The sequence below is a fragment of the Chlorocebus sabaeus genome, chromosome 9 (genome assembly GCF_047675955.1).
Source record: "Chlorocebus sabaeus isolate Y175 chromosome 9, mChlSab1.0.hap1, whole genome shotgun sequence".
Taxonomy (NCBI): domain Eukaryota; kingdom Metazoa; phylum Chordata; class Mammalia; order Primates; family Cercopithecidae; genus Chlorocebus; species Chlorocebus sabaeus.
This window is the reverse complement of record NC_132912.1, coordinates 69,040,121-69,162,016: the sequence shown is the minus strand read 5'-3', so window position 1 is coordinate 69,162,016 and position 121,896 is coordinate 69,040,121. Positions and strand designations below refer to the sequence as shown.

At 49.1% G+C, this 121,896-nt stretch overlaps 1 protein-coding gene and 1 non-coding gene across 4 annotated transcripts; both read left to right on the top strand.

Moving 5' to 3' along the window:
• Nucleotides 1-13,569: 13,569 nt before the first annotated feature.
• SLC29A3 (solute carrier family 29 member 3) lies at nucleotides 13,570-65,051 on the top strand. Of its 3 annotated transcripts, XM_007963138.3 has the most exons (6): nucleotides 13,576-13,689; nucleotides 17,429-17,727; nucleotides 44,952-45,034; nucleotides 52,262-52,488; nucleotides 56,770-56,932; nucleotides 63,632-65,051. In XM_007963138.3, coding segments are annotated over exons 1-6 (1,428 nt in total). In that variant the 5' UTR covers nucleotides 13,576-13,688; the 3' UTR covers nucleotides 64,287-65,051. The 3 variants fall into 3 exon arrangements, with proteins under 3 accessions (XP_072875171.1, XP_007961330.1, XP_007961329.2); XM_007963139.3 differs by lacking the exon at nucleotides 44,952-45,034 and having other exon boundaries at nucleotides 13,572-13,689; XM_073019070.1 differs by lacking the exons at nucleotides 44,952-45,034; nucleotides 56,770-56,932 and having other exon boundaries at nucleotides 13,570-13,689.
• On the top strand, nucleotides 25,921-26,024 carry LOC119628224 (small nucleolar RNA U13). The gene has a single exon (XR_005244527.2). It is a non-coding gene; the product is annotated as a small nucleolar RNA U13 (small nucleolar RNA).
• Nucleotides 65,052-121,896: the final 56,845 nt, after the last annotated feature.

The window sequence follows — 121,896 nt, the reverse complement described above, 5'->3', positions numbered from 1 at the left end:
TAGAGATAGCATTTCACCATGTTGGCCAGGCTGGTCTCGAACTCCTGACCTCGTGATTCGCCCTCCTTGGCCTCTCAAAGTGCTGGGATTACAGGTGTGAGCCGCTGCGGCCGGCCCAAGTCCTGATTTTTCAAAACACAAATAGTGTAGGGGACAACCATGTTCTGGTTCAACAACCCATTCAGCCAATTGCATTGGTCACCTCCAGGGTAAAGGACAAAAGTTGCACAAAATGCCCTTGGGAGCCTACAATCAAAAGAGGAGACATGTCAACAGGGTGAGGGGCTTTGGAAGCTCAGAGGGACTCCTGACCAAGCCTGGGGGTCCAGAAAGGCTTTCTGGAAGAGATGATATTTTCCAACACTGGGGTTGGTTTCTCTGAGACACAGTTTCTCAGGTATGCATTTTGTGGGAGACACTTATAGGCAAAAGTTTACAATAGCTTTCTTCCATGAAACTTCTTGGCTGGGTGTGGTGGCTTACACCTGTAATCCCAGCACTTTGAGAAGTCGAGGCAGGAGGATTGCTTGAGGCCAGTAGTCGGAAACCAGCCTGGACAACACAGTGAGACTCCATCTCTCCATAAAAAGTTTTAAAAAATTGCCAGGTGTCACATACCTGTAATCCCAGCTATTTGGGAAGCTGAGGCAACAAGATCCCTTGAGTCCAGGAGTTGAAGGCTGCAACTTCAACATGCAGTGACTCCTGAATGGGGTCACTGCATTCTAGCCTGGGTGACAGAGTGAGACCCTCTCTCTAAAAAAAACAACAAAAAACCCTTCTTACTAAGAAAAGATGCTGGCCGGGCGCGGTGGCTCAAGCCTGTAATCCCAGCACTTTGGGAGGCCGAGACGGGCAGATCACGAGGTCAGGAGATCGAAACCATCCTGGCTAACACAGTGAAACCCCGTCTCTACTAAAAAATACAAAAAACTAGCCGGGCGAGGTGGTGGGCGCCTGTAGTCCCAGCTACTCGGGAGGCTGAGGCAGGAGAATGGCGTAAACCCGGGAGGCGGAGCTTGCAGTGAGCTGAGATCCGGCCACTACACTCCAGCCTGGGCGACAGAGCGAGACTCCGTCTCAAAAAAAAAAAAAAAAGAAAAGATGCTGATGTCCCTTTAGCAGGCTAGACGTGAAGGCTGCTGTCTGCCGGAGGTGCTCAGATGGTCACAGGCCCTACCCGCGCCTGTTTATATGAATGTTAGTTGATGTCCTCTCAGTGACCCCAACCCAGGAGCTGGGGAATCTGGGGAGGGGCACCAGTGAGTTCCTGCTTTCCTGCAATCAGGAGGGGCTGGGCATCCAGGCCCACTGGGGCTGGCTCGAATCTGCACAGCCTAGTTCCTCAACTTAAAAGGCTTCCTCAACATGAGGGTCCTCAATACCTAGCAATTCAATAAATACTGCTCTAATCCCCAGATGGGCCCAGCACTGGGGGAAGGGGATACATCAGGCCTGGACTCAGCCCCCAAGCAGCTCACAGAATACAAAGTGAATTCACATAGCTGGTACCACACACCCTGAGATGGTACCAATAGAGTGTGTGGGGGCAGGAAGATGGGAAGGGTCCCTCTAGCTGCCCTGCCTCGAGAGATGGTGACGTGTATGCAGGTAGAGATTAGGGCCGGGATGCAGGGAACAGCACTATCCTGGGTGCAGCGTGGAAAAATCCAGCATGGGGAGAGTAGCTGGGGGAATCCGAGAGAGGACAGGAGCATCCTGGGTCTGGGAAGGACAGAGGGGTGTGGCTCCCTATTTGTCACCTGCTCCAGGTTCACATAGATGTGCTTCTGGGCACTGGGGTCAACTCACAGAAGCTGGGCCTCAGGAGTTTGTCCACAGACCAAGGGTCAAAAACACGAATGTGTCCAGGCTGCTCCGTCATGTGAATGAGAGAAGCCGCCAAACCAGCAATTCACTTCACAAAGAAATGTGCCTGCTCAGCTATTTCTTGAAACATCAGGCTGTCTCAGCACATCATTCATTTCTCACTTTTCTTAGCAGCACAGGTCTCTACTTGAGTGAAATAGAGGACGGATAACCTATTCAGTGGCCTCTCACGTTTGGCTGCAGTGCTATAGGGAAGCAATAGGGAGAAGTGGGGACTACGGCCAACTGGTGACCACAGAGCCCACTGGAAGGGGTAGGCTCTCACTACCCATATCTGTGAGTGCCCAGGACTGCTCCATCCTCCTGCTTTTAGAAACCAGAAACCAGGATTCGGAAACATATGTGAAATCATTCTATTTGTAACTGTTGGCTCCAATTATTTGTAAACTGCAGGCCAAACAAGAGCCATCCAGTTTGTGATCCGCTGGGCAATGGGAAGCTATGGGAAGGTTTTGAAGCTGGGGAGGGTCAGGCTTAGGTTCAGGGATTTGCTGGCCGGGACACAGTCCTGAATCCCTGGCCCTCTCTAGAGACTGCCAGGGGCCCCTGCCCAGGTGTTGCCTTCCCGGGGTGGCATCAGGGCACCATGGCGCCCACACCAGCTACCTCCCTCCTGCATTCCTCTGCGGGATGGTGGGTGAGGCTGGTCCTCTCCCCACGAGCCTCTTCTATGCCTGATGAAACTCAGGGCAGGGCTTGGCTACCAGGCCCTCAGGTTGCAACAATTCCCCTGCTACCAGGTTCCCAGGGACAGAGGCCCAGCACCCACCTCAGTAAATACTGCAATTACCCAAAGTGGGTGCACCAGGCAGAGGCTATGGCCAAGGACTTCAGGGGTTCATCAGGATCTATCTCACGGGCTTCTAGGACGGCAGAGATGGGGGTCCTTGGCTGCTATCTAATCCATCCTCATCTGATTCCAGAATTCCCTCCACAGTGGCTCAGACAAGGGCTTCCCCAGTTTCTCCTTGAATACTTCCAGAGATGAGGAACTCTCTACTTCTTAATTGTAATAATAGCTGGCATTTTCACTGTAGGGGCTGATTTGACCCATAGGAATCAATGAGAGTAAGTCTAAGCTTTCCACTCCATACCACCTTTGCAAATACTTGAAAACAGCTTTCTTGGCCCACCCTGCCTCTTCTCCTCCTCCAAAGTGCTCCCAGTCTCTCGCATGGCTGGGCTCAGCATCCATGTGCCCACTGGTGCTCCCTCGGGGTTCTGGTGGTTTGCCTCCATTTCCTCAATTCCCACAGGGTAATTATGAAGCTCACATTATCCATAGTTCCCGCTCGGCTGCAGGTTTAAGGGAACAAGCTTTGGGGTCAGCCTGACCTTGGTTTATGGCCACACTCTACCATCTGCTCTCCATGTGACCTTGAGCCAATTGCCTAAACTCCTGGAACCTCAGATTTTCCAGTAATAAGGATGACAAGCCCTTCCTTATAGGCTTCCTGTAAGGACTAAATGAGGTAATATGTGTAAATATTAAGAGAGTAATCATATGAATCTCTTTCCATTTTGTCATCATCGGGATCAATAGCAGTTGCAGGTGTTTCTCTGGATGATCACTATGACCTCTCGCCCATTAGATGAAGATAAGAAGGAAGAATACGCTCCTTGCATTTGCAGACACCTGAGATTACAAAGCACCATGTGCCCTACATTTTCTCTTTTTATGTAGCTAGGAGAAGGCCAGCAAGCCACATGGCTAGAGCACTGACTTCCAGTCCAGGGCTCCCACTACAGCCCCACGCAGTGGGAAACACAAGCCAGCTGTAGCCCTTCCTCCCTAGTCTGTACTGCCCCTGACATTGATGTACCTTTGTGGCATTCCCCAAACACCTTCGTACCAATGCTCTCCTTGATTACCAGAACTAATCCCACTGCCACGCCACTGGAGACAGTCAGGACAGGGACCCTACTCTTGGCCTCATAGATGGAAAAACACAGGACAATTAGTGCCTTGCCCACCTGGGTTGGAACCAGAACTCCAGAGCATCTGAGCTAGCGTAGATGATTAGCCAGGTTCAATCTCAGCTCAACACAATTCTGCTTCCACTAAACAAACATTTACAGTTCTCATGTTGGTGGAAGGAAGACAGACAATTTAAAAATGTGATATGTAAAGATACACCGAAAATAAAGGCAGGTTATGAGTGAGGATAACTGGGGAAGTCAGGGCAAGACCACTTCAGCACTACCAAAACAGATACGGGGATCTGAGAAACCAGTATCTTAGAGAGAAGGGAAGCTCAAGGAAATTTGATATTCTGTCCTTCTCCCCTCACCCCAGCCCCTCTGCCCAAGTCACTTACTGATTTCTAATCAGTGAGTGCCAAACTGAAAGCAGCGGCTAAGAGGCTGAGAAACCAAGCAGAGCTTTTGACAGACCCACCACTACAGGGGACAACACTGGGAGTGAAGGGGGAGCCCCGGTCAACAACCCAGCCTTTGACCTGGGGTCTCTGAAGGGCCACAGCCTAGGATAAGAGCAAACAGGAAGCAGATCAGGCTTAAAAAGACTGAAACCCAGCCATTCTTAATCCCCACTCCAATCACCTACCAGAACTAAAAGTAATCCTCCTTGTGGGAAGATCAGTATGCCTCTAAGTTTTCATTTACAATGTCTAACATTCAGTAAAAAATTACTGGACATCCCAATAGACAGGACCAAGAAAAATAACAGATAATAGAAACTACACATACATACATCTGAGTGAGCCCTGATTCTGGTCATCTTTTTATCCCCTGAGTCCAGACATCTAGTGTACTCAGGACCAAGTTCTGCCCACCTGCCCAGAGAGAGAGAGAGAGAGAGAGAGAGAGAGAGAGAGAGAGAGATTGCAGATCTTTGACACCAGGGACTATATCCCAAGCCTGACACTGGACAGAAGATCCTTGTTCTGACAGACGCTAAGTCCACTTTTGCATGAAGAATAAATCCTTACCACAAAGAGACTAGAGCCCTAGACTTGAATCTCACCCTCACTGGACATCTGGTTGACCCTGGAAGTCTAGACCCCTGATTGACTCTAAAAACTGGCAGGTCCAGACCCCCATGAGGACAAAGAATGAGTCCTCCTACGCACCTCACTTGAGACATGAAATCCTCACACATACCTGAACCAAGTCCTAGACACACAGAGTCCAGAGTCCCAGACAAGAGCGTTACCTCCACCCAAAATCTGGCTGACCTGAGAAAGCATGTATATACATATGTATATGGGGCTGGAGACAGGGTGGCGAAAGAGTCTAGCGTCCAGACAGCTGGTCAACCTTTGGGTGAAAGAGAGGTCACCCACCAGTCCCCTGGAAGTCTTGCCCTTTGGGCACTGCGGCAGGATTGGATCCCATGTGTGGCCACAGGTCCAGTGGGACAATATGAAAGCAGCCACCACTGCTTTCACATTGATGTGACTGGGACCAGGAAGGATCTGGATTCCCCAGGCTGGTGAGAGCCCCAGATGCTGACCTCCTTCCCAGTGACCCTCAAACTGTGTTTCTCTTTCCAAGGAGGTGGGAGGGTGGCGGGGCCAGCACCGGGGCATCCTCTCCTGGCCCAACTGTACCTTCAAAGGAACAGTAAGATTCATAGCTAGCTTCTTAACAGAAGCCATGGAATGCAAAAGGCAGTGAAATGATCTTTAAAGTGCCAGAAGAAAATAAGCACCAAACTAGAATTCTAGATCTGGTGAAAATAGGGCAAAGGGCATTTCTAAGCCAACAAAAATTGAGAAACTTCATTGCCAAAAGACTGACATTAAAAAGAAATGGAGTCTTTGGGCTCCAGAAATATAAGCCTTTGGGTTTACAGGAATGACTCCAGGAAGAAGCAAATGCAGGAAGGTATGAGGAACAATGAGAATGGGTAAATATGTGAGTAAATAGAAATTAAAGTGAACTGTAAAAAAGGAAAAAGAAGCATCTTGTGAGTTTTAAAATAATGTAAATCATGTTAAAATGGTAACACAAAAGTTGGGTCAGGGTGAGTGTAATTAAGGTATTCTAAGGTACCTGCAACATCTGGGAAAGTGGGAAATGTACTACTAATTGATATTAGAGCCTAGTAAATCATGTATGGATAAATATAAGCTCTAGAGAATATTTAACTTATAGAAGTGAGAAAGAAATAAGTTTTAAAATTGATCAATCCAAAAAGAGACAAGAAAGGAGGGGAAAAAAGAAACATAGACAAGGTGTGCTATTGGGGAAAAAGTAGTAGCATTAACTCAAATATATCTATCGGTAATTATATTAAATATAAATGGACAAAAGACTTCAACCTAAAGGTAAAGATAGTTAGAGTGGATTTTTTTTAAGTATATGCCCCATTTACCAGAAACACGCCTTACATATAAGGATATCTGATAAAATTATAAGAATGAAGAAAGATATATCATAGAAAGACTATTCAAAATGAAGCTAGTGTAATTCCACTAAAATTAGAAAATACACATTAAGGCAAAAACCAAAACAAAACACAAACTACAAGAAAAGAAAGCCATAGACCAAACTCTCTCCAAGATGTAAAAATCCCAAGCAAAATACTAACAAAAAAAATTAAGCAACACATTGTTTTAATTATTTATTTAGCTATTCATTTTGTGGAAACAAAATCTTACCATGCTGCCAGGCTGGTCTTAAACTCCTGGCCTCAAGCAATCCTCTTTCTTCAGCCTCCCAAAGCACTGGGATTATAGGCATACGTCACTGCACCTGGCCAGAGTAATATTTTTAAAAAGTGATACATCATAATCAAGTTGGGTTTATTCCAGAAATGCAAGGCTGATTTACCATTTGAAAATCAATTAATGTAAATTTACCACATTAATAGAATAAAGACAAAGATCATATGACCATCATTGCAGATTATATTTTCCAACTATCACTGCAATAATATGTACCACTTGACATGCTCTTCTTCCAACTTGACCTTGGCACTCTTCCATCAAGAGGTGAAGTCTATGTCCCCTACCTCTGGATCCTGGGTGGACATCGGTGACTCCTTGACCAACACAGAACAGCAGAAGTAGCCGTGCCTAACTCTCAAGGTTGGATCCTAAAAACACCCTGCATATCCTTAAGCCTAAGAAGCCACAGAAAGAGGTCACTTGAAGGAGTTGTGGACAGTAATCCCAGCAGAAGTCTAGCCCACAGCCAGCATCAATTGCCAGACACAAGAGAGGGAGGACACTTTCAGATGATTCCAGTTCCTAGCCTTTGGGTCTTCCAGCCGAGGCCACAGCCATGGTGGTCGAGTGAGGATGCAGCGCAGAGACAAGGCATCCTCATCCCGCCCTGTCCATTTCCCAACCCACAGAATCTGTGTCATAACAAAGTTATTTTGGCACCACTACATTTGGGGGTCATTTGTTTTGTAGACACAGTGACCAGAGGAGAGGGGTTTCTAGGGCTTTAAGAGTGTTCACTTTCTTGTTCCGGGTGCTGGTGAAACAGATGTCACCATTCTGTGATCATTCATGAACTCTACACTTATAATCTGCACACTAATCTCTATGGAGGTGGTACTTCTATAAAAAGAACTCAAACGAGAGTACCAAAGAAAAGGGCGGAGGGGACGCAGAGCAATTTCCCTGTTGTAACCGTGCAGCAGGAGATAGATCGGCGCTGAGAAATGAAAGCATCCCTAACTGGTGGCCTCTGTTTTCTCCGTAAAGACCATCTCCGGGAGGGGTGTGTTCAGGGGCCTGGGCCACGTGGAGGAGGAAGATGGCAACAGTTCTTGCAGCAAGCAGGAGCCAAGACACATGGTAGGCCTGCAGGCAATCCTCAGGCCCATCTGGTGTTGATAACTGTGAGTTCCAAGTGGACGCGCCAGTCTGCTGGGGACTCTCCAGTGAGGATGATTTGTCAGCTGTAGCTGGGCTCCCCCAGGGTGGGCCCACGCTGCCACAAGATGAGGGACATGGGAGTTTAGGGTACTGCGAAGATGTTACTGACATGGTGGACCTTGGGATCTAAGCTGCCTGAGGATGGAAGGAAGGACATGCTTGATGGATGTAGGGGAGACAGGAGTCAGTGCTGGCATCTCCTGGAAATCCAGAACATTCCCAGAGGGAGCCACTGACCAACACACAGTAAGGAGAGGTGGCTAGAGTCAGAATGGGGACTGGAATTCAAATCAGTGATGTGGGCCATCCATGGTGGCTCACACCTATAATCCCAGCATCTTGGGAGGCTGAAGCCGGAGGATCACTTGAAGCCAAGAGTTTGAGACCAGGCTGGGCAACATAGTGAGATCCCCATTTCTAAAAAAAAAAAAAAAATTTTTAATTAGCCAGGAGTGGTGGCTTGCACCTGTAGTTCCAGCTACTCAGGGAGGCTGAGGAGGGAGGATCACTTGAGCCCGGGAGCTGGAGGCTGCTGTAGGCTATGATCATGCCACTGAACTCCAGCCTGGGTGACAGAGCAATACCCTGTCTCTTAAAAAATAAATTAGTGATGTGGAAGCAGAGAATTTATGAGTCCATAGTTATGGCTTTATCACCATAACTACTAACCTTACCTCTCAGAATCCTTGTGCCTCACATGGGTATCCAGTAACCCTGGAAAGAAAGACCCTAGTGAGTGAGTGACCCCAATATGTGAGCATTGCAGTGATAGAGAAGTTGCACGAGATGGCAGCATCTGCCCATGAGCCTTATGCCTGGAGCTCTCCGCGCCCCCAGCCCCACGGCTCCTGGCCCCGCCTCCTCCCCCAAAAGGAGCCTGTGAGAAAGATTCTGACTCTTCCTGATTGTTGTATTGCCTGTAGGTCAACAGACCCTGGGGTAGAGAAGAGGAGAGCTTGTAGGACTCCAGTCTTAGAGGAGAGGGCTTGTGTGACCCCCACTCCCAACCACTTTTCATGGAGTCTCCTGGGTGGGTTCTGGAGGCAGAAAGGCATCCATGTGAATTTTGGCTCTGCAGTTGACCAGCTGTGTGACTCTGAATGAGGTACTAACCTCTCTGTGCCCCACTTTCCACATAAGATAAAAGGGGCTGACAGCTGCACCGACCTCACGGTGTGTGGTGGATTCTATGGGATAGGGGGCGGCGGGTGGCGGGGTTGAGGTTGGAGCCAGAGCAGGAGCTGTGTCCTCTGGCTCACCGTCTTTAATAGCAATCCGTATACCTACTCTGTGCCTCCTAGAAGGCTGTTAGGTTGTTATTATCACCCCCTTTACAGATGAGAAAACTGAGGCTTGACTTCCTAGGGCCACATAAAAAGCATCCTAGCCCAGGTCTGTCTGACTCCAGGGCCCAGTTCTGACCACCAAGCCAAGACACCTCCCTATCAGCTGCTCTGGCCAGCCTTGGCATCTCACCTTCCAGTTCCCTGGGGCTGGAGCTGGTCCTCTTGTGATAGTGGGATGGCTTCTGCCAGCACTCAGAACCTTTCAGGGCATTTCCAAACCAACGAGAAACAGGGTGTTTTTTTCTTTTCTTTTCTTCTTCTTTTTTTTTTTTTTTTTTTTTTTTTTTGAGACAGAGTCTCACTCTTGTTGCCCAGGCTGTAGTGCAGTGGCACAATCTCAGCTCACTGCAACCTCCGCCTTCTGGGATTCAAGCGATTCTCCTGCCTCAGCCTCCCAAGTAGCTGAGATTACAGGCGCCCACCACCATGCCCAGCTAATTTTTTTTTTTTTTTTTTTTGTATTTTTAGTAGAGACAGGGTTTCACCATGTTGGCCATGCTGATTTCAAACTCCTGACCTCGTGATCTGCCAACAGTTTGGCCTCCAAAACTGTTGGGATTACAGGCATGAGCCACTGCACCCAGCCAGCGTGCTTTTTCAAAGGACTAAAGATTGTAAAATGTCGATCCAGTGGAAAGTGCTTTGGCCATTTGGAGTTTTCCTTCCTTCTCTTCTCCTTCTTATCCTCCTCCTTTTTCTCCTCGTGTATAAGAATAAAGATGCCTAATGGGTGTAGTACTTTACCATGTACAAATATTTTCCCTGACCTTCTCCAATAATACTTGAGCATAGATGGTTGCTGTCATCGACTCTGCTTGGTTGCAATGCCTCATATGCCCCAGTCAGATACAGAGTTGGGGGCTCTCAAGGCAGAAAAGCATGACCACTGCATTGCTAGACACAGATGGGGTTCAGGACACACTACCCCAAACTTATGACTGTAGGAGACCAGAATAGGCCACCCAAAATATGCCTCCTTGGCATAAGAATAATTTTGAGCTGGTTACTTTGAGAAACTGCAGACTCAGGAGAAGCTCTAAGAACAAAAGGAAAACTTACCCCTTGGAAAGAGAAACTTACATCTTTAAAAGAAATGATATGTCAGGGTGTCTCCCTGTCTGCACCAGGAAGAGAAAGATGTCTCTAATCACTAGAAACACTTACCAATGGAGAAGGCACAAACTTCAGTCTGTAAGACCAACTTTCCCCTTGTTGACTGAGCTTTTCCTGCCCAGATCCCCACAGCTGGGCCTTCTTTCTTTGTTTCAGTTGAAGATGGCATTTAAACCTGAACTCAAAGTCATGGATTTTGGAGATTTACTCATTTATCTGAGTATTTCCCAAGTGTGCATGACGTATAAACATTACTAAATTTCTATTCGTTTTACTCTTCTCAATCTCAAGATTGTTTCGGGGGTCTACCCTACCTCAGGAAGGCTAGAAAAAATTACCTTTCCACTCCTATAGCCCTTACCAAAAGCAATGTTCAGGATAACTTCAGGCAAGAGACAGGAACCCAGCCAATTTCTGAGGCCTGCCCACCCCAGCCTCCCCAACCCTCTCCTCCCTGGAGTCTGCTGCTGTCAAGTGGGCGTTGTGAAAACACTTTTATTCTGTTTCCTCTCTACTTCCCTTTCTTGACCCTATCTCCCTCTTTTCTGATCATCTGTCAGGGTAAATGTTTTTATTACCTGGTCACCGAAGTGCCTGCTGGCCAGGGACCGGGGCAGACTCAGAGCTCAAGCCTCTGGACCCCCATTCTCCTGTTCCTTCCCTGATCCCCCACAGCCTCAAACATTCCCTGGGAAGCTGAATGCCCAACAGTGCCTGACTCATCTTGCCCCCAAGCTAGACATTACCACCACCATCTGCCTAGATCCTGGAGGAGAAGACAAGCCCACATTGGCCTGGAAGCAGCCCCACGGATGCATTAGCAATCTGTTTCCTCCCACGGCTTTCTGCTTTCATAATGGAGGCCATCCCCAGAGCCCCTTCCTGAACTCAGCCCTAGCAACAGCAGATCCCCAAGTGGCTGGCACCTCCTCCATTTGAATTAAGACCCCAGCCTCAGAGCTCTGGAAGAGGGCTCCTGGCACCTCTGATTCTCTAAGCAGGTGTCCTGAAACTGTCTCACTCACTCACATACATGCACATTCTCCAAAGATAAAGATAACACTAACTACAAACAACTGAGGACTCTGCCTGAAGTAAAAGCAATCAAGTGACAAAGCACTGGAACTTCACAGAGGTAGGGCATGGTCCCTGGGCTGGGCCAGAAATAGCCCTGATCTGCTGCCCTCACTGGATCCTAGGACTTTGTCCCTTGGGCTGTGCCCCCTCCCCTCAGCCTCACCTGCCTGCTTGAAACCGGGCATGACAGAAAGAGCCTTGGCTCTGGGTTCTGCCACTCCATCACTGCCAGCTGTGTTCCCTGGGAAGCCACTTTACCTCTTTGAGCCTGGGTTTCCCCATCTATAAAATGGGGACAACAATCCCATTTCACTGGGTACTGGGGTGGGGGAGGGGAGATCAAATGAGAGACTGTTCATGAAAATGCTTTGTATATTAGAGGATTTTTTTTCCAATGTAAAGAAGGCCAAAAATAAGGCCTGATGACTAAACTAGCATACGAACTATCACATTCTGGGGGTGGGGAGTGTCTTCCTTGGAAGTGATGGAAATTTGCATTGAGTGCCTGGCATGGATCACCTGACTTAATGCTCCCGCTAGTCCTAAGCCGACCCTGGGATTCCGAGAGGTTTAGTAATTTTACCATTATCCCGCAGCTCGTAAGTCTGGAGCTAAGCCCCTTCCTCTCCTTGGCTGGGGGGCTTTCTGACAATTTAGGGTGCTAGTCTCCAAACTCGCCTGCTGGTGGAGCTTGTTAAATGATCCATTCTGGATTCCCAGTCTGCACCCCTTGAATGATGGATTGTATCAATCCAGGTGTTTATTGAACACAAATTATGTGCCCACTATGAGGGAAGAGCAAACAAAGTAGGTATAGCACCACCCTTAGGGAGTGGGGAGTAGCAGCAACCCTCCTGGGGAGAGGTCCCCAGAATCTGGATGTGTACCCAGAGACTTATATGATCAGGCCAGTGTTTGGGGAATGGTGGTTATAAAATGAGAGGCTGGGGCGGGGAGTGGGGATGCTCTGAGAACCTGTCCACACTACTGACAGCCTCGATGGGCTCTGTGGCACTCTTGAGCCCTGGGGTGGCAACTGCAAGGATTTACTATCCATGGTCACAGATCTTCAGGCCCTGTGAAGCATCTAGATCCCCGCTCTGAATTGGCCAACTGGGCCAGGACTGGGAGTCAAGAAGGTTTCCACCATTTTTTTTTTTTTTTTTTTGAGTTGGAGTCTTGCTCTGTCACCCAGGCTCCAGGCTGGAGTGCAGTGGCATCATCTCGGTTCATTGAAACCTCCGCCTCCCGGATTCAAGCAATTCTCCTGCCTCAGCCTCCCATATAGCTGGGATCGCAGGTGTGCGCCACAATACCCAGCTAATTTTTGTAATTTTAGTAGAGATGGAGTTTGGCCATGTTAACCAGGTTGATCTCGAACTCCTGGCTTCAAGCGATCCACCTGCTTCAGCTTCCCAAAGCGTTAGGATTAGAGGCGTGAGGCAGTGCGCCCAGCCTGGTTCCCGCTTTCTTTACTTTTCTTTTTTTTGAGACGGAGTTTCCCTCTTGTTGCCCAGGCTGGAGTGCAATGGCACGATCTCAGCTCACTGCAACCTCCGCCTCCCAGGTTCAAGCGAGTAGCCTGCCTTAGGCTCCCGAGTAGCTGGGATCACAGGCACACACCACCATGCCCGGCTAATTTTGTATTTTTAGTAGAGACGGAGTTTCGCCATGTTGGTCAGGCTGGTCTCGAACTCCCAACCTCAGGTGATCCGCTTGCCTCGGCTTCCCAAAGTGCTGGGATTACAGGCGTGAGCCACCGCGCCCGGCCCCCACTTTCTTAAAGAACACGCAGCAGCTGTGTGTTACACGCTGCGGCTGCGGTCAAGTGTGAGGGCTGGAATTGCTGACTGCCAAGTTCTGGGTCTACTGAAAATAGCTGCCCAGCCTGGGAGGCCCAGTTCAGTCCAGGTGTGGGTCCCGCTTCACCTCCAGAGCAGGGGCAGCCGGGAAGGGTAGAAGCAGCCTTTGGAGAGGGGTCTCGGCAGCGGTGTGGGGGCAAGATGAGGGCTCCTCTTAGTCCTGGGGTGCAGATTATTGTAGCTAAAGGGGAGGTCTCAGACAGTGGGGTCTGACTCCAAAGTAAAAAAGGAGCAGCAACCAGGAGGCCTGATGCGCCGCGCACCCATCGCAAGCATGGGCAGTGCGTTTAACACTGGGCGCCTCACTTTTTCTCCTGTGAAATGGGCGCAGGCTGGCCCCAGCCCAGTGCCAGGAGGGGGAGCCCCGGCGCGCCGGCAGAAGACAAAGGAAAAAGGCTTGTTTGCAAACCGGGAAGCGGCGGCGTGGTGCCGGGAGGGGCGGAGCGGGGCCGGAGGAGGAGCCCGCCTGCCGCCTACCAAGCCCAGTGGTCCTGGCCGTGCGCCGGAGGCAGCGGCGGCGCGGCGCGGCGCAGCGCAGCGGCGACAGTAAGTGCGGGCCGGCTCGGGCTCTTCCGGCTCCGGTCCCGGCCTCCCCCAGACTCGCGCTCAGCGACCTCCCTCCCGGGCCCTGGGGACGGCTGCGGGCTGCCAGGGGAGCCAAAGGACCCCACCCCCTCCGTGGTCCCTTCCCCACCGTCCCTCCTCTCCCTCCTTGCTCTCTGCCACCTCTCTTTCTGGGTCTCTGTCTTCTCTTCCTCAAATCCTCTCTCCCCTCCTCCTCCTCCCTGAGACTGGACCTTACTGCCTGTATGATGGGGGCCTGGTATGGACCTGTCGGCCCGAAGTATCCAGATGGTGGCTGGTTCTCTCGGTCCCAGCTGCCCGGCCTGAGGCTGGTGCTGTTTACACCGCAAAGCCGGTTCTGCAGCGGCCAGTGGGCGGTGCCCTGCGCTTCCCAGTGCCCTCCCACAGGTTAGCCCTACCAGCTCCCCACCCCGGTTCACAGCCCAAGAAATCGAGGCACAGAAGGGAGAGCCACCTAGCCAGAGTCAGGAGCCTCCTTGGAACCAGTACCTAGGCTTCCTGGCCCAGATGAGGTTTTGCCGCGGCCCCAGCAGTGCCTGCCTCCTTGTGCAGGGCTGCCTCTCTATGCATGGCCGGGCTCCTGCAGGTGACCCAGGAGCACGTTCCAGGCCACAGCCAGCCTGTTTTGGGGAAGGTTGGGCACTTCCTTGCCTGCCTTTCTCTTTCTTTTTTAATCCAGAAGTCAGCAGCTAGCTTTTGTAAAGACTAGTAAGACTGCTCACTCCAGTGCCCTGGCCTGTGACCCTGGTTAGAGAAAATTCCTGGCTCCTTGTTCAGAAGCTCAGTCAAGGCTGAATGGTCCTTGACAAATAGACGCCAGGTACTGAGAAGGGGGCCCTAGCCAAGTGTGGTCCTGAGTGACAGGGCTGGTGGTCCTTCTAGCCACAGGTAGCTGGAGCCTCTGGGAAGAACCACTTGTGGTTCTCTCTTGTTCTATGTGGGTGGGTCATGATTATTTTTTACATTTTAAACACTAATTTTTAAAATGTAACAAGTGAGCTTGTTACATTTGTACCATTTTGTGCCAGACAAAATACCATAGACTAGGTGGCTTAAAATTTGTTTCTCATGGATATGGAGGCTGGGAAGGGCAAGATCAAGATGCTGGTTGATTTGGTTTCTGATGAGCGCTCTCTTCCTGACTTGCAGACAGCCTCCTTCTTGCTGTGCCTTCACATGGCCTTTACTCTGTGAGTGGGTGCATGTGGAAAGAGATTTTCCATACAGTGAGCTTCCAGACAGTGAGCTTGTTAATGCTAGCCTCCATCCGAATCCAGGCTGGGGAGGGGCTCTGCTAACCAGAGGAGTTTAAAATAGACTTGTGGGCTGGATGCATTGCACTTGGGCATCCAGTGGCCTCCCGCCTGCCGGCTCCAGGGTACATGCTACCCTAGCCGGGGAGAATGTCCTGGTGGTGCAGAGTCCATTCATTCAGCAAACAAGGGTGCCTTCAGTGTGCCTGGGCTCCTCCCCACTCACTGACTTCAACGCTTGCAGGAAGGATGCTTGTACTTGGAACCAGCAGACACAAGATTCCCATTCCCAGCCACTCCTCCCCGGTGTGCTGAGGAGTCCAGCATGGTCCCCAGTCTGCTTGGCTGTGTAACTTCACTCTTGCCATCTGCTAGTTTTGTGACCCTGGGCAAGTTACTCAACCTTTCTGAGCCTCAGACCCCTCATCTGTGAAATGAGTCTTAGAGTAGTACCTAATATATTAGGCTGTTGTCAGCCTCAAGTGTGACCTCTGTTAGGCACAGACCTTGGCATTTGTGATTACTGGACTTAAGTTTAGCTATTGGGAGTTCTTTCTATTTGAATGTGGGACATAGCAAGTGCCTTCCAGACCTGTCTTTCCATCTGAAAAAAGAGAGCAATGTTTTTTGCCCTAATTCCAAGGGATGCTCTGAGGTTCTCCTGAAATAGTGGATAAGGTTCTGCACCCACATGAGGAGGTATTCCCATCCCACCAGGGAATAAAGGCCCCAGTCTTCTTGGCATGATGCTTTGAGTTAGGTTTAGCCTCCTATAGAAATCAAGATGCATTTATTTATTTATTAGTTTATTGGGTAGGGAAGAGGCTACTGCAGAAGGGACTCTGAAGTGTCCCATCCTCAGCATTACGGAGACATTTCTCATTTAACAAGCTGCTGCCACATCCTAGGTGCTATCTAGAGCAAAGAAGCAGGCATGCTACTTTACAGCCAAATCCAGCAGCCAGCCAGCCATGCGACAGGCCCAGGATGCCAGGGAGATGCTGACATTTGTTCAGCAGCTGCTTACAGGCCAGGCATTGCCAGCCAGTTGCAGTTGCATAACTATCATAAAAATGGCTTCCCTGGGTTTACATTTAGGGAAATTGAGGCACAGAAATATGGTAACTTGCCCAAGGCCATGTAGACAATATTTGCTGGTAGCCCAGGCTCTTCCATTTGTCTTAGGCGCTACCATAGATTGAAAGTAGCTGACTCGGCCGGGCGCAGTGGCTCAAGCCTGTAATCCCAGCACTTTGGGAGGCCGAGATGGGTGGATCACGAGGTCCGGAGATCGAGACCATCCTGGCTAACACGGTGAAACCTCGTCTCTACAAAAAAAAAAAAATTACAAAAAACTAGCCGGGCGAGGTGGTGGGCGCCTGTAGTCCCAGCTACTTGGGAGGCTGAGGCAGGAGAATGGCGTGAACCCGGGAGGCGGAGCTTACAGTGAGCTGAGATCAGGCCACTGCACTCCAGCCTGGGCGACAGAGCGAGACTCCGTCTCAAACAAACAAACAAAAAAGAAAGTAGCTGACTCCTGATAGGGCGTGATGAGCAGAGGTGGGACCCAGGCAGGAGCTGCAAACCCAGGCTTGACCATTTACCTAGTCTATGGCCTTCTGTTCTTTGGACCTCTCTTTCCCCACAAATGAAATGGGAATGGACTATCAGAGGCTACACACCAGCTTATGGAGGCAGCCCTAGACACTACCAGTTTTTAAACAATTATTTAATCTGAAGGTTTTTATTTTTATTTACACTTTTAATTTTATTTTGGAACTGATAATAAACTAGGAACATAGTTAAAAATTCAAGAGGCACAAATAAGAATGCAGGGAAGTCCCCCTCCTTAGAGGCAGCCACTCAGAGCCACTCACTGTTAGAAACTTCTTATGTAGCCTTCCAGAGATATTATATCCAAATACAAATACATATGCGTATGTATATTTTCTCTCCCTTTTTTTTAACACACATAGTAGCATATTCTACATACTATCCTGCCCCTTATTTCTTTCAAATAAAGTCGAAAAGGGTTTAAAGATCATTCTTTGCCCATCAGGGGTCCTAATTCTTTTTTTATGGCTGCACAGAACTGTGAATGCCTTTAGACTAGGTTTGCCTTTCTGGGTACATTGTCACAGTCCCCACTATCATGCAGTGGTTTACACCCAGCCTGTTCCACAATTATGTGCTACCTCTGTTGCACTTGCATGGTTGGGGTGACCTCTGAGGACACTTACAGTTCTGACATCCTGCCCTTCTCCAGGTCTAATTTTTGTCTTTCTCCCTGATCCTTAAAATGAAGTTCTCCAACCAGGCTTTAGTGACTTTACAGAGCCCAGGGTGAGGGGGCATGGTCATTTTGTAGGCTGGGTGGGTCCCCAGCTGTCCCCAGCCTCAGTTTCTACTTACCTACCCTGTCTCTGTTGCCCTTCTTGCTCCAATAGTGGCCATTGCTTCAGAGGAAGACTTTCAGCATAGTTCAAACTCCACCTACAGAACCATAGGCAGCAGTCTCCAAGCTGACCAGGAGGCACTGCTTGAGAAGCTGCTGGACCACCCGCCCCCTGGCCTACAGAGGCCCGAGGACCGCTTCTATGGCACATACATCATCTTCTTCAGCCTGGGCATTGGCAGTCTACTGCCATGGAACTTCCTTGTCACTGCCAAGGAGTACTGGATGTTCAAACTCGGCAACTCCTCCAGCCCAGCCACGGGGGAGGACCCTGAGGGCTCAGACATCCTGGTAAGGGCATGTTTCTCCTGCAAGGCTGGTGGGAGCATACAGAGGCCTCATGCCTCACATGGCAGGGGAAGATGGAGATTTCAGACACATTTCCAGCCTTTAGATTACTTACTGTTTAGCTTGGGAAGAACATGCAAATTATGGTTCCATGTGGTGTGTATGGTAAACCCAAGAATCTAGAGTCCACACCTCTGGGGGTGTGAAGGTATGGACTGAATAGCATTAGTTACAGAAAATTCCAAAAGACTAGTAACTAAAATGAGATGGAAGGTCATTTTTCTCCCATGTTCAATTCTGGTGGGGACAGCCCAAGGCTGGTATGACGTTCTATGGCGTTAGGAACCCAGTTGCTTCAACTCTGTGCAGCTTTCATGGCCAAGGCCACCTCACAGTACGAGATGGCTGTTGTAGGTCCAGCTGTTACATCCGTAGGTAGAAGCAAGAGGAGGAGGAAGAAATGCCTGTTGCCTGTAAGAACACTTCCTGGAAGTGACCTTGCTCTTCTTACATTGCATTCGTCAAAACTTAGGCATGTGACCACATCAGCTTACAGAGCAGGCTGGGAAATGTAGTCTTTCGATGTAGCTTTATCTCAGAGAACCATGTGCCTGATAAAATGGGAGGTTCTGTTATGGAAGATGGGGAAAATTAATCCAAAGGGATAATTAGTCTGATCACCATGGGAGAGATTGCTGTGACTTGGAGTTGGTGGATTTCAAGAAAGAGGAGAAAACGATCCAGGTAGAAGAAAAAGGCTGGGCAATGGCAGAATGGGAGGAAAGTCCAGGTGTGTATGACAAACAGTGAAGCTGTGTTTGGGGCACAAGTAAGAGAGAGAGGTCTTGAGATCATTGCCCGGGGCCTTGAATGTCAAGGTGAGGAGTCAATTTTGTTTAGTTGACAGGGCTGCTCACTTTGCTGGGTGACTTTTCCAGAGAGGTGGGGGTGGTAGGGGAAGAGGATTAAAGAAAAAAATTATGACACTTGTTAAAACAGTAAGGAAAGCTTTATTTAAGACTTGTAGTAGGGGAGATAAATGGAGTCCAACTCTGAAAAGGAGACATGGGGATTTATAGCCAAGGGGCAGCATGAGGGGCCGGAGGATGGCACATTTCTAAGAGGAGAGTCAAGGCGAGGCCTCTGCTTGCTGAAAGCAGGCCCAGGGCTTACACAGTCGACCCTTGAACAACAGGGGTTCACTTGGATGCAGATTTTTGTTTCAACCAAATGTGGATGGAAAATACAGTATTTGTGAGTTGTGAAACCTGCATATACAGAGGGCCAATGTTTCCTATTTGTGGTTCTGCAAGACCGACTGAGTATGCTCGGGTTTTGGTACCTGGGGGGGATCCTGGAACCAATTCCTTGAGTACACTGAATGGTGTGAGGAGCTTGATCGGATTTGAGAGAAGGGAATATTCTGGCTCAACTGGCCTAACAGGATGCTTGCTGAAAGCAGGCCTAGGACTTACACAGTCTACTCTTAAACAATATGGGTTTGAATTGTGTTATATGTGAAGTTTTTCAAACAAATGCTGATGGAAAATGTGCTATTAGTAAGGTTCAAAACCTGATTATAGGAAGAGCTGGGTTCCACAAGGCTGACTGGAGACCTGAGTACGTGTGGATTTGGGTATAGGTGGGAGTCCTGGACCAATGCCCTGAGTATATGGAGAGACAGCTGAACATCAGAGGTGGGGAATGAGGAACTCGATCAGATCTCAAAGGTGGGGGTGTAGCAGGACAAGCTGCAGACAAAACTCCTCAGACACCGGATTAAAGAAGGAAGAGGTTTTTTATTTGGCCAGAAGCGTCGGCAGACTTGCGTCTCAAAAGCCAAACTCTCCGAAGACAGAGTTCCTGGCCCTTTTAAGGGCTTATAACTCTAAGGGGTTCCACTTGAAAGGGTCGTGATAGATTGAGAGCACATGTGGTTAGAGTGGGGGGTTAAAAGTAACCTCAGGCCTCGTCATCAGTGGCACTGGCTGGTCTTGCCACTGACCTCATTCCTGTTGTTTTTTAACTTTTACTTTCTCCTCTTCAGAGACAGGAGACAGTAAGAGAAATGGCTTCTTGCCTCATTCCCCCCTTTGAGAACCTCACTCACTAGTGGGAGTTCTCACTCTCATCTTCACTATCCAGGTCTTCCTGCCAATCCAGTTCCATTAATTCCTAGAGTTACATACTCTGTTTTCTAACGGGGATCAAGTAGTTCTAATGGGTTATAGCACACATCAGGCTGGTCACTTCCTGGGCTGCATACCTTGTACTGGGTGGCATTATACTCACAAGTCCCTTTTAAACAACAAGACTGTTTCAAGTTTTTGCCCTATCTCAGTCTGAGGAAGGTCAGTTGAAGTCCTTACTGTACAAGTCCAAAATTTAAGAAAAATGAATCCCACAATGAGCTTCTTCATGCTTCGGCTGTGCATGGACCAGTCAGCTTCTGGGCATGACTGGAGCAGGGCTTGCCATCTTCAGAGTCACTCTTCAAGGGTTGTCCAGGCTTGGTCTTGCCTCCCAGGTTTCAGGTGCTGCAGGTTTTACACGGCTGTGGTGGATCCAGGCTGGGATTCCCTCTACCTTCACAGTGGTGGGAGTGGTCAGGATGACAGTCTGGGGTCCTTTGCACCATGGCCATAAAGAGGCTACATTCCAGTCCTTGATCCACACTCGATTACCTGGGGAGAAAGGGTCAACTGGGGAGAATAAGCTAACAGGGCATCTCTCATTTACCCAGGCTGAGATTGTGTTATTTTTCCTAAAGCCTGTAGCTGTAACTCAATTTCACCTCACTCTCAGGGAGTGCCTGAAGGTCCCTGCAATGTGGGGGGGGGCCTATGATATATTTCATAAGGGGAATATCCTGTTCTTTTAGAAGGGGTACATCTAATTTTAAATAATACCATAGGGAGAGCCTGTATCCATTTTAATCCTATTTCCTGACATACTTTCCCTAAACTATTTTTGATAGTCCGATTCATCTGCTCCACCTTTCTGGAACTCTGAGGCTGGTAGGCGGCATGCAGTTTCCATGTGATCCCCAATATGTTTGCTGTCTTCTGTACCAAGTCAGTCACAAACACCGCTGGCCTGTTATCTGAGCCTATCCATAAGGGCAGCCCAAATCTAGGAATAAGATCTCAAAGAAGCATATGGGTTACTTCACGAGCTTTCTCAGTTCGTGTTGTATAAACCTTCACCCACCCAGAGTAGGTACACACAAGAACTAGTAAATACTTGTTACTTCCACACTTTGGCATCTCTGTGAAGTCCACCTGGAGATCTTCAAAGGGGACTGTTCCATAAACTTGTATGCTGGGCGAAACGGCTGGATCTTGCCTCGCATTATACTGTTGGCAGGTAACACACAGCTGCGTCACCGTTTTGGCAAGGGCTACAAATGCGAGATGTAGAAATACGTGCCTAACAACTTTTCAAGTGACTCCTGACCTAGATTGGTGGTTTCATGCACAGCCAGTACAACTGCGGCTCCTAGCAGCTATGGCACAGCTACTCTCCCATGTGGTAACCGAATCCATTCTTCCTTCATCACTTGTCCTCCCTCTGCCTGGAGAAAGTCCTCTTCTTCTTTAGAATAAGTAGGTACAAGATCAGGTACTTGAGGGAGCAGGGGGGCTGTGACTGATGCCCAGAAGGGGGCAGATGCTGCTTTTCGAGCCTCTGAGTCAACGCGGGAATTCCCCAAACCCACCAAGGTGGAAGCTCGCTGGTGTCCTCTGCAATGCATAACTGCTACCTTGTGGGCTTTCCATACTGCTTCTAATAATTGCAGAATTTATTGTTGATATTTTATGTCCTTTCCCCCAGAGTTCAATAGGCCCTTTTCTTTATATAATGCTCCATGCACTTGAAGGGTTATAAAGGCATACCGAGAATCAGTGTAAATGTTTAGTCTTACCTTCACTGAGTTCTAAGGCCCGAATTAAAGCAGTGAGTTCAGCTTTCTGGGCTGAAGTGCCCTGGGGCTACAATCTGGCTTCAACAGTGTCCAGGGTTACCACTACATACCCTGCACATCTCTCTCCTTGTGGGTTGATGAAGCTGCTCCCATCCATGTATAGTTCCCAGTCTACTGATGCCCAAGGCTGGTCCCGGATGTCAGGTCTGCTTAACTGAGTCCAACACTTCTACACAGTCATGCTCGACAGGGGTCTGTGATACCGGGAGCAAGGTGGCAGGGTTCAGGGTGTTACAGACTTCAGTGGTTACACAGGGATTTTCACAGAGCAAACTTTGGTACTTGGTGAGTCTAGCATTCATTAGCCAATGATGTCCTTTAGTATTCATTAAGGTCACCACAGCATGGGGGACCTTTATGTTCAGGCTTTGCCCAAGAGTCAGCTTATCTGCTTCTTGTACTAGCAGGGTAGTTGCTGCCAAGGCCCTCAAACATGGGGGCCATCCTTTAGAAATCCCGTCTAGTTGTTTAGAGAGGTAGGCCACCGGCCTCGGCCAGGGCCCCACAGTTTGGGTTAAAACTCCAAGTGCCATCTTTTCTTTCTGACACATACAATGTAAAAGGCTTTGTCAGATCGGGTAGCCCCAGGGCTGGGGCTGACAGAAGTTTTTCCTTTAACTCATGAAAGGCTTGTTGTTGTTGGGATCCCCATTCAAAAGGTTCCTGGTCCCCCGCTTTGTGACCTCATACAAAGGCTTGGCTAATGCTGCAAAGTTTGGGATCCACAGTCTGCAAAACCCCACAGCTCCTAAGAATTCTCTCACCTGCCTTCTGCTCTTAGGCTCCAGTAGATTGCAAATGACCATCCTCAGTCCAATAACCATTCTGCCAGGTTGAGCAGGGCCCCTTCCTCCTTGTCTGGGACCTCCCGCTCTGAATCACCTTGTTTTCCTTTTAGCTGAAGGCATTTGTTCTCCCAATGTCCTTTTTTTTTTTAAGTTCTGGGGTACATGTGCACAATGTGCAGGTTTGTTACATATGTATACATGTGCCATGTTGGTGTACTGCACCCATTAACTTGTCATTTACATTAGGTATATCTCCTAATGCTGTCCCTCCCTGGTTACGCTGCAAACTCTGACAACCAGGCTCAGTTTCCTTTCCAGGGCAGCCCCCCCTTCCCTTGCCTCTTTGGAGGGATCCCTCTGATTGCTGCAGCTAATAGGTCAGCATTTCGCCAGGCCTGACGTTCATTCTCTTTGCGGTTTTCTTACGGCTTACTGCATCCCTGTTTACAAACACCTGGTTAGCTATTTCTAATAACTGTGATGTATTCATCCCTGCAAACTCAGACTGTTTCTGCAGTTTTCTTCTAATGTCTTCTGTGCTTTTACTAACTAAAGCCATGTTAATCATGCACTGATTTTCAGGGCTATCGGGATCAAAGGGCGTGTACATACGATAGGCTTCACACAGTCTCACGTAGAATTGTGCTGGACTGGCCGGGCGCGGTGGCTCACGCCTGTAATCCCAACACTTTGGGAGGCCGAGACGGGTGGATCACGAGGTCAGGAGATCAACACCATCCTGGCTAACATGGTGAAACCCTGTCCCTACTAAAAATACAAAAAAAATTAGCCGAGCTTGGTGGCAGGTGCCTGTAGTCCCAGCTACTCGGGAGGCTGAGGCAGGAGAATGGTGTGAACCCAGGAGGCGGAGCTTGCAGTAAGCTGAGATGCGCCACTGCACTCCAACCTGGGCAACAGAGTGAGACTCTGTCTCAAAAAAAAAAAAAAGAATTGTGCTGGACTTTTTTTCCCTGAATAACCTCAGAGACCTTGTTAACGTTTGTGGCTTTCTGGGCTCCCCTCTTTAATCCTTCCAACACAGCTTCCCTGTATCGATTCGGCCTTTGCATACCCTCTCTTTCATTTGGGTCCCACTGGGGGTCGGTTCCTGGGAACTGGGTCCTTACATACTCTTGGGGGTTTAGTAATCAGCCAGTGCATGTTCCTCTAGCCACTTAGTTGCTGCTTGAAGCACTCTCCACCTTTCATCTGTGTTAAAGAGGAACATGAGCAATTGGTGGCAGTCAGCGCAGGTGGGGTTGTGGGTCTGGATAATAGTTTGGAGCAAATCAGAGCTTGTGACTTTTCAGTATAGGGCGGGGTATTATTTTTCCAGTTGAGAAGGTCGGCAGAGGTGAAGGGCTGGTACACAAAAACATGCCTCTCCACCATGTGCCCATCCTCATCTATCCCAGTATACCGCTGCTCTCTCAGGGGCATTTGTATCCCAGTTTTGGGTCGTAAACGAGCTGCCAAGGGAGGGGTTTCTCCCGAGGCTTCACCTCCTCTCTAGTCTACTCTAGGTGGCCTAGGGATATGTTTGTCTTGCAGAGGCGCAAGCACTGTGGGCTCAAGAGTCGGGAGCCTCTCTCCCTGGTAAGGGGAGGGCACCGCTGGGATCACTGGTGCCATCTCCTGCAATGGATCTTCTGATGTTGGGTCGAACAGAACTTGCAGGCGTTGATTTCCCTTGGTGGGTGGAGTGGGATCCTTCCTTGGCTATCTGTCTCTTTGCTACTAGCACTGCTGCTGCCTGCCCTCTTAGCCACTATGGGGGATCTAGCATCAGCTGTAACCAAGTATCTATGTATGGGAATTGGTCTGAGTATCCTGACTCACCAGATACCTTGTGCCATACCTTAGAAACAAGAGACCTGTCCAGGCTTCCTTCTGATGGCCAACCCACTTCTAATGTTGGCCAATCTATTTCACACAAAGTTCTAAGTTTTCCTGGTGTCATAGTAACCCCATAGTCTCCACTAAATCCTTCCTTGAAATTTTTCAACATAGTTCCTAGCGGACTGGGCATACTTTGTGTCTGATCCATGTTTCCTCGAGACAAAACACCATGCTCACACCACACACACACCACAGAACAAAGAACAGGTAAAAAGGGCACCCACAACTTTTTCAGTTTACACCAAACCAGAATCAAAACCAAAATCAGAGTATCCAGAAATCCAAGCCAGGTCAAAACCAAAATATCAAGCAATTCAAGTCAACTCAAAAACCAAAGTGCCGGTACAGGCACGCCATGGGTGATCAGGCCACGCTTCCGCTCAAATGGAGTGGGCAAGTTCCAAAGACCAGTCTTACCAAGTTTCAGATGTCCAGACTTAAAGTGCCAGTTCCTTCCCCGTGTTCAGCCACTGCGCTGATCCTCTGTGGGGGCCTGCTGTGCACTGCTCTGACAAGGCGTTCCACCCGGGCAATTGCCTACCCAGGAGCTCTCTCAGGATCCGCGTCGCTCAAGCTGGCCAGAGTCCCCCGCAGGGTTGTTCCACAGGGCAGGCCTAAGCAGCAGCTTCGACCGTCTGTTAATCACCTCGCCTCCCAGTCAGGTGAACCAAGAAATGTAGCAGGACAAGCTGCAGACAAAACTCCTCAGACACCGGATTAAAAAAGGAAGAGGTTTATTTTTTCGGCCGGGAGCTCGGCAGCCGAGCTCTCCGAAGACAGCGTTCCTGGCCCTTTTAAGGGCTTACAGGGGGTTCCATGTGAAAGGGTTGTGATAGATTGAGAGCACATGTGGTTAGAGTGGGGGGTTAATCTTTTAACCCCAGGCCTGGTCATTAGCGGCACCGGCTGGTCTTGCCACTGACTTCATTCCTGTTGTTTTTCAACTTTTCGTTTCTCCTCTTCAGAGACAGGAGACAGTAAGAGAAATGGCTTCTCTCCTCAGGGGCATGCTGGCTAATCTGACTTGGCAAGATTCTTGGCTAAGACTGGGTTGGGCAGGCAGAAGTCAGGACTGGGGTTGGGGCCAAGGTCGAGGATGCGGCTCAGAGGAACCTGACGAAAGTTTGGTCAAGGAGAGTCTTGGTCAGGAGCCTCCGTTTCCACAGCTAACCCAGGCTGGTGTCTGCTGTCACGTGAGAGCGTGGGGAGGCAAGGACTTCTCCGACAAATGCCAAGATGGGATGTTGCCAGCTGCCCAGCTGTGCCCTTCTTCTCTAGGGCTGCTTCAGAAACAAGAAGGAGGTATGCTAGCAGACCCCAGCCGCACCTTCCAGTGGCCCAGAAGGTGGCTCATCACTGCTCCCCAGAAGGAAATCCTCGGCCTCGCCCCAAGGAGCTATTCTCGGTTTTATAGGCATGAATCTGCCATAGCGAGGGAGGCATCCCTGTTGTCCATCTCAAGGACTCACTGCGGCTACACATGTGGATCACCCAGGGAGCTTCTTAAAAAAACACCAGTTCATGGTCCTTTTGTAGTTCATGAACGTGATGACTGGGTTTCCATGCACATGTGTGAGCTGGGCCTCCCTCAAACCTTGTTGTGTCATTGGCACATTACCTGTCCAATGAAAAGGAATAAAAATACCAGTGTGGGCCATGCCCCAGGGATTCTGATTAGATTAGCCTGAGCTGGCGTGTAGACAGTGATATGCTTACAACTTCACACTTCCACACTCCCCTCCTCTACCCCTCAACTCCCCCCATGATCTGACACATCTGACACCTGTGAGGGCCTTTTCTGTTAACTGAGCAACTCATAGATGCCTCCCGAGGCCAGAGCAATGGGATATAAACCATTTCTAAGGCTGAGGAAGTGCCACAGGAAGGCAGCAGAGTAGTTTACAGCCTCTCGACTCAAGGTGTGGTCCTCAGACCAGCAGCCTCACCTGGGAGCTTGTTAGTGATGCGGTCTCCCGCCCACCCGAGGCCCATTGAGACAGGGCCTGTGAGCTGCCGAGCCCTTCGGGTGACTGAAGGGCACAGTAGGGTTTGTGGTGCACTGGACAGGGCTTGGCTGTGTGACCTCTCCATGCTGCCTCATGTTTCTGGACTGTATTAGTACTTTTTTTTTTTTTTTTGAGACAGTCTTACACTGTCACCCAGGCTGGAGTGTAGTGGCACAGTCAAGCCTCACTGCAGCCTCGACCTCCCTGGGCTCAAGTGGTGCTCTTGCCTCAGCCTCCTGAGTAACTGAGACTACAGGCGCACGCCACCATGCCTGGCCAATTTTTTTGTATTTGTGGTAGGCACAGAGTCTCACTATGTTGCCCAGGCTGGTCTCAAACTCCTGGGTTCAAGAGATCCACCCGCCTCGGCCTCCCAAAGTGCTGGGATTACAGGCATGAGCCACCACACCCGGCCATCTTTCTGGTATGTTAAAGGAAGATATTTTAATACTACCACCAACTTCTTAGGGCTGTTGTGAGGATTAAGTATATTAATACGTGTTAAAAAGCAGTTAGAACAGGCCTGGCACGCCTATCCGAAGTGCTGTATAAACTATGATTGTGATGATCGTTTGGGGGATGGGGCCCATGCTTCTAAGCTGTCTGCAGCCCTGGTGCATTTCCACAGGCGCAGGCTTAGCCCGGGTGCTTTACAATCCACTTTTATTTACCAGTGACTCCGATGTCCCAGCTTTCTGCCAGCCGCAGTAAATCACCTGGCCTACTGGGCTTCCTCCAGAAGGTCCCTGCCTGTCTCGGCCGGCACAGAGCTAGATTGCGTGTGCACCTGCCCTGCCCCTCCTCTGTCCACCACCAGGCCCCCAGGATCAAGCAGCCTCTGGAGGGAGGGGTGCCCAGGCTTGGCTCTGGGAGCAGCCCTCGCCCTGTGTACTGCTTTCACCGCGAGGCGATCCCTTCCCAGCTGCAGGCACTTGGCATTCTGAGCCCTGCAACGATGCTTTATGGCCTCTCTCCAACTGCTGGCAGGTGCAGATGTAGTACCTGCGGCTGCCCGGAGCTCCTGGCTCTTGGCATCGGAGATGAGAGACCTGTCACCCCTCGATTCATGGGCCGGGTTTGGGAAGCGAGCATGCTGGGGCGTTTCTGCATTTTGCGGGCCATTTTTCTTTGCCTCATTCCTCATCCCAGCCACCCACCTCCCCAGCTCTTTCTTCCTCTCTTCCTGATTTCCCTTCGAGAGGCTGCCTGTCTGCCCTGTCACCTGACGGCCACTTTGGGGGAAGGAGGAGGAGAGTCAAATGGTCCTGTCTCTAGCCACCACCTGCAACTCAGTTAGCTGTGGGTCTAGATGTTTATTCTTTCCTGTACTTTCCTTTGAACATTTTCTGGGGATGAATACCATTTGATGGGGAGCAAGACCCAGGAGGAGGGTTTACCCAGACACCCCCTCCCCCAAATTATGTCACTTTCAAGGTCAGTGGGCTCATTTCCTTCTGCCTGGACAAATGTGGGGATGCCTTAGTATCCTGCTCACTCTGCCCTCCTGTCTCTATTCTCTGGAGTAAGAACCTCCAATAAATCTATCACAGGCCTGCTGGCCCAGGGCCAAACAAAATTAGAGCATAAATGAGGAAGAATTGATAAGAAAAGATGGCACAGGGGCCTGCAACAGCTGGCATTGCCTGAGCCCGACTCTGGGCCCACCATGCTGGCAGGGGTATTGCATGTGCTGTTTCTCATTAGCCCTGCAATGCAAGTCTTTGTAACCCTTTTCTTAAGACAAAAACCAGAGGCTCAGAGAGGCTAGGTAACCTGCCTGAGATCACACAGCTAGAAAGAGCTATAGAGAATTTTATGGGGCATTGAGGTGGATAGATGATTACAGACTCATTCATACTCAGAGAGTGGTATGTAGGGTATATCCTGGAGATGCCCCACCCCCCACCCCCCACACTTTGACTCCACCAAACACCATCTTCCTTCCTTTGGAGAGCCTGCCCTTGGTCTGGCCTCCTTTTCCAGCCTGAAACCACAGGTGCCTGTGTTCTACCCCTGGGTCCTGGACCCAGCATCCCTTCTCCCTTCCCCACCTGACCTGTTTAGCTGGAGGTCCTCCCCAGCTCTGGGGTTGTAAGCCATCCCCTGCCCTGTGGGGCCTCCTCACCCTTCCCCAGGCTCTCCTGCAGGCCTGTATTGGCTGCCCTTGGCCTAGAACAGAACAGTGAGCTGAACAAGCCCCACTTACTGCACCGGAGAGAAGAGTGTCTGCACCTTCTCTTGGCCATTCCTTGTTGCAAGGCCCCCACAGTCACTCTCCACACCTTCCTTCCTGTGTACCTCGGTCTGCCCAGGGACTCCTCTCTGAGGGACTGCAGGACACGGCCAGGTCATGGGTGGGACCTACAGCCCGACTTGGTGTCAGCAGGGCTGGGACCTGGGCCAGGCACTCTACTGATGCCCCTGTCCATCTCCCCATCTGACCAGGAGGCACCCCACCACTCAGTCCCGGGGGTGAGGCAGGAGACAGAATCATCTCGTCTCCGGGCACGTCCCCTGAAGCCACCTCTCTGAGTTAGGGGCTCCACGTCTGGGTCTTCAGAGCAGCATCATACTTCCCCATCACATCCTGCCCTATAGCTCACGGAGACCGAGCGCTGGCTGGGTGGGAGCCGCGGCTCTCAGCACTTTGCCTGCATTATCTCATGCAGCCCCACAGCACCCCTGTAGGTCAGGAACTGTTATCATCCACCATGACAGATGAGGAGGCCTCCCCCGCCAGTGAATAAAACTCTCTTACTTTACATCCTGTGCCCCTGGCACACCTGGCATGGCACCCAACACATAATAGCACATAAATATTTGTCACATTAGTTATCATAAGGCTGAGAAGGAAGGCTCCACAACCCAATCCATGGGAGTGATGCCGTGGCTCTGCAAGGGAGCAGAAGAAGCTCTGGGAGTCACAGTGGCTACCAGTAAAGGAGTTCTGATCTTTCAGGTGTGTTGGCATAGACATGAAGTGGGGTTCCTGCCATAGGGAAGGTAGCCAGGTTGTCCTGGTTCAGCAAGTAGGGGACATAGGGCATCGCCTCCCCTTATTTCCAGTCCCTTAGTTCTGGTCCAGTCTCTCAGCCCTGCAAAGCAGCAAGGCTGATCTGCCCTTGAAGTGCGGACCTCCTAGTCCAAGGAGGAAGTGTTCAAAGGAAGCAGGATGAGCTTATGTGGAGAAGAGGAAGCTGGAGGACAGGTTATCAGAGGTTACCAAGTCCCTGCCGTGCAGCCTGTACCCACCTCCCACTTGACCTGCCATCTTCCTTCCACATGACATCCTGGTGAGTTAGGTACTGTCATCCCAGTTGCCAAATGAAATCAAGGCTCACAGACTTTAGGCCACTGACCCACGGTCACTTGCTAGCAAGTGATAGAACTGCAGAGCCCATGCTTATAACCAGCGTGTTCTCCAAGCTATCTGTCTACCTTGGCGCTCTCAGCCCTTGCTGCACATTGGGATCACCTGGGAAGCTTTTAGAAAATACCCCACCGGCGTGCGCCTGTAATCCCAGCTACCCAGGAGGCTGAGGCAGGAGAATCACTGGAACCTGGAAGGCAGAGGCTGCAGTGAACCGAGATCATGCCAGTGCACTCCAGCCTGGGCAACAGAGCAAGAATCTGTCTCAAAAGAGAAAAGAACAGAAAAGAAAATACCCCACATCCCACGTGTTCCACTCACCCAATTCTAATTCCTTCTGAGGGGCCTGGGCACAAGCGTTTTAAGTTCTCCAGATAAGGCTAATGTGTAGCCAGATAACCATGATCCAGGCCAGGCATGGTGGTGTGTACCTGTAGTCCCAGCTACTCAGGAGGCTGAGATGGGAGAACAGAACAGTGAGCTTGAGCCTAGGAGTTCGTGACCAGACTTGGCAACATAGTGAAACCCCAGTCTCAAAACAAAAAGGACTATGATTCAAGTAAAACGTTACCACATAGGGGGAAGAAGCAGCTGTCCTCTGCCTCCACTAGAGTACCCATTAACCCATTAAACAAGCAAAGGCTACATCATGAGAGACTTAGGTGAGCCTTCTGGGAGAACTTCCTGCCATGCAAGTCAAGTTGTCAAACCTAGCAGTGAAGGGGACAGTTTCCCCCTTGGAGAATTAGGGCCACCATCCTGCGGGAAGTGCAAGGAGGTGGCCTAGTCTACCTTAGAGTATGGGGTTCCTCATGGGACTCCCTACAAATGTAGGTGGTTGGAGGGTTCGGTGCTTGTCTAACGGAAATGCCCTGGGCTTGAGCTGCACCCGCGAGCCCACAGTTCCACGCCAACCAGTGGCGGCCCCTGGAGGAGCCTTTACCCTTTCTCTTGGTAATGCTCCCCTTTGCTGGGCCAGGGGGCCAAGGGCTGTAGTTAGGAGATGGGGGCTCCACAGCCACCCTCCTCTTCCTTCCAATTTCCCAGGCTCCTGGAAAAGGAGTGATAGGGCCAACTGGGCTCAATGTGGGCATCCTACACCTGGGGTGGCACAAAGCAAGAGCAAGTGAAACTGGAGAGCAGAAGAGAGGCAGTCCTGAGGCCCTGACCCAGCTGGGTAACCTCTCTGTGCTGTATCAGGGAGTGGAGGCTCCCTGTTCCCAGAGGTTTAAGAGTCATAAGACAACTGTTTGGTAAAGGCTCCATAGCTGGGTGAAAGGTGGATTAGTCCTGTCTCATAGGACCACAAGGTAGCTGGGAGGAACCCAGATTTGGCAACAGAGGGACTCTAGTCTAGCAGTGCCCTTACCTACTGTGTGGGTTGGGGACAGGCTCTGTGGCCCCTGGGCCTTCTGCCCACAGACCCACCTGGCAGCATTTACGTAACGCTGCAGACACAGGTAGGGTGGAAAGTCCTGACAGTTATGGCATGCCTTATAAGGTGGTGGCCGCTGTGTGAGGACTTTGCTAAATCCCAACATTCACTACCTTTACTAAACTCTTACCATGTGCCAGGCATTGCTAAGGGTACAAATTCATTCATTAACTCAGCAATATTTATTAAGCAATCTACCGTGTGCTAGAAGTTTGTTTGTTTGTTTTCCCATGTTTTTTTTGTTTTTGTTTTGTTGGGTTGTTTTTTTTTTTTTTTAGAGTCCGAAGACATAGGTTTATTATGCCCTTTATACAGAGAAGGAAACCAAGGTTGAAAAAGTTTAAGTCATTTGCCCCCAGGTACAAAGTAAGTGACAACTGGGACTCAGACTGGGGCCCTGTCAACCCATGTATTTATGATCTTAACCCCAGTGCTTTATATCAGCATTTTCAAAATTTTTTTGAGCATGATGGCTATCTCACCTGGCAAGACCTTTGTATCTATAATGCAGAAAACAGTTTCATGAAGCTGCATCTGTACTTAAAAAAAGGAAACTCCACTCTGACTGCAGTTTCAAGGAGGAGCAAGTGATCAACAATGGCAGTGCTAGTTGTAAGCCTTGCAGGATGAGGATGGAGCATTTGACCTTGTGTAGGTTCATGGTGACCTTGGGGAGCAGCATTGTGGAGGATGGGGGGAGAGGCAGAGGAGACAGCAAACTCAAGGAATTTTGCTTTAAATGGGAGCAGGACAATGAGGTACAAGCTGCAGGGAACTGTGATTCAGAAGGGGAAGAATGTTCTGTTCTTTTATTTTTAATACGAGAGACATAGCAGGGAGTTTGTGTGCAGAAGCAAATGATCCAGCAGAGAAGGGAAAACGCGTGATGTAGAAGAGGGAGCTTACCTGAGCGAGGTCCATGAGCAGGCCAGAGGGCTCGGGTGCACAGAGAAGGGTCCCAGAAAAAGATGCAGACAGCTCACTCACCTTTAGTAAGAAAGAGGGCAACAAAGGATTAAATAGAATAAAATAAAATTCTGGTCGTGACCCATCAAATGGATTTCATATTCTATAATGAGCTGTGCAACAACTCATTAAACTTTGAACAACCTGCTCTGCCTGTTTCCCCCTAACTTTGTAGCCATCTATGAGGATGTGGCATGTCCTCATTCTACAGAGGAGGAAAGTAGAGACAGTAACTCGTTAGTGTCACATAGCTAATAAGACCAGAATGGGGGCCGCAGCCCAGGGTACCTGAATCAGTATCAGATTTCCTGGGACATTTGGAAAATACCTGGATTCCTGGACCTTTCTGTGATGACTTTATCTCCCCGGGTGAGGCCTGGGCATTGTTGCCAGGTGGTCCTGATGCCAGCTGGCCAGGGGAACAGGTATTCAGGAGTCTCTCCTTTGTGCCAGGTGGTGTTCCTGCAGACCCATTTTAGTGTTACTCAGATCTCTCTCCAAATGGAAACAATGTTTAGACTCCCTTTGGCAATCCTCTTTTATTCTTTTTTTCTTTTTCTTTTCTTTTTTTTTTTTTTTTTTTTGAGACAGAGTCTCACTGTATCGCCCAGGCTGGAGTGAAGTGGCGCGATCTCGGCTCCTGGGTTCACTCCGCCTCCCAGGTTCAAGCAATTCTCCTGCCTCAGCCTCCTGAGTAGCTGGGATTACAGGAGCCTGCTACCATGCCTGGCTAATTTTTGTATTTTTAGTAGAGATAGGGTTTCACCATGTTGGCCAGGTTGGTCTTGAACTCCTGACCTCAAGTGATCCGCCCACCTTGGCCTCTCAAAGTGCTGGGATTACAGGCGTGAGCCACTGCACCGTACCAGTAATCCACTTTTTAAGAGCAGAATTCCCAAGAGTGGAGAAGGGTACAACACCCCTCCTCCCGCGTATTAAAGTGGGATTTTGCCTGAGCTTTGTCATCCTAGGAAAGGAGATGGGGAGTCTGAGGTCAGGCAGGATGCGGGGGGCTTCAGGCTTTCTGCCTCTGGGTGTGCGTGAGTGGCTGCCAGTTGCTTCGGCTGGCGTGGATGACTGCTCTAAACCATTTTTAAAAATTAGAACCAAAGTGAGTCATTTTTTAAAATCCCCTTGTCCACCCTCTGATTCTAACTGCGGGCCCAGCCAGCGTGCCATTCCGAATAAATAATACACCTGTGATGGCTTTTTCTTGTTTTTAGCTCTTGCTGCGTCCTACAGAGGGGGAAAAAAAAAGCCTAGTTTGAAACACTGTCAGTCTTGCCTTTGGTAGCCTCAGCTTCTCTAGTTCTTTTCTTATTTTCTCCCTAAGTGCTCACGACCCCTTTTTCCCCACCTGCGCTATGCTCCCTTGCCCTCCGGGCTATCGACTGCTCCCTCTCTGCCTTCAATTTTATTTCTTCCTACAGATATCCTTAAAATCCAGAGGCGATTTCCTGGACAAATTAGAAGATGGCCCGGACCTTAAGTGCTCAAGTGTCTCTTTAACATGATTGATCATCACAAGTGTCCAGATAGCGGAACCTAAATTAGAGTCTGCACTGAGGAGCCCAGCGCTTTCGACACAGGCAGGGAGCCTGGGAGGGGTCTGCGGCACTGGGTGCCTGGGGCCTCCTTGCTGGCCTCTTGCAGGTCCTCACTGCCTGTGCTTCTGTGCGCGTCTGTGCCTGTCTGCATGCAGGCACCTGAGGCCTAGAGCAGCCTGTGGTTTCTGCCCACATGCACCTCCAAAGAGAAACGGCCTCCCCAAGGCGGGAGCGGTCTGTTGTTGAGGAAGTGCCTGCCAGGGGTTGGCTAAGGGCTCTCTCTTCCTGATGGTCCCTAATGTTTTCTACTACAGAGAGAGGCTGGAGCACCCCCAGACCACCTCCTCATTACCAGCAGGTCACAGGGCATGGCCCTTGTGCCTGGTCATCAGCCTCGTGACACTGATGCACGGGACCCTCTGGGGGATGCAGAAGCCTCCCCGGTCAGGCGAGGGCTGCGTGGGTAGGTGGAGAGTTTTCTTGAAAGGCCTTCTTCCTCTTTTCCCTATCACATGGCAGAAGTCAGGCTGCAGAAGAGGAAAGACTGGCCGGCCCGAGCATCAGCAGTGGCCGAGCCTCCAATCAGCTCATCCTCAGGGAGCTTGAGGTCACTCGTGCATGGATCCGTGAGGTTCCCTGTTTCTCTGACCCCTCGGTTTCTGAGCCCTTACTCTGCCTATTCAGGTTCCAGCCTGGGAGTACATGGGGGGAATAAAAGGGAAAAGAATCAAAGCAGTCAGCTTGCCCCTTACTAGGGGGCCTCATGAAGGCTTGGCCGAGGCAGGATATAAGGGTAGATAGAAATGAGGTTTCCATCTTTCTTGCTCACTCTGCCTGGCAGAAAGACTCTGGATTCAGGAGAGCTGGCTTCTGTTTCTGACTGTGTTTCAAACTTGCTGGGTGACTTGAGACCATGTCCTCGTTTGAGAAATGAAGATATTAGACTGTAGATTGGGATCCAGAAACTTTTCCTGCAAAGGGCTAGATGGTTCGTATTTTAGGCTTTGTGGGCCCCACAGTCTCTGTTTGCAACCTCAGCTCTGCCCTTGCAGAGTGAAAGCTGCGCTTGACAACACATAAACAAATGGGCTGACTGAAGGCCGATTGCACTCCAGTGTTCACACAAAGGAAGAGGGCAGACTTGGCCCAGGGGTAGCCTGTTGCCAACCTCTGGACTGGGAACACTCCCTTATGGCTCTTTCCCAGTTCTGTGATCTATTACAGAGGTACCTACCCTGCTGAATTTGTCTTCGTATCACTGACCACTGCCTGGCCTATTATCTATTCGTTTATGCATTTGCTGGCCGTCTCTTTGACTAGATGGCAGTTCCATAAAGGCAGGAACTTGAGCTGAATCTCCTATGTCTACAACATTTAGTGAGCTCAGTAAATATTTGCAGAAGGATGAATTCATCTGTGAGTATTTGTGGAGAGGAGAGAGGGAGGAGGAAGAACCGCCATCGCCTGAGTGTGCCCTGTGGTCCTGCAACGCACCTGCACCACAGTCTGGACACCTGGGCCTGCCTGGGCCCCAGCCTCATCCCCCCTTTCCCCATCCCCATCCATACTCCAGCTCACCCCTGTGGAGGCTTGAACACATCAAGCTTATTCCTGACTCAGGGTCAGCCATACCCTGTTCTCTCTGTCCAGGCTCTAGATTAGCCAATTATTTGTGTTTTAGTTTTATTGCATTTATCCTAATTTGCAGTCTTTCTCCCCAACACTTGCTGTTGACTCTTTTTTTTTTCTTTTCTTTTCTTTTTTGTGCCTCCTTTACTAGGACACTGGCATCCCCAGCCCCTAGAACACATTGGGCACATACAAGGTGCTTGGCCATCGTTTGTTGAATGAGTGAATGAGCTCTAGAAGGTCAACCGCCTTTCACCTTTAGTGAGTGAATAGATGAATGGGTAAATTAACCACTGCCACCTGCTTCTTGCCATCTGCTCCCTCCACCCATTTCTGCCAGGTGATTCCCTCTACGCCCAGCACTGCCCCCCATACTGTTTGGCATTGAGAAGCCCCCAGAGCTCCCCAGTACCTTCGAAAACAAAACCTCTCTTTAGGCAGCTGCCTGAGACCACCCCCGAATCGGCCCTCAGCCACCCTCGCCTCCACATACCCCATTATTTCTCCAAGTGGAGCCCCCAAGGTTTCCTGAAAAGGAGCCAAGCGAGGGGACAGTGCAGCAAAGTGCACGAGGGGCCTGGAGGCGAGGCTGCGAGGAGGAGGCGGCGTAGCAGTAGCAGTCACAGGGAGGCTGATTGATAAGGCGTGTAGGCTAAAGGTGGCCAGGCCCAGGGAGGAGCTTGAGCAAAGGCGTGGAGGGGATGCCTGGGGGAGAGGCTAGAACCCAAAGGGAGACTGGGTGGACGTGTGAGCCATAGTCAGGTGATGTGGAGACGGGACCAGTAGATGTGATTGGGGTGAGGGTGAAGGAGAAACCAAGGAAGCTGTGAGGAGGGGCTAAGAAAAGGAGGATGACCATGGGCCCTTTGGAGGGGCTACTTGGGAGTCTTCTCTTGAAGACCTTTGATTTGAGGAGCTTGGGGTTTGGGCTCAGCAGGACCCCTAAGCAGTTGTTCTGGAGGAAGAGACGGATGTGTGGGTAGAGGTCATGAAGCCAGGGGAGGTGAGCTTCTCCTACCACCAGCCTCACCCTTAACAAAAGGAGGTCAGAAAATGAAGGATGGAGCTCAGGGGGCACCTCGGGGTGGTGGAGGGAGCCACAGGTGGACGGAGATGATGAGGAAGTGTGGTGGAGGCGGGAATGGGTGTGGCCTTGTGAATTTGGAGGAGAGGAGTGCTGGAAGGACATTGCATTAGTTTCTTGTGCGTGTCTTCACCAAGTACCACAAACTGGGTAGCTGAAAAGCAAGGCTCTAGGGAATAACGTTTCCTTGCTGCTTCTTTGGCATTTTTTGACTCATGGCAGCATCACTACAGTCTGTGGCTCTGTCTTCACGCAGCCTCTGCCTGTGTGTCTGTGTGTCCTTCCCTCTTTTCCCATCTACTGTGGATTGAGGGGTCATTCCTCCTCCAGTAGGATCTCCTCTTAATTAAGCACATCTGCAAAGACCCTATGTCCAGATAAGTCACATCCTGAGGTTCTGGGTAGACATGAATTTTGGGGCATGAATTCAGCCCCCTCTAGACAAGGTAGCATGTAGTGTCTGGAGTGTGAGGAACAAGACCAGGCCTTGGTTACAGGTGGGCTGCGAGGAGGACACTGAGGACCCTTAGAGGAAATGTTTCCCCAGGGCAGCTGGGAGGGACACGGCTGGCAGTGGCAGCATGGGCGCGGTGGCTCAAGCCTGTAATCCCAGCACTTTGGGAGGCCGAGACGGGCGGATCACGAGGTCAGGAGATCAAGACCATCCTAGCTAACATGGTGAAACCCCGTCTCTACTAAAATACAAAACAAATTAGCCAGGGGAGGTGGCGGGCGTCTGTAGTCCCAGCTACTCGGGAGGCTGAGGCAGGAGAATGGCGTGAACCCGGGAGGCGGAGCTTGCAGTGAGCTGAGATCCGGCCACTGCACTCCAGCCTGGGTGACAGAGCGAGACTCCGTCTCAAAAAAAAAACCTGGCGGCAACAGAGTCAAAGTGTTTTTTGTTTGTTTGTTTTTACCTAAAGGGAGACCTAAGAGAGCCTCTTGGCCAGCAGAGAAAGGAACAAGCAGCCCTGAGGGAAAGAGAGAAAATGCAGGCAAGAAAGGTGGGGTTCATGTGTGAGTCTCCGGGAAGTCAGCTTAGGCTGGAGGAAGAGCCCTTCTTGCAGAGTAGAGAGGAGGTGTGCTCCAGAAAGCCTTGCACACACCGCGGGGAGGAAGGCGGGGAAGCTCATTCCAGAAGACAGGAACTTTGCTCATCTTCCGGCCAGGATTCCCAAGGAGGCGTGAGAAAGGATTGGAGGCTGGGAAGAGCCCCTGGGTGCTGAGAGAGCAGGATTTACAGTGAGCCCAGGCCTGGCGCTATCCTGGGAGACCAAAGGAGGGAGGGCTGTATACAAGGGTCAGATGGGGACCCTCTTCCTTAGGGTGGCCACAGTGGCTTTGTCTGTCTGCCAGCATTTTCCAGAGCTTACCTGTCTGATTCTGACCCCAGATTCGTCCTTCCCTTGGGTCTCTGGCCTCTCCATTCAGCCTGGCTGTGTCTAGCCTCCTGCCTGGCCCCTGGAGCAGGCATTGCCCCCCTTCCCTGCCCAGCCAGCCCTCCCAGCTGGTCCCTGCCCTTGGCCACACACCCATTAACTTTCCTGGGCCAGTGCTCCAAACACAGGGCCTTGGAAGTGGCAGAAAGGACACCAGCCCCACCCCTTATGGGGATGTCTGCCCTCTGCTCACCTCAGTTTGCTCAGGAATGATCTGGGCTGATGCCCAGGGCAAGGGCACCTCCCCTACAACATCCTAGGCTGCAGAATTCAGCTATCCGAAAGCAGCAAGTTTGCAATGGCAAACTATTCTTGGCTCCAACCTGCTCGCTGCTGCTAATTTCATGCCCCTGTGATCCAGGTAACGCTCTGCTGCCTTGAGCTGCCACCCCCAGGCTTGAATCGCTTTTCCTCGCCCGGCAGGAGCCCAGCTGCCTCTGCTGCTGCTTTCTGGAGGTGGGGGCTACACAAAGCTCCTTTGCAGAAGCCGCTCAGCAGCACGGACACCAAGTCTGCCGCAGCTCGTGACTAATTTGCTGCACTTATTTCAAAGTGCCCATAATGGCATTCAGAGGAGAGAAAGCTTAACCAGGGTCTGCCAGAGATAAACGGGCTCATTTCGGGGCCTCCCTGCCCGAAGAAACCTCTTTACCTGGACTCTGAGCCCGGAATTAAATTCTTCCAGAAGAGACGCTTAGCACGGAGCCTCTCAGCGTGCTGGAGGAGAGGAAATGTGCCCTGTCATAAAATGGGCCTCACATCTGGCCAGCTGGCTCTGGTGGGCTTTTAAATTGTGTTTGAAGAGCGTCTCTCCCCTTTCCTGGTGTTCGCAAACTGGGTCAGAGTGTAGCGAATGAAAATGAGTTTCCTTCTCACCAGAGCAAGTGACTCAAGCACCCCCCTGCCCAGGCCGGCAGTGGCTTATCCACATTCACCCGCCATATGGGGGGACCCTGGCACCTGGCACCCCTGGGCCAGGGCCTGTCCACAGTCTGGGTGAGGAGCCCCCATGCCCACCCTGGGCCTGTCTGGTTGAGGCCCCATGCCCACTGGGGCTGTTTTTAGGGGTTGCAGAGTAAGGCGAGAGCTTGGAAGCCTGCCCCGTGCCGCCCACCCACAGGCACTCTTTAACATGGTCTTTGCTTAGCTGCCAACCATGTCCGTCCATTTCGGGTAACTGACAGAGGTGGGGGCTTTTCTCTTAATCGTTTTTTTTTTTCTTTTCTTTTCTTTTTAGCACTACAAAGACCCACAGACCTCTGGAAATGCTGAGGGGAATGAGCAGTGGGGTTTGAGAGAAAAGATTAGCTAATGCATTCCTTTACTCTTGTCTACCACTGCAAAAAGAGGAGAAAGAAATCAAACCCTGGCCGGGCACCATGGCTCAACACCTGTAATCCCAACACTTTGGGAGGCTGAGGCAGGTATATCACCTGAGGTCGGGAGTTCGAGATCATCCTGGCTAACACGGTGAAACCCTGTCTCTACTAAAAATACAAAATTAGCTGGGTGTGGTAGTGCACACCTGTAATCCCAGCTACTCGGGAGGTTGAGGTAGGAGAATCGCTTGAACCCAGGAGGCGGAGGTTGCAGTGAGCCAGGATCATGCCACTGCACTCCAGCCTGAGCGACAGAGCGAGACTCTGTCTCTTTGCTGGCTTGGGCAGGTCACCTGCCTTAGGGCCAGATAGAATAAAGACATTGCCCACCCTGAGAGGAACGTGTCTCACATCCCTGCTTGCTGCGGGGAAGGCACGTGGCTGCCAGGCCCGGCCTCTGAGGCTTCCTGGCGATGCGCCGCGACCCCAGTGGTAGTGTTTGGGCTTGTGCCTCCAGGAGACAGGCAGCCTCAGCTAGAGCAGCTTATGCATTTGTAGGGGGATGATAAATACGCACCCCCCCGGCCCCGGTCCCTGCCCTGCTCTGTAGCAAAAGATGCTGCCACCAGCACTCCCGGGTGTGGGCCTCTGTGTACCTCTGGGAAATTCCTCCGCCTCTGTGAGCCTTAGGCTGCTCATCTGTAAAATGGGAGTGATTCCAGCCCTGCCTCGCCCTCCCGGGCTGTGTAAGAGCACATGGGCTGGGGTCTGTGCAGGCCCTCTGGAAGCTGTGCTGCTTGCATGTCAGAGTTCCCTGGCGTTCTGCAGAGCTCCCACTTCCCCACCTGGGTTACCTGACTTTGGTGCAATTACTAGCAGAGGCTAGATGTTAAGTCCCCCACCCTGCCTGAGCTCCAGGTCATTGCAGGGCACGGATAACGCTAGGGAGATAGTGGCACACAGGAAGATGAGATCTCACATTCAAGGAGCACAGCTATCCCTCTGTTCCTCAGAGCTGGGCCTCCCCGACGTGGGTTTGAGAATTCAGAGGTGACTGATGGGCCTGTCTGCCACGAGCGCTCTGGGGGTGAGTGCTGTGGCTGCCTGAGGTTCTGCCAGCCCTCCTGTGGATGGGATGGACAACACAGTGTGGTTTGCTTCAGCTCAGGAGAGGTTGTCGATGCTGAGGAAGCCTCAGAAGTTGCTTTCAACAGATGAGCTGCACTGGCATCCTCAGTGGTGGGGAAGCATCCGTTCATGCTTTTGTGCCAGCTGTTCCGTCCTGTTGGGAATGTTTCTCTCCTCACTGGCACCTGTACCTCCCATATCTGTCTGACATGCTTCCCCCAATCTTTCCAGCCACCGTCCAAGATGGCACTGGTGGAAGCCCCCCAGAGCCCCTCCTTCCATGCCCCCCAACACCTTGTATCTGTTGTACTCCAGCTCCAGGCTTGTACCCACCTCCCCGAGGGCATGCAGGTGCCACAGCTCCTCCGTTGTATCCACCCAGCTGCCAGCACAGCACTGGTGTATGGGCTTGACACCTCTTCAGCAAACAAAGGGACAGGTGAAAACAGGAAGAGGCGCTGACCTGCACAGACAGTGGGTACCCAGCCAGGGCTGAGCACCGTGGGATTACTCACCAGTCTAAGGGTCTCCTGCCCGGGGCCTTCCTGCTGGGGCAGAGAAGCCTGCTTGGGAGGCCCGTCACCTCCTAAGGTGTTTGCCCTGAATCCACCTGCATTCCAGCCCTGCCTTCTTGCTTAGTCACACCCAGCCTTTCACCTCTGGTTCTATAAGGCCCCCATTGACCCCCAGGCCTCCAGTGTTTTAACTGGCTATGTAAACAGAGCTGCTATGGCATAATTCTGAGTGACACCATTCCTATCACAGCCTACAGGTCTGGTGCCCCTGGAGTTGTGCAAAGCTCAGCCTCCACCATCATACGCACTGGCCCCACTGCCAGCTCCCTGATATTCTCATCCCCCAACTCCTCCACGGCTGGAGCTGGCCTTTGGGTCCCTGTGCTCATCTCTAGAAGTAGAGTTGGTTGCAGGGGTAAAACAAATCAAAACAGACTTTTGAGGGAGCTCTCAGGAATCAGGCCCCAGTGGAAGGTGAACTCTGTGAATGGTCCCCAAACACTACTGTACATAAAATCCCCCACTGGTTAGATGGATGGATTGCTTTGGGGGCAGTCCTGTTACCATCCTAGTCACAGTGTGTTTAGATCTGTATTCAAATGTCTTTACATTTCCTTAAGTAAAATGGGAGAAGATAGCCCCAACACCTCTTGAAAGCAAATGAGATGAACCCAGGAGGGACGTGCCAGCTGCCCGGCTACAAAATAAATAAGAGTGGAACGTGACCTTCGACGGCCGCTGGAGGTTTCTTAGGAAGGCAGTGCTGGTGGGAATGCTCCATCAGGGAGTGCAGTCCAGGGAAGTAAGAGGGAGGGAAAGGAAAGTAGGGCTGGGACAGAGAGAGCAAACACAAGGGACGATGGTATTTTGGAGTGGCCACAGCTTTGCAGCAGCACACACGGAACACCTTGGAGAAGCCTTGTGGAGCCACCACATTCAGAGCAGCCAGTCTGGGGTGAGGAGAGGTGGGCGAACCATCCGTGGGCTCCTTCCAGTTCCTGCCTCTCATTGGTAAAACTGGGTCTCAGGGGACTTGACTCCCCCATCTTCCGGGGAGCATCCCCCGCCCCTCAGCCACTGGTGCAGCCTGGCAGGGTGTGGGGTCTCTCTGTAGGGGTCAGCTCCTCCTTTGGTGGCAGTGGCAGCAACAGTGGCAGTGATTTTATGACCATGGGACCAATGGCTCTGGACAGGGGACCAAGGTGAGTAACCTGAGGGGGCAGGCAGGGTGAGTCCGTCTGGAGCAACATCCACTAAGTCCAGTTTCTTGACATCAGCACATGCCACCTGCAAAAACCCTAATTTCAGCTGAGAGTTTGGTGGGGAAGAGCTGCAGGGACCGGTGTGCTCATCCTCTGTGCCCCTCATGGGTGAGCACACTGCTCTTCCTGTCTCTTCGGGGGGTCAAAGAAAGGAGCATGATCAACTGTCCTGGTTTTCATCAAGGAACTGCATTTAAATTGAAACAGGAAGGCTGAAATATTCAGGAAAACCCTGATTAGCAGGAACCCAGCTATCAGAAACCCTCATGAATTAGGAATCTATTGCTGCCTAGCAAAATACTACAAATGAGTGGCTTAAAACAACCTGCATTTATAATTACAGGGTTTCTGTGGGCCAGGATTCCAGGCACAGCTGAGCTGGGTCTCCTGCCTGAATTTGCACAAGGCTGCAATCAGTCAGCCAGAGCTACAGTCTCCTCTGAGGCTTAGCTGGAGAAGGGTCACTTCCAAGTCCACTCCAGTTGTTGGCAGAATTCAGTTCCTAGTGGTTGCAGGCCTGAGAGCTTCAGTTTCTAGTGGGGAGAGTGCTGGAGACCGCCCTCAGCAACTTGGGGTTCTATGCCAGGTAGTGTTCCCCAACGTGGCCACTTGCCTCCCCAAATCCAGCAAGGGAGGAAAAGAGTCCAACAAGGTGGGCACTATAGTCCTATGTAATGCCATCATGTTTGCTCTAGTGTCTTGGTTGGAAGCAGCCACAGGTCTCATCCACACTCAGGGGAGGGCATTGCACAGGTATGAGCACCAGGAGGGCAGGGATCACGGGCCACGTGCCACCACACCTCATTTTAGAACTTTTCCTATAGGCGAAAGCAGCAAATAATTGAATAAAACCCACCACGTGTTTCATCAGGAATTAAGTGGTTTGTTTTTGTAAATTCCATGGGATGTGCTGAGTCAGCTCCTGTCACCATGTGCATCTCCATCTCCTGATCTGCACTCGTGGAATGATGGCCTGGCCTCAAGTCTGTTCTCTGAGTTCTTTGTAAGGCGGAGAAGTGGGCCCAGACAACAGAAAGAGACTCAGAGTCTTATCCAGTGGTCAATATCCGAAAAGCTTTCCAACAGTAAATGATATATTTTTCTGCTTAAATATCAACAAACAGGCATATTCAGTTACCTGGAAAATTCTCATTCAGGAAACCTGAGCCTGCTCGAAGAAACAAAAGTCATCAGAGATTCTGCATTACACAGATCGAGCAGCCACTGGATGAAGGGGCCTCACCAGGGGCTTAGGCTGGGGGCAGTCACAGCCCCATCTGCAGCCCTCTCCTCCTAAGGGCCTCTCTTCTTTCATTCCTACCCAGTGCTCTCCCAGCCTCAGATGCCCAGCCACTGTGTCAAGATGTAATTGACTGACTGCCCCAGACCAGTCCAGGCTCTACTGAGCCCATCAGGGCAGGAACAATGAGGTGCAGCTCAAAGGCTATTTCTCAGGCTCATGGTTGACGGACCTCACTAGCTGCGATTATCATTTTAATTGCAAGGCCACCACAGCCTTATATTCAGGGCACAGATTTCAAAGACCACAAAGCACTCTGCAGGCTTCAAAGGGAACTATGGAAGGCTTGTGCTTCAGACACAAAGGGGTCCATGACGACATCGTTCTTTCTTTTATCTTTTAGAGATGGGGTCTCACTCTGTTGCCCAGGCTGAAGTGCAGTGGTGTACTCACTGCAGCCTCGAACTCCTGGGCTCCAGCAATCCCCCTGCCTCAGCCTTCTGAGTAGTTGGGACTTACAGGTGCACACCACCATGCCCGACTACTTTTTTTTTTTATTTTTTGTAGAGACAGAGTCTCACTACTTGCCCAGGGTTGTCTCCTGGATTCAAGCTATCCTCCCACCTTGGCCTCCCAAAATGCTGGGATTACAAGTATGAGTCACCATGCCCAGGCTTGTTTTGTTTTTAAAGATAGGTATATTAAGAGATAATGCACACACAGTACAGTCCATCCTAATGAGTGGACATTCTTTGAGTTTTCACAGACACATATAACTGCCACACAGCTGCTTTAGCTGCGAGTTCCAGCACAGCATAATCAGGTGATTCATCTGTCTGTGTTTGCACAATTATCTCTCACACCCCTGAGCTGCTGCTGGAAAATGCCCTTTTTCCTCATTCTGTCCAATCTAGGAGCTACTCCCCCAAACGGCTTTGACCTTCTGTAGCTGCTCTATTAAGAGAGCAAATCCAGAGTGAGAACAGAGTTTCCCTGTAGGCAGCAGGGCCTGGTGTATTTCTAAGAGGTCTCACTTGGTGGCAAGAAAGCAAGAATATGGTTGGGTCACAAGAAAACCCAAGTGAGCAGTGCCTCATGCCTGTAATCCCAGCACTTTGCGGGGCTGAGGCAAGAGGATCACTTGAACTCAGGAGTTTGAGACCAGCCTGGGCAACATAGCAAGAGCTTGTCTCTACTAAAAACTTAAAAACGTGGGTAGTCTTGCATTTTGGTGATGGGCCAAGAAGGCTGATAGGGCAAACTTTTCTTTTCAGATGTACATTGAGTTCTGTCCCTGTGGCCTCAGTCCATGGGCAGAAGTGTAGGCTGTACAGCACCAAGGGCCTCACTGGGGACAGGGCCGACGTCTTATCCTTCCTATGCCTCTAGCACTTAGTACAGCTGACATTGGCAGCTGTTTGTTGAGTGGCTGAGTGAGTGGTCTTAGGCTGGAGATGGGGTGAGGCCTTGTTTGGAGGTGGGTTCACCCACGGCTCCTGGGTGTCTGAAGACAGTGGGGAGAAGCCCCACGGAGAGGGGCCCTGTCTCTGCTTGGGTGGGACTGTTCACCTCCATCCCGAGTGACCACAGCACCTCCTCACTTGTGTGCTTGCAGAACTACTTTGAGAGCTACCTTGCCGTTGCCTCCACCGTGCCCTCCATGCTGTGCCTGGTGGCCAACTTCCTGCTTGTCAACAGGTAGGCAGCTCTCCTCCCTCTCTCAGGCCTCCACCTTGGCCTCCTGCCTCCTCTACTCCCCTCTTGCCTGCAGCTGCTTTTTTTCTGCCTACTTAAGTGGTGGTCACCCAAGTAGGAGGCAGCAGCTCAGATTTGTGCATGAACAGTGAGAAGTCAGATCAGATCCCTGCTGATGCCCCTGGGGAGCTGGGCTTTCACTCTCCAGCCACACGCTGTGACATCGCTGTGACATTGTGGCAGCAGCCAGTAGGAAGTGTGTGAGGATACTGGGATCTTCCTCCCTTTTCTTCTCAGGGATCCTGTCTGTCAGTCTGCAAGTCCCTTGGCCCAGAATGGGTCACCTGACTGTTCAGTGCTAAGCTGGTAACACCAGCTCATGTGTCAACCACTCCCAAGAAGGCTCATGCAGAAGTTCTGACATTGTAATGGTAAGGGCCAAGAGAGGCTCCATCTGGATGTGCCTGGGAAGGAGTTATTCAGGAGCTAGCTAGGCAAATTAGCATGTCCATAGACCCCCCTTGGGTGACTTGCTGGCTCAAATTCTCATTTTGAGTTTACAAGGACAATAGCCCTAGCTACTTTGCCTGTATTTCTTCTAAGCTGCCGCTAAGTGATATCAATGGCTACGTTGTGGTCCAGAAACCTGGACTCCTGTTCACCATGGCCTACTAAAACCTGAGGTCACTGATGGCAAATCTGTTTTGCCCAGTTCTAATCAATTTGTAGTGACTGCCAGATCTCTAGCTGGACAAGATTCTAAGGCAGGTCTGGCTTCAGGGAGGGTGCTGGGATTGATTAGTGATGTCTGCTCTGGGTACAGGAGGAGAGAGGGCACCACGAGTGTCTTTTACATGCTGAGCCTGAGTAGATCAGTCTTTCCAAACATATCATGCCATGGGGATATTGCAGTTATCTGTTACATAATATGATCCCAAAGCATAATGGCTTAAAACAATAGCAGTCGTGAGTACTTCTCACGTTCTGGGGGTTATCAAGGCTCAGCTGTCGTAGTCTCTCCTGCATCTGCAGTCAGATGGCAGCTGGAGCTGGAGCCATTCATATCCCCTCTCTTTCTGTCTCTTCTGTCTATGTAGTCGCACACGTTGGCCTCAGGGTAACAGGACGACTTACCCAGTGGCTGAGAGCAAGGGAGAGGCTCTGTGGTTTTTACAGCCTGGTCTCGGAAGTCATGTGCTGTCACTTTTGCCACACTTCACTGGTTTGGGCAGTCACAAAGTCTACTTCGTTTCAAGGGGACATAGAACCCGCCTCCCAATGGAAGGAGGGTCAAAGAATTTGCACCCTTCTCCAAACCAAAGTGTAGTCTGGAAGAGTGAGAAGGAGAGGTGTGTTGCAGCCCCTCTTACCAACCAGCTGGCCTTTGTGGGCCTCACTCCTGCCTTCCTAGGGCCATATTCAGTGTCCTAGCAGAGGGGGCACAGCCTGCAGAGACCCCACCCCAGGAGGATAGTGGAGGAGGGCAGAGCAGGGGCACCGGCTGCACCTCACAGGAGAGAGGGTGTGTGGAGAGCCAGTGCAGGCAGGAGCGGGAGGCAAGGAAGAGGGGAGACAGCTGTGGTGGGGGGAACCCTCGGCTCCCTCATGGTTTTCTCTGTCTACTCACTTGGCCAGCCCTGAGGATGGGGCTATTTGTCCAGCACAGATAGTCTCGAGAGAGCTCCCAGCCCCTTCCAGTTCCAGAATCACCATGTGAACTATAGCAAGAGTGTAATGCCTCAGTCACCCCTTGTCATGTCCCTTAGGCTTCACTGTGACCCAGGAGGGAGGCCATGACATTGCCCCATTTTCTAGGTGGAAGTCAGGAGACCACAGGGTCACTATGGGGCAGCCGAGCCTGCCTCTTGCCTCTTCAGTGGTCCGGAGGTCCCACAGGCTGAAAGTCCTCCTGGGCCATGGGTCAGGAGTAGCGGGGAAGGTCCAGCCTCTGGGCCCTGAGAGAATGCTGTCTAATAATCCTAGCACTTCCGAGCATTATATCCTGCAGATGCATTATCTCCTTTAACCCTCATGGCAGCCTAAGAGCGGGAAACTGCTGTGACCCTGCTTTGAGATGGGAAAACAGGCTCATGAAGGTGACTGGCCCAGGGGAATGTGGCCATTAAGGATGGAGCCAGGTGGAGTGCAGTGGCTCAAACCTGTAATCTCAGCACTTTGGGAAGCCATGTCAGGAGGATTGCTTGAGCCCAGGAGTTTGAGAGCACCCTGGGCACTACAGAAAAATGCTATTTCTACAGAAAAAAAAAAAAAAAAGAAGAAAGAAAAAAAATACTAGCCTGGCATGGTGACACATGCATGTAGCCCCAGCTACTCCGTAGGCTGAGGCAGGAGGATTGCTTGAGCCAAGGAGTTCAAGTCTGCAGTGAGCTATGGTCACGTCACTGCACTCCAACCTCGGCTAGAATGAAAGGGAGGAGTCAGGATCTGAACCAGGACCTTCTCACCCTACATCTGTGCTTAGAACCCCCGAGCCACCTACATCCTAGTTCCCCAGCTTTGCACTCACCCCTGCCCCTGCAGCCAGTGCCACTCCCAAGATCCTTCTAGCGAGAGCCCTGTCTCTCCAGGATTCAGGCTGCTGGGATGGAAGGGGGTGGTTAAGAAGGGCTGGGTCTGTCTCCAGTGAGATGTGGGCCCCCAGGCCAGCTGCCCTCCGAGATTGGGTCCCGGCAGATGGCTCAGCAGTTACAGGACATTCTCAGAGGGGATTAGTCCACCCCTGTCCTGCCCTTGCTCCTCCTGGGCTCTAGGAGAGGGGCAAGGGCAGTGCAGGAACACGCTCTGGAACCTCATCTGTTTCCAGGCTGTGGGAAGATGGTCTGGGGCTAAGCTGTTTTTTATTTAATGTGTGAGATTGAAATGTCTCCTCTTCTCCCCTCCTGGAGAACCCTGGCTTTCTCGACTGGCTTATCCGTAATCGCCAAGTGTTTTATTATGTTAAATCTGCAGCATGATAAATACTTATGAGGAGGATTTACATCTTGGAGACTGATGAAGAAATCAGTCCCCTGGGGTCCTGAGCCCTCACGAGTCAGGGAGTACGGGGGCGGGCAACCTGGGTATTGGAGGCAGCCTCTCCAAGAGTCTTCACAGGACTGAGACCTGCCCCAGGGTCTTGGTCTTGGAGCTGTCCTCTTGGCTATGCCCTGTCTCCAAGTAGAACCCCAGATGTCAGAGTAACTGAAAGTCTAGACTTTCCTAAGACCCTAAGAGCACCACCGTCCCCAGGGCCACTCTTCTTCCCTGGTGGAAGTGGCAGAGAGGGAAGCCAGTGTCCTCCGTTTGTGCCTGTGGACCAGGCTTGCACCTGGCACGTTTCGTGAAGCTTGATGAATGTTGAAAATAGCCCTGGAGCCCATGGACGGAGGCTCTGGGCAAGAGTGGTTTATGCAGCAGATAATTAGCAAGCAGGAAGGAGACCTGTGAGGATGAAGGGCCGCATAGAGGGACAGAGCAGGGGACAGAACAGCGTTCCACACTGCATTGTTTCTGGAATGCATTTGGTATTGACCTCCTCCTCTCTAATTCCTCCCCATCCTGCCCTGGGGGTGCCTGAGTAAGCAGTTCCCCAGCTCTCTGCAAAACAACCTTCCTGTTCAAGGAACTTACTACCTTGTGGCGACAGGCACACAGGAGGGCTCCCGTGATGCTGCACCATTCCTGCTGGACTTTTTCCTGGCTCTGTCTATGAGGAGGCGGTTAGAGGCAGAGGCCATTCCCCAGGCTGGCGGATGTTTCCAGCCGAACTTCCTGCCATGCTGAGGTGGCAGGGATCAAGAAGCAGACAGTCGCTGGGAGGTTCAGGCCAGCGTGAAACCGCCCCCCAGGTGCTACTGATCTCCCTTGCTTGTCAATTTGTACATCCAGCAAATATTTACCCAGTGCCTCCAGGTCCTGTGTCTGTGCTGGGGGAGAACAGGCAGGGCCCTGCCTTTTTAGCATGCCTCGTCTCTCTAGCCTGGCCTTTGCCTCCTTCTTGCCCCAAGGAACTGGTTCAAACTTCTTGGCATTTGTTCCCAACCTCTCTCCACTTGAATTTTTTTCAGATTTAGAATCATTAGCTGTTAGGGACCTTAATATTATCTGGTCTAGCTTCTTGTTATAGATGAGGGGACCGAGGCCCAAAGAGGTTGAATATTTGTCGGGGATTACACAGCAAGCAGATGACAGAGCTGGGCAGGGCTCTGGTCTCCTGACTCAGGCTCCATGCCCTGCTGGCTCTTATCTTGGGAGTGGATGGGACAGCTCCAGCTGCTAGGAGAGGGTGGGGACACTGTGTGACAGGGCTCAGTATGTAGGACCACCTCGAGCATCGGGGTAAGGCTTGACTGCTGGCCTCCAGGGCCCCTGCTGTACTCTTACGATAGATGCTCTGGGCCACCAAGGGTCCAGATGCCCACCTGGCTGCCCACCAGCTCCTGTCCAGGCCAGAGCCCCTGCAGACCTTGAGAAGATGTGCGTTAGTGTGAGGTCTTCATGGGCATCTTAATGCAAGGTTCCCCACAATCAGGCCCTGAAACAAGGATTCAAATGCGAGTAGTTTATATGGGAGGTGAAGGTGGGAGAATACAGAATGGGGACAGGAAAGGGAAGGCAGTCAGCGGAGGATTCCTTATCAAGTCAGCTCCCTCAGAAGGGACAAGAACACAGTCCTGCTGGGGATCTCGGAGTGCCAGTGCGGAGCATGGCTGAGCAGGAGGGAGCTGAGCTGGAGTATTTGTGTACCAACTTCCCTAGTCATTGGTTGAAGGCTGCTCTTAGGTGGTGTTACTTACCTTTCACTCCCAGCATTGATGTAGCTTCTGACCCTGTAATTCCCAGCTTGAAATCCTGATGTACCTCTTTGTGTTAGTGGGTACTTTTAGTAGGAACAACAGAGACACAAAAAAGATGTCCTCTTTCTTTAAGTGGAAATTAAAGGCAGGTCCACCTTTAGGCATCATTGGATCAAGGGGATCTCCTCTGCGCCCCCCCTGGGCTCTGTGTGTCTCTGCATGGCTTTTCCTCCGTGTCTAGCCTCGCCCCACACAGCTGGCTAGATGGCAGCCAGCAGCCCCAGACACAGTCTCAGCAGCAAGCTTCTCTCCACAGCTTCCATGTAGCAGTCCCAGGGAAGACTTAATGACCCTGTGTGGGTCACGTGCTAATTCCTAACTCAACCCCAGGGGCCAGGAGCAGGGAACACTCTGATTGCCCCAGGCTGCGTCACGTGCCTGTTGTTTGTGGCTCTGTCGGTGTGGGTATGGGCAACCTGGCTGACCACCTCCCCAGGATGACTAGGCGAAGGAATGTTCTCCCAGGGGGTGATGCTGACAGACAAAGGCCCTACGCCCCGCCCTCCTCCAGCATGTGAGTCCACACGCCTCTCTCCAGCATCACCTCTGTGCTCCTCTGCTCCCATCTTGACTGCAGCCAGAGTCCATTTGCAGCTCCCTGAACATGCCTTGCTCTCTCTCCCAAGACACGTGCACTCACATCCTCTCATTCATCGTTACCATCCAGCATAGACATTGCCTCCAAATGACCTTCCACGATGCCCAGGGTGGGTTTTGTGCCCCTCAGATGTGCTACGTGATGCCCTGGGCCTCCGGATGGAGCATCTGCCACAGTGGTACCTGTTGCTGGTCTGTCCCGTGTTCTGGGCATCTAGCACAGTACTGGACACACAGTAGTTGCTCAGTGGTCATTTGCAGAATGACCACACCATTGAGTATACACGTTAACAGTCTGAGTGATGGGCTGGGACTCAGCACACCTGGGTTCTCATCCAAGCTCCCTACGGACTCACTCCACAACCCTGAACTGTCCCTTCACTTCCTTGGGCTTCCTCACACCCCTTAGAAAGCAGTGACAGCACCTGCTCTCCCTTTAGCTGAGGACCAGAGGGAAACTCAGATTAGCCTGGGGCCACAAAAGCACTTTGAAAAAATTCCTTTCTTGCTTTTCATGTTCATTTCACACCTACTTGTGTGTGTGTGTGTGTGTCTGTGTGTGTGTGTATTTTTTTTCTACCTTTCAAATTTTTCTTTTTTTAATAAAAAAAAAAATTATGGAATCTGGCTTTTCTCCCAGCCCCTCCCACTGGTTAGCAGGAAAATTAACTACACATCCAATCCGGTTTAAAGCTTAGTCTAATCTGATGATTTAAGCAGCCCCTTGAGATGATGTTCTTGCTCCCTAGAATAAAAATGTGCAGCTTCTCAGATAGATTCCTTCCCTGCTTTTCTCCCCAGGCCAGTATGGGGGCTGGAAGAGTGCATGGCTCATACGCAGGCCTGGTGCTAGGGAGTGTGAGGGTTCCCTGGGCCCCAGGCAGCACTCACTTGGCATCAGCTGCTCCCCATGATGACTGAGGCCATCACAGGAGGATGCCCCTGCCCTGACCACCACTTCTGTGCCACCCATATTTCCTCACTCCAGGGGAGGCAGTAGAACATCATTCTGAGAACTGACCAGAGCCAGACCTCCTGGGTTCATTGCTGAGTGACTTTGAGCAAGTTCCTCAACCTCTCTGACCTCAACTTCCTTATCTGTATACATGGGATAGGTAGGAATACCTGTCTTACAGAACCAGTATAAGAATCAAACACACTGGCATATAGGAAATGCCTAGAAGAGTGCTAGAAAAGTATGCATTAAACACTCTTTGAGTGTTTGCGATGATGATGATGGTGATGATGATGATGATGATTTTCTTCCCTTCTTCCCTTTCCCCCCAAACCTTCCGCTAAGTTTTGGGGAAAGGAAGCTCAGTGGGTGGCTGCTCTGTTTAAACACTAGACAAAGCCAGCAGGAGCTCAGCCCTGTGGCAGGAAGAGCAGGGGTTTGCCTCGAACATCCTGGTGTCCTTGTGTCCTTGAACCTCACAGCAAGGTGAAAAGCAGCAGTACCCACTGAGCGCTGGTCCTGAGCCAGGCACTGCCCTCTGCACCCCACACTGCTCACCTCTTCTGCCTCACCCCTACATGAGTTGAATCAACTCCCCCCATTGTACAAGTTCAAAAACTGAAACCAGAGCAACTGAGTCCCTTACCCAAGGCCACACAGCTAGGGAGCCAGGAAAGCAGGATTCAAGTTCAGGCCTCTTGACTGCAGAGTGAATAGTCCTAACTGCTAAGCTCGCCTGCTTCACTTAAGGTGGCTCACCAGCCCCAGCCCACACAGGAGCCCCAAAGGGGTGTCTAACGGCTTCTGGCATCCTCGCCCCAGGGTTGCGGTCCACATCCGTGTCCTGTCCTCACTGACGGTCATCCTGGCCATCTTCATGGTGATAACCGCACTGGTGAAGGTGGACACCTCCTCCTGGACCCGTGGCTTTTTTGCAGTCACCATTGTCTGCATGGTGATCCTCAGCGGTGCCTCCACTGTCTTCAGCAGCAGCATCTATGGCATGACCAGCTCCTTCCCTATGAGAAACTCCCAGGCACTGATATCAGGTGAGAGCCGGGGTCCGGGCAGCTGACCAGGTTCATCCACCCAGTAGTCATGGGAGGGAGCCAGAGGTGAGCATGTGGTGGCCTTTTCTGGAAAGGAAATGGTGTGGGTGCTACTTGTGTTTCAGTCATCTAGTGATGTAGAACAAGCTACCCCAAAACTTAGTGGCTTAGAACAACAACGGTCATTTCTACTACTCACAAATTTGCAGCTCGGACAGGAGTTTGCAGGTGTAGCTCTTCTCTTCTCTCCATGGCATCAGCCAGCATAGCTCGACGGGGAGCTGGAGGATCCAGTTCCAGGTGGCGCGCTCTCCTGGCTGGCGTGTTGGTGGTGGCTGCTGGCTGGAAGCTTAGCCAGGGCTGAGCTGGGGCCAGGGACTTCCATTCCTCTCTATGTGGACCTCAAATGGCAACTTTGACTTCCTCATGGCATGGTGTCTGGGTTGCAAAAGCCAGCATTTCAGGAGATCCAGGCAGAAGCTTTATTTCTGATTTAGCAAAAGAAGCCACATAGGGTCAGTTCTACCATAGCCATAAGCTCACACAGACTCGAGACAGATGGACCCACCTCTGGGAGAGTATGCAGTTCTCCCACTGTGACTGTGAGAAGGTAGGCAGGAGGGGAGATGGAGTTGCAGCTATTTTTGGATAACATGGTCTGCCTACAAAATGCAGTTCCTGAAACCAGTCTTCTTCCCTTTCCTTCCCTCCTTCTCCTATTCCTCTTCTATTTTTCCTTTTCCTTATCTCTTTTCCCTTCTTGTCTCCTTTCCTTCCTTCTGTCTTTTCTTCCTTTCTGATTTTATAGAGAACCTGCTATGTCCTGGGGATGCAAAGATGAACAAGCACTGGTCCCCTCGGAGCTGCTGGCTCAGTGAATAAACTCTCATCCCCAGCTCCCCCAAGCTTTGGTATTCCAAGGGTGTGCCTGTGCACGATGTGGTCTGACCCCTCTAGCTGACGTTTGATGCTGATGTTGATGAGCCTGTTCCAGAGGCCTTGGCAGTTTTGTTCTCTAAGCTGGAGACACACACGTCTCTCAGCCAGGTAAAAAGGAGCGGGTCAGGAACCATTGGTGCTTTGCCAGGAGGCCACAGTCCCTGGGAGCAAGACTGGAGGCTCTGCTGCTGTGTCTGCCCCTCCACATGCCCCTGTTGTGCAGAGGAGAGCTCTAAACATTTGCCCACTGACAGCAATTTCACAAGGAACCTGCGCTGTGCCCCTCAGTTAATAATGCCGGGAAGCATGTGGCCAGGATGACAATACTTTGACAAGGGTACGTCCCTTCCCCACTCAGGCCAGTGCCAGACATCACTGGTGGATCTCTATCTTTCATCCTGAGCTTCTAAATCCTTCTCAGCGCAGCACTTGAGGCAGTTACTCTCAGCAGTCAGAGTCTAGATGTGAGCTTCAATCTGTTTGCCATTTCTGAGATCGGATTAGGCTTCTGGCTGTATCCTGGGAAACACTTGAGCCTAAGATAAAATAAAAATGGACCTGTTGCTAAGTTTCCTGGGTGCAGGCAACACGTACTAGCGATGCTTTCAAACGGGCATTTCTGGACTAAAGGCAGTGGCCACTAGACATGGGATTTAATCCCTTCTGTCACCATGGTCTCAGAAGGAGGCTCTTGTCCCCTTAGTTCCTTCAATCCTTGCTGGCAGCCTCTCCAGGAGCCAGTGACCAAACTTACCATTTACATTGACAAGCAGTCCTCGGGTTCCTCTGTCCACCTGTGATCTGCTAGGGATGGGGAGTCTCCTGTGGATTTTTCAGAAAGTCTATTTAGAAAAGTGGGGAAGTTTAGTACTTCTATGCCAGTATTAATGACCCTGAGTCTAAACCATGGTCACCACTGTATGGGGCCCTTGTGGGCGTCCAACACCCTGGAATATCAAGGTGTCCCAGTCTCCTAGAGGTCGCAAGGCCACCTCGCCAGCCCCACTTGCTTTTTTTCCAGCACAGCCTGTCTGTGAATTCCACATGCGTTGGCATCTGAGGAACAATTCATTTGTTTTGCGCTGGTGTTTTTTTAAACCCCTCATTTGCATGTATTTCCATAACTGATGAGATAAAAGTAGAGAGTCATGAAGGATGAGCTCCCGGAGGCCTGGTTTGTTGTTGATGATAATATTGTAAATTCTCTACAAGTTGGAAAGAGAGAGAGGAAAATCAGTAGGCAGTGATGTTAAGATCTCTTCCTTGGGGCGGCTGGGGAGTGTCTTACTGAGTTTAACCCCAGTTCTTACAAAATGTCTAGGCGGGGATTACAGCTTCTCAGAAGTGGGCATCCTCTTGGCAAAGGGTTTACCCGTTGTTGCTGCTTTGATGTGAGAAGGACAGAAATAGCCAAGCACCTAACTGGGAATCAGAAAGGATTTGTTTGGTATTTGGCACTTCTCCTCGCCAGGCAGGCTTCTGAGTGCTTCACGTGTACTAATCCTTTTAATCTTCATCACAGCCCTATGAGGCGGGTATTATTAACACCCCCATTGTATAGATGAGGATACAGAGGCACAGTGAGGTTAAGGACTTGCTGAAGGTCACATAACTGGAAGTAGTAGAGCCAGGTTTGGACTCGGATGTTTTGATTCTAGAGTCTATGTTCCTAATTACAGTGCTAATTTTTATACCTTTGCCCTCCCTCAAGTACTACCCAGGCTAATACAACTTATGGTGGCGAGGCTGGGGAAAGGATCCTCCATCGGGCCAAAGGCTATTATCTGTAGAGCCACAGAGGCCACAGGCGGAGCATGGGGAGCCGTGATGGCACACCATGGTGGACGGGGCCTGACTGTCCCGCTTCCCCTCTGCTTCGTGCAACAGTGGGCAGGAAAGTGGTGCTGCGTAAGAGCTGCCTGATGGAGACAGAGCAGGCCATGCCCACACGGACCCAGATGTCTTCCCGCCTCTTCAGGAATGGACATTCTGATCTTCTGAAGTGGGCAGGTTCATCCTGCCAGTCAACCCGGCTCATCCACCAGGCCCTTCCCACATTGATGGTGATGGTCTTGGCCTTGTAGTCAGTGCTTTTCCATTCATCATCCTGTTTCCACCTCACTACAGTCACCTGTGATGAACAGGACAAGTATTAGCCTCACTTTCCAGGCAAATAAACACAGGCAGGGAAGAAAGTAAGTGATCTGCCCACGCTGGTGTCAGCGTTCCCAAGCAGTGCTGCACACAGGCCTTCTGACTCGTGGCCAGCACAGGAAGATGACCCATGGCTGTGAGGGTTCTAAGGAACAGAAAGACATGTCTGCTGCCTCCCAGAAGCAACGGTGCAATCGTGGCAAGGCAGGGCATAGTGTTTGTTGAAGGCTACTGTGTGCCAGACCCTTTCTGAACATCATTTCAGTTAGTCCTCAAAGCAACCACACAGGGCGGGGTTGTTATTCCCATTCTACAAGCGAGCACACTGTAAAGTCAGAGAAGCCACGTTACCCCTAGGGTCCCAGCTAGCAAGTAGCAGAGTCCAGGGTGACACATCCGTCCGCCTGACTCCTAGGCCCATTGGCACCCCAGTAAGTCGTGTGGCCTCCTCTGTTAGGTAGCGGTGAAAGGTGTGGCAGCCACACGGTCTCACGGGTAATATGTCTCAAAGCCATTGGCAAGGAGAACTTTCCATGTGGTGGGGTGGTTGCGTGCTTGTGTGTGTGACTGTGTGTGTGTGAGTGTTGTATGTGTTACACATGCATTCACATGTGTGTGGTGCCACAGTCGCCTTGGGGTACACAGCAGGTTCTGTGAGCTCATGGGTGGGCAATGGTGGGGGTTTATAGCCAGTGAGGATACCCCAGAAAGGGTGGCCTCTGGGCAGCCCCTGAGCCTCCTTCCCAGTTTGGTTGGTGGGTGCTTTGGGCTGGGGACAGAGAAGAGGAAATCCAGAGGTCTCTGGCACTTCCTGCCCCTAAATCTAAAATTTCAGCCCCTACTAGAAGAGCAATAAAGAGAGATGGAGGTCGAGGGTCCAAGGTGCAACAGGAAAGGCAGCGGACTGGTGGTCCCCTGGAGGCCATGTGCCACCTCAGGCAGCAGCCTCTGACAAGTCCGGCAGAGAGAGGGGGACACGACTCCCTCAGAAACTCAGGAAACGCTGGAAATGCTTGGCTGCTGGGCCCTCCCTGTCTCTGAGGCTTCAGGACACTGAGAGAGCTTTGGCATTTTTCGCACTGAGGAATTTTTATTTTGGTTTGTGAAACCCAAGCAGGGAGGGGCCTGCAGGCACTCCTCCTCCTCGCCCACCCCTCACCATCTCTGCATGTCCTCTGTTCTCTGCAGGAGGAGCCATGGGCGGGACGGTCAGCGCCGTGGCCTCCCTGGTGGACTTGGCTGCATCCAGTGATGTGAGGGACAGCGCCCTGGCCTTCTTCCTGACAGCCACCATCTTCCTCGTGCTCTGCATGGGACTCTACCTGCTGCTGTCCAGGCTAGAGTATGCCAGGTGAAGTTGCCACTCACTGTCCGCGCCTCCTGCCTGTGTGTCCAGTGATGGCCATGCTTCTTTTTCTCAGCAAATTCTATGCTGGCTTCTTGTCTCGGTGCTATGATTCAAAGCAGTTGCTCAACACATTGGCTTGGCTGGTGGACGTGAGAAGCTGGCTCTGTGCTGCACCAAGCAATTGGAGCCTCACGTTTAATCATGGTGAACAGTAGTTCCCATTGGTGAAACACAGCCCCTTATTCCAGCGCCGTGTTCCTGCTAGCTTGATGTGTTCTACCTCATTCAATGCTCACGCCTCTATCCAGGCACCGTGGAGCACACCTGTAATCCCAGCACTTTGGGAGGCCAAGGCAATAGATTGCCTGAGCCCAGGAGTTCAAGATCCATTCTGGGCAACACAGTGAGACCCTGTCTCTACAAAAAATAAAAACTTGGCTAGGCATAGCAGCATGTGCCTCTAGTCCCAGCTACTCAGGAGGCTGAAGTGGGAGGATCGCTCGAGCCCAGGAGTTAGAGGCTGCAGTGAGCTGATTGCACTACTGCAATTCCAGCCTGGGTGACAGCAAGACCATGTCTCTCTAAAAAACAAACAAAAAACAAAAAACAAACCCACACTCCTCTGTTCCTCTTAGAGCACAGTACTATTATTGTTTATTATTATTCCCATGCACAGATTAGAAAACCAGGGTTCAGAGAGATTAAATTGCTGTTGTTTTAGAAGAGACAGGGTCTCACTCTGCGGGCCAAGCTGGAGTGCAGTGATGCAATCATGGCCTGCTGCAGCCTTGACCTCCTGGGCTCAAGCTATCCTTCCACCTCAGCCTCCCAAATAGCTGGGACTCCAGGTGTACCACCACACCCAGCTATTTTCTTAAAAGTTGTTGTAGGCTGGACGCGGTGGCTCACGCCTGTAATCCCAACACTTTGGGAGGCCGAGGCGGGCCAGATCACAAGGTTAGGAGATCGAGACCATCCTGGCTAACACGGTGAAACCCCATCTCTACTAAAAATACAAAAGATTAGCCAGGCATGGTGGTGGGCGCCTGTAGTCCCAGCTACTCGGGAGGCTGAGGCAGGAGAATGGCGTGAACCTGGGAGGCGGAGCTTGCAGTGAGCCGAGATCATGTCACTGCACTCCAGCTTGGGTGACAGAGCAAGATTCCATCTCAAAAAAATAAATAAAAAAACAAAGAGAAAGAAAAACAAAAAGCAGTTTTTGTAGAGACAGAGTCTTTTTTTTTTTTTTTTTTGAGATGGAGTCTTGCTCTGTCACCCAGGCTGGAGTGCAGTGGCCCGATCTCAGCTCACTGCAAGCTCCGCCTCCCGGGTTCAGGTCATTCTCCTGCCTCAGCCTCCCGAGTAGCTGGGACTACAGGCGCCCGCCACCTCACCCGGCTAGTTTTTTGTATTTTTTAGTAGAGACGGGGTTTCACCTTGTTAGCCAGGATGGTCTCGATCTCCTGACCTCGTGATCCGCCCGTCTCGGCCTCCCAAAGTGCTGGGATTACAGGCTTGAGCCACCGCGCCCGGCCGAGACAGAGTCTTACTATGTTGCCCAGGCTGGTCTTGAACTCCTATGCTCAAGTGATCCTCCTGCCTCAGCCTCCCAAAGTGCTAGGATTACAGGCATGAGCCACAGTGCCCGGCATAAAGAGGTTAAATTACTTGCCTGAATCTCAGAGCCAGTAGGTAGTAGAGCCAGGCAGGATTTTAAGATGACTCCAAACCTGTGCTTGGACAACTTGCTGCCTTATGGGGCTTCTTTCCACCTCTAGGACCTGTTTTCTCACCTCGAGTCTTACTCTTGCTTTCTCTCTCCAGTTCCTCCTTTTGCTTTCTTGCTTCCTGCTGCTTTTTACAAAAACAACCCTTGTCTTTCTCTCATGTTTTATTGTTTTCAAAGCATTTTCCTCTCCACTATTATTTGATATAGGAAAGGCAGGAGTTATCCCCATTTAACGGGTAAGGAAACTAAGACCAAGAGAAGGCTAAGTGGTGTGCCAGGTGCGTGAGCCAGCAGAGCTGGGGAGAGATCTGCCCCTGATGTGGCTCTGTTCCACAGGAAGCTATTTTTTGCAGTGGCACAAAGCTAAGCAGTTTACGTGTATATTTTTGTTTATGATTTATGACAATCTGTGCATTTGTGATTGTATTTTCTCACTTGAGAGCTGGGGAAACTGAGGCTTAGGAGAGTTCACAAGCATGCCCCAGCTCACTCATCTGGTGAGTCACAGGCAGGACCGGAGCTGTTTCCGGAGTAGCCTCTCCCCACCGGCTCATGCTATATCCCTGGCTCGCGACTGCAAGGGCCTTTTCTCATCATTCGTTCTCCCTGTCCTCATGAGAGTCACCTCGTTAACCCCTAGAACCCCCAGCCTTTCAGCAGAACATCGATTCCCCCTGGACTGGGAGTGAGCCACTTTCCTCAGCTGTAGGATTCTTCACTGCTTCAGCAGTCCTCAGGGTTCAGGAGGGTAGGAGGAGGCTGATCTGCTTGAGCTATGCAGTATCCCAGGCACCTACAGACGCCTGGGCTGCCCAGCTCTCCCCGCCCCTTCAGGGCTGTCATCAGAAATTGCCTAGCTGTGGCTCCAGGCTGACATCCCCGAGTTTCCTGCTGCCTGGCTGGCTGTCCATCCCCCAGCATCCTGTACACTGCCTGGCACCTCAGCGTTGTGCCTTAAATGATTCTGCAGCCACTGAATGAACAGAGGAACAGGAGGGCCGCCCCACTCCTTGTGCTGTTTCCTCATGTCCTATTTCTGGTGCTTTGGGTGGTCTGTTTCCAGCAGGGTAGTCAACCTTCCTTGCTTGCCTAGAGCCAGAGGAGCTCCCAAGACAAGGGACTGTAAGTATTAAAACCAGGACAGTTTCAGGCAAACCAGGATGGTTGGTCACCCTAGTTCCTAGTCTCATTTGGGCAGGCCAGAGTCCCTTACAGCTGAGCGTGTGAGACAGAGAACACCCAGGACCATGCTATCCTGTAGACTTTTCTATTTCTTTTTCTTTTTCTTTTTTTGAGACAGAGTCTCACTCTTTCACCCAGGTTGGAGTGCAGTGACGCAATCACAGCTCACTGCAGCCTTGATCTCCAGGGCTCAAGCAAACCTCAAGTTAGCCTCCCGAGTGTTTGGGACAACAGGCATGGGCCACCACGCCCAGCTAATTTTTGTATTTTTTGTAGAGACAGAGTTTCACCACGTTGGCCAGGCTGGTCTCAAACCCCTGACCTCAAGTGATCCGCCTGCCTCAGCCTCCCAAAGCGCTGGGATTTATTATAGGCACGAGCCACTGTGCCTGGACAGAAGCTTCTGTTTCTTTGCTGATTAAAACTAGGGTCAGAATTTGTGGGCTCATAGACACTTCTCTAAGGATGGGGCTCATGGAGAGAGCTGTGCTTCCGGGTCTGCTTGAACTAAATCTTCCTGAAAAGGCAAGCTCGCCCGTCCTACATTTGGGAGGGTGAGGTGACGCAGGAAAATTTGGAAGAACTTAGAGGAAGAGCTGCGACCAGAGGAACTTGGGGAATTTCCTGAGAGCAGACTTAAGGCAAGGACCTGACAACGCTGAATAGAGGGGAAGTAAGAATATTCCTTTGCCTAGATAGCGATTGTGAAACCAGACAGGGCTCTTGGCTAAAGCACCCCATTCACTGCCACTCAAGAGCGATTCTGGGGAGGGGCCCTCCCACACACCCACTTACCCACTACCCACATGCGAGTTATCTGCAGGTCCTTAGGGTAGGAGGACTGACTGGGGCTTCAAAACTTGACTGTATGAAACCTCCATTTTACAGAGGAGGAAGCAGACCCAGAAAGGGGTGTGCCTGGCCCAAGATCACACAGGGAAGCAGAGACAAGGCTGAAAGCAGAACCAAGTTACTGCTTACACACACACCCCTACACCAGTTCCCTCTGTTTGAGCTGCATTAATACAGTCAGCCTGTATCTTCTGGTTTTCAGATACCTGGGGCCCAGAGAGGTTGAGTGGCCCAGGCAGGGTCACATAGTAAGGGAAAGTGATCTAAGCTTTCTCACTGGTCAGAGTAGCAGAAGTTGGAGAGATTGATGACATTCAGTGTTGAAGATATGGAAGACACTTCTATAGGCTACTTCTCAGTTCTTTCAACAGTTATGTGTTGAAGGGCTGCTCTGTGCCTGAAGATTTAGCTAGAAACAGTCAAATGCGGTCCTTGCTCCAGGAACCTGCCTCCTTCTCCTTCTCCTTCTCCTTCTCCTTCTCCTCCTTCTCCTTCTTCTTCTTCTTCTTCTCCTCCTCCTCCTTCTTCTTCCTTCTTCTTCCTTCTTCTTCCTCCTCTTCTTCTTTCTTCTTCTTTCTTCTTCTTTCTTCTTCTTCTTCTTCTTCTTTTCTTCTTCTTCCTCTTCCTCTTCTTCCTCTTCTTTTCTTCTTCTTCTTCTTCTTCCTCTTCTTCTTCTTCCTCCTCCTCCTTCTCCTTCTTCTTCCTCTTCTTCTTCCTCTTCCTCTTCTTCCTCTTCTTTTCTTCTTCTTCTTCTTCTTCCTCTTCTTCTTCTTCTTCCTCCTCCTCCTTCTCCTTCTTCTTCCTCTTCTTCTTTTCTTCTTCTTCTTCCTCTTCCTCTTCTTCTTCCTCTTCTTCCTCTTCCTCCTCTTCTTCCTCTTCCTCTTCCTCCTCTTCCTCTTCCTCTTCTTCCTCTTCCTCTTCCTCTTCTTCCTCTTCCTCTTCTTCCTCTTCCTCTTCCTCTTCTTCCTCTTCCTCCTCTTCCTCTTCCTCTTCCTCTTCTTCCTCTTCCTCCTCTTCCTCTTCCTCTTCCTCTTCTTCCTCTTCCTCCTCTTCCTCTTCCTCTTCCTCTTCTTCCTCTTCCTCCTCTTCCTCTTCCTCTTCCTCTTCTTCTTCTTCTTCTTCTTTCTTCTTTCTTCTTTCTTCTTTTTGAGATGGAATCTTACTCTGTCACCCAGGCTGGAGTGCAGTGGCATGATCTTGGCTCACTGCAATGTCCACCTCCCGGGTTTAGGCAATTCTCCTGCCTCAGCCTCCTGAGTAGCTGGGACTACAGTTGCACACCACACCACCATGCCTGGCTAATCTTTGTATTTTTAGTAGAGATGGGGTTTCACCATTGGGTCAGGCTGGTCTTGAACTCCTAACCTCAGGTGACCCGCCCACCTCAGCCTCCCAAAGTGTTGGGATTACAGACGTGACAAGAAACTATCTTCTACCGAAGGAGACACATGATAAACAAGTAAGCCAATGCAGTTGCTATAGATTGTGGTCAGATCTTTTGAAGGAACTAAACAGGTGCTCTGGTAGAGATGAACAGTGCAAGTTACTTCAGTTAGGGTGGGTAAATGGTGCTGAGCAGAGTTAAACTGGTAATACCTATTAGGAGAGCAGTTTATCAGTAGCTATCAAAATGTTAAAGGTGTAAACCTTTTAATCCAGCAATTTCCTCTTCTAGAAGTCTGCCATACCAAAATACTAGTATACATGTGCAAGGATTTATGTGTAGGGATATTCATTGCAACACTGTCTGTAGTAATGAAAAGTTGAGGCAACCTAAGTGTCCATCAGTAGGGGAGCAGTTAAATTGTACATCCATTGGGTGAACCATCATAGAGTAACATAAGGGAGACATAGGCCATGTGTTCCTGTGTAGAAGGATGGCCACGCGATACTGTTCTTCATGCAATTTTATGTATTCATTTATGTTTCACAGTTATGCAGGATTTAGGCAGTTAGCATAAGGCACTTGTGTATATTATTTACATATATTGTATTTAGGCATTACACTGTTGTAGAAAGTTTTACAATATATATGGCTTGACCCCACTCTTGCTTAAGAAATGTAACTGTGTGAGTGTTGTTTGTATGTGCATGGAATAGTATGTACCAGATTGGTTTTTCTGTTGTTTTGTTTTGTTGAGACAGGGTCTCACTCTGTCACTCTGTTATCCAGGCTGGAGTGTGGTAATGTGATCATAGCTCACTATATTGAACAACTGGGCTCAAACAATCCTCCTGCCTCAGCCTCCCCGGTAGCTGGGACTACGGGCACATACCACCACCCCTGGCTAATTTTATTTTTAAATTATTATTATTATCATCATTTTTGTAGAGACAGGGTTTCACTTTGTTGTACAGGCTGATGTTGAACTCCTGGGCTCAAGCAATCCTTCTGCCTCTGTCTCCCAAAGTATTGGGATTATAAGCATGAGCCATCAGGCCTGGCCTAGAATGTTAACGGCCAGTACCACTAAGGAGTAAAATCAGAAGTGGGAAGAAGTCAGAGTCCTCTTTCTATTAATACTATACCATTTATTTTTTGTATTATTTGGGTTTGTTGTATCAAGCATGTATTCATTTTATCATTTTAGAAATTTGCATTTTTAATACTATTTTACCTCTATTCTCCTAAAACATAACAAAAACAGGTGAGCCAGGACAGGGGCCCAGACTCACCATGCGGTGGTCAGTCCTGGTTTCCTCTGTCCCTGCTCGTGGCATGGTCACCACACTGGCAGGCAGGCCAGGCACAGTGCAGGTCTTCCTCTGACCACCTCGCGACAGCATCCATCATCTCAGGGAATGCTGGGGCTGTAGGCATATGGGGCTTGGGCTTTCCATGCTGGGCTGGAAGGTTCTGTTCTGAGTGCCCACCCCTGGCTATGCTGACTCAGATCCCAAACAACCTGCTTGACGGTGGCCCTGTCTCCTCCCCGCAGGTACTACATGAGGCCTGTTCTTGTGGCCCGTGTGTTTTCTGGTGAAGAGGAACTTCCTCAGGACTCCCCCAGTGTCCCTTTGGTGGCCTCCAGATTCAGTGATTCCTACACGCCCCCTCTCCGCCCCATCCTGAAGAAGACGGCCAGCCTGGGCTTCTGTGTCACCTATGTCTTCTTCATCACCAGCCTCATCTACCCCGCCGTCTGCACCAACATCGAGTCCCTTAACAAGGACTCAGGCTCACTGTGGACCACCAAGTTCTTCATCCCCCTCACTACCTTCCTCCTGTACAACTTTGCTGACCTGTGTGGCCGGCAGCTCACCGCCTGGATCCAGGTGCCAGGGCCCAACAGCAAGGCGCTGCCAGGGTTCGTGCTCCTCCGGACCTGCCTCATCCCCCTCTTTGTGCTCTGTAACTACCAGCCCCGCATCCACTTGAAGACCGTGGTCTTTCAGTCCGATGTGTACCCTGCACTCCTCAGCTCCCTGCTGGGGCTCAGCAACGGCTACCTCAGCACCCTAGCCCTCCTCTATGGGCCTAAGATTGTGCCCAGAGAGCTGGCCGAGGCCACGGGGGTGGTGATGTCCTTTTATCTGTGCTTGGGCTTAACGCTGGGCTCAGCCTGCTCCACCCTCCTGGTGCACCTCATCTAGGAGGGAGGACACAAGGACATTGGTGCTTCAGAGCCTTGGAAGATGAGGAGAGAGTGCAAGAAGGCTGGGGGCCATGGAGGAGAGGCCTAGAGTTTCGCTTGGGACAGACAGCAGAGCACACTCCAGGCTCATCCCTCCCAAGATGCCAGTGAGCCACATCCATGCCCATTCCGTGTGAGGCAGATATTCCAGGCACGTTAACAGAACACTCTGAGACAGCTGAAGAAGAAATAGTACAAAGCAGGGGTACTCCCTTCACTGCCGATGGTTAACATTCCACCTTCTTTCTAGCCCTTCAAAGGTGCTGCCAGTGTTCGCCCTAGAGTTGTTACAAAGCCAGTGCCAAAACCCAGCCATGGGCTCTTTGCATCCTCCCAGCTGTGCTCATTCCAACTGACAGTGAGATGCAAGCAAATGCTCAGCCCTCCTTACCCTGAAGGGGTCTCCCTGGAATGGAATTCTCCCTGGCATGGTCAGTCCTCAGGCTGACCAAGACTCAGACCCCTGTGTTCTGTGGGTGAACAACTGCCCACCAACCAGACTGGAAAACCCAGAAAGACGGGCCTTCCACGAATGCTTCATTCCAGAGGGACCAGAGGGCCTCCCTGTGCAAGGGATCAAGTGTGTCTGGCCTGGGTTTTCAAAGAGGGATCCTCATGGCCTGGTGGTCTATGGCCTGGGTCAAGATGAGGGTCTTTTAGTGTTCCTATTTACAACATGTCAAAGCCATTGGTTCAAGGGCATAATAAATACTTGAGTATTCTATGTAAGCCTCATTGATGTCTCTGTTAGTCAGAGTCTTAACAAGCAATGGCATACTCAGATTAGGCAATTTGAGGATTTTTAAAAATTGTATTATTCTTATTATTGAGACAAGATATCACTCTGTCACCCAGGCTGGAGTGCAGTAGCTCAATCATAGCTCACTGCAGCCTTGAACTCCTGGGCTCAAGTGATCTTCCAGCCTCAGCCTCCTGAGTAGCTGGGACTACAGGTGCACACCACCATGGCTGGCTAATTTCTGTATTTTTAAAATTTTTCATAGAGATAGGGTATTACTATGTTGCCCAACCTGGTCTTGAATTCCTGAGCTCCAGCGATCCTCCCACCTCAGCTTCCCAAAGTGCTGGGATTACAGGTGTGAGCCACTGTGCCAGCCTAATTTGAGGATTTTCTCTTTTCTTTCTTTTTTTTTTTTCTTTTTTTTTTTGAGATGAAGTCTTGCTCTGTTGCCCAGGCTGGAGTGCAGTGGCGCAATGTTGGCTCACTGCAACCTTGAGGATATTTTAAGAGCAGGTGTAGGAACCCCAGGGGGTTGTGCATTCTATCTAAAAACTAGTAATAGGGAGGCCATTCCAGCTCAAGCCTGATGTGGTGGGTGGGAGGGAGTCCTTCTAGAACCTAGGGAGTGACTTTGTCTGGGGATGGGTTGGGACACATCCAGCCTGCTGTAACCCTGCAGGAGGGAGCTGAAGGAATAAATTCCCTCCATTCTTCCTCTGATTTCCATGTCCCTGTGCACTAAAGCCCAGCCAGCCGCAGGTGGAGAGGGTGGAGAGAGGCCTAGAGAGAAACAGAGAGGTGTCTGGCCCCGGGTCTTATGCATTGCAGGACCAGCGAGCACCTTGGCTTTCACAGGTTTATTTTTTGTGAACATCCCTGGAGGTCTGAAGCTTTGATCAGCAGAATTAGGTGTTGCTTTGTTCTGGTTTGTTGCGGATAGTTGTGTATATTGAAGCTGTTGTTTCAAAAGACAACCCCCAGGTTCCATTGCTCTATCTGGGGAGGCTGTGGCCCCTCATGTTGGCGATCTCCTGACATGAAGAGTAATTTATATTTTTTTCAGGTGTCTAGAAGGCTCCCAAAAGGCTGTTCCTTAGAAAACAGCATGGCTCGGGAATCAGAGAGAGAAAGGAACCAGATCAGACCAGGAGCTCTCTCTCAAGAGTCCTGCAGAAAGAACAGAACTTGCCCCCAAGATGTGGCAACCCCTAAAGCTGTGAATCAGCCCTCTGCTTCTCTGCAGAAGCGCACTGGCTCAGTGGTGCCCTGCAGAGGCTGATGAAACTGAGAAGCAGTCAGTAATCCAGCCAGTGGCAGCAGTTCATGTTCCCTGCTGTCTCAGCCTAGTACACATTCCCTCTCCTTGGCCAGAGAATTAAAGAGGACACCTTGAAAGGGTTTCTGAACTCGATACCTACCAAAAAGAAAAAATTCTCCCCTCCCTTTGCAGGAGCCTGAAATCTCCCCCTTGGTTTTTTCATTGACTTTAATGCTGTGGATGATTTGGGGTGTTGGTCTAGCTGGTGACTCATCTGAATCATAAGTGTTTTAGAAATAAGAAGCATGGGCCGAGCACAGTGGTTCATGCCTGTAATCCCAGCACTTTGGGAGGCCAAGGCAGGCAGACAATCTGAGGTCAGGAGTTCGAGACCAGTCTGACCAACATGTCAAAATCCCATCTCTACTGAAAATACAAAAATTAGCTGGGCACGATGGCTCACGCCTGTAATCCCAGCACTTTGGGAGGCTGAGGCAGGCGTACCACCTGAGGTCAGGAGTTCGAGACCAGCCTGACCAACATGTTGAAATCCTGTCTCTACTGAAAATACAAAAATTAGCTGGATGTGGTGGCGGGCGCCTGTAATCCCAACTACTCGGGAGGCTGAGTCAGGAGAATCACTTGAACCTGGGAGGCAGATGTTGCAGTGAGCTGAGACCATGCCATTGCACTCCAGCCTGGGCAAAAAGAGCAAAACTCCATCTCAAAAAAGAAAAAAGAAAAAGAAAAAGAAAAAGAAATGGGCACCATGCCTGCCTTAAAGTAAACCAGCAGTCTCTGAGCTCAGAGATGGGGACCACCTTGGAGCGATCACCTTGCAGCTATTGGGGAAGGAGTAGTGGTGGTCTCTCATGCTCTGTTGTAGGGGAATGGCTTTCAAAGAAGTGGAGGAGGCATCTCCATTAGAGAGATGATTTGCAGTTAGTGTGGAGCACAGGGGGAGTTGGGGGGCCGGCCGTGGTGATGGTAGGGCATGGAGATGATAGACTAAGTTGCATCCACTTTGCCAGGGGAGGAGAGGTCACTCTGTTGGGAGGGGCCGGCGGCTTGGCTGTTGGGGATCATCCAGGCTTTCGCTCAGTTTGCTTGGTTACTCACCTTAGTGGGCACTTCACAGAGGGTCATTCCCTCCCAGGGAGGGAGGAAGGAAAATGAAAATCCATCTTCAGGCAGAAGGATGGTTGGGGAGTTCAATAACCCTTCACTGTGAGAAGTAGCTCATGGGCTTCGGCTGCTCTGGATCTCAAGTCTCATGTGAACCCAGCAGGCTTGTGAACCAGCTAGTATGTTTGGAGGTGTGAACAAAACTCACCAAAGAGGAGGGGAGTTTTCAATGAGGGAGGTAGAGGGGGTGCCTTGAGAGGCTGTCGTTGTCTAAGAGTTCTCTGATTTAATTCCAAATGGCAGTTTTCAGGGCACCATACAGATGTTCATTTTCCTCCCTCTTAATTTTTAATTTTTTGGTTTCTTTGAGACAAGGTCTCAGTCTGTCACCCAGGCTGGAGTGCAATGGCATGATCACAGCTCACTGCAGCTTCCACCTCCTGGGCTCAAGCGATCGTCACATCTCAGCCTCCCTATGAGCTAGGACCACAGGTGCATGCCACCACACCTAGCTAATTATTTTTTAAATTTTTTATAGAGGCAGAGCCTCAGCGTGTTGCCTAGGCTGGTCTCTAACCATGCAAGCAAACACTGTGTTTGTGTTCTAGTGTTCTCTGAAAGGTAGAACTTGAGAGTGATGAAATCAGATGTTTAGCTGAGGACATTTCTACGCAATGTATTGAAAGTGTGGCTTGGCTCCTCCTGACTGCTTATAATAAAATGTGAGAAGGTGGGAGGACTCAACAATTTTCCCGCCTCGGCCTCCCAAAGTGCTGGGATTACAGGCATGAGCCACCATGCCCGACCATTTTTCTCCATTATTCAGTTAACAAAGCCGCATGAGTGGACTCTTCAACCAGTAGGCAACAGGGATTTCTGAGAACATGCTTATTCCTACATATGCAGGAGCTGGGGGGAACTTCAACCAGGGGCACTATTATGAGCAAAGACCCCTCATTCAGCTGCCTTCCACTCCATGCTCCAGGGAGAAGACTTCGGCCTCCTTGTTAGCTCGGAGGTGATGTGGGCGCTTAACTTTTGAGCCAATGTCACGCTTTTATAGAGAACTCCACGTAGAAGAGGGGGAAAAGCCTGTTGGCATATTTATAGTATATTCCAGCTGAATGTGAACTGAGAGCCCACGCATGTCTCCACTTGGTGGGCTTTCTGAGTGGGAGTACCTCGTGCCTATTCTACCATCATCACCTCCTTGGTGGCAGCATTGTCAGTGACAGTATGCCTCTGGGCCTGAGTCATTGTTGCTCTTCACTCACTCGCTGAGGCTGCCTGGTTCCTGGTCCAGCGTTGATTCCAGCAGGATCCTAGAAAGAATTTCTGCCCCACCATCAGGTAGAAGCTAGGACTAGTCATGTAGCCATAGAGCTGGCTACTGGGAAAGGAGTAGTGGGGGGTCTCTCATGCTCTGTCGCAGGGGAATAGCTTTCAAAGAAGTGGAGGCATCTGTTAGATGATTTGTAGGTAGTGTGGAGCACAAGCGGGGAGGTGGGTGGTGATGGTAGGGCCTGGAGATGACAGATTAAGTTGCACACACTTCACCAGCCCCTGCTGCTGAGGTGACCCCTGCATGGCTCGCTGCTGATAAACTTGTCTTGGAACAGGAGGGTTGTGGGACATGAGACACAGCTTTAGAGGTCAGGAAGTCTTGCTCCCAGCCCCACAAGGCACCATCTGTGTGAGTCAACGTTCGTGAGTCTCATTTCCTCATCTGTAAAATAGGGATAATAGTAAGTCCCAGAGCTGTGACCATCTGCTGTGCCACTGAGCCAGCCTTTCACCCCAGTCACACCCACTCCCCAGCCCACATACGCAAGAGCTGCACCAGGGGTCACAGCCTTTGCAGCAGGCAACTCAGGGCACAGTGCACACCCCCTACTGCCACCAGGTTTCTGCCACTCAGGAAGTCCAGGGCAGCCTCAGCCTGAGATGGCGAACTCAACTTCAGTCTTCCCTGGGCTTGACCTTGAAGGAGAGTGACAAAGATAGCCATGCTCTCTGCCCCTACAAGGTTCCAGCCAACTGACCCATTGGCACTGTGCTCCCTGCTAAGAACAGTTCCAGCGCTTGACTGGAAGTTAGTTAGAAGAGCTCCAGGGCCACAACACAGGGCCAAGGAATTGACAGTCACAGGATTCAGACACGCAGACTGAAGTTGGAATGCTGTTTCTGCCACCTCCTAGCTGGGTCACTTTAGCCACATCCTGCTGGTGCGCTTTTCTGATGTCTAAAATAAGCCAGCCAGGCATGGTGGCTCACACCTACAATCCCAGCACTTTGGGAGGTTGAGGCGGGAGAATCACTTGAGGCCAGGAGTTCAAGACGAGCCTGGACAACATAGTAAGACCCTGTCACTACAAAAAAAAAAAAAAAAATACAAAAATTAGCCAGGCCTAGTGGTGCATGCCTATAGTCCCAGCTACTCAAGAAGCTGAGGCAGGAGAATTGCTTGAGCCCAGGAGGTGGAGGTTACAGTGAGCTAGAATTGTACCACTACACCCCCTCCTGGGCAACAGAGTGAGACTGTGTCTCTAAAAAAATAAAAAATAAAATGAGAAGCCTCTCAGGGCTGTAGAAAGATTAAATAAGCCCTAATATCATATGCAAAGTACCTGGCATATGATAGATCCTCAACAAACTTGGTTTTCTTCCAGGTTTTGCTGCTGCCTGGACAACTTGTTACAATGCCAGCTGCCTCCCTGTGGCAGGCTGTACCCTGTACCCAGTGCTCAATGGACTTGCCAGGCCCCTTGTCTGGCCCCCAGGCCTAGAACCTGACACTTGTTTGATGCTCAGGCCCCCCACCTGGATCTGCCTACCCAGGCATGCCCGACCTGGGGGCAGGATACACTGGGTAGAAAGCTGGAAATCTAAGACCCCAGACCACTCACTTTCTCCTTTGGACAGGCTGCTGCACTGTTTTTTCTATGCCTCAGCTGGAAAATTGGGTACCCCAGTGCCCATTCTATCACTATCGTGAATGCACAGCCATGAACAAAGATGCCCTTTAGAAACCGGTGTAGTTCCAATGGGGTTACAAGAGCCTGGGCTCTGGAGTCGTTCTGCCTAGGTTTGAGTCCTTATTAGTTCCTGGCTGTATGACTGAAGGTAAGTCCAATCCCCACCTCCGTTTTCTCATCTGAACACTAGGGGCGATTGTAGTACTGCTCTCATACCCGGTTATGATGATACACTAGCAATGCACATAAAACATTTGGAATGGAGCCTGGTGCTACAGATGAATGTTTGTGTCCCCCTCAAATTCACATGTTCCAATCCTAACCCCCAACCTGATGGTATTAGGAGGTTGCATGTTTGGGAGGTGATTAGATCATGAGAGTAGAACCCTCATGAATGTGATTAGTAACCTTATAAAAGAGACTCAGCAGAGCTCCGTCACACCTGTGCCATGTGAGAACACAGTGAGAAGATGGCCCTCTGTGAACCAGGAAGCAGACCCTCACCACATACCAAATCTGCTACAACCTTGATCTGGGACCTCCCAGCCTCTAAAACTGTGAGGAATAAATTTCTGTTGTATATGAGCCACCCAGTCTATGATATTTTTGTTATAGCAGCATGAACAGACTAAGACAAGTGTGAAGGAGCTTGACTGAACTGTGTTTGTGTTCTAGTGTTTTGTGGCAGGTAGAACTTGAGAGTGATGAAACAAGATGCTTAGCTGAGGACATTTCTATGCAATGTATTGAAAGTGTGGCTTGGCTCCTCCTAATAACATGTGAGAAAAGAGAAATGACTTAAACATGGAATGGTGAAGCAAAAAGGAAGCAGAACTTAAAGCCTTGGAAAATCCTCAGCCTATTCATATTGTAAAAAATGAGAACACTACAGTTGTAGTCAAATGACTGTTTGCTAAGGAGATCAGAGTGTATCAACAATCCGACCTGGACTCTGCAATCCACTGCTGGCCATGAGCTTGGGAGCAGGCCCTGCTTCTGCAGCAGGATGAGTGTGGTCTACATCAAAGTAAAGGGAGGTGCAGATCATTAAGCAGCTACTATGGTCAGGCTGTGCCTATGTACAGTATCCCTGCCAGGTGGGGTGGGTCATCCCCATTTTACAGATGAGGAAACTGAGACTCAGAAAGATAAAGTCAGTAAGAGACCATGTTAGAATTCAGACCAGAGTTAGGAGGCTCCAAAGCCTGTCTTTCCTCTTCACCCTGCTGCCTTAAAAGATTGAGAAGGGCAATTCCAGTTTAAATGGTTTGTGGATCTGAGGACACCCAGAGCACATGCTGGGTAGACAGGGTAAGGAGGGGGAGAAGCAGAATCAGGACGAACTTGTCTGGTATGAGGGACAGGGGCCACCCAGCCTGCCCTCAGTCCTTCTGTGGTGGCACTGATGGGTCACTGGTCATCAATACCCAAGGCTGCATTTATTATAGGCACTTGAAACATAAGGTTCATGAAGGCAAGAGCAAGATTTACAGCGCATGTGATACAGGCAGAGAGGTTCACCATCTGGATCTCATGTACCACATGCCTCAAGCCTGTCCTCTCCAACATGCCAAGGAACTGTGGGTGGGTCCACCTTCCCAGACACGGAGAAGAGTAAAGTATGAAGTCCTAGGATAACCATGCCTTCTGTTCCCAACTTAAAACATATGCCTAGAGCTGGTGGGGCCCTGAGGCCACTAAGTCCAACCTCTACCATACTTGGGCTACTGTAAACCAGCTGGCACCAGGCCTACACTGACCAACAGTTTCTAACAGATTAAGTCCCAGAGGCCCAAGGAGATTGAGCATCCTCAGTGCTGTTCTTCTTATTTATTTATTTATTTATTATATACATTTTAAGAGATGGAGTCTTACTATGTTGCTGAGGTTGGAGTGCAGTGGCTGTTCAGTGGTGCAATCACAGCTCACTGCAACCTCCAACTCCTAGTCTCAAGTGATCCTCCCACCTCAGCTTCCCAAGTAGCTGGGACTACAGGCATGTGACACGGTGCCTAGCTTTTCAAAAAAATGAAATGTAACTATATTTTCCAAAACAAAATATTGGTGAGAAAAGTGCCATTGTTTTACATTTTTTAATGTAATTTTGTATTGATAACATAATAGACGTACATATTTTCAGGGTACATACGATAATATACTGATATCATTTGTAAAGATCAAATCAGTGCAATTGGGATAGTCATCGCCTTAAATATTTGTCTTTTCTTTATACTAGAAACATTTAAATTATTTTATTATTTATTTTTTAATTTTTGATAGAGACAGGGTCTCCCTATGTTGGTCTCGAACTCCTGAGCTTAAGCGATCTACTCACCTCGGCCTCCCAAAGTGCTGGGATTACAGGCGTGAGTCATCGCACTTGGCCCAAATGATTCTCTTCTAGCTATTTTGAAATATATCATAGATTATTGTAAAGTATAATGAATACTGATCCATCAAACACTAGGTCTTACTGGTGCTGTTCTGATTCTGGAAAAAGCCCCCACATTCCTAGCCCACTTCCCATGCACTCACTCCAGGCTGAAGGATGTGAGGTCCTCTTCCCAGCACTCTCACTCGACAGCCTCCATCACTACTGCACTGACCCACCCCACTCCTTGGAGTTTAACCAGGGCAAGAAAGTTCTAATGCCTCCGGACTTCTTATGTCCGTGCTACTTCCCTCTAAGAGTCTTATGTGGGTCTTAATCTGGGGCCCCTGGGTGGAAAGAGGGATTCAAGGAACCCCTGAGATCATATGCAGAAGTCTGTGTGCTTTGGGGGAGCGGCTATAGCTTACATAAGATAGTCAAAGGGGTGCGCATTCCAAGAAGGTTTCCGAGCCCCTGGGTGCCAAGTTACAGTGACCTGTCCTGTTTAGTGGTGTTCCTGGACAGAGCAATGGACAGAACACAGTGCTTAAGAGCAGGGACTTAGAGGCCAGACTGCCTGATTTTGAACCCCGACTCTGTGTCTTATTAGTCAGTGATCTTGGGCAGGTTTCTTAACCTCTCTGTGTCTCTGTTTCCTTATCTGTAAAAGGGATTGACAGTGTGTCTATCCTCATGGGATTGTTGTGAAGATTAAATGAGTTAATCCATATAAAGCTCTCCATTCAGGCTGAATGATTACTTCTCCTCCCATCGCCCTTGGAGGTTGGCAGGGCAGAGGTTATCCTGACCACTTTTTCAATGAGGAAGAATGACAGAAATAATAGCCCAGTTCCAGAGTTCTGCCTGCAAGTGCAGCGGGTCCTGCTGACTGTTTCATGAAATCATTGCAAAGAGGAAGTCTGCACACTGCTTTCAGAGTCGGGAGGATTCCTTTTAGAGAAATGGGGAATAAACAGATCTGTCAACAATTTCAGTCCCGGTCAAGTAGTGAGAACCAGTCATAGGTCACAGGATGCAAGAGGTGGCTTTAGGCGTGAGTCAGGAGGCACACACCTGAACTGGCCTGTTAGCATCTTCACAGTGACCTCCTTGAAGTCCCTCTAATCAGATTTCCAGAGAAATAGAGGAACTACTGCTTGTTGAGCACTATGAACCGGGCAAGTGAATGCATAATCTTACTTAATCCATACAGTCACTAGGCGGAAGGATTATTATCCCCATTTTATATGTGCCAAAACTAAGACTCATTCACATGGCTGCTAAGTGGCAGAACCGAGATTCAAACTCAGGTCTGCCCGACTCCAAGACTCAAGTGCCTGATGGTCACAACAGCAGCAGTCCTCATTAGAATCACCTGGAGCACTTGGTAAATGCAGATTGCTGTATCCGCTCCCAGAGTCCCTGATTCCATAGGTCTGGTGTGGGACCTGATAATTTGCAGCTCCAACAAGTTCCCAGGTGGTGCTGATGCTGCTGGTCTGAGAACCCCGCGTGGAGAATCACTGTGCTAAACCAGAGTGATGAGGGGTTGTCAGGAGCTCACACCTGGCCCGGGGAGTGAACGTGAAGGCTTCATCTGCTGCTGTTCCAGTTGAGGGCTCAGGAACTGGAAAGTCTTTAATGAAGCTAATGCATTGTGGACATTCACTCAACCTTCCTTGAAAATGATCACAGGTTCAGGGCAGAGCCTTTGCATTTTAAGTACCAAGCTCATCTTCTTCACCACGCCCCGAGGTTGGCACCTGGTAGCTTTACCCCTCACTTGTGTCTTTCCCACCTGCTCCTTTCAGCTGAGGCCCAACACCATCCATATTCAGGAGGGAGGAGGGAGAGGGGCGGGGGTGAGACAGTGAGGCTGAGGGGTAAGTCTCAAGGTGTGCGATGACAGGTTGGAAGGCGCTATGATCTCACTCCCTCGCAGGCATTCCTGTAACTGGGGAGCAGTGGGTGGGGGTGCGGGGCTGCCTCCTGCCAGGGCACAGTCACACCTCCTACCTGTTCTCTGGAACTCATTAGCTGCTGAGGTGATGTTAACTGTTTTTCATTTTCTGAGTCTTTGCTGAGACTCAAAAAGGGGAAATGAGCCATTACCAAGTAGCAACGTTTTTTGAAACAGAAACTGAATTGACTGCATTTTCTAATAATGTTGTGTGAACTACGAATGCAGAACTCTGACCTTGTCTTTCAGAAGACAGACATCTGTGGCTTGCCTTCTGCTTATAAAGCTCTGGGAGAAAGGAATAGGAGGGGTCAAATGTCAAAATGTGCTGGCCCTGTCCTGTTGTGAGAATATCGGGAAATTTCCCTTTCCTGGCTTTCTGCTGCTCAAGATCCTCAGGCTCTGCCCTGTTAGGTAAGGAACGGCCACTTCGATTTTTGAAATAGGGGAGTCAGGACACAGGGCTTGGAATCAGAGAACTCTGAACCTCAGTATCCTCATCCGTAAAATAGAGATATTAATCCTGCATGCCTCGACATTCTGATCATGTCAGAGTGCCTTGTGAACTGCAAAAAGCATATCAGATATTAGCTCTTATTATCCTGCCCTTAGATCCATTTGCACCCCATCCTATGGGACAAGGAGTCTGTAGGACCAAGGGGACATGATAACCGGGAGCTCACAGCCCTCTCCCCTTCTGCCATGCTCTGGGTACGAGGGACACTTGAATCCCTTGCCCAGATGGGCTTGAACCTATAAGGAAGGGCTGGGAAGGCCTTTTTCTAGACCCATGGCCCCAAGGGCAGACTGCTAAGGGCACTCCAGGGTGCAAGGGATGGCTGTTTGCAAGGGGTGCAGAGTTGGGACTTATAGGTTGGGATAGCTACATTTGTACACAGGAGACCCTTCTAGATGTGGGACTGAGCAGAATACTGAGAAGTCAGAGAATTCTAGATTCCAACCTGACTTTCCAGGTTGTTATAAAGGTATATATGTGTCAAGGTAGAAGAACAACATTTTAAGTTTAGTCGTTGATGCATAACTTACATATGAAAACACCTGGTATAGGGCCTCCATGTGTATTATTGCCCTGGGCCCATTCTCATTACTAGAAGTTTGAATTCACTTCCTTTGAGCCAGGCAGACTTCTTGCTTTCCTCATTATTTGTACCTCTCTTCCTATTTCCCTCTCCTCTGTCTTCCTAAATATGCATAGCTGAGCCTTATTAGGATATATAGCCAGGATTGGTAGAGATTTAGGGGGCTCCCTTTCCTCTCTCCCTTAAACCATTTCCCCCACCTCAGGACATGTGGGACAGATGATAGGCAGGGGCCAAGGGTCCTCTCTGGTCAATGGCTGGCTTCCTTTTTCCCTCTTAAGAGGTTTCAAGATAGTGGTATCTGTGTAACTTCATGGTAAGAAGATAGAGCTCCATTCTCCCACCATGGTAACCCTAAGGTAAGCCAAGAGGCTCCATCTTGTTGGGGGGGGTGTTGTGGGGAGCAGGCCTGAGAAGCCTAGATTTCTGGGCAGAGAACTATAAGAGTGATGTTGCCTGCCCCTGTCCCCATCTCCATCCTGGAAGGGCGCAGGTCCCCAGCTGGCAGCAGGAGAACGGCAGCTGGCGAAAGGCAGCAGCCAGCAACTTCACCACTTTGAGTTGGGCCCCTTCTGGTGTAGAACCTGGATCTCCTAACTTCCTTGGCTTGCCACTAGGGTGTCATTATCCACAATTTGCTCCATGTAAAACCTTCTTTCAACATCCCCTTTCTACCCAGACACTGTTTGACAGTGCAGAGACTGGTCCAGAAATGGGGTCGCTTGCCTCTGTGAGTCAAGCCTCTCCTGCTCCAGAAAGTAAGATGAAAATAGCTGTTCCCCACTTGCTTCTTGGGGTCCTGGGAGGATGCAGAAGTAGTAGAACAGCTTTTGGTACATATGAAAATCTGCTAAACAGCTCATCTCACCTGTGCCTGAGATGGCGATAACGCAAAGGAGGAAAAGCGCAGGCGGGAGTACAGAGGTGGCAGGCTTGTGAGAGAGCTTTGTGAACTGCAAAAAGCCTATCAGATATTAGCTCTTGTTATTATCCTGCTCTTAGATCCATTTGCACCCCATCCCACCTGCCCCAACAACCCTAAGAGAATCAGAGCAAATGCTTATTAGACATGAGCACTGAAGGCTCCAAGGACTACTGCAGCTACCGTTTCTCCACAGGTGGAAAGAGAGTGAAGTGCTGGTACTGTGCTGAGTGACTTTGGGTGCTACCAAGCAGAGGATTAAACACAGAACCTCAGCATGTCCAAGTTCTCCCCTTTTCAATACTTTCAATCCTGATTACCCACAGGAGAAACTTTCAGTTTAGTGTTTGAATTCTTCAACACCTCACTAAAACTCAACAGTCTCCCTTTTTAACAAAGCACTCAAGGTTTTGCCCACTAGAATTGAAAACAATATTTTAATTTTTATCTCTTTATGTGGTTTCTTACTTTCCATTTATGGCAGCTGATAGTGGTTTTCCATTAAAGTAATGACATACACATTTTAAAAGTAAATATAAGTAAATCAACTAAAAGGCCAATTTAAGAAGTACTTTAAAAAAAAATACAGGTGGTACTTGGACGTGATTAATATTATTCGTTTCATAGGCAAGGAAAGGGAGAAGCAGGCAGGAGTCTCCAAACTCCAGTGTGGTATAAGCAGACATTTAGGAAGAACACAGACCGCTGTCTCCGCTGACTGAAAGCCAAACAGATACTGGGCCAGGTAAGTTCTCCCTTTCACATTTAGGACCCCCATTAACAAGAGTCTGCCTTTTGTGGTTATGTTTTCGCCATTTTCATTTTAGCCAAGAACAGTTAAGAATGTCTGGGGCTACGGATTGATCCCTTTAAATTGAGGGCAGTTGCCGCGTTAGATATAACCGGAAGTGGGGGAGGAAGGGGCAAAAATAGAGGTGGAGCAAAGTGTAAACAGGAAATAGAAGACACAAAGGCAAACCAGCTTGAACATTTTTAAGGACTTGAAACTCCAGGGATTGGTGGAAACAAACTCCAGATTGTTCCTGTCCTAAGTAAACACAGCAATGTGTCTCTCACAAAGCTCTGACCACAGCCACTCTTTGATACTGACAGAACTATTGCTTATTAAAACTACTATGATGATTTGCCCACTAACCTCCACTGGGCCCTCAGTAGCTGTCAGGCATCTGGCTAAGACTGAACATGCTGTTGTCAATCCTCACAGGAAGACTTCAAGTGAAAATTGCAGGCTCTGGATTTGACTACCCTGGGTTGGAAATCTGGCCCTGTAGAGCTGTGTGTCAGAGCAAATCAAATTCTTCCCTGAGCCTATTCCCTCATTCATTATACCCATTATACTAAATGGGTGTAATAACTATTATACCTCTTAGACTTCAGCATTAGAACATTTATCAGGGGTAGGAAGTAAGCAACCAATAACAATATCACTTATTATTCACTGTTGGTATTATCAGTACCAGAAGAGCAAAGAAGCTTCTGAAGTTTATACGATATAGAAAATACGACTAACTATAGAGTTTATTCAAGCCCAAAGCTTGAGGATGGCCACCCAGGAGCATAGATTCAAGTTTCCCTGAATGTACATGCTGAGTAGCAGCAGTTAGAAGTGGGTTTGTTTGTGTATGAGTGTGTGTGTTTTGGGATGGAGTCTCTCTTTGTCGCCCAGGGTGGAAATGCAGTGGTGTGATCTTAGCTCATTGCAAACACCACCTCCTGGATTCAGGCGATTCTCCTGCCTCTGCCTCAGCCTCCCGAGTAGCTGGGATTACAGGTACCCACCACCACGCCCGGCTGATTTTTATATTTTTAGTAGAGACGGGGTTTCACCATGTTGCCCAGGCTGGTCTCGAACTCATGACCTCGCCCTCCCAAAGTGTTGGGATTACAGGCGTGAGCCACCGCGTCTGGCCCTGTCTTTTCTCAAAGTCACTTGGCCCAATGTCACAGAGCTGAACCAAGTTGGTTAGGCTGAGGGATAGGTCCCGGAGTGCTCAGATCTCCGGGCCTCAAGGCCCAGGCTGGGGTGGCACGGTAGGGGCTGATGGGGAGGTGTCTAGGCCGCCGGCGTACGCTCCCGGAAGATGCTCTAAGCTGCCGTCCGGTCTTCCCTGGGATCGGGCTACCTGGAGACTCCCAGGGCGGTGACACACCAAGCGGGGTGTGTCGAATCGTCAGGTCCGCAAAGCCACCTCGTTCAGCAACTCACGGCTATGCCGGGCCCGCTGCGCTCAGCTCGGCCAGAAACAGCTCCTAAAGCCAGGACCTGGACCGCCCTCGCTGGCCTCTGGCAGGCAAACGGCCACACGCCACGAAACAGATGGTCGCGAGCGGCTTCCGGGAGCCGCGGGGCAGGCCGGGAGCCGGGCCCTACAGCCAAGGCCCGCGCGGGGGCCGTAGGTAGTTACCCGGCAACGGGGTGGACGCCCAGTCGAGGGGGCGGAGCCAGTAGGGCTGGAAGAGCCAGCAAGAAAGCTTTAGGGACAGGCGACCTGCCAATTCCGGAAGCGGCTTTTTGTTTTGTCCCCAGATCACTCTTTCCTACCTGGTCTTGGAGGAAGATCGTGGAGGCAAATGATAAAAAGCAGAAATAAACCAGGGGAGCAAATAATGATAAAAAAAAAAAGATACTCATACTTACTGTCGGCCTGGCTCTTTGCAAGGATTATTTAATTTGATCATCTGATTTTGTAGGGAAAGTATGGTTACTGTCCCAATTTGTAAATGAGAAAACAGGAGTTTAGACTGATTAAGCATCTTGGCCAAACTACCTCAAACTAGGGAGTGGCAGAACTGGGATTTGAAGTTGGGTGGTCCTGAACTCAGGTGGCTTGTGTTCTCTTAATCATTCAAACCGTGGACACTCATTTCAGTTCAGCAAACCTAAATCTGTGTTCCTACTAGACCATGTGGGGCCAATCCAGGTTTTATGGGGTCTGAAGCTTAGACAATTTGGGGGGCCCTCTTTTGGAAAAAAGAATAAAAAATTGCAAATATAAAATCAGGTATAAAAACGAACTTATTTAGAATGTAAAAATAAATTACAACAAAATATTCTTGCTAATTTTACAAAAATATACAACCATATGAATGCATAGCTAGGGACTCAACGAAGCCATCTTTGACCCTTAGCTTCCCTTGAAATCCTTCAGATGGCAAACTACCTTGCAGGCTTCTCTGAGGTTCTCCTCCTCACCCTGTCTCCCAGCCAAAGGACCTGAAGACCCTAGCAACAGGCTTAATAGGGCTTTTCTGACCATAGGAGCCATTTTGGCCTGAGTCAACTTGAGTGCCAGAGGGTGAATGCCCTCAGAAGCAGCCCCCAAATACTGATGAACAGGGAGTTGGTGGAGAAATTCCCTAGCTTCCTCATCCCTCAGTTGAGATCATGCTGAGACACATAGTGGTTCTTAGGGTGTAGTCCCAAACCAGCAGCAATCGGTACCACTTGAGAACTTGTTAGAAATGCACATTGTCAGCCTACTACTACGCTGTACCTACTGATTCTAAAACTCTAGGGGCTGGGGCCCAGTCACTGGTGTTTCAACAAGCCCTCCTAGTGAGTCTGTGCTGAAGTTTGAGTACGACTGTTCTGCTAGGCTGTTCCCCAGAGCTCCCTTATGGGCTTGAGCTCCCGTTGTCTACAATGGTAACCTGCTTGATAACACATCTTATTTTGGTCTCCTTCCCTTTCTTGTCTTACTTCCTCATTCTTCAGCTGGAGCTTCCTGAAGTCACTTCTAACAAACGACTCGCACTTAAATCTTTGTCTGGGATCAGCTTCTAGAGAAACACCACCTCAAATGGGAACAACTGGGGGAGGTGTCATTGCCCAATGAAGCTGGCTTCAAGGAGAACGAAATGCTCTGCTAAATCCTTTGCTCTCGTTGTCTGCTTCACCTTCACCATGCCTCAGTTGAGAGGGAGATGTTGCCCCCCAACAGGGAAGCTAGGGTTTGGAGGATTTAAGTGGCTTGTCCAAGGATTTGAATCCAGGTCTGCCTGAGTCCAAAAGGTGAGCTCCTTACCAGTGAGGGCAGAGGGTCAGTCCATGTTTTGCTGTCTTGTCATTCCTCCTCTTCTCAGAGCAGGCAAGTGTTAAATGAAAATTATAGGAGGCCATTGTTTTGGACTAAGTTTCTGAATTAGGCCCCAACAGACCAGGCTAAAAATCCAAAGGGAGTCACCCATGCTAAAGTTCCATGTCACTAAACCCAAACTAAGTAGTTACCTGAAAAGAGGTAGCAGGCAATTTCCCAAACAGGCCAGTTCAAATCTGAACAGGCATGAGAGTGAATCCCCTCTGCTTTATTCCTTATACAAAAGAAGTAGCGTTGAGTAGCCTGATGTTAATGAATCAGTTATTTTTCTATCATTCTGTCTCCCTGTCCCCACCTCATGAGGAAAGTGGCTCTGAAGCAACGAATAGGCTCTTTGTTCTTTGCTTCTGTTTCCTTCAGCCCTCTCTGTCTATAAAACCAACTCCCTCTGCTCAGCTTATCGAAACACTTATTCTATTTTATGGAATGAAGTGTTGCCAGATTCTAGAATTGCAATAAAGCCATTTGAGATCTTTAAGCTTAATTTATTGTCATTTTGTCTTTTGATTCAGGGATCCAGTTTTGTTGTGTGGAGTGCTATAGGCTGGACACTTTGGAAAAATCCAGAGTGCACTCTATGGACACTGCTGGCCTGAAATAGTGGGGCACACTGACCTGAGAGTTCCCTGGCTCCCAGTGCCTAAGGTCCTTCACCCCATGCTCCCTCAAGGTCCATCCCTGCACCCTCCAGCCCACAGCATGTGACCAAGCATGTGCCCTGTAACCTGAAGCTGGAGCCCTTCCTTTCGCAGATACCTGGAAATTGAGCCAGATCTGCATCTGAGGGACACTAGAAGGGTTGGGGAGGAGTGCTTACCCCTGAACTCTGTTCTGTCTCATGTTTGGAGGCCCAACGTCATTTGGTTCTTCAGATTTCCAGCAAACTATAGCTCTCATTCTTTTCCCGCATGCCCTCACCCCAAGGCTTTTACACTTAAGAGGAATGACCCTGCCTTCTCTGGGCCCACAGCTCCTGTGGCTTGAGGTTCCAGTTGTCTTGTTAACAATTTTTCTCCCTGTGATGTAGGAACGATGACTGTGTTAACAGGTTGGGGGGCGGTTGGGGAGACACTAACAAGATGACAAACCTTGGTCTTTGGCTCTGCTGCTGACTTTGAGTGAGTCCTTTTTTACCTCTCAGAGCCTCATTATCTCATCTGTAAAGTGGGGAGTCCTGCTCCCCTCCCCTGAGGTTGTTCTAATGAGGCTGCACTCATAGTAGGTGAATAACATGGGCACGCACAGTGATGGGTGCGGGTTGCAATTGGGACTTCCTCTGTTCCCTCCATCACAATTGATGAGGGAATTTGGGGCTGGTCTTGACTTTTCCAGGACCTTGGTCTCCCAGTAGGTTGCTGGTGATGCTCAAAAGGTAGGGGTCTCTCCCCAGGACTCTGGCAGCCTGCCTTTCCGGGAGGAAGGAGACAGAAGGGGTTACTTTGGTAATCACTATGCTTAAGGATGCCCTAATGCTTCACCCTGTCCCAAACCGATCCCCCACTCCCACCCTCAAGTCTAAAGTGGATCCCTCTACAATAATCTCTCATCATGCCATTCAGTCTTCCTTTGTGGCACTTATTGTAAGTGCTAATTACTTATCAATATCTTTTTTTTTTTAAACAAAACTTTATTATGAAAAGTTTCCAACATTTACCAGAAAAACCCAAAACAGAACAGTATCACAGACTCCATATACCTATCACTCAGCTTCAACAATGATCAACTCGAGGTCAATCTCGTTTTATCTCTACCCCTACTCACTCCTGCCTCCTAGTAATTTAATGCAACACATCTGTAAATGTTTTGGTAGATATTGCTAAAAATAAGGGCTCTTCTGTAAAATATAACCACAAACACATGTCATTATACGTTTATCCAAACCCACAGAATGTACAACTCTAAGAGTGAACCCTGATGTGAACGATGGACTTGGGGTGACGATGATGTGTCAATGCAGGCTCATTACTGTATCAAATGCTCTGCTGAGCTGGGGGATGTTGATACTGTGGCAGGCTGTGCACAACGTGGGGGCAGTCTCTGTACCTTCTTCTCAATTTTGTTGTGAACTTAAAACTACTCTGAAAAAAGTTAAGTCTTAAAAAGTAAAATCAAAAGAGCAAAGCTCCTGTTATTAAAACTAAAAAATGAACAATAATTCTTTGGTATGTGATTACTGTTAAATGTGTATCTCCCTCCACTGGGTTGGGAGCCTCATGAGAGCTTGCGTGAGGCCTACTAGGTCCTTGGTGAGTAATTGTTGGATGGATGGATGAATGGATGGGTGGACAAAGGGAGCTGGGAGCCCACTTTGCTTTCCATGGATGCTGTCTGATCCCTTCAACACCGGGGTGTGATCACTGCCTTGCAGGTCCACAGACTCTCTCATCCTCTCGGATGTGAGCACCACCAGGGAGCTGAAAACCTTTCTCAGTTTTTTTTCGCTCCTAACCTGCCTTCCACAGAATCAGGCAACAAGTCACTAATCCTCTCCTGTTGGTTGCAGCCTGCTCCCACTGTGCAGCTAATTCCACCTTCCAAGTTAATCATCATGCTTAGCACTTTCAATAAGGGCTTTTCATCTGTAGAGCACTGCTCAGCCATTAGCTGATTACTGTAATCTGTCCAACTCCCAAGACGTCAACCAGCATAGCAATGAGAGGATTCCCTTATTCTCTTGGAGACTCAGTTTCCTCATCTGTAAAACCAGGTTAATATACCTAACTGGCATGGTCGGTGTAGGGATTCAGTAAAATGAAGTCTGGAAAGTGTCTGGCACTGTCCTTTGACACCTAACAAGCCCTCAGTAATTGTTTATTATCTGTTCCCTGTATAGTGTAGAGGTTAACTCTCATTGGAGAGCCCAGAAAAATCTGGATTTGAATCCAGCTTCCTGTACTTAAAGTTACATTTCCTGAGCCTCAGTTTTCCCATTCCTAAAATGGGGGTGATGGCACCTGCCTCAGTTGGCTGAAAGATCAAATGATGTGACATATGTGTGTGATGTGCTGGGCACAGCATGAGGCACCTAGGGAGTCCTACCCAGAAGGAAATGGAGGCAGGGAAGGAGAAGGAGGCTGTAGGTTCCTTGGGAAGGTGCCAGATACTTCTTTTCTCCTTTGTCCCTCAAGATGCTTTAGGGGAAGAAAAATGCCTGTTGGACTCACCATAACAACTCCAGCCAACTACCCCTTTGCCCAGCTGTGTATTCAAAAAATAAGTAAAGGAATTAGGTGTGCTATGGTTGGAACTACATCTCAACAGGACTGGATAGTTGGAAGACTTTCAGATTTTTATCTCACAACCAGAGAAAGTAAACAGGCCAGGGATGATCCCCACATATTACAGATGAGGAAACTGAGGCTCAGGGAGAATAAACACAAGGCCTGCAAACGTTAAGAGCTAGAGCCTCCCCATCCCAATTTGGATGCATCGGGAGACGTGTCTAAGCTTTGCGCTCCAGAGGAGCTGGGCCTCTGTCTCAGCTGGAGTTACGGGTCTTCTTAAGACCTTCTAAAGCTACAAGGATTCTGCCTGCTAGCCCTTCCTCTCACTCCACCTGGTATGGGACTGTATCCCAGTGCGCCTGTTTTTAGTTACTGAGAATTTCAACATCAGGGAAGCCATCAACAGCTGCTGTGGTTGTAACTGTGCAACTCTAGCAGAGGGATCTCATTCATCATAACAGCAATGAATCAGCAAAGAAGTTAAGTCCTCACCATAAAGCTGGGGGTGACTCTAGGAGGTGATAGGGGGCCTCTCTATACACTGACTGGGCCTGGGTTAGGACCCCTGTTCCAGGAACCAGGGTTCCTGGCATTCCCTGAATAGGCAGGGTCCAGCATCAGAGTGGCGGCATCAGAGTGGCCGCATCAGGAGGCTGATCTCCACCCTTCCTAGGGAGAAGCATAGGAAGGACCTGGGAACTGAACCCTAAGTTTCAAAATGTGAGGAAGTTGAAGAAAGGGAGCAAGATTCTGAGCTGGGTACTTCACGTGAATTATTACATGTACCATATCATATGTAAGCAATAATTTATTCTGATAATAAGACCCTTTGGGGCTGGGCGCAGTGGCTCACGCCTGTAATCCCAGCATTCTGGGAGACTGAGGTGAGTGAATCATTTGAGGTCGGCAGTTCAAGACCAGCCTGGCCAAAGTGGTGAAACCTCGTCTCTACTAAAAATACAAAAATTAGCCAAACAGTAGTGGTGCACGCCTGTAATCCCAGCTACTCGGGAGGCTGAGGCAGGAGAATCACTTGAGCCTGTGAGGTGGAGGTTGCAGTGAGCTGAGATCATGCCACCAGACTCCAGTAGTCTAGGTGACAGAGTGAGATGCTGTTTAAAAAAGAAAAAGAAAAAAGACTCTTTGGATAGGCGCCATCAACCCATTTTACAGATGAATTAACTAGGGCACACAAAAGTTAATTAAGTTGCCCAAAGGGTCACACAGCAAGGAAGTGACACAGGTGGGATTCAAATTCAAGCCTACCTGACTCCAGGCCCCACAGTGTTGCCTCTGGTTGTTACCTGCATTTTATAAGGAAGGCAGCTGAGGCCCAGAGATGGGCAGTGATTTTCCCAGAGTCACACAGCCAGCTAGTGGCTGGACAGAGACTGAAACCAAGAGTCCAGACTTCCAGTTCCAAAATGAGCCCACAAAAGTACCTGGCCCATAGGAGATCTTCAAGTCATATTTGTTTTAGAGACAGGATCTCACTCTGTTGCCCAGACTGAAGTGCAGCGACACAAACATGGCTTACTGCAGCCTTGACCTCCTGGGTCAAGTGATCCTCCTGCCTTGGCCTCCCAAAGTTCTCGGACTGCAGGCATGAGCCACTGCACCCGGCCATCCATTAATATTTGTGATAGAAACAAGGCTAGGGAGAATCCCTGGATAGTTGAGGATAGGGGAGCAGCGGGGAGGAGCAGATGGTGAAGAACAGGCCTTGCTGGACACCACTAACCTGCTGCTTTTTTTCTAGAAGTTGCCCTTTAGCCTTCCCTCCAAAGTAGGGACCGGGGAAGTGACCCAGAGCTGAGAGGGGTGAGAGGTGTTGTGCAGCACTCGGCCTGCAGGTGGCGCCCGCACTGCAGTTCTGGACTCCCCCAGGGAATGGGAGCCTGCAGGGGATTTTCCTGTGGCTGGGCAGGGTGAGGCCAGGGCAGTGGGTCATTCACCAGCGTGTTCAGGATGCCCTTAGACAAAAGCTCCCCTCTTACCCTGGCTGCCTATGCCTGGCTGTGGCAGCAGAGGGCTGACAGGGCCCAGATAGGAACTCACACCTCAACTCCTTCTTCCCTGGCCATGCCCTCTGCAGGGTCCTGGGTAAGAAACCTCAGAAGGACTGGAGATCATCCAGCTGCTTGACTTTGGTCAGTTTACTGAGCCTCTTGGACGCCTACTTTCCTCATCTGTAGAGCAGAAGTGGGTTTTATTTCCAGGGTATTGGGAGGATCAGATGGAACATTTATAAAATGCCTGGCCCTGGCTGGGCACGGTGGCTCATGCCTGTAATACAAGCACTTTGGAAGGCCGAGGTGGGTAGATCACGAGGTCAGGAGTTCAAGACCAGCCTGGCCAACATGGCGAAACTCTGTCTCTACTAAAAATACAAAAATTAGAGCCAGGTGCGGTGGCTCACGCCTGTAATCCCAGCACTTTGGGAGGCCGAGGTGGGCGGATCACCTGAGGTCAGGAGTTCGAGATCAGCCTGGCCAACATGGAGAAACCTGTCTCTACTAAAAATACAAAAATTAGCTGGGCATAGTGGCGCATGCCTGTAATCCCAGATACTCAGGAGGCCAAGGCAGGAGAATCACTTGAACCCGAGAGGCAGAGGTTGCAGTAAGCCGAGATTGCACCAGTGCACTCCAGCCTGGGCAACAAGAGCGAAACTCCATCTCAAAAAGAGAAAAAAAAAAGTGCCTGGCCCATTGCAGGCACTCAGCAGACGGGAACTGTCAGGATTATTCTCATGGACAGTGGCTGCCTGTCCTGATGTCACATCTGCCTGGCAGCTATCTCTTCTTAGTCTTTTCCACATCACAATGGCAATCCATCACACCATGCCTTACCAATCACTGCCAAGCTCTGTTATCCATCCCCTACGGACCTGGTACTGCCTGGAAGACAATATAGAAGAGCGGTTAAGTGGAAGACCCCAGGTCTGTGTGCAAAACCTTGCCTCTGCGCCTTCCTGTGTGGCCTCGGTCAGGCGGCTCCCGTGTTGCAGATTCTTAGTGCTCACCACTACGGAGCACAGGCTCCTGGAAGCTAGGGTGGAGCCATGTGACTCACTAGCTCTGGCCAGGGAAATGGGGGAACAGGAGTGATGTGGACATGTGTCACTCTAGGCCAAGGCAGGTAAGAGCTTGTGGATTCCTCTGCCCTTTCTTGCCCTGCCACAGTGACCTGTGTATGGCCAAAGGGCCATGTGTTTTTATGGTAAAGCTCTAAGATGGAAGCACCCTAGATCCCCTAAGCCACCCTCAGAGGAAAGCCACTCCAGCAGCACTGTGTTATGTATGAGCAAGAAGTAAACTTTGATTGCCAGTGAGGCTTCAGGGTTTGTTTATACCACAGTGTAGACTAGGTTAACTTTATGGATGCAACCTCCCTGTGCCCCAATTTTCTCATCAGTGAAAATGGGGATAATAATAGAACTACTATCGTAGAGTTGTTGTGAGGGTTAAAGGAGATCGTGGATGCAACCCTCTTAAGATGTAAAAATCTTAGTTTTTATCATTCTATGGGAAGATACAGAAGAGTATGAAATGATCCTACATGCTCAGAGCAAGAGGGGCCCTAGGAACTTGAACTCACATTTCATGTTGAGATGAGGACACCGAGGCTTGGGGCAGAGGAGGGGATGCCTTGTTCAAGGTCATGCAGGCAAATGGTGGGAGAGTCAGGGCTGAATCCTGACTTTCTGAGCCCTGTCCAATGTATACCTTCAGACACATTTTGGTCCCTGCCCTCTGGGAGTTCATGATCTATTTGGAAACAAGACAGACATGCTATGGAAAGGTCATTCAAGATTCCATGCTATACCCAGATGCAAGAGTCATCCAGACAGTGAGGGTTCTGAGGGCCAGAGGAGGACAAGGACCTGGGCGGTCTGGGAAGTGGGCAGAGAAGGCTTCTGGGAGCCGATGGGATTTGAAGAATGGGTTTCAGCAGAGAGGAGGAGTGGGCAGAAGGCAGTGGTGGGGGAGATGACGGTATAATCCCAGGCCCAGAGATAGGGAAGTCAAAGAGCAGAGTGGTCCATAGAACAGATAGATCAAAGCATGGTATGTTTAACCAGTTTGAGGGACATGTAGATTTCTTCCCCTTTTTGAACCCTATTATAAAGAGCACTGCACTAAACACCCCTCTGTGTATCTGTGTATTTTGTCAGCTGAGATAGAGGTTTTCTAGAGAAGAGAGGTTGGGTTGAACCTGGAAAGGTATGGTGGCCTGATTTGCAGGAATGGTGTTGTAGGGTTTGGAAGGCTTTTGAATGTGAGTGATACAGAGATGATTTGACTTAATTTTTCAGGCCAAGACCTCCCAGTTTCAATCATTCGCTTACCACATTTACCAATTTTGGCCTATTCATGTGACAACTATACTATTGCTGACCCAATTTAAATTTTAATCCCTCACTTTTAAACTCATGCATTTATTTTAAGAGACTTTTTATCACCATCATAGAATTTTTTTTTTTTTTTAAGACGAAGTCTTGGTCTGTGGCCCAGGCTGGAGTGCAGTGGCACGATCTTGGCTCACTACAAGCTCTACCTCCCGAGTTCACGCCATTCTCCCCACTCCGCCTCCCAAGTAGCTGGGACTACAGGTGCCCGCCACCACGCCCGGCTAATTTTTTTTTTTTTTTTTTTGTATTTTTAGTAGAGATAGGGTTTTACCATGTTAGCCAGGATGGTCTCAATCTCCTGACCTCGTGATCTGCCCTTCTCGGCCTCCCAGATTTTTAAAAAAATAAAAACAATGCTACTTGCAATAAATACAAGATAACCATTAAAATAAATACAATGATAGCAAATCAGTATTATTAAATACAGCCATAAGTGCCTGCCAGAGGCAGAGCAGAAGGCCTGATTCCTTCTGGTTCAAGGAACAGGGATTATCAAGTGTTAAAGACATAATAGCACAAATTGAGACTTTCTCCTTTGCTTGTTTGTATAGGCTAGGACAGAACTGACAGGGAAATAACTTTCTCACCATGTGATTCAAAAAGGTCACATGAAGAAGGCTTGCCTCTGGCAGAAAGTGACTTGTAGACCACACCGAATGGGCATCCTGTCCTCTGAAGACTGTCCCCAGAATGACAGCAAGTTCTTTTGTGGGGTAGTTTGGCAGCAGTAGGGCCCAGGGGTGGGAGACTGGGCCAGGTGATCCAAATCTGCCCCTCTTTTTGGTGGACATTAGGTTTTCTTGTGTGGGACTAATGGGTTGGGCTGGGGCCTGGGGGTTCAGAACAAAAGAGAACAGATCTTGCTTACTGTCCCTGACTATAGGTTGTGGAGACTCTAACTCTGGGTCTGCTTCCCAATAAAAGAAGAAAGTGATCTCTGAACATTAAAAAAAAAAAAGACACTTTTTTGGGGGCATTACAAGGAGAATGGGAATTGCCATCTCCCTGCACCATCATCTGCAGTCGGGGCGGGCTCCGTGGACGTGTGACCTGTGCTGTCACATAGAGCCCTGTGTTTGGAAGAGCTCAACACTCGGTTTAATGCTCTGTTGTTGCCATCATTCCACGGGATACACACTGGCAGACAAAAAGGAGGCAGACCCTCTGGGGACCATTGTGGAAAGAGCTACAGGACATACCTTAAGAGAGAGAGAGAGAGAAAAAAAAAAACAAGTTATAGGACAATATGTGCAGTATGGCTGTATTTGTAAAAACAAAAAATTCTTAAAATTTTAAAAATACACACACACACACTTCATTATTCCATTTTCCCTCAACTGGCTGGTTAGTAATATGTGCAATTACCACTCTTCTAGGGTTAGCCTGGAGATGGAGCAGGCATCCTTGATTTATTCATGTTTACCAGACACTCCCCATTTCTACCCACTTCTTGGACAATGCGAGGACCTTAGAGCATTCTAACTCCATTTACCCCCTTCCTGCTTGTGTGCCATTGGATCGTGTATTTTAATTCTCCCTATATATTTTAAACATTAGTTTTATTGTTTTATACAGCCAAGATTCATTTGTATTTACCCATATTTCCCTTTCTATTGCTCTTGTTTCCCTTCTGAATATCCAAGCTTCCATCTGGGACCACTTTCCTTTTGCCTGAAGCATACCCTTTTGTATTTATTTTTATTTTTGAGCCATTCATATGGTTCAAAATTCAAAAGTACAGAAGTGTGTCATGATAGATATCTTTCTCTTCCACCCCTGCCCCCAGCCAAAAACTATACATTTCCATATGCACATAGAACATTCCTTGAAGGAAATACACCAAATTGAGAACAGTGGTTTGTCTACGTGGTCTGAAATGTTCATGCTGATAATGTGTTCATGTCTCCCATATGCAAAGAAAGAGAAAGTCAGGGACAAGCAGCCAGGAGACCCAGTCTCTTCTGATTGACAGCCTCTCACTGTGTCCTGCCGTGCACGCAGCCACTCTGTTATATGTGGCCTCGTTTCATCTTGGCCACAGCCCTGTGGGACATGAGAGGCAAGGTTCCTCCATCCCAGGACAGCTACTGACCATGTCTCCCATTTTCATGAGCACTTACTATGCCAGGTGCCATTTTATATTCACCACATCACTCAATCCTTATGACAGCTCTGCTAGTATTATCACCATTTTACAAATGAGCAAACTGAGGCAAAGAGAAGTTAGGTAATCTGCCCAGAAGGCAGAGCCAGGGTTCAAACCAAATCCCAACAGTCCAACTCCAGAGCCATGCTATCACAAACCCCATTATACAGCTGAGGAAACAGAGACCCATAGAGGTTAAGCCCTAGGCTCAAAGTCACTAAGTAGTGGCAGAACAAGAACTCACATCCATGACTTTTGGGGTTAAAATCCACAACCCTCCCCCCACCAATGGTTTTTTCTGCACATTAGAATCATCTGAGGAGCTTTCAGAATGCCGTGTTCAGATGTTAGCCAAGACCAAAAAAAATCAGAATCACTGATACTATTTTTGTGTCCCCCTCACCTCCCAGAAGTTTCTGAAGTGTAGTCAGGTGAGAACCACTGTCCTTGCCCACAGGAGACAGGGCTCAGAATCAGGCTCTTTGGATTTCATTTGATCCAGACTTTGCCTCTCATTAGCTCTGTGACTTTGGGCACACTGCTTTAACAGTTCTGTGCTGCCTCAGTTTTCTCACCTGTCAGTTTGGATAACTATAGTGTCTTCTTCACATAAGGATTGAATGAGACCATCCGTACAAAGACTTGGAACAGCGGCTAGCACAAGATGAGCTTTAAATAAATCTTACCCTTATTACAATTGTTATAGTTATTATTATTTTTGCTGTGTGCCTTTGCATAGAACCTGTCCCCCTCTGAGCCTCACTCAGGTCCTCTCTGTGTGAGCACACTGTGGGGTTTGGACTGCAGGGTCTTGAACAGTGTCTTCCAGCTCTGATGCACCTTTGTTGTGATCAGCTGGCTGGGTCTCAGAACTTCTCCACTTGCCCTCATGTTTGTGGAAGCTTGCCCTTTCTCGTGAATGCAGAGGCGGCAACAGGCATGTGCTTGGAGAACCAGGGACCACTTCTGTGGGACGAGTCCAGCCTATGATTTTCTCACAGCCAGGATGTGCTGGGCTGTGCAGAGAGGAATTGCCCACTGAGGGGTGGTGGCTGACAAGGTGCCAGCTGCCCCAGAGAGAGGCCAAGAGCCCTGGATGGAGGGTGCCTTGGAAAGGCATGGCGGGGGCCGAGGCAGAGGTGGGGCTCGTGCCCACTTCCTACCAGTGCCCAGGGCACTTGGTGCCAGTCCTTGCCACCAAGTGCCATTCTGCACCAATGTATAATTCATGCCCCCGTGTGCCAATCTGTGCCAGCTTTAATTAGCTTCTAACTTTTTGTCATTCATTTTGCTCTGAACACCTTATAAATAAATGATGGGCGAGGGGAGTGGAGAGTGGGGCAGGAATGTGAGGGAAGGACCGTCTTTTCTTCAGCCACACAAGGGCGGGGTGAGCTTCCAAGGCTGGGCCCAGGGAACCTCATGCCCCCGGGGCTTTCCTGGGGGCCTCCATGCTTCAGAGGGGTGGCCACAGCCCACTTTGTCAGCCTTCCAGCCTGCTCCTCCACACGCCAAGCAGGGCCGCCACAGCTGTGCCAGGCTCCGAGGGCTCACAAACTAAACTCGGGAGCACACATGTCTGGTTTATGGTGGCAGGCGCTGCCCCGGGAGAGGACGCATGGGCTGGGGACGACGACAGCAGGAAGCAACAAACAGCTCTTTATCAGCTGTGGGGTGGGGGCATGAAAGGGGGAGCAGGAAGGGATGGGGAGGCTGCTACGGAGGAACCCACAGGAGAGGCGTTTGTGTGCTTTAAAAATAATCATCGACCCTCATGGGGAGGAAAGACTCGCCTGTGAGGGCTGCTCTGTTTTTACAGTTTGTAAAGCACTTTAATGTGTTTTTTGTTTTTCTCTTTTGATCTGAAAGGCAGCCTCAAGAAGTGTTTCAGCACCTGGGGGTTATCATACCCATTTATAGTTGAGGAACCTGATGCTTGGACCGGTAGGCTAAGACCCATGTGAACCACAGCCTGGTGGAGCGAGCTTTGCGTTGCACCACCCTGCCTCTCTTGCATTCCCCAGGGGCAAGGCAGCGGCAGAAAGCACCCCCATGAGGCTGGAAGGCCAAGGTGGAATGGAGTCCAATTCCAGGTGGTTCCAGGGGTTGGCATATTTAAAACAACAGATTTGGATTCCCTCCCTTCTTTGTATCCTCATTCTCTGAGAGTGCCAGTAGGCCAGCTGGTTATTTGGTGTGTGAGGATGCAAAGACATGGAAGGGGAGATGCCCCTTCCTCCAAGATGTCAGCCCAGGTCACCCTGGGACAATGCACTATCCCCTCTTCCTCCTGTAGCTGGTCATGCTTTCTACTGTGTATCTGCACCTCCAAGCCTAGCGCCTCCATCTCCAGCATTGCTTACTGAAAAAAACCTGGGCTCCTGGTGGGGCCCTCAAACCCTTCATGGTCCAGCCCTTGCTGCCTCTGCATAGCACACTTCTTGGTCCAGCCCTATTGCCATATTACTTGAGGTCTCTAAACTGTGTGCTGCCCCTGTGACCTTGCACACAGTCCCTGCTACCTCAAGGTATGTCCTTGCCGGTCTTACCTTGCCAGGTACTCTTGTCTTTCAAGGCTCTATTTAAGTGGTCTCTCCTGTTCAGAGTCTTCCCTAATCTCCTTGGTTAGAGTGGATTGCACCCTGCTCGGGGTCCCCTCTGTCAATGTTGAACCTAGTCCCAGCCTGAAGGATGGCATCATCCTACTTCTTCCCAACTGTTTCTGTCTCTATCTCTCCAGCTAGACTATAGCTTCTCTGAGGACCAAAATGATGTCATTTGCTCTTTGTGTCCTCAGCACCCAGCCCACAGACTGGCACACTGTGGGCCCTTCAGAAACGTGTGTTAGGTGAATGAACAAACACATAGTCCCTGCCTTCGAGAATCTTAAAATGAAGTGTGCTGTGGGCTAAACATGATCTTGAAGCCACTGTACAGATGTGGCCGCTTCTGGAAATCCTTGGGCAAGATGCCCTGGATATGGAAGGAATTGCATATCACTTTTTTTCTTTCTTTCTCTTTTCTTTTTAATTTTGGGAAAGGGAAGGTGGCATTATTCTAATAATGCTGACTCTATACTGTTCTATGCTCCCTACGACAATCACCGGAAGAATAATCAGATGGTCTGCACCAGGCAGGGTTCTCACAGTCGCTAGCAACAGAAATGAACTCTGGCTACTGATGCAAAAATTGAACTCACTAGTTAGTTAACAGGGGCAGATTCAACCAGAAGACTGGAGGACAGACCCAGACAACAAATAGGAACAAAAGGAGGCTGGTGGCCAAGGATGCAGCTGAAAATACAACCCAGGTCAGGCCTCAGGAGTCCTGGAGTCAGGGCTAGGTGCTTTGCATAGCTTCAAAAGGATTCTTGACTGTTTATAAACGTTATGGTCCTTCTCAAGGTTCAAAGTTGAGAGTAGAGCTTCTGACTGGCTTGCCTAGGTCATGCACTGTGCCCTGCAGGCAGAAGGCCTTTCTTTATAGCTTTTTCAATTAAAGCAGGGCCTGGTCCTACCCCTTACTTCATACAGTGGGGGTCCCCCAGTAGGAGTGGAGTTTGGATGAGTGGGAAGTTGGCATCTCTGTGGCTCTTCGTGGCTGTCCAAGTGCTTTTACATCCACCCCAGGAGGGAGGCTGGGCAGGCACCATTCTCTCATTTTCAGAAGTGGAAACAAGGCACAGAGAGGTTCAGTGACTTGTCCAGACTACATAAGGTGGCAAGGGTGCTTCTTTATCACACAGGTGTACCTTCCTCGATGCCCCATGGGCTTGGAGAGCAGGCAAGTGTTTCCTGAGGAAAGGGTTCTAGGGAGAACTTCGAGAGCTGTTGTTGAAACAGCCCTGACATGGTTTCAGGAATGGAAATCCCAGAAAGGCAGAAAGGTGAAAACTTAGGTGATTCATCTCCTGGAATGAGGAGATTAGAATTTCTGAGATGCTGGTTCAGAGGATAGAGGCTGGGTTCTTCTCCCCAGCTCTGAGGCTCCTGCAAATGCCATCATCCTACCTTTGGCTGGTTCATGTGCAGAAGAGCAAGACTGCTGTTCACCTCCGGGATCCAGTAGCTCCCGTGGCTCCCTGGGGAGGGTCCCTGTGCACGCCTCCAGGCCCTACACACATGCTGCTCCTCCACCTGGAGCGCCCTTCTGCTTCTGCTGCCTGTGGACCTCCTGGTCAGTCTCAGCTCACTGCAGCAAGCTCTGATGTCCCCTTGTCCAGGCAGCCTTTCTGGACTCAAGATTTCATGACAATGAATCACCCCACTCTCCTTTGGGCCACTTGTCCACTTTGCCACACTTACCTTGCTAGGTTGTAACTGATTCGTCTGCCCCTCTCTCCTACGGGGAGTGCCTTGAAGACAGGATGGATGTCACTCACGTCTGTGTCCCTGGTGTGCGGTCCTGGCCTGTTTCCCTCAGGGCCATTCTCTCCTCTCCTCTGTGGTGCTGCTGCTCTGCATCACGGCAGGCTGACCCCGCAAACTCCCAGGTCCGCTGGCTTCAGGTGGGAGATGAGAGGGGCTGGGGAAAGAAGCCGGAATGTGTCTTCACACTCCACCGTCTCTGGCAGTAGCTGTGTTTCTGTGACTAGAGCCCACACCACATGGGCCCACTGTGGTCTCACCTTCCACTGCATGCCTGATCCTGGCCACTCTGCTTCCTCCCTTGTCCCTCCAGTCTAGAGGTGGCACACTTTCTGCTGTTGCTGCACTCTGGGTCGCTTCGCCATCCAGTTAGAATTCTCAGCTCTTCCATTCCCTGTTACACATTCATGGTGGTTCTGTGGGCTGGCTGCACCCCAGCTGATACCCCAGTTCCCAGCACGGTGCTTGGCACAGAGTGTAACAGAAGGTTTGAGGAGTGGAGAACCTTGAAGAACACCTCTTCTCATGCTTTCATTTTACGAATGGGGAACACGAGGCCAAGAGAGGTCCAGTGTCCAACCCGCCACCATCCAGCTACAGGGTGGTCTAGAAGTCAGATCCCAGCTCCGGACTCCTGGCTCCATCACTCTGTCTAAAAGCATGACCATCTAAGACATGTAGGACCACAGCTCCAGTTCATTTGTCCAAGAGCCTGCTTGGCATCTCTGTTCTGTGACTGCACAGGCCTCTCACACAACACGTCCCAAGGGAGCTCTTGCTCAGGTCTCCATAGCGGCCTCCTCAGAGGGCCCGATCACAGGAAACAGCACGCTGTCCATCTACCACCACAAGCCAGAAACCCAGAAGTCTTCTTGACCCTTTGCTCTATCTCATGTAAAACCACTCCCTCTCCTGGCCCTGTAGATTTTTACCTCTTGAAAGTCACTTCTCTCCACTTCTACCCACCCTCTCATTCCAGGCCTCTGGCACCAATCACCTAGGCACTGCAGCAGCCTGAGGACATGTAAGTTTCACCAGGGCAAGGATTTGTTTGACGCAAGCATGCGTGTGTGTGTGTGTGCGTGTGTGTGCGTGTGCATGTGTGTGCGTGTGTTGTTCATTGACATATCCGAAGTGTCTAAATTCACAGGGATTAGCTAACTTTTTCTGTAAAGGGCAAGGCTGTAAATATTTTTGTTTTTGCAGGCCATTTGGTCCCTGTTGAAATTCCTTATGTCTATAGTTGTAGTGTGAAAGGAGACACAACTGGATAGGCCACATCTGTGTGCCACTAAAACTTTCTTTACAAAAACATGTGATGAGGCAGATTTGACCTCTGGGTAGCGGTGTGCTCACCCCGGTCTAGAAAATTTCTTGGAACATAGTATTTGACAAATAAATACTTTTAATTGAAGAAGTCTCTTCTCATCAAGTATTGCCTCCCAATCAATTCAATCAATTCTCTCTCTCTCTCTCTCTTTTTTTTTTTTTTTTTTTTTTTTTGAGATAGAGTCTTGCTCTCTCACCCAGACTGGAGTGCAGTGGCACAATCTTGGCTCACTGCAACCTCCAGCTCCTGGGTTCAAGCGATTCTCCTGTCTCAGCCTCCTGAGTAGCTGGGACTACAGGCGCAAACCACCACACCCTGCTAATTTTTTTGCATTTTTTAGTAGAGATGGGGTCTCGCTATGTTGGGCAGCCTGGTCTCAAACTCCTGACCTGAAGCCATCCACCTGCCTCACCTCCCAAAGTGCTGGTATTACATGTGTTGAGTCACCGTGCCCTGCCTCAATTCTCATTTTTCCTAACTATAAATCTGATCATGACACTCCTACCCCTCAATCTCCACTCCAGCTACCTGCTTTGAAGCCTTCAGTCTTTTTATTTTTATTTTTATTTTTTAAGATAGGGTCTTGCTCTGTTGCCCAAGCTGGAGCACAGTGGCACAATAATAGCTCACTGAAGCCTTGAACTTTTGGGCTCAAGTGATCCTTCCACCTCAGCTTCCTGAGTAGCTGGGACTACAGGTTCACGCCATGATGTCTGGCTAATATTTAATTTTTTTGTAGTGATAAGGGCTTGCTATAGTGCTCAGGCTGGTCTGAAACCCCTGGACTCAAGTGATCCTACTGCCTCAGCCTCCCAAAATGCTGCCATTACAGGCGTCAGCCACCATGCCCGGCCTCTGAAGCTGTCGGTCTTTTTTTTTTTTTTTTTTTTTGAGACGGAGTCTCACTCTGTCGCCCAGGCTGGAGTGCAGTGGCTGGATCTCGGCTTACTGCAAGCTCCGCCTCCCGGGTTTACACCATTCTCCTGCCTCAGCTTCCTGAGTAGCTGGGACTACAGGTGCCCGCCACCTTGCCCAGCTAGTTTTTTTGTATTTTTTAGTAGAGACGGGGTTTCACCGTGTTAGCCAGGATGGTCTCGATCTCCTGACCTTGTGATCCGCCCGTCTCGGCCTCCCAGAGTGCTGGGATTACAGGCTTGAGCCACTGCGCCCAACCCAAGCTGCCAGTCTTAAGATAAAGATCAACCCCTGATTAAGGCCAACACACCTGCACAGTTTGGCCCCCACTCCATTGTGGCTTTACGGTCACTGCCAAGGACTAGAGGGACCACTCAGTGACTCGGATCAGAGAGGGGGTGCTTAAAGCCAACAGATGGTGCAAGCTCACCTAGGCCAAGTGCCTGCTCACTTACCCTCCCAAGCTTCCCGGGAGCATTTCCTCATTCACTGGAGGCACAGAGCTCTCCCCACCCTTTCTGAACTTCCTGACATATGCCAGCTCCTTCCTACCTTTGCACAAGTTGATTGCAACTGCGGCCACCAAACCATTGTTCCTGGCCCAGCCATTGCCCGTAGTGGGCACCTGGGGTCTTTGCACATGCTGTTTCTCCTGCCTAAAACTCCACTCTCTCTCCCTTGCTCATCCTTCAGCTCAGTCACCTCCTCCAGGAGGTCTTTCCTGATCCCCTAGGCCAGGCACCATTAAAGCACTCTTCTTCCTGGCACTGATTCTGGCTGTAATTTTACCTGCTTATGTGTTTCATTGATGAATGTCTGGTTCCCCTACTAGAGGAGCTTCATAGGGCACAGGGACCAAGCCTGCTTTGTTCGTCATCCTATTCCTAGAACCTGGTTCAGTTAGCTAGCACGTAGCAGTGACTGTGAATGAATGAACCAATGAATGAATGATGAATGAGCAAATGGTAAGGAACTGGAGCTTTGGAACCAGATGGATTCTGGGTTCAATACCTGACTCCACCACAGGGGCAAGTACCCAACCTCCTAAAGCCTGTTTCTCACTGTAAAACGGGGATAATGGCAGGACCTACCAGAAAGACTTTGCTGAAGATAGAATGAGTTGAGGCCCAGAAAGTCTCGCCCAGAGCCTGGCTCCAGGCAGGTACGGTCAATGTACTGACTGGAACAGTGACAGCTCCAGAAATCCTGTCATGTGAGAAATAGTTTTAAAAAATCAGAATGTTTAGCCCCGGGGAAGTAAAGATCAAAGGTAGGGAATAAACCTCTTCCATTACCTGCATATGGACCCTTCCTTGATCCAGCTGTCTCAAAAAACCATAAAGTCACTGTTCCTATAGGTGTGCAAAAAGAAGCCGGGAGACCATGACTCGGGCACTGCAGACGGGGCTCCCAAAGGGGTGAGGGCGCCTAGGTGACCTCACAGGTCTCCTCCAACCCAGGGCCCTTCCTTTCTAAGCACTTGGAGGCATCTTGAGCTTGAGTGAGGGAGGAGGCACAGGTGGGAGCGCAGGAGTCGAGTTGGGTGGGCAAAGGTTGGAGAGAAGCGTAGGCCAAGCGGCCCCAAGGACTAGAGGGACCGCTCAGCGACTCTGGGAGCAGAGAGGGGGCGCTTAAAGCCAACAGATGGCGCGGGCTCACCTAGGCCGAGCGCCCGCTCGCCATCCCGGGCTTCCCAGGAGCGTTACCTAGCTCTGCCGGAGGCGCAGGGCGGACGCGAGGCTAGGGGCCCCCATCCGCCTGCGCGCTCCTCTGCGGGACGGCGGGCGGCCATGTGGGGCACGGCTCTGTCTCGCACCTGGGGCCGCTTCTGCGGGCTTCCTCCCTGCCCCTTTGGGGCATTCGTGGAGTTGCCACAGCAGCCGGTGCCATGACATCGGCAGAGGGCAGCTTCGCCAGCACTGAAATATTCATGCCCTGAGCGCCCGGCGGGGCTCGGCGCCGCTCCCGGGGGGTCCGGGCGGGGCCGGGGCGGGAGCTCGGGGGTCCTGGCGGCCGGAGGGGTGGGGAAGCACCGAGCGCAGGCGGGCGGGCGGGCGGGGGCCGGGCGAGGCGGGAGGTGAGGGAGGGAGCGGCGGGAGGCGGGGTCTGGACGGCGGGGGCCGAGCGGGGCGGGGGAAGCAAGGGAAAGTTGATCGCGGACTTGAGCGGCGGCGGCGGCTCAGGAGAGAGGAACGTGGGCTGCAGGCGCGATGCTTGGCCAGAGGACGTGTCCGACGGCGGCCGGACGCTGAGCCGGGCTGGGCAGGGCAGCCCTGCCCGGGCATGGAGCGCTGGGTGGCTGAGCCTCTGGACGTTTGGGGCGCGCCTAGTCCGAGTCCCCGGCGCGCCTGAAGTTGCGAGCGGCGAGCGGCCCGCGAGGACCCGAGAGCGGCCGGCACGCCGCGGATGAGCCTTCGCGCCGGCTGCGAGACGCGGCGGTGGCCAGGGCAAGAGCAGGCGGCCCGCGGGGGCCGATCCGGCGGAGAGCAGAGCTCCAGGCGAGGCGCGGCGCCGCTGCACACACGCACACGGTACCCGGAGCCACGCACCGCCCCTTCCCTTCTCGCTTCCCTCTCCTTCCCCTCGCCGTTCGCCCGCCGCGCGGCGGGAAAGTTGGTGGCTATAGCGGCTGCCGAACCACTTGTTCTCAGCGCGGCCATCGCCCGCGGCGGGCGCTCGTGGCATCCTTCGGTTCCAGGCCCCTAGCCCCAGCCCCGCGCCCCTCTCCGAGCTCCCGGACCGACGCCCGGCAACTTTGATTCCCGGGAACTCGAATTCAATTCGCGTTGGCCTGGGAGGACAGGCACCCCATCCCCCATCCCCGGTCCTGGGACCGCGAACATTCGGGGGCTTTGCTCTTGGCGCTACGGAGAGGGTCCAGGTCTGGGGTGGAGAGATTTTCGGGAGTGGAGCGCGTTGGGATCCAATCCCCTCCCCTTCTGAGCCCTGGGTCCTCATTTGGACAGTGGGGATGGGGTGGGGCGCACCCCTACTGCGGGCTGGGCAGCGGCGCTGAAGGGAACTAAAGGCACGTAGTTCTCCCCTCCCCTCATCACGTCCCTGTGCCCGCGGGAGACCCCAGAGGACTTACACGTCCTCCCAAATTCGGTCCAGCTATGGGAAGACGCGCCCCTCGCGGAGCCGGGAGCCTTATGCGGCTCGAGCTTCTCCTTCCTGGCCCTGGAGATGGCCCGCTACGAGCGGTGCTGGCTGCCCCGAGGAGCTCGCACCCGGGAGCACTGCCCCTCGTCTCCACCGTAGGTCAACCCAGGACTCGGGCAGAGCCCGCGTGTTCCGAGGTAGTGGCGGCGCCAGCCGGCGGGCACTCTGCCTGGCTTTCCTGGAGCGGGCACCTAGAGAGGCTGCCTCCGTGCTGTGAGCGGAGATCCGATGCCAGCCGCCGCCCCACTGCGACCCCAGCCCCAGCGCTAGTGCTGTCAGCGGTCCACTGGGAGGAAATTAGCCTTTCCTCTGTAGAAATACGCCCCCATCCTCCCTAGTAATTCAGAAACCAGAGCCTTCTTTTTCTGCGTCCTTTGCCCTCTCAGACCAGAGCTGGCATTGACCTCGCCTTCCAGCCCCTTGGCAAGTGCCCCCACCCTAATTTGGATTTTGAAATAAGCTAGAGAGACACAGGAGGAGTGTGTGTGTGTGTGTGTGTGTGTGTGTGTGTGTGTGTGTGTGTGTTGGGTGGAGTCAGACCCTCACACAGGGAAGAATTAGGTTGTGGGGTGTGGGGTAGGGCAGGCTTGAAGAACCTAGTTGGGGCCAGTTGCATGGTGATGATGAATCAGCCCATGATGGGAGAGCTGGCTTGGAGTTAGTGCTTGGTTCCTGGTGCAGGGGTAGGCGCACTGCGGTCAGCACCTACAGGGGTGGGGGCACTAGATGTCACTCTGCCAAGGAGGAGCTGGGAAGGGGTCCCTTGGCTGGGGGAATAGCAAAGCTTGGCTCTGGCTGCCAGAGCTGGGGAGGACGGGAAGGCAGAGTGTCTCGTGGTAGAGGGTGGGTATACCCCGTGAGCTGGGAAGGTGGCACACAGAAGCGACTGGTGTGAACCAGGAAGCTCTGCCTCGAGTGCTGGAGGACAGCAGTGAGGGGTGGGAGGCCCAGAGCTAGCATCCTGGCCTCTGTGCTGGGCCCGCATATGCTTCTCTGACTTGGCCTTCCTCACCTCCAAACAGCTGGGCTCCTCATGTCTGCTTACCAAAGGGCTTGATTTGAGGGGTGTGATGGCAGATGGTCCTGGTTGCCTCTGGAATAGCTCCCCCACCCAACAAGCTACCTTACCTGCAGTTTCACCATTTGAGGTTCATTTATTTGAGCCAAATATTTTAAAGGGCACCTTCCTGAAATGCTCATTTAAAATGCACATTCTTCTGGGAGGTGAAGGTCTGGTGGAACCTTGCTCCTCTGAGTGTGGCCTGTGGACATGCAGCCTCGGCATCACCTAGGGACTTGTTAGAAATGCAGACTCTTGGGCCCCATCCCAGACCTTCTGAATGAGAATCTGCATTTGATAAGATCCTTGGGTGACTCATGTGCTCAGTAAAGTTTTAAGCTGTTGTCCACAGTGCCTTCTCTAAGAGGTATTGCATAGTTACTTGGTGCAGAGTGTTGTATAGGGCAGTGAATAAGAACAGAAATGAGAATGAGATTGAACTTCTTTCTCTGGCTGCTTTGCTAGGCTTGGATTAATAGCCCACCACTGGCCCCTTCGGGTTGTACCATGCTAATGCCACAAGAGTGTCTGTGTTTTAGGGTCTTTTAAACGGATTAGAATAGCATCTCAGCTTTGTGTGCAGTCAAAACTGTACATGGAACCGGGTGCAGTGGTGAACCCCTGTAGTCCCAGCTATTGGGGAGGCTGAGGCAACAGGATTGCTTGAGCCCAGAAGTTCAAGGCTGTAGTGTGCTAGGATCGTGCCTGTGAATACCCACTGTACTCTAGCCTGGGCAATATAACAAGACCCTGTCTAAAAAAAACCAACAAAAACCCCTGCACACGTTCCAGTAGGAGGTGAGTGGAGGGGGCAGGGTTTCCGGAAGCTAGATATACATACTCTGCCTCTAGGATGCCTAAGACTGAGACTAGATGCTGTCCCTCAAGCAGAAGGAATTGAGCAACTACTTTCCACCTCATCTGCCCTCCCAAATGGGTGGATTGACCCATTGATAACACCTCTCAGCGGCCATAGGACTTATGCAGAGTGGAGGAGCATGAGTGCCAATTTGGAACAGCCTACAGAGGGGAGGATACTGACCAAGCTCTCCCTTGACCCCATCCTGGACTGGACGTCCAACTTCTACTGCCCTGGGGTGGTTCAAGGCCTCTAGCCTCAAGACACAGGGATGATGCTGAGGCATGGTGGCAGGTTATACCCCTGGTCCTCTGGATGATGACCCTGAAGCCATCAAGGCTGGCATGAGAGTAGGAGATTTGAAACACTGCTGGAGAGATTTGGGTCAGAGGCCTGGTGTAGCTGATGGTGTCACAGGTGAAAGGTCATTGCATGGCTCAGGCATCCCACCCTGCCCAAAGAGCCTATCCTTCCCCTAAGCTAGCCTCTCCCAGAGAGAGGGCAGCTCTGCCAGGGGACAAGGTGATGAGGAGGAACTATGGGAGACACAGTCAAGGGCCTTACAAAGAGCGAGCTAATGTGAAGACATTCAGACATCAATTTGAAAATCAGTGAGTTCAGAAATAGTTAGGTTAGGCCAGGTGCGGTAGCTCACACCTATAATCCCAGCACTTTCGGAGGCCAAGGCGGGTGGATCACTTGAGGCCAGGAGTTTGAGACCAGCTAGGCCAACATGGTGAAACCCCGGCTCTACTAAAAATACAAAAATTACCCAGACTTGGTGGTGGGCACCTGTAATCCCAGCTACGTGAGAGGCTGAGGCAGGAGAATTGCTTGAACCTGGGACATGGAGGTTGCAGTGAGCCAAGATTGTGCCACTGCATTCCAGCCTGGGGGACAGGGTGAGACTCCATCTCAAAATCAATTGACAAATAAAAATAATAAAAATTTAAAAATAACTCACTGTTTTCTTGAACCCCCAGGTCTTAATATGTAAAGATGTTTGTAAAAATTGACTTAATTCCCATTGAACTCATTGTTTTCAAATTCAGTTTTAGTTGTTTTTTAAACATTTTATTTTATTTTAGTTTGAGCCTTGATTTGGCTTCCTCTTGACACTGGGGCAATCCTGTTTGTCCATGAATAGATGAGCAAGGTTGTTTACAAGTCGAACCCTACCAGATAGGTTATTTCAGGGTGGGGGTACTTTGCCTTCAGTAGAGAACTGCGGATCAGATTGGGTTCTTCCGTATTCCAGCCTCCTGTGCATAATGTGGGTGACACTGATGCTGCTCAGGAGTCGTCAACTCCAGAAAGCCCTCCTGAGTCCTTTGGTGGGATGGCTGGTGCGGGTGGGCTGCCCCTCCAGCCTGTTCCTCCCTCGCTCACGGTCCTTCCTTGGTGCTTCTTACTATTCTGCATGGTTCTGGCCTCTCAGTAGCCGCTGAGCTCCTCCAGGGCACAGGCTGCATCTCTTTCCTCCACATCAGTGGAGTAGTTGGTGCTCAGTAACTGTTCATTGACCGAATGGGCTATTGCTGGGTGATGGTTCTCTTACCTTCTCCAGCCCTATTGTTAAGTGATCGTTAACACACCAACCGTTTGCTGTGCCTATATCCAGTTTTAACTGTTCATGGTGGTTACTTTCAAGATGGGTGGTGAATGTCCATCTTGCTGTACTCTGGTCTCTAGGCATCTGCCCTTGGACATTTGCATGCCTAGGGAGGCGAGGATGCAGACAAAAGAGTAAAGCAGTGCCAAATGTAACACAATAGGGAGTGGTGGGGACTGGGGAGAACTGAAAAGCATAGGCCCCACAGAGAAGTGGCAAAACCCATCCATGTGATAGAAGTCAGAATAATGGTTACTCCTGGGGGCATAATGACTGGGGTACAGGGGTGCTGCTGGCATGCTGGACATTTCTAATGCTCGATCTGAATGTCTGCAACAATGATGAATGATCATTTTTGCAGAAGAGCCAATTCAGAAAACATTAGAACATTTATAGGTCATATTTATTTGGATTCAACATGAAAATGGCTTTATTGAATCCCATAGGGCAGAAAATGCATATTCTTACCAACCTTATTCACGAGAAAGGTGTCAGCCAGAAAACTGGCATATTTAAGATGTAGCCACATGGAGACAGTTTTTCAGTCTTTCAGTGTGAAAGTTGATCAGAATCCCTCATGGAGAGTGGGGTGGGCCGCTGCTGCTGCCCACAGCTCCATATATTTGGGGCCTCAGGATTTGAGGTCTTGGGGCCCTGTGTCACCTCGATAATAAATGTTGGCATAGCTCAATGTATTGGTGAGGGGAATGGGAATATCAGACAGCCCTCCTCAGCCTCAGGGGCTGCAGGCTGTGTTGCTGAGAGTGACACAGCAGGTTCAGTTTTAGCATTCATATTTTTTACATATTCTAAAACCCCAGGCAAGTGTTGGTTATTATTATGATCATAATGCATTCAGTTTGTGATTTTCATAAGGCAGTTTGCAGGCTGACAGACTTGATATTGAGCACCAGTTCTTCCACTAGAGCTCTAAAGCCTTGGATTTGACTTAGTTTTCTCATCTGTAAAATGGGAATAATTTTCAATTGCCCTATAAGCTTGCTATGAGCATTAATAAGAGGACAACTTTACACAATGCCTTTTGTGTAGTACCTGGCACATAGTATACATGCAAAATGTAGTAGCTTTTATTGTATCCCTTTGACTTACTTATATGTTAGGCACAATGTATTCTAGTAAAGAGCTGAAACCTGTTCTTATTTTCAGAGCTTGACAATCTATACATTCATAAATTGAATTCTTCCTGAATGTATGTGTGTGTATGTGTGTGTGTGTGTGTGTGCACGCGCGCGTTGGGCAGGAGATGTTGTGGTTTTTCATTTGTAATTACTTACTGATAGCATTTAAAAATCCAGCAGTCCAGTGTAAACATCTAGACTTCTGGCATCTCTGATTAGAACTAGCAACCTTGTGTCCATGTTCCCAATCAACAGTTGAACAGTTGTTGGATGGAGCTGAATTGCAGATACCCCTCTCTCTCTCTTTTCTTTGCTTTTCTCTCTCTTTCTCTCTCTCTCTTTCTTTCTTTCTTTCTTTCTTTCTTTCTTTCTTTCTTTCTTCTTTCTTCTCTCTCTCTCTCTCTTCTTTCTTTCTCTCTCTTTCTCTCTTTCTCTCTCTTCTCTCTTTCTCTCTTTCTCTCTTTCTCTCTTTCTCTCTTTCCTCTCTCTTCTCTCTTTCTCTCTTTCTCTTCTTTCTTTCTTTCTTTCTTTCTTTCTTTTCTTTCTTTCTTTCTTTCTTTCTTTCTTCTTTCTTTCTTTCTTCTTTCTTTCTTTCTTTTCTTTCCCTCTCCCTCCCTCCCTCCCTCCTTCCTTCCTTTCTTTCCTTTCTTTTCTTTCTTTCTTCTTTTTTTTTGACGGAGTATCTCTCTTTCACCAAGGTGGAGTGCAGTGGCACCATCTCAGCTCACTGCAACCTCCGCCTCCCGGATTCAAGCGATTCTCCTGCCTCAGCCTCCCGAGTAGCTGAGACTACAGGTGCACGCCACCACACCCAGCTAATTTTGTGTATTTTTAGTAGAGACGGGGTTTCACCATGTTTACCAGGATGGTCTCGATCTCTTAACCCCGTGATCCACCCGCCTCAGCCTCCCAAAGTGCTATTAATGGGCCAGGCACAGTGGCTCATGCCTGTAATCCCAGTACTTTGGGAGGCCGAGGTGGGTGGATCATTTGAGGTCAGGAGTTAGAGACCAGCCTGACCAACATGGTGAAACCCCGTCTCTACTAAAAATGTAAAAAATTTAGCTGGGTGTGGTGGCACGTGCCTGCAGTCCCAGGTTTTCAGGAAGCTGAGGCATGAGAATCTCTTGAACTCGGGAGGCAGAGGTTGCAGTGAGCTGAGATCGTGACACTGCACTCCAGCCTGGGTGACAGAGCAAGACCCTGTCTCAATAAATAAATAAATAAATAAATAAATAAATAAATAAATAAAAGAATACATACATAAAATAAGGTCAACAGATCTTAAGTGGAAGTGGTGAATTTTCACATATGTATACACCTGTGTAACCACCTCACTGCCATGGAGATACAGAACATCTCCAGTGCCTTGGCAGGCTCTCTGATGCCCCCCTCCCACCCCATGTTATCCCACTCCAGAAGTAACTACTCTTCTGACTTCACTCTGACTTCTGTCGCCCCTGTGAGTTTTGCCTGCAGCTGCCTTTTAGATTTATGTGAGCCTGCAGCTTGCAGTTCTCCACAGTCCTCACCATTCCCTATTGCCTCACTTTGGACCCCACTTTATTCATTTCCGATACCGCCTTGCTCCTTTAGCCATTTGAGTTTGTGACCTGTACTCAAGGTCTGGAAGTGTTCTCAGAGACCAGCTAGTCGTTCCATTTTACAAGTGGGGAAACTGGAGACCTGGAGTCAGAGAGTAAGCTTGTTTAAGGACCCCAGATGAAGCTGAGCCTGAATGCTGGCCAGTCAAGGGCAGAGCCCTGCTCTTCCCGCTCCAGCACAAGGAGTGTTGAGGAGGGTGGGCAAGCCTTGTCTTTCAGACCCCAGCAGCCCCGGGCCTGGCCCTGCAATCAGCCACCCAGAGCCTGCCTCAGGCCAATCAGCCGAAGAGGGCGGGAGTTTTTTTCTGACCTGTGTCTTCCTGGAGATGCATCTTCCTCAAGGCAGGAGGTTAGTGATATCATCTTCCTCTTTAAAGGCCATGCTCCATTTGGAGAGGACCTGAGATGCCATTTGTGACAAGGGCCATGCACACCACCTTGATTCTGTCTGTTTCTGAGAGAAGGCTGTAATTTGGGAGCCAGTGAAAGCAAGGGAGGGAGGGGAAGTAGAGGAGAGAGCAAGAGAGAGAGAGTGGGAGGGCAGAAAGGGAAAACAAAAGGGGAAGCCGCGACCCTGTCTGGGTATCAATTTGTATCACTAATTCTGTCCCCGAGGAATGCTGGCTTTCCCTGGCTTCGGGTTAGTGTGGGCTGAGTCCCTCTGAGGAGTGCCCTTTAGCTCTGCCTACTTTTCTTCTGTTCCTTGCCTACAGAGACAGGAGCTTAGCCATCCTGCCCCGGCTTATAAGGGAGTTTATTCTCCTCTAGCTCCCCGTGTTCCTTCTCCTGCTCGGAACTGCCCCTGGCCCGGCAGCAGGCTGATCTTGCCCTTCTTTCCTGGAGCCAGGATCACTGATGTCATCTCCAGGGAACCAGTGGCAATGGAACTCTAGGCCAGACCTTTCTCAGACACTCTATGGGGGCCTAAGGCTTTGTCTTAGAGGGTGAGGCACAGGTGGACTATCTTTTTTTTTTTTTTGACAGTGTCTCTCCCTGTTGCCCAGGCTAGAGTGAGTACAGTGGCACAATCTTGGCTCACTGCAATCTCCACCTCCCGGATTCAAACAATTCTCCTGCCTCAGCCTCCCAAGTAGTTAGGACTACAGGTGCATGCCACCACACCAGGCTAATTTTTGTATTTTTAGTAGAGATAGGGTTTCACCATGTTGGCCAGGCTGGTCTTAAACTCCTGACCTCAGGTGATCCACCTGCCTTGGCCTCCCAAAGTGCTGGGATTACAGGCATGAGCCATCGTGCCCAGTCGTGGATGGACTTTCACTAGAAAACCAGCACATAACTGGGTGGTAGGGTGGGGGATCCTTCCAAACCCATCCTGTCTGTGCTTTAGGATCTCACATCTACTGTTGGGGACGCCATTCCTCAGCCAATACTGAACATCACCTGTGTCCCAGTCTCCATCTAGTTGCTGGGACTTCATGCTGAGAGTCCACAGCTGCACTGCCCATTAGAAAACTAATGCGAGCCACATGTGCAGTTTTAAATTTTGTAGTATCCACTTTGAAAAAGTGAAAAGAAGCAGGTAATTTTTTTTTTTTCTAGGCAAGGTCTTTCTCTGTTGCCCAGGCTGGAGTGCAGTGGTGAGATCACAGTTCATTGCAGCCTTGACCTCCTGGGCTCAAGTGATCCTCCCACCTGAGCCTCCCAAGGTGTGTCTCCCTATCTCTGTGCTCTTTCTATGAGAAGGATAAGTATTAAATTCATCTTTCTGTTGCTTTTTGCTTTGGGGAGTTTTCCAAGTAGGGAGTGACACGGCCTAGACAGCTAAGGAAGTTGCAGCAACGTGGAGTGTTTGAGGCTTTCCTCTGGGGAAGAGAGTCTGGCCTGTCCACAGCAGAGGGGGCTTGGATGCCAGAATATCATGGGCACTTAGCAGACCCGGCGCAATCTCTGGGGGCAGAAGCCCTGGGGCCAGGTAAATGCAAACTTTTCGTGCTGTCTGCACTTCTCCTGTGATATACCCTGGGCCAAGAGGGTCACGGTCCCCCCAGGAGGCATTCAGGTGGCTCCAGGGTCCAGACAGCTGGCAAGACACTGTGGCAAACTGTACATACTTACCTCGGCTAATGGGGGCCACTGCTACTGTTTGGTCTATGTTGCTAAGCCGCAGTACAAAACAGCTTTTAGGCTTGCAGGACACTTTGATTTTCAAAAGAATCTAAATATTGAGATTTAAAAAAAAAATCTTTCTGAGATGTTAGCAATGAATTTAATATTTAAAGACACAGTGAGGCCATTCATTCATTTAGGAAATAGTCATTGAGCCTTTACTGTGTGCGAGGTGCTGTTCTAGGCCCTTGGGCCCCATCAGTGGCCCCTGCCCTTAGGAAGCGTTTGTGGTGGGGAAAACTCTTCAGCAAGCTGCAGGTCGCCCATAGATGGCCAGTTTATGACCATAGACTTAGAGAGTGTCAGAGGTGACAGTAGCAATGAGAAACATTTATTAAGTACTTACTGTGTGCCAGGCCCTGAGCTTAACACTTCATCTAAAATCCCTCACTTAGTCCTTACAACAACCCTACGAATCAGGGTCAGCTGTTACTCATACTTTACAGGTGAAAAATATGAGGCACAGAGAGGTTAAGCAATTTGCCCAAAGTCACATAACTTGCAGGCGGTGGGGCAGATTTTTGCACGAAGGCAGTCTGACTCCCTGATCATTACTTTGTACTGCACTTTCAGAAGGCCAGAGCCAAACCTTTTGCTATACAGATGGAAACTGAACTCAAGAAAGGACAAAAGTCTCACCTGGGATCCACAGAGAGGCAATGACAGAGCTGGGGCTGGGTTCTGGGTCACCCCTTTCAATCCAGCCCTGCCAGGTGTTTCTTACAGTCCTGACTTCCCCTGTAATTGATCCTGGGCTGAGGCTGAATGTTCAGGCACCTCCAGCATTTGGGGAGGAGATGTGAGAGAGTGAGGCTGGCTGGGATTGAAACATCCATGGGAGTGAATGAGGTGGATGGTTATCTACCCTGAGCAGGTTGCCCCCATCTGGAAAGGTCATGTATGTCAGGGTCTCTGCACTTGCCTGGACCCCAGCTCTTCCCATCCGTAAACCTAGGGGTTTGCATGCAGTGGTGCCTATAATTGAACTCCAGCCGCACACCTTTCCCTGCCATTGGCCAGGCTGTCTCAGGAGCTCCTGGGTATTTCTGGCCATGCGTATTAGTCTAAGCTGACCTTGGCCTGGGCTTTCTGGGTCTTGACCCAAGTAACCTCATCAGAGAAGCCCATCCTTGTAGTTTTATCATGTTGCTATATGCGTGGTAATCATGAGGCAGTGAAACAGGTGTGAATAATGAAGAAAAATGCCCCCGACAAGTGTGTGAAGACCTTAGTGATAGTCCTTACATTGACCCAAGTGCTTTAATTCTCTGAGCCACAGTTTTCTCATCTGTAAAAGAGGGGAGAAAACCCCTTCTGACCAATCATGATTCAGTGAGTAGGGGGCTCTCATGAGACACATAAAAGTGCTCGGCAAAATGAGTTGCGAATGAGTTGCGATAACCTAAAAATCGTGCTATGCAAATAGTATGTGTCATTGTAATTAATTTTTACTAAGTATTAATGACTTGAATTATGTGGGATCTATGAGATATATGCAGTTGGACATTTAAATAACATGACAATCTCGAAACCCAAGGAGCAATGTCTTTGTAATGACTTGATGTAACTCTGCTCACTATTAACAATTTGACATCCATCTTTTCTGGGGAGCTGTACCAGTCAATTGATATTTATTAAGCGCCTACTGTTTGCAAGATACTATACAGAGCACACTGAGATACAGAAATAGACAAAGCATGGCCCTTGTGTCCCATGAGCTCTCACACTTATTCAGAGTTCTGTATTTGGGGCAATCAGTTCAGGATGTGTGTGTGTTAGAAGAGGGGGGAGACAGAGAGAGAGAGAGTTGTATCTCCTCAGGAAATATCAGCATCTCGTGCCTGACTCAGCCAAGGCCAGGGTTTTCCTTCTCTGATTTTCCTCACTGCCCCCAAATTCTCCCCCTCACCTGAAGTCCTGGTGACCACTGGGTCTGAGTTACCATGGGATGGCTACATCCTAGGAGGGGCTGGGATGGGCATGGGGTGTAGAGAGTGGAGACAGCCATGGGCTAGGACCTGCCGGGCGGCTGACCTGCCAAGCTGTGTCTGCTGCCTGCCTGAGGGCTGTTGGAAACTGGAGCTCAGGCCGGAAGAAGGGAGCCCATGAATAATACAGCGGGAGAGAGGCTGTTAACTAGGTGACCTCGTTGCACCTGTGTGCTTCACAGCTTCCTCGGGAGCCGCTGTGGAGGGCCTGGGTGTCAGGGGCAAGGGCAGAGGGGAATGGGAAAAGCCAGGTGTAGACATAGTTTATCTGTTTTTCCTTCCTACTTTCCTTTCAACTGCCTGGCTCAGAAGTCCGTGGTACTAACTATTGCCTCTCCTTTCTGGTGTTGAAGCAGACGGCCTTGGCCATGTGTGCACGTGTGTGTGTGTGTGTGTCTGCATATGTGCGTGTGCGTGTCTGCATATGTGTGTGTGCATGCACTGGCTGAGGTAAGGGTGGGCTTTCTCTTACACCCTGCCCCTTGGCCTGATCACAAGGTCTGTTTGCTGAACTGGATATCAGGCCTGCCCCTAGTCTCTGGCACAGATGTATGGTGTCACCTTTAAGTATCTGGCTGCTGTGAACTAAGAAGTCTCCTGGGCAGGACTTTTTGTCTCCTGAGGCTTTGGCCTCTGACAAAAGGGCCCTGTTTGACGTAAGGGGTAGGGGATTCCCTGGTGTTCCCTTCTAATGTGTGGGGTCCGTCATGAAGCTCTGGCTAAACTCATCCAGACCTGAAACAAAGGGGCTGCGGAACCCCAGTACCTCTCAGGTAGACAAAGAAAGTCTCTGAGCGGAGGTGAGGGCCTCTTCCAAGGGCAATGAGCTTAAACTCATTGTTTAAGAGCAAAGGGAACTGAGAGAAAACTGCACCAGGAAGGGTTAAAGGTAGACCCAAGGAGGAAGTGGTTACATGGTATGTTGTTTAAGGGATGGAGGATGGTGAGGCACTAGAATTCATTCCCAGAGTAGACTGGCTTTACCTTCCACGTGGCTGTTTCCTGACTGCTGGCCTGGGGGTGGGATGGATGAAATGATTTGGGAGTGGAAAGCAGACAGCCCCTAGGCAGTGCTTGGGACAGGAAAAGGTGCCCTTGGTGTCTACTTCCTCCTTTGTCCTGAGTGCTGTCAGCAGGGGCCTGACCCTTGAGGGGCTCTAAGACCCTCTTCCCTAGGACTGGAAAGGGACTTCTCTCCCCAAACCCATGCTGCAGCCGCAGCCTGCTTCCCCAGGCTTAAGAGCCCAGTCCCATGGGCTGGAGCCTGCCTGCTGCCCTAAAGTCTTAGAACCAGGCTTTCAAGAAGGTACACACCTCATCACTGTCCACAGATACACTGGCCTGCCTGTAAGAGATGAGAAGCATCTCTTCCTTTGTGCCTTGTCTGGGTGGGTGTGGCCAGGGCTCTGGGCACCAGGTCTTACCTCTGGGCCCATCCCCTAAATGAGAGGAGATGTTTCTGGCTCTGGAGCCAGACCCCCCAGGTTCAAATCCTAGCTCTTTCATTTGTGAACTGTGTGGACTTCTGGCAGTTTAATTAATCATTACTCATCTGTGTCTTGTTTTCTCTTCCACAAAATGAGAATAATAGTACCCGATTCAAAGGGTTATTGGGAGTATTAAATGAATTATTGCATGTAAAATGAATTATTGCATGTAAAATGCTTAGAAAAAGTACTTGGCACATAGTAAATGTTCAACAAATGTTGCTATTGTTTATTACTGTGCTACTGTTATTCTCAGGTTCTGTATTCTGGGAGCTCACAGTCTTGCAGGCTGCCTGTGGGTTCCAAGAGTAACTAACTATCATACCTATGAGAAAGGCTGTAGGTTGAGGGGGTGCAGTCCTGGAAGACCTCCAGGATGGGGAGGTCCCTTGCCCTGAGGCTGCAGCTTTGCTCTTTGCCCACCAGCACTGTTCTTCCCATGGCAAGAGGGCTGGAAGAGAGGCAGAGTAGGACGGCTGTTAGTAGCACTGATATTGGTGCCAAGTCAACAATGACTTTTTAAGGCAACTTTTTAATTGAAGTACAACACATGCAGAAAAGTGTGCAAATGTGTTTATCCTGAGTTGTCTCAAAGGGACCATGCTCATGTAACTGCCGCCCAGACTAAGAAAAAAGCGATTACCAGAGCCATCACCCGGCATCCTCCGAAGTTACTCCCATCCTGACTTCTAATACAATAGATTCATTTTGCCTATTTTGAACTTACATAAAGTAAGTTGAATAATGTAGTGGGTTCTCTTTGTGATGTTTCCTTCTCCTTAACTTGTTTGTGAGAGTCATCCTGTTGTGTATAGTTAATGTGTTTATTTTCATTGCTGCATAGTATTCCATGTTGTGAATATACCACAATTCATCCATTCTACTGTTGTTGGACAGTCGGGTTGCTTTTATTCTTGGCTATTACAAAAGAGACTGTTAAGAACATTTGTGTGTGTGTCCTTTGGTGTACATAGGTATATGCAATTCTATAGGTATTTGACTATCCTTTTACTAACACAAGCTTTAGAGCTTAATTACTATAGCTTTACAGACGTAGTCTTGATATTGCCAGTGTAAACTGTTCAGTTTTGTTCTTCTTCAAGACTCTTGCTTAATTTTGGCTTTCTGCATTTACAGATACATTTTAGAATTGGCTTCTGAAATTCCATAAAAACCCTGCTGAGATTTTGATTGAGACTGCATCAAAACTATGTAGGTCAATTTGAGGAAAACTGACATCTTTACAATATTGAGTTTTCCAATGCATGAACAAGATATACTCCTCCATTTTTCTAAGTTTTAATACATTATATTCAAGAATGCTTTTAGTTGTCTGTGTAGCAATCTTACACTTTTAGAACTGGATTTCCTTCTATGTGTTTTATGTTTTTCAATACTATTGTAAGTGATACTTAATTTTTTCATTTTGATTATTAACTTGTCATATAGAAGTATAACTGATTTTTTCATTGATTACACAACTGTTGTTAAATTTACTTATTTATTCTTATAGGTCATTGCATTTTTTGATTTCTTTAAACATATATGATTATGTTTTCTATAAATAATAACAGTTTTATATCTTTTATAATACTTATATCTTTTTTTCTTGCTTTATTGCAATGGCAAGGAGTTTCAGCATAATATTGAATGGAAGTGGTGATAATAAACATACTTACTTCAATTCTGGTATCAAGGAGAAAGCTTTCAATATTTTATCATTAAATGTGATGTTTGCTGTAGGTTTTTTTAAATAGCTGTCATTTTTCAAATTAGGAAAGTTTTCTTCTAATTTTTTTTCAAAATTATAGTAAAATGTGCATAACATAAAATTTAACTTTAAACCTTTTTTCAGTGTACAGTTCAGTGGTATTAGTATATTCACAATGTTGTGCAACCACTATGCATTTCCAAAACTTTTGCATCATCTGAAATAGAAATACTGTACCCATGAAACAGTAACTCCCCATTCCTTCTCCTGTCTGCCTGTGTAACCTTGATCCTAATTTATTTCTCTACGAATTTGCCTTTTCTGGGTGTCTGGTCTGAGTGGAATCATGCAATATTCATCCTTTTATGTCTGGCTTATTTCACTTAGCATAATGTTTTCAAGATTAATTCATGTTCTAGTAGGTGTATGAATTTAATGCCTTTTAAAGGCTGAATAATATTCCATGTACGTATATACCATGTTTTATATCCATTCATCTGTTAATGGACATTTGGATTGTTGCCACCTTCTGGTGCTTGTGAATAATGATGCTATGAATGTTGATGTACAAATACCTGTTTGAGTCGCTGCTAGCAGTTCTTTTGAGTGTATATCTAGGTGTGGAGTTCCTGGATAATATGTTAATTCTATGTTTAATTTTTTGAGGAACTGCCATACTGTTTTCCATAGTAGCTGCACCATTTTATATTCCTACTAGCAATGTACAAGGCTGACAATTTCTCCACTTCCTTACCAACTCTTGTTATTTTATTTTATTTTTCGAGACGGCTGTCTTGCTGTGTTGACCAGGCTGGAGTGCAGTGGCTACACTAAACTGTAGTGCACAGTTCTAAACTACACTACACAGTGGTGCACTACAGTTTAGAATTCCTGAGCTCAAGTGATCTTCACGCCTCAGCCTCACAAGTAGCTGGGCCTACAGGAGTGCACCACTGCACCCAGCTAATTTTTTGGTTTTTGATAATAGTCATCCTAATGGGTGCGAAGTGGTATCTCACTGTGGTTTCTATTTGCATTTCCCTAATGACTAGTGATGTTGAGCATCTTTTCATCTGCTTATTTGTATATCTTCTATGGCAAAATATTTTTGAATTGGGTTGTTTGTCTTGTTGTAGTTGAGTTGTAGGCGTTCTTTATATATTCTGGATATTAATCCTTTATCAGATGTATGATTTACAGATATTTTCACCATCCTCTGGGTGGCTTTTTTGCTCCATAGATAGTGTCCTTTGATGCCGAAAAATTTTTAATTTTGATGAAGTACAAATATCTTTTTGTTGTTGTTGTTGCCTGTGCTTTTGGTGTCATATCCAATAAATCGTTGCTATAATCCAATATCATGGAGGTTTCCCCTGTGTTTTCATCTGAGAAGTTTATAGTTGTGGTTCTTATGTTTAGGTCTTTTATTTGTTTTGAGTTAATTTTTGTATATGGTATAGGATTAGAGTCCAACTTGATTATTTTGCATGTGGATACACAGTTTTCTCAGCATCATTTGTTGAAAACTGTCCTTTCTGCATTGAGTGATCTTAGCACTCTTGTCAAAAAATCAATTCCTTGTTTATGTGACAGTTTAATTCTAGGCTTTCAGTTCTATTCCATTGGTCTGTAAGTCTGTCTTTACGTAAGTTCCACGCTTTTTGATCACTGTAACTCTGTAGTAAGTTTTGAAATAGAAAGTGTGAGTACTCCAACTTTGTTCTTCTGTTTTTTCAAGATTGTCTTGACTATTTGGGGGTACTTTGAGATTCCACATAAAATCTTAGAATGGGTTTTTCTGTTTCTGTGAAAAATGCCATTGAGCTTTTGATAAGAATTGCATTAAATCTGTAGATTGCTTTGTGCAGTAGTGTATCTGAACAATAGTATATCTTAACAATATTAAATATGGTATCTTAACAATAGTAAGTTTTCCAATTTATGAACATGGGATGTCTCTTCACTTATTTATGTCTTCTTTACTTTCTTTTCCTTAAAATTGTTTTTTTTAGAGACGAGGTCTCACTATGTTGCTCAGGCTGGATGCAAACTCCTGGGCTCAAGTTGATCCTCTTGCTTTAGCTTCCCAAGCAGCTGGGACTACAGGCATGTGCCACCATGCCTACTTTAGCAATATTTGTTACTTTTCAGTGTACAAGTTGTTTGCCTCCTGGGTTAAATTTATTTCTAAATATTGTCTTCTTTTTGATGCTATTGTAAATGGAACTGTTTTTCTTATTTCCTTTTCTGATTGTTCATTATTGGTATTTAGAAACACAACTGATTTTTATGTGTTGATTTTTTACACTGCAATTTTGCTGAGTTTATTAGCTCCTGGGTTGTGTGTGTGTGTGTGTGTGTGTGTAATTGTCAGAGTTTTTTGCATATATGATCATGTCATCTGCAAACAGAAATAATTTTACTTCTTCCTTTCCAATTTGCATACCTTTTCTTTCTCTTTCTTGTCTAACTGCTCTGACTACAACTTCCAATACTATGTTAAATGGAAATGGCAATAAAAGGCATCCTTGTTTTGTTTCTGATCTTAGGAGAAAAGCATTCAGTCTTTTGCCATTTTGTATGATACTAGCTGTGGGCTTTTCCTTTTATGGCCACTTTTGTTCCTTTTTGTTAAGAGATTTTTTCATAAATGTGCCTAGAATTTTATCAAAAGTATGTTTGTATCTATTGAAATGATCGTATAATTTTCCTTCTTTCTTCTGCTAATGTGGTAAATTACATTGGTTGATTTTCAAAAGTTAACCAACCTTGCATTCTTGGAATAAATCCAACTTTGTCATGATGTGTTATTCTTCTCATAATCCCTTATCTGTTATTGCTATCGCTACAACAGCTTTTGTTTGTATTTTGGCATAAGTGAATTGCTAATGTTCTGCTTAAGATTTTTTTCATCTGTGTTCATGTGGCTTTTCTTTCTTGTAAAATCATTGTCAGATTATAGTATCAAGTTCTGCTGACTTCATAATACAAATTGAGAACTGTTCCTTCTTTTTCTGTTTGTTTTCTGGAGGAGTGTGGATAAGATTTGTGTTATTTTTATCCTTAAAAGTTTAGAACAATTCAATGGAGAACCCATGTAAGGTTAGATTTCGTAGTGGGAAAGTTATAAAGTACAGTTTCAATTTCTGTAATAAATATAGGACCATTTATATTCTTATGTTTTTGTATGTCAGTGTTAGTACATTACATTTTTTAGAACTTTATCCATTTTATATGTAATTCCAAATGAATTGACATAAAGTTATTTATAAAATCTCCTTAATTGTCCTCATGCATTTTTATACTCTCTACAGAATCTACAGTGATATCTTTTCATGGATGAAATTGGTAACATGTATCTTCTCTTTCATTTTTATTGCCTTTATTGTTACTGTTATTATTCTTTTTTAGACAGGATCTCACTGTAGTGCCCAGGCTGGAGTGTAGTGGCATGATCACGGCTCACCGCAACCTCTACCTCTTGGGCTCAAGCAATCCTCCTGCCTTAGCCTTCTCAGGAATGCACTATAACACCTGGCTAATTTTTAAATTATTTGTAGAGACGAGGTCTCGCTGTGTTGCTTAGGCTATTCTTCAACTCCTGGGCTCAAATGATCCTCCTGCCTCTACCTCCTAAAGTGCTATTACAGGCATGAGCCACTGTGCCCAGCCATCTATCTCATTTTCTTTGTCATCTTGTTGATCACTGGATTAATCAATTGTATTGATCTTTTCAAAAAACCAACTTTTTAGTTTTACTGATTTTTGTGTATTAAATTTTGTATTCTATGTCACTAATTTTTCTTTCTTTCTTTTTTTTTTTTTTTTGAGACGGAGTCTCGCTCTGTCACCCAGGCTGGAGTACAGTGGTGCGATCTCGGCTCACTGCAAGCTCCACCTCCCGAGTTCACGCCATTCTCCAGCCTCAGCCTCCCAAGTAGCTAGGACTACAGGTGCCTGCCACCATGCCTGGCTAATTTTTTTGTATTTTTAGTAGAGACGGGGTTTCACCGTGTTAGCCAGGATGGTCTCGATCTCCTGACCTCGTGATCCGCCCGTCTCGGCCTCCCAAAGTGCTGGGATTACAGGCGTGAGCCACCGCGCCCGGCCACTAATTTTTCTTCAGAATTTGTATTTCTTTTCTTCAGTTTTAATTTACTTTTTAAAATATTTTTTGAGACACATACATAGCTCATTGTTTTATAGATTTTCTTCTTTTCTAAAATCTGAATTTAAGGCTGTAAATTTTCTTTTGAGCACAGCTATTAGTATGTCACAAATTTTGATGTCATATTTTTATTGTTGTGAGTTTCAAAGTGTTTTCTAATTTCTGTTATAGTTTCCTCTTTGATTTATGGGTTTTTAAACCTCATTGCTTTATTTCCAAACATTTGGGGATTTCATACTTTTTTATAGTTGTTTTTAAGCTTAATTCTGTTATGATCAAAGAATATACTTTTACTGATTCCAGTTCTTTGACATGTTTTGAGAGTTACTTTATGACCCAGCATGGGGAATTTTTATAAATATTTTTCATTGTCCCACAAGAATAGTGTTTATTCTGTTATTGTATACCATGTTCAATTTTATCGATTAGGTTAAATATGTACATCATATCATTCAGATATTGGTGTCCTTACTGATTTGTTTTTCAGCTTTTCTATAGTTATTGAGAAAGTTGTGTTGAAGTCTCCCATTATGACTGTGGGAAGAAAGCAGCTGAAGATAAAGAAAGTAGAAAGTACAATTCTAAATTTTTACTTACCTGATAATACAGCTTCAAAATACATAAACAAAAATTGACAAAACTAGAAAGAAAAATAGGGAGTAAAAATTTAGAATTGTTGTACTTTCTACTTGCTTTATCTTCAGCTGCTTTCTTGGTGAATTCACCCTTCGATAATGTTGAAATGCCTGTTTTTGAAATATCTGTCTTTATTAATACTAGGAGTATCTAGTAGCTTGTACTATTAGTATCTAGTATCTTTTTCCCTTAAGTGTAACTTGTTTGCTGTTGAAGTAGCTATGCCAGCTTTCTTCTGACAAAATTTTGTGTGTTGTAATATTTTTAATCCCTTAATTTCAGTACTTATGTGTCCTTATATTTAAGGTATATCTTTTGTAAGCAGAATGTGGTTGTTTCAAAATCCAGTATTTTGAGCATTTGTCTTTTGAGTGTTTGTTCCATTTACACTTAATGTAATTACTGATATATTTAGGCAATTTCTACTATCTTAATAATAGTTTTTTATTTGCCCACTTCTTTTCTTTTTTTCTTTTAACTACATTATTGCTTTCTCTTGGATTCCTTGGATATTTTTTGTTATTCAGCTCTCCCCTTCATTAGCTCGTTAATTATACAGTTCTTTACTCTTCCTTGTAGTGGATTCCCTAGAGAGTACAGCTTGTATTCTTTTTCTTTCGTTTTTTTTTTTTGAGATGGAGTCTGGCTCTGTCGCCCAGGCTGAGGTGCAGTGGCCAGATCTCAGTTCACTGCAAGCTCCGCCTCCCGGGTTTACGCCATTCTCCTGCCTCAGCCTCCCGAGTAGCTGGGACTACAGGCGCCCACCACCTCGCCTGGCTAGTTGTTTTTTTTGTTTTGTTTTGTTTTGTTTTGTTTTGTTTGTATTTTTTAGTAGAGACGGGGTTTCACCGTGTTAGCCAGGATGGTCTCAATCTCCTGACCTCATGATCCGCCCATCTCGGCCTCCCAAAGTGCTGGGATTACAGGCTTGAGCCACTGCGCCTGGCCTCTTTTTCTTTCTTTCCTTTTTTTTTTTTTTTTTTTTTTTTTGAGATGGAGTCTCACTCTGTCACCCAGGCTGGAGTGTGGTGGCATGATCTTGGCTCACGGCAACCTCCACCTCCTGGATTCAATGAATTCTCCTGCCTCAGCCTCCCAAGTAGCTGGGATTACAGGTGCACACCACCATGCCTGGCTAATTTTTGTATTTTTAGTAGAGATGTGGTTTCACCATGTTGACGACGTTGGTCTATAACTCCTGACCTCAAGTGATCTGCCCACCTTGGCCTCCTGAAGTGCTGGGATTACAGGCATAAGCCACCATGCCCAGCTATAGCCTGTATTCTTAACTTTTTTTCTACTATCTCTTGGACAAAACTAGGACTTTGGAACACTTTAACTCCATTTACTCCCTTTCTATGGTTAGTGTTACTGGTTGTTATAAATTTTAATTGTGTATATATTTTACATCCATAAGCCATTATTGTTTTTCTTTCAGTCAGTATTCGTTTGCTTACATATTTGCCCTGATATACTTTATTCTTCATTGTATTTTACATTTTCCTTTGGAGTAATTTTCTCATTGTCTGAAGATCTCTCCTTTTGGTGTGGATCTGCTATTAAATTTTTGCAGTTTTTGTTCATCTTCGAATGTATTTATGATACCTTTGCTTTTTATTTTTAGAGACAGGGTCTCACTCTGTCACCCAGGTTAGAATGTGCAGTGGTGTGATCATAGCTCACTGCAACCTTGAACTCCTGGGCTCAAGCGATCCTCCCACCCCAGTATCCCAAATAGGTAGGACTATAAGCATGTGCCACCAAGCCCGGCTAATACCTTCAATTTTGAAGGATATTTTTACTGAGTATAAAATTTTCTTGTCACACTAAAGAGGTCATTCATTTCATTGCCTTCTGGTTCCCATTGTTTGTTTTAAAAAGTCACCTATAAGTTTTATTAGCACTTTTGAATTTATGTGTCTTTTCTCTCTGGCTTCTTTAATTTTTTTTCTTTTTTTGCCTTTGGTTTTCTTTTTTCTTTCTTTCTTTTTTTAAAAATTGAGGTGGAGTCTGGCTCTGTCGTCCAGGCTGGAGTGCAATGTTACGATCTCGGCTCACTGCCAACCTCTGCTGCCAGGGTTCAAGTGATTCTCCTGCCTCAGCCTCCTGAGTACCTGGGACTACAGGTGCACACTACCATGCCCAGCTAATTTTTGTATTTTTAGTAGAGGTGGGTTTTCACCATGTTGCCCAGGCTGTTCTCAAACTCTTGACCTCAGGTGATCCACCTGCCTCGGTCTCCCGAAGTGCTGGGATTACAGGTCTGAGCCACCGTGCCTGGCTTTACCTTTGGTTTTCTACAGTTATACTTTTATTTATCCTGCTTTGTATCCTCAGGATTTATCCAATCTGTGACTTGATATTTCAATCAGTTTCAAAAGATATTCGGCCAATATATTTTCAACTATTGCTTCTGACTTAATCTCTCTCTTTCTTCATGACTTAAATTATACACATGTACTAGATATTTTCACCATGTCCTATATATCTCTGAAGCTATTTTAACACTTTCCCATCTGTGCTTCTTTTTTTTCTTTTTTCTTTTTTTTTTTTTTTTTTTTTTGAGGAAAGTTCTGGCTCTATCACCCAGGCTGGATGGAGTGCAGTGGCACAATCTCAGCTCACTGCAACCTCCACCTCCAGGGCTCAAGTCATCCTCCCACTTCAGCCTCCCAAGTAGCTGGGACTACATGTGCTCACTGTGACGCCTGGCTAATTTTTGTATGTTTTATAGAGACAGGGTTTCATCATGTTGCCCAGGATGGTCTCGAACTCATGAGCTCAAGTGATCAGCCTGCCTTGGCCTTAAAAATGCTGGAATTACAGGCATGAGCCACTGCACCCAGCTCATTCCAGTTATTTTCTGTGGGTCTATTTTCAGTTCACTCATCTTCTCTTCAACTCTATCTAATTCACTGTTAAACCCATCTGTTAAGATCCTGATTCTAATTATTGTATTATTCCTTTTAGGAATTTACTTTTATTTGTTTTGTAGTTTCTAGTTGGTGATGTCGCTCATCTTTTTTCAACCATTGTCTTGAACATATTG

Excerpts from the sequence above, each read along its gene's own strand:
- SLC29A3 (XM_007963138.3), top strand. Across the intron at positions 17,728-44,951 it reads CTGAGGGCTCAGACATCCTG|AACTACTTTGAGAGCTACCT; the intron begins GTAAGGGCATGT and ends GTGTGCTTGCAG. Across the intron at positions 56,933-63,631 it reads TCCAGGCTAGAGTATGCCAG|GTACTACATGAGGCCTGTTC; the intron begins GTGAAGTTGCCA and ends TCCTCCCCGCAG.